The sequence below is a fragment of the Triturus cristatus genome, chromosome 1_2 (assembly GCF_964204655.1).
Source record: "Triturus cristatus chromosome 1_2, aTriCri1.1, whole genome shotgun sequence".
Taxonomy (NCBI): domain Eukaryota; kingdom Metazoa; phylum Chordata; class Amphibia; order Caudata; family Salamandridae; genus Triturus; species Triturus cristatus.
Genome location: NC_140580.1, coordinates 15782708 through 15926886, shown reverse-complemented (window position 1 = coordinate 15926886; position 144179 = coordinate 15782708).

Sequence of the window (144179 nt, the reverse complement as noted above, 5' to 3'; positions counted from 1 at the left end):
AAAAAATTCCGGGGAATCAGTGTTAGGAGCATACACACACACCAGAACAGTAGCATGACCCATCAACACCCCTCGTACTATGCAGTAGCGCCCCTCTCTATCCCCTAAGAATGCCCGGCAGTGGAACAGGACCCTCTTGTGAATCAACACCGCAGTGCCCCTGGCGTAGTTGCTGAAATTGGAGAAGTATCTATGAGCGCCCCATGAAGCCGCAAAGCGTGAGCCAACCGAGGAGTGAAAATGTGTCTCTTGGATAAAAGCTATATCAACTCTATGTCGATTCAAATAATGTAATATCTGTTTACATTTACATGGGTTGTTCTGACCCCTGACGTTCCAGGACATTAGCGATAGGCCAAGGGGGGACTCGTTCAGGCCTATTGGAGCCATCGGTGCCATGCAACAAGTAAGAAGGGTATAATAGCAGTCGTGTCTCCGTGTACCTGCATAATTAACACAATGCCAGCCATGTGAAGAAAATCAAAATAACCAATCCCAACCCCCCACCCTCCACCCAGCCATACCACGCAAACGTGAGGGAAACCCCAACCTGTGGAAAAAAAGCAGAGTTGCAAACAACAGTACCATATGCAATCAATGAGAACAATATAGAGCATCATAACCAAAAGTGTTCCCAGCGGTGTCAACCAGAGGGGGATGACAACGACCCGCCACCTACCCAGCACTACAAAGCGGTTATATATAAAGCAAAGAGTTCCCAAGTTCCCTGTAACAAATATTCAGGAAAGGATAAAGCCAGTCCACAGGCGTCGATTCAGCCGACCCCAGAGCCAGAAAACAGGTCCTGACTAAGCGCTGTTCCACTACGCTGGGGAGATCGACCATCCTCGTCGCCCCCCGGAGGGTCCTTGTGCAGCTTGTAAGTCCGGCAGAATTCCTGCACCGCAGTAGGATTGTCAAAGATCCGCACTCGGCCCTCAATGTCAACCCGGAGCCGGACAGGGTAGAGCATGCCATATTTGAGGCCCAGATTACGGAGCGCCGCCTTAACCCCCACGTATTTGCGACGGGCCTCCTGGACCATAGCGGTAAAGTCGGGGAAGAATGAAAGTCTCGAGCCCTGCCAAGTGATCTCTCCCTTTTCCCTCGCCAGTCGCAGGGCCGTGTCGCGGTCTCGGAAGTTCATAATACGGGCAACCAGCGGGCGGGGCGGGAGCCCCGGGCCAGGCCGCGGACCCAGGGAACGGTGCGCCCTTTCGACCACAAATCCCGGTGTGAAGGAGTCTCTGCCAAAAATATCTGAAAAAAGCTTTTCCACAAAAACGTCCAGTCTGCCAGTAGCCGTGGACTCCGGAACCCCAGTAATTCGCACGTTGTTGCGCCGACTGCGCGATTCCAAGTCCTCGTTCTTGATGGCCACCTCCTTCAAAATGCGTTCCAGTCTATCTATGCGCTTGGTGTCCTGCCCCGCGCCATCCTCCACGGCCGATATCCTGGCCTCAGCCTCCAGCAATCTCTTGTCGTGGGCCTGGATCTTGGTCCCCATTGTTTCCAGCGTTCTATCCAGGGCATCAAAGCGACCATCGAGGGCCCTGAACCCAGCACGCATCTCCTGCAGCCAGTCCGGGGAAGGGGCACCGGCCGCCGGGTCACCGGGTTGGCCTCCGGGGGGGGGCGGCATAACTGGACGATGTTCCACCGGTTGTTCAGGCAGCTTTTCAAAAGGCAGCGTTTTCTGCTTTGGGTCCTTACGACCCATGCCCCCACACGGCTGGGCCGCAACCAGCGCGTCACGATGGGAAGAGGGTTCCAGGACAATGAAGAGGTGGCACAAGGGGACAGCTCACTCCGCAACCCACTGGGCCCGTGTCACGGGCGATGTAGCAGCCTCCACGGAAGTGCCATATGTTGGTCAGCAGCCGGGCAAGGCCCCCACTCCCCGGACCAGGCAGCGCCCTCGCGGAACGTAGGGCCCAAAGCAATCCGGGGCCGTCCGGTGTGGCCGCAGCAGACGCTGCCGAGCGATGCGGGGCGGTGGTGCAGGAGAGCAGGCCGCACCGGCCGCTGAGCACAGGAGCGGTCAGGCGAGGAACCAGGGCAGGGGCAGAGACAGTCCAGGTACCCGGCCCAGCGCGGGGTCCCCCCCAGCCCACCCACTCCGCCAACCAGCCGTCACGTCACCCCCAAAGGCCCCCAGACAGAGTTTGCCCGGGGCCCCCCAGGAGGAGACCCAGCGGAAGGCTGCGACCGAAGCGCAGAGCAAGGTCCCAGCCCGACCCTGACCAGCGGAGCGGGGAGCAGAGCGGACCCCCACCAGCCAGAGCCCCGGCGCTCGATGCCCCCCCCTCAGTCCTCCCCCCTGGGTACCTGTCACACAGCCAGCCACCGCCTCCGCGTTCCCGGTCCCGGCCGCCGAGTCATGCCGCCATCTTGGGCCGGAGGGCCGGGAGCCCGTGTCCTTCACCGGTCGTTCTGGGCCACGTCGGGGCCCGATCGTTGTCTCGGAGTGCTCCGGGGCCGAAGGGGAGTCAATGCCGGGGTCGGACACTCAGCGCCCGCATCGGGATGTCGGGAATGGCGGTGTGAGTGCTGGGCCGGCGGCGGAGCTTCAACGCCGCGCGGCCATCTCAGCCCGCAGCTTGGCCACGCCCCCATGTAGAATCCAAAGTTCACAGGGGGAGTTGGTGTCCTTGCCATTGACAGTCATCAGAGTCTGTGCCACAGTCTTTGTCAACATTGGTCAGACAGTGACCAGCAAGGCCATGTGGCAGAGAATGTCCTTTGCTGCTGTGCTGCTGTTGGCCAGAGGGCCAGGTGCCAGGCCAGGTGACCTGGGAGATGGTGATGTTCCACTGACTCTCACGGTCTTTTTCGTGGACGACCCACCTTCCTGCGGGGACCCTCAGACGCCTGCCTTGACGATGCAAGGGACGCTCCATCAGATGTATCCTCCTCCCTCCCTGTGTCTGGTGGTGGTCTACGCCTGGTGACACAGGGAGGGTTTGCCAGGCTTTGGGCAATCTGATGGAGGGATTGGCTCACGTCCCTGTGCACCGCCAAGAGCTCTGCAAGTCTTGCCTCCATCCTGGCATGATGCTCAACCTGCAGGGCCTTCATCTCATTGAGGGTCCCCACTACCTGGGCGATGCCTCTGGAGTCACGCCGGTATGCGTCCAGGATGGTTCTGACGTGTGCCATAGCCGGGTCCTGAGCCAACTGGTCAGGTTCGCGCCTCCGCCGTCCTCCACTCCCACCACCCCTGCCCACTTGCGCCTGGCCTGCCGTTGTGGGCACATCGGGTCTCCGGGACCCCTGAGGGATGGCATTTGCGGTGTCGCCTGCCTCCTCCTGGGTGCCCGGAGAACCTTGTCCCTCCTGGACAGACTGGCTGCGTTGTTGTGTGCGGGCCGGGCTCCTGGGTGTCTCCTGGGATGTGGCAGGAATGGGGGTGATGGTTGGCACAGTTGTACCTGACGCAGGTGCTGCAGGTGGTTGGACACCAGAGGGGCCAGGTTGGTCTGGGTCATCCACGGAGTGGTGAGAGTCGTCGCTGCCGGTGGTGTCCTCTTCACGCAGAGCCTGGTCCTGTGAGTCTCCCCCCCCCAGTGTTGGGGGGAGATCGATGACGTTGACCTGTGTGTGAGAGAGACAGTGTTAATTGTGTTACATGCGACATCCATGTTTCATTCTTTTTTGATTTGGCACAGTTCCTCTGGGTGGTTGGATTTGGCTAGCATTCCTCACACAGTGCACTTGTGCATGGGTATGTCCCTTGGCCACAGCTTTCGACACTTTACCTATGTGTGACACAATCTTAGTTGATACATCTTTTGGGAACGCAGTCAGCAGTGTAGTGAGCGGGCGTAGCAAGCCATGCAGAGCCGCCTTACGTGTTGCACTGTACGTGGCCTAATGGTGTTTTTTCCATGCTATTTGAGAATGCAGGTAGGTAACTTAACAATTTGTGACAGGGTTCTGACGAACACAGTGGGTAGGTATACTGGGTGTAAGGTTCTGTTTGTGCCTGCAGCACAGATGTACTCGTGCACAGATTGACACATGGCCTAGTGTTTATCAATGGTTGAAGGGGGGGGGTTAAGGCACTGCCAAACCTGGTCTACATGCACACAGTCCACCTGCTGACGAGCGGACATGGCCACACCACCCAAGGGTGATTTGGGATCCCTCTGTCTCCCTTTCTCCCTCCCTCTATCAGCCTCCCCCCTCTGTCCGTCTCCCTCTATCTCCCTTTCTCCCTCCCTCTATCAGCCTCCTCCCTCTGTCCGTCTCCCTTTCTCCCTCCCTCTATCAGCCTCCTCCCTCTGTCCGTCTCCCTTTCTCCCTCCCTCTGTCAGCCTCCTCCCTCTGTCCATCTCCCTTTCTCCCTCCCTCTATCAGCCTCCTCCCTCTGTCTGTCTCCCTTTCTCCCTCCCTCTATCAGCCTCCCCCCTCTGTCCGTCTCCCTCTATCTCCCTTTCTCCCTCCCTCTATCAGCCTCCTCCTTCTGTCCGTCTCCCTTTCTCCCTCCCTCTATCAGCCTCCTCCCTCTGTCCGTCTCCCTTTCTCCCTCCCTCTGTCAGCCTCCTCCCTCTGTCCGTCTCCCTTTCTCCCTCCCTCTGTCAGCCTCCTTCCTCTGTCCGTCTCCCTTTCTTCCTCCCTCTATCAGCCTCCCCCCTCTGTCCGTCTCCCTCTATCTCCCTTTCTCCCTCCCTCTATCAGCCTCCTCCCTCTGTCCGTCTCCCTTTCTCCCTCCCTCAATCAGCCTGCCCCCTCCGTCCGTCTCCCTCTATCTCCCTTTCTCCCTCTCTCTATCAGCCTCCTCCCTCTGTCTGTCTCCCTTTCTCCCTCCCTCTATCAGCCTCCTCCCTCTGTCCGTCACCCTTTCTCCCTCCCTCTGTCAGCCTCCTCCCTCTGTCCGTCTCCCTTTCTCCCTCCCTCTATCAGCCTCCCCCTCTGTCCGTCTCCCTCTATCTCCCTTTCTCCCTCCCTCTATCAGCCTCCTCCCTCTGTCCGTCTCCCTTTCTCCCTCCCTCTATCAGCCTCCTCCCTCTGTCCGTCTCCCTTTCTCCCTCCCTCTGTCAGCCTCCTCCCTCTGTCCGTCTCCCTTTCTCCCTCCCTCTATCAGCCTCCTCCCTCTGTCCGTCTCCCTTTCTCCCTCCCTCTATCAGCCTCCCCCCTCTGTCCGTCTCCCTCTATCTCCCTTTCTCCCTCCCTCTTTCAGCCTCCTCCCTCTGTCCGTCTCCCTTTCTCCCTCCCTCTATCAGCCTCCTCCCTCTGTCTGTCTCCCTTTCTCCCTCCCTCTGTCAGCCTCCCCCCTCTGTCCGTCTCCCTTTCTCCCTCCCTCTATCAGCCTCCCCCCTCTGTCCGTCTCCCTCTATCTCCCTTTCTCCCTCCCTCTATCAGCCTCCTCCCTCTGTCCGTCTCCCTTTCTCCCTCCCTCTATCAGCCTCCTCCCTCTGTCCGTCTCCCTTTCTACCTCCCTCTGTCAGCCTCCTCCCTCTGTCTGTCTCCCTTTCTCCCTCCCTCTATCAGCCTCCCCCCTCTGTCCGTCTCCCTCTATTTCCTTTTCTCCCTCCCTCTATCAGCCTCCTCCTTTTCTCCCTTCCTCTATCAGCCTCCCCCCTCTGTCCATCTCCCTCTATCTCCCTTTCTCCCTCCCTCTATCAGCCTCCTCCCTCTGTCCGTCTCCCTTTCTCACTCCCTCTATCAGCCTCCTCCCTCTGTCCGTCTCCCTTTCTCCCTCTCTCTGTCAGCCTCCTCCCTCTGTCCGTCTCCCTTTCTCCCTCCCTCTATCAGCCTCCTCCCTCTGTCCGTCTCCCTTTCTCCCTCCCTCTATCAGCCTCCCCCCTCTGTCCGTCTCCCTCTATCTCCCTTTCTCCCTCCCTCTGTCAGCCTCCTCCCTCCCTCTGTCTGTCTCCCTGTGTCCACCTCTGTCTGTGTCCCTCTCTCTGCCCCTCTCCCTCCCTCTGTGTGTCACCCTCTGTCACCTCAGCCCAGCTTCCTGGGCACACACAGTTTGCAGGTCTTGCAAAGGCCATTGGCTTGTTCATGTGGGTTTGTTTCTTCTCTGCGGGCACCCATTGGGCGGAGTGTCTGAGTCTGCGCTGCTGCTGTGGCGGTGTGTGCTGACACTCTTTCAGTGTGCCGCGTCTTCATTGGCTGCTGTTATGTGCAAATTGTGCCTTCATACCCATGTTGTCCTGCAACGCGGCCACCATTAGTAGGCAAAACAGTACTGTGTGGGGGGACACTGTTTGTATGGCTGTGCCCTTAGCCATATGGGCTGAGGGCATTGTTGTGTGCTTCAGAGTTGCTCTATGTTGGTTTTGAGGCCCACCCTCCCGGCATCAGGGACATCCTGTCTTGTGCTGGTGTTTTGTGTGGCCTGTGACTTGGCATGGCCTTGCTTGGGGCAAGGGGCATGGAGGCGCTAGTGGCATGTGTGTGTTTTTGGAGTGTGGTTGTGTCTGGTGCTGGCTTTGGGGGGGTTGCGTGCATGATTGGTATTTGGGTTGTATATGGCGTTCCCCACATGTGAGTTGAGTTGTTTGTGTACTCACCAGGCTCTCGGACTCCTTCTACTCCGTCTACTCCCACCGGCGGCAGCGTGGCCATCACCTTCTCCTCCCAGGGATGGTAGTGTACCGGTCTGCGGGCCGGACCTCCTCCAGTGATGTTGGCCTGGTTGTGGTCGTCTGTCATTTTTCTCTTGACCGTCCTCCGCAGATCGTACCACCTGGCTTGGCACTCATGCCTGGTCCTTCTGGTGGCCCCAACAGCATTCACGGAATTGACTATCCTCTCCCACATGGCAGTTTTTTCTGATATGCTGGTCCGTCTGACCAATGTTCCGAAGAGCTGTGGCTCGACTCTGATGATTTAGTCGACAAGGGACTCCAGCTCGTCCTTTGTGAACTTTGGATTCTTGTTGGTGGGCATGGTGTGGGGTGTGGGTGTGGATGGTTGTGGGGGTGGGGGTGTGGATGGGTGTGGGTGTGGATGGTTGTGGGTGTGCAGGTGTGTGTGTGTGAATGTGATGAGGGTGTGTTTGTGATGGTGGTTGTGTGAAGGAGTGCAAGTGTAAGGTGTATTGATGGTTGAAGTATGGTGCAGTGCGTTGTCTCTGGGGTGTGGCAGCAGTGGATCTGTTGCAAAGGATCATGGTTTGTGTGTGTTGGGCCTTTTTATTGGTCCATTTGTGGGTGTGGCTGTGTTTGAACTTTGGGTGGGTGGGTTATAAGGAGTGGTAGTGGTTTGGGCCTCTGTTTCTCTGTTTGTCAGTTGCAGGTCAGTGTATAGGGTGTACTTGGCCTTGTTGGATATGTTTTGTGGTGTTGTGTGCCTCGGATTGACTGTCCTTGTGTTTTTTTGGTTAGTTCTGGTTCAGTAGGAGTGTTTTTAGCCTCTGTACGGTGCGTACATGGGCCATGTTGTTGTACAGTGCTGTCCTTTGCTATGGCTTAGTACGACTCGTACATGTCCGATGTTGGGTGAGGGTGCTGGTGTGTGGGCCTGGGGTAGGGTGCGTACAAACACGGGCAGGGTGTTGGTCCGCACCGTCCATCGGTGGTGGTGTTTCGCACGGTACATACAAGGGGGGCTGGGTGTATGGTCCCTACATACACGGGTGGGGGTACGGTCCGTACATACACTGGTGGGGTGGGGGTACAGTCCATACATACACGGGTGGGGTGGGGGTACGGTCCGTACATACACTGTTGGGGTGGGGGTACGGTCCGTACATACACGGGTGGGGTGTTGGTAAGCTCCATTCATACACGGGTGGGGGTACGGTCCGTACATACACGGGTGGGGTGTTGGTACGCTCCATTCATACATGGGTGAGGGTACGGTCCGTACATACACTGGTGGTGTGTTGGTACGCTCCATTCATACAGGGTGGGGGTACGGTCCGTACATACACGGGTGGGGGTACAGTTCGTACATACATGGGTGGGGTGGGGGTACGGTCCGTACATACACGGGTGGGGGTACGGTCCGTACATGCACTGGTGGGGTGGGGGTACGGTCCGTACATACACGGGTGGGGTGGGGGTACGGTCCGTACATGCACTGGTGGGGTGGGGGTACGGTCCGTACATACATGGGTGGGGTGTTGGTACGCTCCATTCATACACGGGTGGGGGTACGGTCCGTACATACACGGGTGGGGGTACGGTCCGTACATACACGGGTGGGGTGGGGGTACGGTCCGTACATACACGGGTGGGGGTACGGTCCGTACATGCACTGGTGGGGTGGGGGTACGGTCCGTACATACACGGGTGGGGTGGGGGTACGGTCCGTACATGCACTGGTGGGGTGGGGGTACGGTCTGTACATACACGGGTGGGGTGTTGGTACGCTCCATTCATACACAGGTGGGGGTACGGTCCGTACATACATGGGTGGGGGTACGGTCCGTACATACACGGGTGGGGGTACGGTCCGTACATACATGGGTGGGGTGTTGGTACGCTCCATTCATACACGGGTGGGGGTACGGTCCGTACATACACTGGTGGGGGTACGGTCCGTACATGCACTGGTGGGGTGGGGGTACGGTCCGTACATACACGGGTGGGGTGGGGGTATGGTCCGTACATGCACTGGTGGGGTGGGGGTACAGTCCGTACATACATGGGTGGGGTGTTGGTACGCTCCATTCATACACGGGTGGGGGTACGGTCCGTACATACACGGGTGGGGGTATGGTCCGTACATACACGGGTGGGGTGGGGGTACGGTCCGTACATGCACTGGTGGGGTGGGGGTACGGTCCGTACATACACGGGTGGGGTGGGGGTACGGTCCGTACATGCACTGGTGGGGTGGGGGTACGGTCTGTACATACACGGGTGGGGTGTTGGTACGCTCCATTCATACACAGGTGGGGGTACGGTCCGTACATACATGGGTGGGGGTACGGTCCGTACATACACGGGTGGGGGTACGGTCCGTACATACATGGGTGGGGTGTTGGTACGCTCCATTCATACACGGGTGGGGGTACGGTCCGTACATACACTGGTGGGGTGTTGGTACGCTCCATTCATACACGGGTGGGGGTACGGTCCGTACATACACGGGTGGGGTGGGGGTACGGTCCGTACATACACTGGTGGGGTGGGGGTACAGTCCGTACATACATGGGTGGGGTGTTGGTACGCTCCATTCATACACGGGTGGGGGTACGGTCCATACATACACGGGTGGGGTGTTGGTATGCTCCATTCATACACGGGTGGGGGTACGGTCCGTACATACACGGGTGGGGTGGGGGTACGGTCCGTACATACACGGGTGGGGTGGGGGTACGGTCTGTACATGCACTGGTGGGGTGGGGGTACGGTCCGTACATACACGGGTGGGGGTACGGTCCGTACATACATGGGTGGGGTGGGGTGGGGGTACGGTCCGTACATACACTAGTGGGGTGGGGGTACGGTCCATACATACACGGGTGGGGTGGGGGTACGGTCCGTACATGCACTGGTGGGGTGGGGGTACGGTCTGTACATACACGGGTGGGGATACGGTCCGTACATACACGGGTGGGGAGTTGGTACGCTCCATGCATACACTGGTGGGGGTTCGGCGCGTACATCCACGGCCGGGGGGCATTTTGCGCGTACATGCGGGGTCTGTGGTGGGGTGTTCGGTGCGTATGCGGGCACGTGTCTCCATGCTTGCTATGGGAGTTCGGTCCGTACGGTGTTTTTTCCATACAGTTGTGAAATCGAAAGGACGGGAGTGATCGTACTTGCGCGGTCGGACTTCATTTTTCCGATTCGTACGGTAAATCGTCCGGGGATGTGTCGGACACAATTTCCGACCCGAGGACGTGTGGGGGACTTTTCCGGATGTGATTCGTATGGAGTTTTTCCCATGCGAATCGTACTTGGCAGTTTGTACGCTACTTGTACGATTCGGACGGTAAAAAGTCCAGATTCAATTCGGACGGGGGAAATTTTTCCAGGATCCGAATCGGCACCTCTATGTGTGCTTACATTTTCCATGGTCAATCAAATGTTAGTGTTTCCATGCAAACGTGTCATTTTATATTGTTTAACAGCAGTGGCTACTCCGCTAAGGTGGAGGAGTATCGCCCCACTGCTCATAAGGAAAATTAAAATGATAATGTATCGTTATTATCATTTTAGTTTTGGTGTTGCAGTCGTGGCTCGCGGGGCTGGCCAGAGCAGGGGGAGGAGTGGTTTGCACACTAAGTGCGCAAGAACTGCTTGGGCCGGCCAAACAGTCATGCACTCTTTGCATCTTCCCCACCAGGCTGTAATGCACAGCCTGGTGAGGAATATGCCCAGCCTCCCATTTCCCGTCTCAGCGCCGAACCACAGTAATCAGACCAATCACAACACTGCTCAGGGGAGCCTGGGATCTCTGGTGTTTCCTGTTGCCAGACCTGAGACAGGAAGAAGAGGACCAGAAGAGGCAGAGCCTTGCCGTTTTCAGGTGAGTGTTTTTTCTCCTTTATTCGTCCCCCCTCCCCACTCGCCTCACCACTGGGGTCCTGTAGCAGCTGCTACTGTTGTTTAAATGATCCTCCCATGTCATGTCTAATGTGGCTGCCATTGATTCAATTAGAAGATTGTAACAAGTCTTAAAAGCTTGTTAAAGTATTCTGATTTTAGTAGAGATGTCAGCATTGCATGGAGTTTTCAGCAAAAAGACTGGCTTTTCCTTAACTAGTTTTTGAGTGTTCTTTGGTTTAAACAAAATATGTATTTACTTTATAATTTAACTGTTTGTACATGCTAACGTTGCCCTTGATATGTCTTTAGGTTTACCAGTGAGATCATCACCTCACCATGTTCTAGTGCTTCTATCTTTTGATTGCTTACCCGCACTGTCCTAAAAGTCCTTGGGAACAGCTGTGAATCCTTAGCATTTAGTAAATGGGTGATATCATAGAATCCAGTCACCAATCTTGCAAATGGTAGGGACCAAATCAGATAAGTAGATTGGACCGTTCACACAAGCTAGCTGGAAGCCCACACAGTCTGCATTTTATCATACAATTCTTTCAGTTGGCGAATGACACCTTTAATTCCATAAAATTTCAGATGTACCAGAATAAACCCTTGTAGTCGGGGAGCGGAAACAGAACAAACTGTCAACTGTTCAAACCATCACTGATAAACAGGGGTGTCTCCTCCACTAGGGAGGATGAGTGTTGCCCCACTGCTTCTCACAGTTAACTTTTAATAAACTTGTTATTACCATTTTATGTTTGGTTGCAGGCAGGCGGGGCTTCTCTGAGAGCAGGGAAGGGGAGGAGTGGTTGCCTGCCCACTCCCGAGTACGCAAAGACTGTTTGGTAGGACCCCTGGTGCCGCCCAAAGCAATCATGCACACTCTGCCTTTTCTCCATGTGGGCTGCATGCAGCCTACATAGAGAAAATGGCCTCCCCATTAGCCCCTGTCTGGTCGGCGTCCCGACCAGTCACAACTCTGCTTGAGAAGTGTTGTGATTGGCTTCGGGGAGGGAGGGAGCCTGGCTGCCTGCTTCTTCTTCCTGTTACTGGAGAGCAGGAGAGCAGAGAAGACGCGGGACCTGGGCAAGTAAGTTTAATTATTTAAAAAAAAAAAAATTACCCTCTCCCTACGTGACTCCCCGCGCGACCGCGCCTCCCCACCCGCGAGTCGTGCCGGCCGCGACTGCTGATAGAGCAAAAACCACCTTCCACTTAGCCTTATTTGTGTGACATTATAGCCTCAAAGTCTGAACTTCCATGGATACCATCTTGTCCACCTATCTCTTCTGAAACGCTGAGGGCCAAATGGTATCCAGTTCATCTCAGGGACCTCTTATATACACCCACAATCAATTCACAATGAAGAGACCTCTTTCCATTTTTCCAACTGCTGCTCTCCTTAGGACTATTCCTGTGTATTTATAGATATCTAGAACATTGATTGACCACCCATAAGCCTGGGAAACTGCATTTTTCTGACACCCACTCAAACACAGGAGCTATGTTAGCAGTCTAATTCTATGATTGCAAAACAATCAGCTGGAAACACGTTATAATGTACAGCATGTTATTGGTTTGTAACAGAAAGGGTGTGTAGATGCACAATTTAATTATATAGCCACCAGATTCTTATTAGATTTGTGATAAAATTGTCCTTAAATAGAGTGTAGTCTATCTCTGACTTTCCTGGTGTGATGCCAAGTATATTGTAGCATAGACCTGGGATGCAAGCAGCATTACATCATCTCAAAGCCATGGAGTTCTGTGCCACTACAGACCTGCAGCAATCCCTCTTCTGGTAACTTAATATATAATATTGTTAACTGTTAATGGTGACTTTTGGTTAAATCAATGTAACAAGAATATCAATGGTCGATGTGAAAGAAAGTGGCAAAGAAATTGCCCATTACAATTGGACAGTTTATTTAAAAACAGCTAAAATGATATACTATATGATGGTTGCAGCAAAGACGTGCTTTCTTTGAGTTATGTCATCTTCAAACACTGCTTGTGAACTTGTCGCACTGTTTAGAGATGTTGCATATCTAACTAGACTCAATCCTGAAATACTTACTTCACAAGACCTCGATAATGTCTTTCTTATTCGATATTGAGCAGGTCTATAAAATGATCCAGGGATCTCAAATGTTTGTTTTTATTTCACTGACCTATTGAGGCAAAAACATTTTTTACTTTCGGTGTCTGATAATGAAGCTAGTCTTGTACTATATCTAACTTAATCAAGTTATGAAGAGGGAGCATGCACCATTTCTATCCTGTAAAAAATGGCCATTGAAGTAATATTGGTTATTACGAAAATAATTAATCTCTTATTTGAATCAGGAATGGTCTTTAATAGTTTAAACAAGGCATTATAAGGCCACTTCTTCAAGATTCTAATGCAGACTCTTCCAACTTATCATATTATAGGCCATCTACTTTACTTTCCAAGGTAGGAAAATTCACAAAGAAATTCTTGACAAAATGGGTATTCATTTTGTTGGAGGAACATGATTGCCTGTGATGGTCCCAAGCAGGCTTTTGGATAGGCCATTACCTGTAAACCTACATGAGTTGAGAACAATTCAAGATACAGGAAGAACTGTGTTGTTTGTAGAGTTTTAGAATTGGTAGAATTATTTAACCCCTTCAGTGCCCATGACGAGCTGGACTCGTCATGGGCCGCGGTGGCGCTGTGCCCATGACGAGTCCAGCTCGTCATAGACCCCGCCCGCTAATGCAACGGCCGGCACTGGGCGGGGAAAGGGGCGGGCACTGAAGGGGTTAAACAAACTGCTATCAAACTCAAATATTTAGAATTTTAATTAATGATGAAAAATTATAATAAACTTTATTTTGGTTGAATGACCATAAAAGTGCAATGTGCAGGTAATATTCATATTAAAATTACACATACTAATAGATACAAAAGACTTTGGCACAGATATAGACTACAGATGACAGCTTAAAAATAATCCATCATCGTCCTCATTTGGCATGTAAAACCATTAGCAGCAAAATACCTCTAAAAACCTACAACAGTATAAAGGGACTGTCATGCTGTCTGGAAATTCCAAGACAGCAGAAGTTTTATGATGCTCTCAATTCAAACCAGTGTCACAATAGTCTTGTGCTTTTATTTAAAGCCATTTAAAAGTACAAACAGTACATTCAAGTACACACTTCACATCCCAGAATAAAAGCCAGTTAGGCCGCTAAAATATGAACACTCTTTCACACTCACATTTTGCACCGTCTCTGTTCCTAGGGGTTGAAGATTCCCTACTGGCAGTCCTTTCAGTCTAATATTCCATGCCCATTGTAAGTAGCATGCTACCGCAAAGACTACCATTTCCTTCATATCACTTTTCAGATTTCTGTATAGGGCCTTAGCCCTCTAGCTTACACACTGCAAGTATCCATTTCGTACGAGGCAATGTGTATGTGGGTCTGAATAATAAGAAGTGCTCTTCCATTTCTTTAGCCTGTAGGCAGTAGGGACATTGTGGTGGGGTACAGCCTCATTTATCCCATCTAGCTGTAAGTGATCTTAGGGGTAATGAGCCACTTCTGAATTGCACACACTGAGGTTTTGCTGTAGGAGGGTAGATTCTGTCCATGTAGGATTCAAAACTTAGTAGACATTTGTGGCTCAAGAAATGTCCTGTTCTGTTGCACTCCCATCATTATGGTCAGACCAAATCTGTGACATAACATTTTCCCAATACCCTTTTTTCAGTTTCTGCTCTCAGCTGGGGTATTCCATACTTCTCCCATGTTCAACAGTTCGCATTGCTTCGTGATGTGTTTCAACCCCAGGGTGCGCACATTCCTATCACAGGAGATTAGATCCCCTAGTGATTCCCTGTAGGAGGTTAACTCTGGTGGTGTCCAGAGGCATACCCAGGATGTCATTGGTTTCAGGAAAGTAAGCATGTGTCTGCAGTTTAGTGTTAAGTCCAACCTTAAAGGGGTAAGGCCCGAGGGGAATTCAAAAAGACCCCTGATTAATGTATTCTCTACAATTGTATGGGTGTTTGCATCAGTGTACCCCCAGACCTCAGCCCCATGCATGGCTACCACCATCGCCGTAGCTCAATACATTTTAACAGCGGGTGACACTGAATCTCCTGCACAGGCCCTATGTTTCCTACCAATTAGCAGTACTCTCTGATTAAGGGCTGTTTTGCTCTTCCCCATTTGAAGCCCTCTGGTCAAGGTCTCTGTCAGTTGAATGCCTAGGTAGTCAAAATGTTTGATCTGTTCTATCTGTGAGCCCTCTATCATCATTCTACACTTAAATGACTGGTGTGAGTTTATTCCCATATATTTAGCTTTTTGTTGGATTCATTTCTATGCCCCTGCTTTTTCAAAATGCTGAAAAAGAGTCCATTTCTGGCTGAAGACCCATGTGTGTTCCCAAGAGCAGTAAAGTATTGTCTGCGCACATTAAGATTGGGACAGATGTCCTTGCAATTTTGGGTTTGCCATGTTTGCACTCAGATAACCACTTCACTGCTCCATCAATATAGAGGCTAAATAGTGTGGGAGCAAGGACACATTCTTACTTACCTTCCCATTTAATTGGTACCCATCCAGTTAAGTCTCTCTCCATGTTCCATATCACCTTTGCATAAGTGTTAGAATGTAGATCTTTTAGGATCCATAAGAGATCTCCAGGGAGCCTGTATTCATCCAACACCCTCTATAAGTTGTCCCTCTGAACCAGGTCAAATGCCGACCTCCAATCTAATTAATAATTATTAAAATTATAATTATACACTATTGGAACTGCTGCAATCTTCCTTTTGGACCTAGAAGCCACAATTGTGTGGCCGACCATCATAACCAGATCAATCACCTGCCAGGTGCAAGTAGATCTAAAAAATGCTACTTTAACCTCATTCCCCTCTGTCATCATCATCATAATCAAAAATATTAATTTCAGCTAGATAGCCATAAAAGAGCAAGTTAATCACAGTACATGAGAACAATGAAATCACCCTATATAATTTAGAATTCATATACAAATACAATATGGTACATCTCAGAAAAATCAATTGAAAATATTTTTAACAATAAAATACAAATAAAAAGGTTAAAATATAGCAGCAAGAAAAAAAAAACAATACATCAGATAGACAGCTTCTTCTGCCTAAGCCTCCACAAATACATCAGTAACCATGAGACAGCGAAGACGATACGTTGTCTAGTATTGCTTCTCAGTATTCTGTACACAATCCTATAGTTCCTAAGACCCAGGTTGAGGCAGACTGGTGAGATCCACATCTTTATTAACCCATGGTATCCCCCTTTCTTGACTGGGCACACTCACAGTTCTTCAGCGATCCTCCATTACCGTTTAACACGTATGTGGAGCCTCTAGGAAATTTAAGTCTTTCTGTTATTATTTAGAGCTATGCAGAACATACACAGATTCTTGTTACACTGGAACAACAAGCTGAAAACAATGGAGACCACTTAAAATTATGTTTTATTGGCCATCAAATCTCAGCATGGGATCATGATCTTGGAACTTCATCTCTGCGGAAGCAACTGCCCTGCTGATAATAAGTCTGGGGGGGAAAAGGGATATAAACATACCTATAAAGTCACAATCTTCTGTAGACTCTTGGCAAAATTCTGTCATTTGTGCCTTCTGAAATAGACCTTTCTGTGACAGGGGCACACATAAATTCAAACCAAGACTTCCGCAATCCATTATAACAAAGACTACTTGATAAGATCTGAATAGACTCCAAAAAGTTAAAAATTGTGCAGTCAGATTTGCAAAAAGAACCTGCAGGTTAAAGACCATGGATAAGAGGCAAGATGCACTGTATGCTGGCTTGCATTCCAGAGAGGAACATAGTTAAGGTAATCATTCAGTCAAGGCTATTGGCTATAAAGGGTGTGGCAGGCCGCTGCGCTCTATGCATATACTTATTTCGGGGTGGCCGGCCCGCAGGTGCAGCCATCTTCCTGCTCATTCCTCTCTGCACGGGATCCCTTGTGGGAGACATCTTCGGTGTCTCCAGTCTGGAAAGCCATCTTCCTCCAAGAGTTCCCTGGTAAGGAACTCTGGGTCAGATATTGAACCTGTTCCAGGATGGATTCCACCAAGCATATCCAAATGGCGATACTCCTAATCCAACATGGCAAATCTAGGTGGTTTCTGGTTTTTTGAGTATATAAGGAGGGAAGTTTAATTATTCATTGTGTCCCAACACTTTGAACTTCCCAGTCGTAGTGTTCATTGTTCCTGACTCCTCTTGTGTTTCCAAGTTCAGTTAGTTCATTCTTCCTGTTTGCTAATATTCCAACTGCCTCTGTATTCCTAAAGACCCCGGACTTCCGTCAGCTATCCTATTCATCACCATCTTGAGTTCTGCTGCAACTTTGGAGGTTTTTTGCCCACATGCTTTTAACTTCGGTAGAGGTTCCTTCTGGAGGGCAACTTATGCTTAGACGCTTCCTACCGTTGGCGGCAAGTGGCTACTAGATGGCGTAGCCTATACCTGTGGCAGATCAAGACAGCCAAAACCTGCAACTTCACATCAATCCGCAGTCAGAGATCATTGACTAAGCGTCAGACCCTAGACATACATTGGTTATATTATTAACTGCCTTAATTTTTTATTCAGTCCTGTTTTTTTATTTGTTCTAGTCCTGAGGTCTTCCTCTGTTTTCTTTTCCCTTTATCAGTTTAGCATCAGGAAGTCATCTACGTAACACAGCTCTTTATAAATCCTTGTCACTTCACTTTACATAATTGAATGACCATTTGATGAACTCTAGAGCCCTAATTTAAATCACCACCATTATTGGAATATATCTGTGGTATTAGAATTACCAATAGTTTACCATTACTACATTACCGGTATGACAGCTCCACTGTAGGCTGAAGAATCCCCACCAGGAAAATGTAGATCTCTAATTTGGGTGGGCGATCCTCCACCAAGTGAGTGGACTCCAGGGCCTCTACTAACCTGACAGGCTGACTGACCACCCATCAAGGTCTACATGACCCTGTTAGAAATCTCCCCTAGGTTAAGCCCTAAGCAGCCCACAGGGCACGGTGCAAATTATTCAAAAAGTAGGACAAGTACTTTTAAGTTTTACATGTCCTGATAGTGGAAAACTCTTACATTTGTTTTTCAATATTGCAAGGCCTACCTCTCCAATAGAATAACATTGGAGTTACCGTATTATATTTAATAAGTCGCAACTTCCAAATGGGAGCATGTAAACAGTTCATGTTTGGTGTTGGATGAATTGTAATGAAAAATCCTCTTTTATGGTAAAGTCGGATTATAAATTTACATTTTGAAAATGCACATTTAGAAATTCCAAAGGACAAAATTTGTTTCCAGTGCAGTTGGAACCCTAAAACGAATCGATTGTTTCTTTTTTAAGAAAACTACATGCCCCAGAATGCTCACCGATTAGAGCGCTCCAGACTCCAGATATAGGGAATGTGTGATATTCTCTCCTGAATCCAAGCTGGGCGGACAAACGAGCAAAGGAATCGAGCTTGTACCTATGAGAGAATATATATAACACACAAAAATCCTGAGGTCTATAAAGTCAAAGAGAAAAGGTGGTATGTAGAGGGAAAGAAGCCTAATGTACGTGGTGGAAGGGCAAACACTCCGAAGACGTGGTCATATAATCACCCTGGGTAACTAACCCCATCACATGGGATATTCATCCCAAAGAAAATCTCAAACTCTCAAGGGGCAACAAGTCCCTCAGCGAGAGGTGAGAGCTTTATGCTGTAAGTATTATGCACTGGGCAGTGGACTGAATCCACATATGAACGAGATGTGAGTGGGGGTTGCAGTGCTGGTGAAATCCGATGTAATCAGTGGAGCAAGGTACCTTGCTCCACTGATTACATCGGATTAGTGGTGCCTTCACTCCTTTTAATCTAGCATCGGTACGGCGTTGTCTAACAGAGTTCTCCTGACCGTCCCGTCACTAGTTTTAATACACTCCTTTTTGCACTACTTTTTCACCAGCACTGCAACCCCCACTCACATCTCGTTCATATGTGGATTCAGTCCACTGCCCAGTGCATAATACTTACAGCATAAAGCTCTCACCTCTCGCTGAGGGACTTGTTGCCCCTTGAGAGTTTGAGATTTTCTTTGGGATGAATATCCCATGTGATGGGGTAAGTTACCCAGGGTGATTATATGACCACGTCTTCGGAGTGTTTGCCCTTCCACCACGTACATTAGGCTTCTTTCCCTCTACATACCACCTTTTCTCTTTGCCTTTATAGACCTCAGGATTTTTGTGTGTTATAAGTACTCTGTTGGGGGATCCAATCCTGTGCGGTCTTTAAACTTTCTCCCTCTGACCCTCCGGTATCTAACCGTTTTGTAACTAGATCCTATGAGAGAATACACACATGCCATTGGTGAGTACGAACTGATTGGAACAGCATGGTAATGGGCAGTGGTTTACCAATACAAGTACACGCTAGTGATTATCACAGGAGCATAGTTGTCCCAGAACCAAAGAGTGAGTTGTAGATTGTTGATGGAGGTTTCGCGTACGCGCAGTCAAATGAATTACGGGTCGATTTTGTTTCCAGATTGACGATGTGTAAAAGAGAAACCGGCTGCTTACTAAATGACCAAAGTTACGCTTAATTTGAAGAAGGTGTGAGAAGGGATGGATGTCAGGTGCTGTGTACAGAGAATGACTAGGTGATATGATTATGTATTCATAGATTGGAACATTGGACAAGTGAAGGTCCCATTCACAGGCCCTCAACCAACAGACATGATTTAACTTATGATAAATATAATCATAGAATATATTTGATATTAGCGCAGCTGTTTAAGGAATATTTAAGTTATTGTTTTCCATTTTGATTTTTATTTATATTGTATATCAGTTTTGAGTCCTGAAGTGAACCCACGAATCATAGTACGGGTTCGAAACGCGTCGACGACAACAGCACAATCATGCAAGCATTGAAATAAGACATGTTGAGCGGGGGAAGAGAAAAAATGATGAAGTAGACTCCCTGTTCACAGGATCCATAGCTTTACATGGTTGCGTAGCCCATTAAAGTGGGAAGTTTACAAAGTGTTAAAGAATACATTACATGTGTCTTCCTTGTTGGGCATTTAAAGGTAGAACCGTCAAGGTTTTGATTCTATGTTTCAAATAATCGATTGTCAAACATATTTGTATGTTGTTTTTGTAGAGTCTGTCTGTATCAATGTTGGGTGGGTACCAAAACAATAGTTTTATGTAAAAACTGTGCATTTATGTTTGTCCTCATTATGTCCCTCTATATCACTATTTCTCAAAACATGTTTTAAAATGAAGAAATAATATAATTTATGATCACTAATATTAAAAAGGGTGCTCAGAAAATAACAAGTGTGGTAAAGAGTCTTCAGTACTGCCATTTTTTGTTGGTAATATGGTTAGAAATTTGGCATTTTCTTCCCTTAGTGATTTAGTGCTTTCAGCTGTTTCTGAGTCTCCTGACTAGGTGTAGGTTGCAGTTGGGCTTTCTGTATTTCTCCTTGACAGCCAAACATAATAGAGAGCTGAGATGTCCTTGGATGAGCCATCATCGGCAGGATAGGAGGATAGAGCTGGGCACAGACTTACTTACTCTTGAATAGGCTGTGTCCTGCCTTCACACAAAGGATTGCATACCCCCTGAAGTTAGTCTTGAGCCAGGATAGGTGAAGCAGGAACACCGGTGCTGTGAGAAGTTGGCCTAGCATATGCTGGTCACTAGTTATAGTGGCCACCTTGCACCAGTCCAATTCGTCTCTTATGGTAGATAGGTTTAAGATAACCTTTTAAAGAAAGCTGTCCTAGTGGTAGCTGTGGAGAGCAGCCTTCAGGCTAAGTCTCAGAGGAATGTAAAGCAGCTTGTTTTACCTTATAATCTCTTGAATTACCAAATGAAAGGACACCACACAGGTATATATATCAAATATATATGTATTTATTTCTAGACACACTCTACTAATCTCTTTATGAGATTAGAAGCCAGGAACACATTCAAATATCAACGTTTCACAATAAGTTAAGCACAAATATGGCTGGGGCCCTAGGGGCGTACCAGACCATATACTAAAAAAGAGGTTTAGGAAAGTCGACTTGTAGAATGACAAGACCTAGGGCCTGTAGAATCGCTGGGGCTTCCCGACTGCAGTAATAGCAGGTAAGTAACAGACCCACGGGAGACGCATGCAGTGTGAGAACACAGCTATGGGTTCCCTATTGATTACAAAGGAGCAAGTCGCGGTTTGATTTTTAAAGTTTTAGGGTACTTCGAGGAAGTCTACAAGCAAGCCACTTACAAGGTAAGTAATTCGAGGGCCAACACACACTAGGGCACTGGAGTGCACAGGTTACCTCACCCAGGGAAGCCGGGTGTATAGGTGTCTTTTGGTGTCGCGTCGTGTCGCTGTTTTCTACGGAGACCAAAGAAGACTTGCTGCTTGCGGCGACTGAAGAAGTGTCCGGTGGAATCCAAGGCTGGATTCAAGATGTAGAAGACCTGAAAATTGAAGGGACAGTGTTCACAGTCCCTTGCCAGTGACTCAGGCCAGGAAGATGGATGCCCACGGATGTCGGGTGATTTCAGGTGATCGATGGTGTTTTGACTCTTCGCTCACGAGGTCCAGGAGGGATCGACGATGACCAGCAGCTGGATTCGGAGTGTCCCACAACGCCTGCAGCCGACTGCCATATCGGCAACCGGATTGGAGCGAACAAGCCTTGGCAACAGCAAGTCTCATGTGGAATGAAGAAAGTTGATGGTGCAGACCAGCAAGGTCTGAGGGACTCACCCAGCGAAGGTGAGTGAGGGCAGGCCTGGAGCAACCAGGGGAGTCCTTTGAGTTGATAAGAAAGTCTTCGGGGGACCCACAAGCCAACGGGCAAAGGATCGCAAAGACGCCTCTTGAGGAAATGCTTCACAGGAGCCCACGGTCACTTGGGATGGGGTAGGCCGCTCATTTTTGCTGCAAAACCTGCTGGAGGCTTAGGCCACAAATGGTCCAACGCACAAGTTCATAGAACATCGTTAAGGGGTTGCACTCGACAATAGTGCACGGTTCCCGGGTATTGCGGTTCCTCATCACTCGTGGGGTCCACTTGCCTCAGCTATGCTGGGGACTCACAATGGCTGTCGAGAAGTCAGGAAATCCACTTCCGGGGCTGCAGGGACTTCAGACTCCGGCGGGAGTGGGAAAGTTTGCGACCATTGTTTAAAGTTTCAGGTGCCTGCCAAGCAGGGGAGTCACTCCTTGACTCCAAGGGAGATTCTTCCGTCTTCCAAAGGTAGTGGAACGTCGAAGGGCCAGGATTCTTCTTGTAAAGAGTCGTCCAGGGTTATCTAACTTGCAATGGGAAGGTGTTCCTATCTTATAGTAAAAGAAAGGGAGGGACTAGCTCTATGACCACTCCTCTAGGAGGGTCAGGGGGGTGGGTGGTTCCACTCACTTCCCTTTGTCCAGTTTCGCGCCAGAGCAGGGGCTGGTAGCCCCTGAACCGGTTTGAGCTGGCATATGCACAGAGGAGCCTACTGCTCCCCCAGTGCAGGACTTCAAAGCACTCTAAGAGTGCACCCACCCAGCTCCAATACACTAAATCCTGTCTGGAAGGTGGGGACACCTCCCTGTGACAGGATGCCGATTGTTGGGCCTCCTCCACTGTGAGTTTCGGTCAGCAGCAGGAGGGCAGCCCAGTGTCTGTGCTGTTGGCATCCATTTTGTGATACCAGGGCTCTTTCAGATTTCTACCGTGTTTCCATAGTGGGTACATGTCGTCCCCTCTAGAAGGGTGGGATCATACTCCCACACTAGTTACTGGTGTGGGGGTATGATTCCAAGTTGTTTGACACCAAACACGACATGTTTTGATGCAGTCATTCCAAAGTTAGCATTAACCGGGAGGTTATAATGCACTTAAGAATATATGGTTTAACCGCATCCACAAACAGCCACAGGGAATAGACCCTGCCAGCTACAGATGGGGCCCTTCTCAGGCAGAGGCACCCCCTCACATTGTAAACCAAGCACCCTGCCCTCAGGATTGATAGGGCCTGCCATAGGGGTGGCTGATAGGTTTATATGTGTATGTTTGGTGAGATATAGGATTCCTATACCTCTGTGAGGAGTGCTAACACTACCTCACCCAGGCTGCAGGCCTGAGGTGTCAGATTTAGTCTGCTTCCCAGGGGTGGCATAATACATGCTCCAGCCTCTGGTAGGTCTGTAAAGTACCTATGCCCTTGGTACCTCAGGTATCATATACTAGGGGCTCATAAGGCACCACAGTAACCAATCACTAGTGCATCTAATATGCACTCCAAGTCGTTTAGAGAGAACAGAGAGACTGGGGCCCTGATTAGCAGGGACCCAGCCAGACTATAGCCAGAAACCAGTGTATACATCAGAAAAAAAGTGGGGGCAACATAAGTGCAGATCCTACTCTCCTACAAGTGCTCTTCAAAGGTAAGCCTCTAGAATGTTCTCCCACTTCAATGGAGGCACCATGTATAAATATTGGACATCAGACACAGCTCTTCAGTACAGGTCTGGACCTGTGGACTCTTCGAGAAAGAAGGGCTGCTGTGCAGCTGAAAGGACTGACACACTGCCGGACTGCTACTCTGAAGGATCGCTGCCCTGCTGTGCTGAACCCCATGGCGACTCCAAGGGCTAGTGGCTGTCCTCCTGATCAGAAGCCTCAGGGACATAACAGGCTTCCCACAACCTTGAACCCAGCACCTTGATTCTACCATCTGTGAGTCCTACCCTGCCAAGCAGTGCCACCCCAGTCCTAGACCCTTGGAAGGAGGCCTGAAGGTGCTCTGCCAGCCCATCTGTGGATCCACAGAACCGACTAATCTCCTCTGCTGCGCTGCACAACCTTGCCCAGAACCGACACATCCCCTCTGTTGCATGGACTTTCCCAATGCAAGGACTTTGCGAAACAGCCTTGCACCTCCATCCGAACCACTGCTGCTCAAAGCATCCCGACACAGACCCTCACATCACAAGTATCTGGCCTTGGAGACAATGCAGGACCTCACATTGTAGCCTTGCAGCTCCTTGGAACTGACGCATCACTTTGGTTGCACTGAGGATTCTTGACTCTGATCTTTGCATTGCAATCTCTCATTGACGGGATCCTCTGCGATGACACAGGACCTCACAGGGTAGTCTTGCAGCTCCTCGGAACCAACGCATCACCTCGGCTGCATGGCGCATCCTTAATGCCGGACTTCGCAACTCTTTGCATCCAGGAATGAAGCTACTCTGTTCAGTGGCTTCAACTTGTGACTTTGTTGTGATCTAGCACAACCAGATATCCACAGTTGGCTGTTTGTGCTATTTTCACTTAAATCTTTAAAATTGCATATTTCTGGTTCAGCGGATTGGATTTTTGTTCTTTTTGTCTTCAATTATTTACAGAAATGTACTCTATTTGTCTAAATTGGTGTGGGAGTTTTCCTAAGGTTGTGTTTCACTTTATTACTGTTTGAAGTTCTGCATGATTACTATACGCATTTCCTCCAAGTTAAGCCTGAACACTCTGTCCCAAGCTACCAGAGGGTTGAGCACAGGTTCATTTCGGGTTTGCTTGTACCTTCACCGTGACAAGGATTTGTAGTTCCTGATTGAGTAGGGTTTTCACTTTTAATGGACAACCCAATTTCTTACGTATCCTGTATGTCTATTCGTGCCTTTGGGAAGAGTGGGTATGGATTATGTGAACTGACACGAGAGTTATAAACTCCTCACACGATCTCTTGTTGAAAAAAACCTGACTTTGAAATACTCTCCAGGAGAAGCAAATTCATAGTTGGATCCAGAGAGAAAGAGAGGGTGTAGCTTCAGGGGGGATGTTTGAGGTGTGACACCATCCAAATAAATACTTTCTAGGCTTGGTAGTTGTGTCTAGGGGCCCTGGGTTGGGTCTGCAATCTCTGTGTTGGTTTTTCTAATCATGAGCCAAGAATGAAAGACAAACCAGTAGCCTTTTATGTAAACAAAAGACTGAAACGAAAGAGAGAGAGAGAGAGACGGAGAGACAGGAACACCCATCTCGTGGCTGAATTTCAAATTGCCAAACCATACAACCTGCAACCAATACCCGGTTTCCTGCATGTCTAAATTGTCCAAATTGTAGGATCCTAGGAATATATTTTATTTGGAAGAGCCCCCTTTTTCTTTATTATCACATCTGAGAGCACTTTTAAATACGTGAGTCCAGGATGTGCACTGCACAAGCTCCAACTATAATTCGAATCCAGGTGGCATTTCGTGTTTAAATGACTGCTGACTTGCCTCTTAGTCTACTAATGGCATTGTCTTTGGCGGGCAAGCCATAACGCTTCTAAAACTTATCACTTTTAAAAATGTCTGTCTGTGCAGTGATATAATCTGATGTGCCAAGGTGAAATGATTCTCATGTTAAAGAAAAACACTTTTTCGAATTGTGAAGCAATTGTATTACATTTTTGCATTATGTGTGTTACACGATGTACATGGCAGTTTCGGCTCATGAATTGACTCGAGCCAAGATAGACCCAGGCTATTCATTTCCCTGCACTCGGGCTTAGGAGCCAAGATAGACCCAGGCTATTCATTTCCCTGCACTCGGGCTTAGGGCATGGGACCGTCAGTCACTTAGTAACATGATTTGTAAAAAGCCCAGAACTCGAAACACAGAGCCCTGCCTCATGTCCAGATTTGACAACTCCACCATCAAGGCTAATTGTTGCACAGAGGAAGAAGAGTGCAAGCTGTGAAAATTCATAAAAAATAAGTGATCCCAGGCTAGAAGCTCCAGGTCTTTGTGTTGTACATGACGGTAGTCATGAGTTTCTAGGGAGAACCAACCAGCCCAGGTGGAATGGGCAGGGATATAGCTTCAGCTGGAGTGTTTGGGGTGTGGCAACCCTCAAATGCATGCTTGTTTTGGTAGCTGGGTTGGGAGCCCTGAGTCAGGTCTGCTATGTCGTTGTCGGTTTTGTCGTCATTCTCATTTCACTAAGAAATTTTAACTTTTTTCATTTTTGGAATTGTGAGCTTATATGTATCTAGTGATCGGTTCGCCAAAAAAGTAGAAAATCTACACCTATAAAACGAATGGGTGCAAACATAGGCAGTATAGGCTTGGAAAGCTGCACCCATCTCAACTTTCCAGGCATTCTTCTGGCAATTAAAAACTCAAATGGTCATGAGAGAAATGCCTGCAAATGGTGTAACCCATGCTTACTCGCAAACATTTTCCCAGGGGCTAAAAAGTTTTGTCAGTGAAGCGATCGAGGGCCTCATTAAGGCCAGTGGTGCACATACCAACTGACTGGCCTCTTTAGTTCACTTTCAGCATTGTCATCAGGATAGGGATAAGAATTCATATTTCTAAATTCATGTTTGACAACTATCACTTTTAAATTAATACTTGTCAATGCACTGATATAATCGGATGTAATAAGGTGCAAAGGTTCTGCATGTTAATTAAATACACTTTTTGAATTTTAAAGAGGCTTTATCATATTTTAAACTTTTGCTGCAAGATGCCTTTAAAATAAAGGTGTTCCTACAGTTAAGTGGTGCGGGACTCTTGGTGCAGCATCTTTTATTGTTGGTGTTGAGTTCAGTAAACTTTTGTTAGTGCTGAGTCCAGTAAACAGAAGCTCAGTGTTGCTGTTGATCAGGGGGCCTCATGTTAAGGTCAGGAGGGCCACATGCGGACCCCGGGCCGTTCTTTGAGTATCAACGGACTCTAACCAGTGGCAATTGTTAAGGATAATATTCCAACTCATCTTTTTTGCCCACTCTGCCACTCTAGGCTAAGGCCCACCGGATGCAAATCAATACTAACCCTGGCAATGGTCCATCCTGAACCTCGGTCATCTCACTCCTCTACCCAGCAGCCCACTGCGTTCTTAGTTGGCAAATTTGAAAGTCACAACCCACGAATCTGCTGACTGAGCTACACTCCTGGGGAAAGAATGAGGAAAGAGGGAGAAATGAAGGAGGTAAGGGTGATTCCAGGAAACAATTCACATATGCATCCTTTCTCTCTGTCCTCTTTTGGTAGAAGGGATGAGAAGTGCATTTTAGGGAAAAGCCATTATCCCTTATATACTCTTTCCCAATAAAAGAAGTAATAAAAACGCTCAGCAAGAGCTGTCCGTCATAATTTGAACTGAATCTTTATTTGACTACAGGAAATCTGTACAAAAACGAAATCAACGATGTTCCATTCCGAAACTTTATTCGATTGTTTAAAAACAGTCATAAAAGCACATGGCATCAATAATACAATACAATACATAAAATGATAAAATAGCAATACATTCAGTTAACAGTAAGAAAATGGGGCAGAAAGGGGGGTGAGCCAAATGGACAACATCTGCAAGTATCATTTCACATGTAATTTCAGTAGATCATACTTTTCCTGACGGACACAGATTGCAAAATAAAGGTCGCTGTAAAAAAGCATACATCCGGTTCGTCAAGTGCAAAAAGAAGGCTCATCGCAGATCTGACATTAAACACTGCATATTTTTTAAAGAGGGGTTTAAGATAGGCAATTCGGAGATATAAATACAGGGGGCAAAGAAGCAGAAAGTGCTCAGTGCTCTGCTTCGATGTCCCATCACAAGGACAGGGCATTACCGTGTAATTATTAATCAACGGAAAGGCCACTAAAATGTGGGCAATACCTAGACGTAGTCTGGTAAGGAGAAACTGATGAGATTGTTTGGTGACCACTTTTAGGTACTTGGCGAAACCTAAACTTGCCTTGTTAATGGAATAATAAAATTGGTGAGTAGCCAATGTGCAAGTTATGTCTCTACGCACTTTGGATTTAATCCCCAAGTAAATAAGTTTTAGCTCCTTTTTTGAGGAATCTACAGCCCTGGCATGGTCCACCAAAACATTCATATCGAATATCTCTCTATAGGATAAGATCACGTAATTAAGCCATGGGATCTGGTTATATTTATCCAAACGGAGGCAATCTTCGATAATTTTCCTAGTGAAACCAGTTTCCTCCTTAGCCCAAATCGATCTCCAGGTCATTAGTGGGCCTAACCCCGTAAGGCCAGTCAGATATTCCAGCCCAACCTCAAGGTGGGACAGTCCAGTAGAGGCTGACGTTGGGAGACAAAGAAGCCTCTTTAAAAAGCTATTTTCCTCCACCTGGAGGTCTCCATGGCGACAATGACCCCAAACCCCTGATCCATAGAGGGCCACAGAAACACATCTAAGGCGGTAAATGTGCAACATATCACAAGGACGCCGGCTTCCTAATTTTGAGGCAAATTTAAAAACACCAGAAATGGCTTTGCCCATCTTGGCCTTAACGTTACGAATCTCCTGTGCCCACGTGCCATTACTACTAAAAGTGATGCCTAAATAGCAAAATGTATCCACCACTTGTATCTTTTGGTCCACAAACTGGAAAGATCTCAGGTTTTTTATTTTCTTGCCACAAGCCATAATAAACGTCTTGGAGTTGTTGATTTTTAATTTCCTCCCCTGGATAAAACTGAAAAAACTATCCATTAGTCTCTGCAGACCCACTGGAGTTCTAGATAATAAAACAGTATCGTCTGCGTAGAGCAATACAGGAATGGCTTGGCCCTCGGCTTGAGGTGCATCAGCGGAGACCAATCTCAATTCTGAATCCATGTCATTAACCCCTTGCATGCCCGCCCCTTTCCCCGCCCAGTGCCGCGCTTTGTATTAGCGGGCGGAGTTCATGACGAGCTGGACTCGTCATGGGCACAGCGCCACCGCAGCCCATGACGAGTCCAGCTCGTCATGGGCACTGAAGGGGTTAATAAAAAGAGAAAAGAGCAGTGGGGCAAGGACGCAGCCTTGTCTGATACCAGATTTGACCTCGATATCATCAGTGCATTCACCCGCTTGGCCATAACGAAACCTGGACGATAGTTTACTATATAATCTGGTCAGAAAATAAATAATTGCGGGTGGGGCGCCCATGTTTAATAACGTGGTCCACAGAAGGGCATGGTTCACCAAATCAAAAGCGCTGGACAAATCAGCAAAGCAGAGCAATAAGGAGCCCTGTTTGGCTCAGGTGTATTTACCAATAATAAGATCCAAATTAACACACTGCTCAACGGTACCAAGGCCCCTACGGAACCCAAATTGGGAGTCAGCCAGGATACCATTGACCTCTGCCCATTCCTCCAGACGCGGTAAAAGCACCCTACTCATTATTTTTAGGGAGGAATCCAGAAGGGAGATAGGGCGGTAGTTCTTTGCCTCGCTCCTAACGCCCTTCTTGTAGATTGGTATAATGATTGATTGGAGAAGTGTGGCTCAATGATTAGAGCGGCAGACCCTGATGCAGAGGTCTAGCCCGGGACCAGGGTTCAATTCCCCGCCTCGGCGGGTCTTGGGCTCAAAAATTCCACGGACATGATAATTCTCGCCTCGGTGCCTATTCCAATCATGGAGTCCCACTCTGCAACTCTGGGCAATAGCTTGCTTAATCTCCACAACGGCCCCCACAACGCTAAGGATGCCTGGCCTCCACCTTGGGGGTGCCCAGGAGTGGATGTCTCACAGGGAAAGCCAGGATGGGTTCCACAGCAGTATTCGTACAAGTGCCTTGAGACCCTTGCGGGTGAGTAGTGCGCTGTACAAGTATCAATTTACATTTATCAATTTACATTTACCCCATGTAAGAGGGGTGCTTACCATCACTGCCGCGTTAAAAACTTTGGTCAAAAGGGGGCCCCACAAAAAAGTGTCAGCCTTGTAGAGGTCTATCGGCACCCCATCAGGCCCTGGGGCCTTTCCTCCCTTGCTGGTTTGGATGGCAGTAACTACCTCATCAGTTGTAATATTTAGGGGAAGGTTTGGACCAAGGGCTGCTGCTCTATGACACAAACTAAATTCCCCCCCCTGGATTAAAAATGCTATTATAAAACACAACCCAGTTTTCTTCACTAACCTGGGCTGACAATACTGGGTAAGCCTCCCTCTGATGGAGAAAAGGACTATTCACAGTGCTCCAGAAGAGTTTGCTGTCCCGCAATTCTGCTGCTTTGGAGAAATTATCCCAGGCTTCCTCCCGTAATTCGTGCTTCCTACGGGACAACTGGTCCTTGTAGTTTGCTCTGAGGGATTTAATAACACACTTGTCCCTGGGGTGATTGCATAGGGCTTTCTTTAGTTCCTGCAAGGACTTCGTACAGGCCCTGTCATACCATCCCACGTTAGCCCTGGGCCTGTTAGGGGCAGTAAGTATTTTTTTAGTTATGGCATTGATTTCCTCGAAGTCAACAATAATGTTTGCCGCACTTGTATTATCATCTAAACAGCGCTGCAGCTCAGGCAGACTTACAGCCACATTTTTTGACATCAATTTCTCAGAGTTGTCACTGCGCCATTTTATTCTACATCCATTAGGCCTATGAGGGATTAATTCAGCAACTGTCCTACGGGCAACTTGTACCTTCCTCCCCCAAATCAAGGTGGTAAAAGTAATTCCGTTATGATCACTAAGAGATAGGTCGACAATTTGCGGGAAAGAACAGAGAGAGCTGATGTTCTCCGAAACCAACAGGTGGTCAATAACAGAGGCTGAGTTCCTCCCTACGAAAGTTGGAATCGGGTTGCCCTCCCTATCATTAGCGGGCACATGGACGAGTAGGTCCAATCTTAACAATAAGGCGTTTAGTGATTCTCCGTAAGGTGTATGTACGAAATGTGCCCGGACGGCCCCTTGGTCCCCATCAAACCCGCAGGCATTAGAGAAAGAGGAAGTACATGTGGGAATATTAAAATCACCCCCTCAGATAATAACAAATGGAACCGGGTTAGCCCTACATAGATTATCAACTTCAGTTGCAAGTTCATTGACTACAAATGAGCTCGAGGAATCAAACATGTTGTTATAGTAGTTAATCAGCAGGACATCACGGCCTCCACTTTGCTGCAGCCAAGGGACCTGTGAATGGGATCCTACAATGGTGTGCGATTTAACTTGGACCGGGAAGCTTACAGACAAAAGGATCACAAGACCACCTTTGGCCCTACCCATGGTTGATGCCTGCGCCGGGCAGTTAAAAGAGACAAAACCATCAAAGAAAATCTCTTCTATGGACCAGGTCTCTTAGAGGCAGAGTATATCCTGGCCGTTAACAATCTCCCTCCACCCTAAGGCCTCCTCCTTTTTACGCCAGCCTGCAATATTCCAACTCAAGATTTTAAACCCTGCACCATAAACCACCGCATCAGATCCAAGGATATCCCCCATGGGACTACTGAGGGGTGTCAAATCCTTAGTGGCCGCCAAGCTACTAAGTTGGCTGGCGCACACGGAGGGAAATTGGGGCTGATTGTTTGGCCATAGCCGAGCACCAGCCGTTGGCAGATACTCCGCACGGGCCAATTCTGGCTGATCGATACTTCCTATTAAAGCTTTTACACTCAGGGGAGTACTCCCCTCCCCAGGAGATGGCTGTGTTACCTGGGGTAGTCAGTCAACTGCATCACGGCAGCTAAAACGGTTATAATCACAAAACGTGGCTCTGGGTGGCATAGGGCCTGAAACGCCATGATGTCTCCTATTTCTGCCCCTAAAGTTGACCCTAATCCACTCATTACTGCCACTCCCATAGGGCATCGGGGATGGGGGGTAAAAGAAAGAAAGCGGCAGGGTCTGAATAGTGGAGTCAAAAGACCTATTAAAACCGGCACAAATATGATGAACTGTTCTGGGGTCCCTAAAATTAATTGTTATACAGTCCCCGTTTATAGTTTTTGCCAGCTTTCCCACCCAAGGTACCCTTCTTAGCATTATGATCTCGCTAGACAGCTGGGGTGGCAGGGGTCTGTTCCAATTAAGCCATTTGACAACCTTGCTTTTAAGTGAGGTAAATGATTCATCTTCCTCTTCTTCTAGGGCTGGGACACCCGCCAAGACCACCATAAAGCGGTTAGCTTCAGGGGGAAAGTCCGGGGATCGGGGTTTAACAGCTCTGGTATCTTTCACTGACGTTGGAGGTACACTATTACCCCTGTCTGTAACTGTAACCCCCAGGTTAACATTACCTCTGTCACCTGCCAGGGAACAGGCCGGCGACTGCCTAGGAGGTACCAAGGGAAGAGGGTTAGAGCCCGGTAGTCCAGGCAATCTACAGCTGGGGATAGGCAAACTACTAGCTGAGGGGGGGGAGAGCACCCTCGGAAATAATGGTAGTGGGAATATTGGCAGGAATAGGTCTTGCTACTAAAGTGGACGTTGCTCTCTCAATGTTAGCCAATCTAGTTTCAATCTGTTCCAATTTGACCTCTAGGGGGTATAATATAGATTTAAATAGCGCTCCCAGGTTTTCAAGGGTCAATGCAGTACCATGCTGGCCTGGGATATGGGTAACGGGAGGGGGCAAAGTCAGGTCTACCAATCCACTACCCAAATCTTGTAGCCCTGCAGCAGGCCCGCCTGGTTTGATAGTACTACTATTTTACCTGGCAACCTTCGCTAGACTTCCTCCTTTCTTGTTATAGAGTCTTTTCCTTTTTGGGATAGTCCCTTCTCTAGGCCCTAGATGCATAATATTATTGGGGGCAACCCCTGGGGTAATGGGTGCGTTCACATCGTTGTCGAGGATTAAATCAATTTCTGGCATTATTTCGTTAACCAAAAGGTCCAGATCCTGAGAGTTATTCTCCTCCCCTCCAGGGGTGCTATTTTGCTCGATTATACAAGGTACATTATCCGTCGTAGGCAAGTGTCTATCCGGCGTTACAGCATTAGCGATTGGTCCCAGTGAAGATCTTTTAGTTGCAGTAAGTTCTTGCGACATGCGTTTTTCCAGTACTAAGATTTCTTTGGACACTATTGAATTTGCTCTAGTCAGAAATTTTTCCATGCCTCCCACAATGGAGCCCCCAACAATCGAGGACTTACTTCTAAGTTCCCGGCTGGACATAGTTCAGATGAAATGAGAGGCCTGGAGCCCAGAGGCAAGGAGGGATGGCCCAGTCCGGTCTTAACCGGTCAGGGACGGGCCTGCCCTTGGCCCGGGCTTCACGCTTCTCCCGCGTGGGGGTAATGACTTGTTAAAGTAGGAAAGAAAATGGACGGGTGGGCGGGGCAAGCAGGGAGAGCGGCCCAGGTGGAACAGATTGGGCTCACAGGGACTCCTGGGAGATGTAGTCCCTGCTTCCACGCTCGCAGCCCAGCTTCCACACGACACACCCCAGGTCCTCCTACAGATCACAACCCCCGTATTCCGGCTCCCGCTGAAGGTAGTGTGCTTGGGGCCCTCGTGAAAAATGGGGCAGGAAGGCAGCAACAACAATCCAGTTCAGAGACTCTCCAGTTCAAAGAGTTTAAATATTAAAGGAGAGAAAGACTTAAGCCGATACTCCAAAGTAGCTTCTGGTTTCTGCTGTTTTTTTTTGTTTTTTTTTCCATCAACCTCTCCACAGCCTTAAGAGTTAATTCAAAAATACAAAACTACAAAATTGCCCTCCAGCCCTCCTGCCCGGTACCTGGCTGTGCACAATATCTGTCTGCCACTAATCCACTCCTGCAGCTCCGCTCTGCACTGCCCATCAACACGTTGTTTCCTTAAGCAGGCAGCAATTATGGCCCTCCGCCGTCCGTACGCCGTAATTAATTGCAAAACTCAGGAGAGGCTGGGCGGGAGTCATGCAAAGCTGCGGCCAGGTTGAATCTCCGCCTGGCATCAGGGACCTTGGTGTTCAGGGCGCTGTTCTACTCACAGCTGTTGCGGGGGCTGCCTGTCTCGGTGTTGGTCTGCAAGTCTCCAACCCGCTCCCGCTGGCTGGCCGCCACACTCTGTATTTCTGTTACAATAAGCCATCAAATACCATAGGACATTCCGATTCTCCGGCTTCCTTCCAATCGCGGTGATCTTCAGTGGCGTCCTGATTCTCCGGTTTTCTCCTGGCACCGCTTCCCTATCCTTCCAGCAATCTCCTTCATCTGTTTCCAGCAGTGATCCCTCTCCCTCTCATGAACTGGATCTTTGTTTTTTCCCTCCTCGGCTTCCGGTGTCAAGGAACCTCCTTCCCACTGGCCCAGAAGCATACAGCCGCCCCAAGTCAGTGACGAATCGTCGCATCGAAACGATGTTAAAATGAATAAAGAATACCTATTCCAGCTGTCCTACATTTTAAATGGCACTCGTGGTAATTTGTGCTCTTACTGAATTAATTTGCTTCTGCCTCTGAATTACAAATGATGCATGTTCTCTTCGCTGCCTGCCTGCATAGGGGCCATAATTAAAAAACCGTTGCTAAGAGATGCTCAACAGATGAAAAAGAATAAAGTAAGCAGCTTTTGGTTTATCTTTTCAAAGTGCAGAAACACGTGTGCGCCCAGCGCTGGACCCGGTGAGGCACCATGTCCGGGAAAGCTAGGAAGCTGGGCTCTACCAGGCGGAGGGGGCGGCCCACTAGGGTGACCAACTGGCATTGGTGCAAATTCAGGACGGTGAGTGTAAAACTTCAGGACAAAGGGTCAAAATTCAGGACACAAATTCAGGACAGGAAGTCAAAATTCAGGACAAAACTTCAGGACAATAGGTAAGTTTTACAGACACATCAGAGGAGGTCGCGCAATAGTAGATAAGTAAGCCCAGCCATACAGTGCTTAATTTGTAAAATATGAAGTCCAGGTGCTCAAATGTTTGTAGGAGGCCACATCCACTTTCCCTGGCTCCATTCACTTCCTTCACTGACTCCACCCACTTACTCTAGGAGCATTATCAACTCTGCGGGGGTCCTCGCTGCTGGATGGCCACCTGCCAGCCGGGCAGTAAGTTAGCCACAGAAACCAACTGGCTCACCTCGCCGAGCTGTGATCCAATGACCTGGACGAGGGTGGCATGAAACCAGTACATGAAACCAATGGGCCACCAAGTGTTTACGTTTCTGAAAGTGCCCTCAATTCAGCCCTCTAGTGCTGGTCACACACATAAGTCCCTAGCCCGAACCATCCACTGGTCACGCACATACAGTCCCTCGCCCGAACCATCCACTGATGGTCACACACATACAGTCCCTTGCCCGAACCAGCTACTGATGGACACGCACATACAGTCCCTTGCCCGAACCATCTACTGATGGTCACGCACACAGTCCCTCGCCCGAACTGTCCACTGATGGTCACGCACATACAGTCCCTAGCCCAAACCATCCAGTGCTGGTCACGCACATACATTCCCTAGACCGAACCATCCACTGATGTTCACGCACATAGAGTCCCTCACCCGAACCATCCAGTGCTGGTCATGCACATACAGTCCCTCACCTATATATTCAGTGATGGTCATACATGGCAGTCCCTTGCCTAAGGCATCCAGAGATGGTCACTCATGGCAGTCCCTCATCCGAGCCTTCCAGTGTTGGTCACACGTGGCCGTCTCTCACCTGATCCATCAAGTGATGGTTACTCATGTGCTGGTCACTCATGGCAGTCTCTCCCCCGAGGCACCAAATAATGGTCACCTATGGCATTCCCTGACACATCAAGTGATGGTCATTCATGGAAGTTCCTCGCCTGAGGCATCAAGTAATGGGCACTAATGGCAGTCCCTCACTTGAGACATCAAGTGATGGTCTTTTATGTCAGTCCCTCGTCTGAGGCATCAAGTGATGGTCACTCATGGCAGTCCCTCACCTGAGACATCAAGTGATGGTCATTCATGGCAGTCCCTCGCCTGAGGCATCAAGTGATGGTCACTCATGGCAGTTCCTCACCTGAGACATCAAGTGATGGTCATTCATGGTAGTCCCTGAGGCATTGAGTGATGATCACTCATGGCAGTCCCTTCCCTGAGGCACTGAGTAACAGTCAAATGCACGACAGTCTCTAGTCCGAACCTATATTAACAACGTGGCCAAACTGCAGCAGTATATATGTAGCATTGATGCAGATGCGCCGAGTGTATTATGCTATTTATTTCCACTGTGAAATGTGGAGAGGGGCCATCAATAAAGAAGGGCGAAGCCTCAAGTGACTCCTGATGTCCTTATCCACTCTCAGCAAAGATGCCACCAAGTACCATTGATAACTGGAATAATACTTGTTCGTCACAGCGCTTAGAAGCATGAGACGTTCTTTAAGGAGCATATTTACTTCATATGATAAGAAGTTAGAGGGCACAGTACTCTTCGTGGGTCAATGCATATATTGCAAGTCATGCTGTTTTATTATTAATAAAGTTATGTTTACAGCTCCATACCACCCTTCTGCCCCTTTCTACGATCTGTACACAACAGGTATTAATATTTACCAGGTCAAAGGGTCTCAATTACTCACCATGGAGGATGAAAGGCTGAGAAGCCCTGCCGGGATTCAAATTTGTGACTTAAACAAAAGCCCACAACCCCATTCCGCTTAACGGGAGGATGCCATACGAAAACACAATTTATACACAAGACAAATAGACCAGTTCTACAACTCAAGAAAAAGAAAACACATTATGCAGCCAATGACCAAAACAGCCATTTCACAACACTAGAAGGAAAAACACCCGGTGAAACTAAATTCCCAGTTCGCTCACAGAAAACGGAAGCCCCAAAAAGCTGTGAAATACTATTTCCGATAAAGGAATTATTTTCCAGCTGTAGTATAGTCGGCCCACAGAACACCACTAAACTGTGTAATCACCCATGCCTCAAGGTGCAACTCGGCACCCTTCAAGAACACGCAACATCCACCCCCTTAGAATGTGCTAGCATAGTAAGGTGGTGTCCTATCAGGAGGCAACTGCAAGGCCTTGTTAAACTCCACATGATGTACCGTAAATAAGCATGACCCCACGTCACATGTGAAGTGTACATAACACAGAGAGCATCTCATGGCTCCTTACTCAACCACACACCCCCTACAACATAACGCTATCAGGTACCACTGACCGGACGTCTCAACCGCCACAAGAGCACAGCAGAATCACATCCATCCTTACAAAAACCTCCACAAGAGTGCAGCAGGGTATCTCCTTTGTTCATGTTTTTTTTTTAATTACGTTCACCACCACTGCCTCCTGAAAATAATTTATAGCCCCGGCCCTGAAAATTAAGTGCCGGTGCTGAGCACCGGAAAGCAGCGGCACAAATTAAGCACTGCAGCCATATCCAAACATATTCAACCATTTGCAAACCTATCCATCATGTATCCTTCCATCTATCATTTCACTCATCCATCCCTTCATCCATCCTTTCACTCATCCATCCATTATCCATCCATCCACCCTTCCACCCTATCCATCTGTACACTCATCCATCCACTCTTCCACCCATCCATTCACTCATCCATCCAGCCATTTACCCTTTCACCCATCCAGCCATCCTTTACCTTACTCATCCATCCACCCAGTCACTCCTCCTTCCACCCTTTCAGTCATCCATCCATCCTTCCTTCCTTTCTCTCTCCATCCACCCTTTCACTTAGCCATCCTTCCTTCCATCCACCCACCCATCCATCTACTCATCCACTCATGAATCCATCCATTGACCCTATCACTCATCCATCCTTTCTCTCATCCATCTATCCTTTCACTCCTTCACTCATCTATTTATCCTTTTGTCCATCTACCCCCCTTTCACTCACTCATCCATCCTTACATCCACCCTTTTACTCATCTGTCCATCCATTCACCCTTGCACTTATCAATTCATCAATCCATCCATCATTTCACTCATCCATCCACCCACTCACTCACTCATCATCCACCTTTTCACTCATCCATCCACCCTTTTACCCATCCAGCTACCTTTCCACCCATACATCCAGCTATTTACCTTTTCTCTCATCTATCCTTCCACTCACTCATCAATCCATCCATCCTCTCTCATTATCCATCTATTCAATCGTTCATTCATCCATTCACCCTTCCACTAATTCATCCAGCCATCCACCCATCCCTTCACTTACTCACTCGCCCACCTTTTCATATTAATTTTGAGCTGAAACTTTTTTGCTGGGGGGGGGGGGGAGACAGGATCCACCAGGGTGGGCACAGGGGTGGGCATGCAGTATTCTAGTATCATCTTGGTCTCTTCCAGGGAGGGGTAGGGCTCCTCACCCCCTCCTGCACAAAACAACGAGAAGACAGACTCTCTTTCCAAAATGTTAGTTTTGCCATCCCTCACTGTGATGTACAGTACTTAAAGGAGATACTCCAAGAGAACTGATTTAACTGATTGTCCTCCATACTTTGTTAATCAGAGTGGGTGTGATTGTGCCATTTCTTTATTTTATTACATTATAGACTGCATGTTTGAAAAACCGAGGTTTGCTTACAATTTAGTGACAGTAATTAGGGGGCATATGTATGAAAGCAAAAATTAGTCGCAAACGCTGCGAATCGCAAAAAACAGCGTTTGCGACTGATTTTTCGCAATTTCATATGTATGACACATTTCCAAACTGAAAAATAAGAAATCGCTAAATTAGCGATTTCTTAGGCTGCGAAACAAGAAAACTGCGAATTTCCTAGCGAATACCTATTTTGCGAATCCTTAGCGTTGCGAATATCGCTAACAAGAAATCGCTAGCTAAGAAATCGCAAACACATGTATGAAAAAATCGCAAATTGCGATTTTACGAAATTCGCAAATTAAGAAATCGCTATTAACACCAATTGCTTGCAGGTGGTAAACTGGTGCAAGGTACAAAAACCAGCCCACAATGCAACAAACACACCCACAATGGCTGCAATGTACGTGATAGCCAGGAGGCTGCGTATTCGGGCCCTTGCACACAGGAGAATGAGACAGGAACGTATCTTCAGGCTGCGCATCACCCTGTTACAGAACACTGAAGAGGAGATCTATGACAAGTACAGACTGCACCCACAGACCATAATGGACCTGATTGAGGAGCTGAAACCCCACTTGGAGCACCCTACTCGCAGGACACAAACAATTCCCACACATGTGCAGGTCCTGTGCTCCCTGCACCTCCTCGCGTCAGGGAGTTTTCAACGGGTCATAGCGGAGGTTGGTGGTGTGTCACAGAGTGCACTTTCGCGCTTCTTCCATGCCTTCCTAGATGCAATGCTACTGAGGCTCCCACATCACATTTACTTCCCCACCACCCAACAGGCATTACAACAAACGATACTGGACTTCTACCAGATTGCACGTTTCCCCCACGTCATCGGCTGCATTGACGGGACCCATGTGGCCATCACACCCCCAGCAGAAACTGAATATGTCTACAGGAATCGGAAATGCTACCATTCCCTCAACATACAGATTGTGTGCAACGCTAAGTATCACATCACCGACATCGTAGCCAAATACCCCGGCAGTACACATGACTCCTTCATCTTCCGACACAGTGGAATACACAGACGTCTGAGTGCTGGAGAGTTTGGGGAGGGGTACCTGCTCGGTAAATACATTGCACACATCAATACATCCACTACATCACTTGAGGGGGGGGACATTGACTCACCTATTGTGTTTTATTCCATGCAGGTGACAGTGCCTATGCAGTGCGCGACTTCATCCTGACCCCATACCTGGATCCTGCAAATGCAAGTGAGAGGAGCTACAACAGGGCACACAGATCTACACGCTGTGTCATTGAGCGAACCTTCGGAATCCTGAAGAGCCGCTTCCGGTGCCTGCATAAGAGTGGAGGCGCACTGCAATACAGCCCTGAGACCTGCTGTAAAATCGTGGCAAGCTGTGCAATGCTACACAACATGGCAATGAGGAAAGGTACCACAATTGATGTGAGCGATACAGACACATCGGATGACGAGCGCCCTGCTCCCCCTGCCAGACCAGCACCAGGAGTTGGGGCAGCTGCTGGACGCCAGAGACGGACTGAGATCACACAAAACTACTTTTAGGTGAGTGTTGAGGAAATGAGACTACAAAGCCTGATGATGTGTCAAGTGTTTAATCACACTTAACATGAAAGAAATTGTAATTGTCCCCAGCACATGTTGTACACACAGTGCAGAGAAGGCACATGAAATAGGGCAAACAGCCTTTTGCGGGTTAATGCACCCGTGTTGCAGTCAGTGTCCCCGCAGATGATCACCTCCGTCGGTGCCGTCCAGGGTGGTTGACCCCCATGGTGCGCCCTTGGCCTGCTACCTGTCTGCCACTGCGGCGTCTTTCACCTGGCAAGGTTGGAGTGATGCTGCTGCGACTCGATGTGTCCTCACTCTCAGCAGAGGCCATTAGTGCGCTGCCACCTGCATTGGCTGTCTGCAGCTGTTCCACAGCAGTGGTCACCTGCGCAAGCCCTCGCGCTATGTCCTGGCAGCAATGTGCCATGTCCACCTGCATGGTTACGCTTCTGCGTGTGAGTGCGCTGGTGGTGGTGCAGAGGCGGTTGACTGCCTTGGTGTAATTGTGTAGCCGTGCATTGGCACGTCGTCCAGCCCTGTCATTGGCAGCTTGGGTGTCCCTCAAAGTGGCACAGAGCTCTCGTATTGCCGCTACCATGCTGCGATTGTCCTGATGTAGGCGGCCTAGCTGGCGACTCATTGACCGCATTGCCTTGCTTTGCAGGCGCTGTTCCTGCAACATGCACTGTTCCAAGCTGGAGAACACGGTGCCTTCTCCTTCTGTTGCAGTGCTGCTCCTGGGCCTTGACCTGGAAATGGCCTGTTCCCTTTGCCTTGGTGTTGGTGCGTCATGACGGGGCATGTCTGTCACACCCTGACTCCCCTCTCTCCTGTCGGTGTCATCGCCTGTTGCTGGGACTTCATCCTCAAATGGAGGCAGTGGGGGCACATGTGCGCGCTTCCTGCGCTGAATTGGCTGCTGCTCTGTCTCATCGCTGGAGTCCGCAGGGTCTGCAGGCTCCTCTCCCTCAGCGCTGTCTTCTTGTGGCATGGCGTGTGCTGTGGATGTAAAGGGGACTATATGAGTTTGTGTTACTGTCTGCATGTGGCACTCAATAAAGTTACAAATCTTTGACGGCTAATCTCTGACACATTTCTATTCAATGATCCCCAAAACACATATGTTGCATTTACTTGTGATGGTGTCATGGACACACAGTCAGACACAGTACTACGAGTACCATGATGCATTGCTGGGTGTGCTGTAAGACCTGGGCTGGATTGGCATGTTGGGAGTTAACTATGCGCATTTGGGGGAGTGTGCAAGGGATGGGGAGGAGTGCAGGGTGATTTGGCATGCATCTTACCTTGTCTGCTGGATGAGGGGTCGGAGCTGTCGATTGCAGCCACACCACCAACGCTCTCAGGCAGGAGGGTTGACTCCACAAGCTCCTCATGGGGGGTTGGCTGCTCTGCAGTGGATGGTCCTCCTCCAGTCTGACTGGCATCCTTGAGTCTGGCTGCCACCCTCTCCTTGGACCTCTGGCGCATATCATACCACCGCTTGCGCAGCTCCTCGATGGTGCGTGTGGTGACTCCAACAGCATTCACCTTGCTCTGTATTTCCAGCCAGATTTTCCTCTTCCTGGCCTCTGGGACTTTGAGTGCCTTCTTCCCAAACAGGAGCTCATGGCTGCAGACCATCTCCTCAATGAGGACCTCCTGCTCCTTTTCTGAAAACTTGTGTTTTCTCTTTCTTTTTTCTGCATCTTTGCCCTGCTGGTTTTGTTTGGGATCCATTGCTGGTTGCTGTCTCCAGGAAAGCCTCCTCACACTCCACAAGCAGCCTCTGGGTGTGGCTCAGGTGAGCAGGTGCAGGCAATCACTACAGTTTCCTGTTTGTGATGTCATCAGCCTGCACCAGGCTTGCAGATTCCCGTTTTTGCGATTTCTTATTTTGCGAATTTCGCTATTAAGAAATCGCAATACGGGATTCTGCGAATTATTTGCGATTTTTAAGGAATCGCAAATGATTAGCGATTTATTTTATACATCCCGTTTAGCGAATCTGATTTTGCGAATCGCAAATTCTCGCAATTTGAGATTCGCTAAAGGGGAGTTTGATACATATGCCCCTAAGCTCTGTGAAGAGAACCACGTGCTGCCTGGTGTAATCAGGGCCGGTTCTAGGGTGTTTGGGGCCCTGGGCAGAAAGGGAATGTGTGAGGCCCCTCTATGCAGAGACATGAGGCATTCAGGGCTGTTTGCATCTGGATAGATGCCCCTGCTCCTGAAGCTGCAGCCCCTCCCTCTCAGTCACCTTCAAGCACCTCTTAACAGCTCATCGAGAGCTGAAAGTGTGAGGGTGGCCATCCCGCTGTGCCTCTCCAAAGCTGCTGGTATCTGAGCTTTGGTACTGCATCGGAGTCAAGCAGGGAGGTGGGTGGAAGCTGTGCCGGCTTTAGGGTGGTGCGACCGGTGCCCGGTTAAAATTACGGACAAATAGCGTCCGTTAAAGAATCCTTCACGGACAACGGGCAGACGGCCGAAATTACGGACTGTCCATGAAATTTACGGACGGTTGGTCACCCTACGGCCCACCCGCGACCCCGAGGACGGGAACAGGCCCTTCCCGACACTGAACGAGGAGCTGCTAGCCACCGACATCATGCAGAAAGTACAGGAGTTTTTCCAGGAATGGGACGGGGACAACAAGGGATTTATCACACGCGAAGACATGCAGGTAAAGCAGGGTGGCACGCGGACTGGGAAATGGCGGGTCTACCTCCGAGGCGGGCTGGAGGCTGGGATATTAGCAAATTAGGCTGAAGGCACATTGGCAGAATCAGGGATGGCCTATAGGGAAATCTTGGGTTAGGCGGGCCTAAAGGAATTGATTTCTGGATTTCTATGCATATTCAAGAGGAAACATGTTGGATTTAGACAACTGTATGTAAGAATAATGTACACTAAAATATGGTCTGGTATGAATATTGTGTCCTGAATATTATTTACAAAAATATTGTTCTATTGAATGTAGATATTCTATTATTAACTCTAATTGGGCTAGTTTTGTAAACCATGTTTAAGAAACAATATCTATGTCACACATATTCTGGCTACCATAGTCTGGTACAATGTAATTTAGACAAAACCTAGAAAAGAAAACTAGGAATTTTAAGGCAAGACCGAAGGGGAAAATGGTAGTATTTTAGGCAATGCCTACATGGATTTTTTGTTTATTAAAGGAGAAAAATAAAACTATTGACTGATACTAAACACATACAGGCCAATCTGTTTAGCAACAAGAAACTAAATTAGATGAAAAGCCCTGCATAAAATGCAGACTACAAAGGTTGAATCTGTAATTTAAATCTGTTGTGGCCTTTTATATATTTCATTTTATAATAGGTGCATCACTCTACAAGAGTGATTAGACGAAAAGTGTTCTATTAGTGTTCCACGAAAACAAAAATCAAGCCCTCTCAGAGCTTCCTGTATGGGCAACATTATAAACCCTTATGGTTTAGACCAAAGGTATTATAATGAGGGCGTATGTCTTAGAAAACAGGACCACCGGACTGCAAAAACAGGAAACAAACAACGTAGATCACCTCTCTCGCTATTGTCTACCTCCTGCAACCTTTTGATGTCTCTGTATGTGCACCCAGTGCGCTCTTATGCTACACTAATGTAATGGAGGGTCTCTGCTCCAAGTGTAGTTCAATTTGTGTATGCCTGCTATACATTAAACACAATCAAAAGTGGAGAGCACGGGACCCACGTCTAGGCATACCCGTCCCACTCGGGGTGACAAATGCAAAAAGAACAATTGATGGACAGAATGTAGAACAATGCCATACATTCACTCCAGTACAGAGATCTGGACCTAAATACATCGTTTTTTTGCTCTCATGCCATTCCAGTTACTAGGACCCAGCCATATGCAAATCAGTCTTGACCCTGCACCCAGTGGGAACAGTCCAGCCCGAACTGCCAGGCCAGGTCCTCCCTGGACTGGAAACAAGCATCCGAGGACCGGTTGAGGGCTTTCAGCCCTCATCAGCCAGGATAGCTTGACTCCAGTGGCAAAGAGAGCACAGGACTCACGTCTGGGCATACCCGTCCCACTCGGGGTGACAAATGCAAATGAACTGAGGTGGCGAAGTGAGCTAAAGAATGATGATGGATTTAACCAAGATCTGTGACTGGGGGTGAGTGTCTGAAAAGTTTCAGCGCTCCGTCCATCATCTCCTTGCTTTTTTCACCCTAAGTTGGCAAGGTATGCCCAGACGTGGGTCCATTGCTCACTTAGCCACTGGATTCAAGCTAGCCTGGGTAATGAAGGGTGTTACCCAGAAACCGGTCCCAGGGTGCTTGTTTCTGGTTCAAGGAAGACCTGGCTTGGCAGTTTGGGCTGGACTGCTCCCATGAGGCACAGGGTCAATACTTATTTGCATATAGTTGGTTCTGAACTGATTGGTGAAGTGAGCTAAAGAATGATGATGGATTCAACCCAGATCTGTGACGCGGGGTGAGTGTCTGAAATGTTTCAGCGCTCCGTCCACCATCTCCTTGTGTTTGCTTTGTTCGCCCTAAGTTGGCAGGGTATGTCCAGACGTGGGTCCCTTGCTCACTCTGCCACTGGATTCAAACTAGCCTGGCTGATGAAGGGTGTTACCAAGAAACCGGTCCCAGGATGCTTGTTTCCGGTTCAGGGAAGACCTGGCTTGGCAGTTCGGGTTGGACTGTTCCCATGAGGCACAGGGTCAAGACTGATTTGCATATAGCTGGTTCTGAACTGAGGTTGCGAAGTGAGTTAAAGAATGATGATGGATTCAACCCAGATCTGTGACTGCGGGTGTAGGAGAGTAGGATCTGCACTTATGTTGCCCCCACATTTTTTCTGATGTTAACACTGGTTTCTGGCTATAGTCTGGCTGGGTCCCTGCTAATCAGGGCCCCAGTCTCTATGTTCTCTCAAAACGACTTGGAGTGCATATTAGATGCACTAGTGATTGGATACTGTGGTGCCTTATGAGCCACTAGTATATGGTACCTTAGGTACCAAGGGCATAGGTACTTTACAGGCCTACCAGGGGCTGAAGCATGTATTATGCCACCCTGTCGTACTTTAATATTCGGGACCGCGTAGGGAACAGGGCCCTACCTCTGTCTATCTTGGTATTAGCGAACCGCAAATGGTAAATGCGGCACGTACGAGTGCTTTATATATCGTTCTAGCTATGAATGCACTGCGTACACGTTATTTTGCTTCGCTACGCGGGTTCCATTTTGGAAGCAGTGGCCATCTTGTCATTGCCCTCACATAGGCTATAATGGAGCAAATACGGGCCTCACAGTACATGGTCTTCCTCTCTGACTTCTCTGTGACCTGGGCAGCTGGCTCTGCTGCCCCGGGTCAAACTGGTCTCACGAGCTCCCCTTCCTCTCTCCACCTGTGATTCGTATCAGGGCTTGGCCCGTCATAAAACCCTTTTCATCCTACACAAGCCCCTGGCTAATCTCTTTCGCACCTGGCTGTTCCTGCTTTATGACTTGCTTCCCAAAACAGGAGATGCTCATGTTTATTGGGGGGATCTGTAAATCTAATGTGGGATCTGAACCTTGTTGTGTAAATCATTGTGGGCTGGCCGAACTGGAATGTGGGATGGTCATCATGACTCTGCCTTTTCTTTGTAACATATCCTTGTATATTGCCGTTTCATAAAACTCAGGAATGTATGCTTGGGGCCAGAAAAGGCCTATTTAAGATGTAGCCTGTTCCTATGATTTTCAGCAGTCTCCTGAGAACATACACGCTGGTGTACTTCTAGGATACCTGTAATTGGTCTGCAGCCAATAAACGATTCTTTGACTTCACCCAGAAGACTCTGTGTTTCTGTAGGTCCGGAACAGGGTGAAACCCAGAAGTCATAGGGTGTGTGCCCCTGCACCGCTGGGACTAAAATACCCAGTACTTCAACCCCTGGGAAGCAGACTAAATCTGACACCTCAGGCCTGCTACTGCAGCCTGGGTGAGGACGTGTTAGCACTCCTCACAGTGGTATAGGTTCCTATATCTCACCCTAAACACACATATAAACCTATCAGTCACCACTAAAGAAGGCCCTATCAATCCTGAGGGCAGGGTGCTTGGTTTACAATGGGAGGGGGTGCCTCTGCCTGAGCAGGGCCCCTCTGCAGCTGGAAGGGTCTATTCCCTGTGGCTGTTTGTGGATGCGGTTAAACCATATACTCTTAAGTGCATTATAACCTCCCGGTAAATGCTAACTTTGGAATGACTGCATCAAAACATGTTGTGTTTGGTGTCAAACAATTTGGAATCCTACCCCCACACCAGTAACTGGTGGGGGAGTATGATCCCACCCTTCTAGAGGGGACGACATGTACCCACTGTGGAAACACGGTAGAAATCTGAAAGAGCCCTGGTATCACAAAATGGATGCCACCAGCACAGACACTGGGCTGCCCTCCTGCTGCTGACTGAAACTCGCAGTGGAGGAGGCCCAACAATAGGCATCCTGTCACACGGAGGTGTCACCACCTTCCAGACAGTATTTAGTGTATTGGAGCTGGGTGGGTGCACTCTTAGAGTGCTTTGAAGTCCTGCACTGGGGGAGCAGTAGGCTCCTCCTCGCATATGCCAGCTCAAACCGGTTCAGGGGCTACCAGTCCCTGCTCTGGCGCGATACTGGACAAAGGGAAGTGGGTGTAACCACCCACCTCCCTGACCCCCCTAGAGGAGTGGTCATAGAGCTAGTACCTCCCTTTCTTTTACTATAATGAAGGTAAACCTTGCCATTGCAAATCAGATATCCCTGGACGACGCTTTACGAGAAGAATCCTGGCCCTTCGATGTTCCACTACCTTTGGAAGACGGAAGAATCTCCCTTGGAGTCAAGGAGTGACTCCCCTGCTTGGCAGGCACCAAAAACTTGAATCAACGGTCGCAAACTTTCCCGCTCCTGCCGGAGTCCGAAGTCCCTGCAGCCATGGAAGTAGATTTCCTGACTTCTCGACGGGCATTGTGAGTCCCCAGCAGAGCTGAGGCGAGTGGACCCCACGAGTGACGAGGAACTGCAATACCTGGAAACCGTGCACTATTGTCGAGTGCAACCCCTTCACGACATTCTCCGAACTTGTGTTTTGGACCACGTATGGTCCAAGCCTCTAGCAGGATTTCCCTTGAAAATCAGAGGCCTACCTCATCCCGAGTGACCGTGGGCTCCTGTGAAGTGAATCCTCACAAGGCGTCTTTGCAATCGCTTGCCGGCTGGCTTGTGGGTCCCCTGAAGACTTCTTCATCAAACCAAAGGGCTCCCCTGGTTGCTCCAGGCCTGCCCTGACTTACCTTTGCTGGGTGAGTCCCTCAGACCTTGCCATTGCAAATCAGATATCCCTGGACGACGCTTTACGAGAAGAATCCTGGCCCTTCGATGTTCCACTACCTTTGGAAGACGGAAGAATCTCCCTTGGAGTCAAGGAGTGACTCCCCTGCTTGGCAGGCACCAAAAACTTGAATCAACGGTCGCAAACTTTCCCGCTCCTGCCGGAGTCCGAAGTCCCTGCAGCCATGGAAGTAGATTTCCTGACTTCTCGATGGGCATTGTGAGTCCCCAGCAGAGCTGAGGCGAGTGGACCCCACGAGTGACGAGGAACTGCAATACCTGGAAACCGTGCACTATTGTCGAGTGCAACCCCTTCACGACATTCTCCGAACTTGTGTTTTGGACCACGTATGGTCCAAGCCTCTAGCAGGATTTCCCTTGAAAATCAGAGGCCTACCTCATCCCGAGTGACCGTGGGCTCCTGTGAAGTGAATCCTCACAAGGCGTCTTTGCAATCGCTTGCCGGCTGGCTTGTGGGTCCCCTGAAGACTTCTTCATCAAACCAAAGGGCTCCCCTGGTTGCTCCAGGCCTGCCCTGACTTACCTTTGCTGGGTGAGTCCCTCAGACCTTGCTGGTCTGCACCGCTAACTTTTCTTGAATTCCACAAGACTTGCTGTTGCCAAGGCTTGTTGGCTCCAAGCTGGATGCCGACACCTCAGTAAGCTGCAGAATTCATGGGACACTCCGAGTCCAGCTCCTGGCCATTATCGACGCCTCCTGGTCCTCATGGTGGAAGAGTCAAAATACCCTTGATCACCTGAAATCACCCGACTTCCGTGGGCATCCATCTTCCTGGCCCCGGGTCACTGGCAAGTGACTGTGAACACTGTCCCTTCTGCTTTCAGGTCATCTTCATCTTGAATTCAGCCTTGGATTCCACCGGACACCTCTTCAGTCTTCGCAAGCAGCAAATCTTCTTTGGCTTCCATAGAAAACAGCGACGCGACGCGACCCGACACCAAAAGACACCTATGCACCCGGCTTCCCTGGGTGAGGTAACTCGTGCACTCCGGTGCCCTAGTGTGTGTTGGCCCTCGAATTACTTACCTTGTAAGTGGCTTCCTTATAGACTTCCTCGAAGTACCCTAAAACTTTAAAAATCCAACTGCGACTTGCTCCATTGAAACCAATAGGGAACCCGCGGCTGTGTTCTCACACTGCATGCGTCTCTTGTGGGTCTTTTACTTACCTGCCTTGGGTGGATTAGTGAAGCCCCAGCGGTTCTACAGGCCCTAGGCCTTGTCCCCTTGCAAGTCGACTTTCCTAAACCTCTTTTTAGGTCTCGTTGAGCCCAGCGCATGCGCTGGCTCGGAGAGACATTTTGTGTGTGAGTTTTTTAAGTGCTGCTGGTTGGCCTAGCGCTTGCATGCATGTGAGCGTGCACGTGCGCAGCCGCCATGTGCTAGGCCAGCCAGCAGCACTCATTAACGCCTTTCTGCCTCATCGCGATCACTTTCGCTTTCATAGCGATCGTGATCGCGATGACTTTCGTGGCCAATGCTTGTTTTTAATATGTAATCTTACAAATGACCACTAGAGGGACCCCTGTATATAAAATGAACACACATACTCGCCGCTTTCTTTAAATTGTTTGGTTCATTTCTAACGAGGTTTATCCTACTGTTTTTTTCCGTCTTTCTACTTGCCCCTCTTTTGTTTTCTTCCTTCTTTTATTGCAGTTTTAAATAGCGCGAACTCGACTCGAGGGTATCGGAGCGCTTTACATGAGCACCAGTTGCATTACGGACGGACACATTCATTTTTTTGCCACGGGGAGACTAAGTGATTTGCCTAGAAACACAGGATGTTTGAGCCTCCTGCCAGACTCGAACCTGGCTACCCAGCTACAAAGTCGGCCGCTCTAGCCACATTGATTCTATCTCCTCCCACGCTCCTTCCCCGCGTACTCTCTTGCCTCAGGGTATTCAGCAACTCCGGCCTGCTCTGTTTCCTGACCTCACACCTGCACCCTGCCCCGCCAACCACGGGAGATGTGTTTGCATTCTTTACGAATATACCTGCTCCGGGGCTCCTCTGTTCCCGTCATCTACCTGCAGCAGGCTGAGCCTTTCTGTAGTCACTCTAGTCCCGGCACCGCGAGGGCAGTGGCACACGCAGCAGGGCAGGTCTCCCCACAGTGAAACTTGAAAGGATTGTGGCAGGGGGCAGAGCGGCAGACCTCGGAAAGAACCCTTCTGTGTTGCGCCAGCTTTACCCGGGGTTCGGTTCATCGGCTATTTCTGGAGCAGCTGCCATGCTGAGCTGCGAGGGAAACATTTGGCTGTTTTAGGCATCGTATGTTTAAACAGTAAGTAGAGGCAAGAGATAGGCAATTTATGTTGTATAGGTGACGCAATTGCGTTGCTAATATTACATATTTTCACACGTTTAAACCTTGCACATCCCTTTGCAGTACAAAGTCCTGCTTTAAAAACTGCTGTGAAATTCGAGCATTTTCATTCCCATGTATTTCTTCCTCTCTGTGAATCGTTTCTTGCTTGAGAAAAATGTGAAAACTTGTGTTGGTAGCGGTTAGGAACCCTTCCGTTTTATCTAAAGTTGGGCTTTTTTGACAATAGGGCAAAGGGGAAGCAAGGGTACGTGATGCACAAGTTTTAAAACCTGAAGCCATAACAATCATTATACCACTCTGTCTCTTGACTTTGACATTCCACCAGTGGGAGCAGGGGGGCTCACACATAGCATTAACAAGGGGCTACGCTAGATATTCAGATTTTGTAGGCAAACTCTGCAACACTTTTTCCTGGATTTAATGTTACATGTTGCCCCCAGAGTGATTACAGACCTCTTTACTGGCCACAGTAGATTTTGCGCATAAAATACATTAAAAAAAAAAAATATATGGCTGTGAATTTTCCAGCAGTGAGGTTTCACGATGGATTCCAAGTATGAAGGCCCTCGCCCATGGCACGTGACCAGCTTGACGCGGGGAAAGGGGTTCTCGTTGAAGGTAGTGCTGTTATTGAAAGGCTTAATCAAATAAAAGCTTCCAAGTAGGGGCGTAGTTTCCGTTGATGCAGCAGGTGCAGTGGCACGGGGTCCCATGGCCTTTTCAAGATCTGGACAATCAACCCAGCAGTGACACGAACAAAAAGGTTCAACGGGGCTTCATTTTGCTGCTCTTCTAGTTGGTGGTGAGCTTCTTTCGACCACCCGTGATAGACTGGACGCAGCAAATGACGGCGGTGTTGTTGCGAGGACAAATTGTCCCATCACACAAGTTGCGGTTTAGACATACAACCTCAGGGTCATGTTTTTTAAAAACAGTTTTCAATGCAAACATTGTCCGATTTCAATTCAAAACTATACAATCATTTTTGAGACATAACGAGGTATTAAATAACTCGTGTTTTGAAATTACCCGGACAGTCTGGTGACCACATACCATGCCACCAGTCGAATAAGAGGTACCTAAACTTAATTTTGTCTGGCACTGCTGTGCAACAGGACTACACACACTGACAAAGGCAATCAGCAAGCATAGCTGAGACCTGTTGGTTTGCCAGTGCTTGTTTTTGTTGTTGCTGTTTTATATGGCGCGAACTTGACCTGAAGGTCTCACATCGCTTTACATGAGCACTAGGTGCATTACAGACGGACACATTCATTTCTGGGCACGGAGAGAATGAGAGTTTACCAAGATTTACAGGATATTTGAGCCTCCCACCTGACACGAATCTGGTACCCAGGCTTCAAAGTAAACCGCTCTAGCCGATAAGCCACTCTCAAGACCTACCAGCCTTCCACTCCCCCTGAGAATTATTACCTATTTTGTAGAATGGCAAACGAACACTGACAACCCCTTTAGGGACCTTGCAGAAGAGGCAGGAAACGACTGAGGGGTCGAAAGGGACAGGAAAAACTAAGTTTATAGTAAATACAGAGGAACTAAACCCAGCACCTTGACTAAGAGACGAGTTTTGCCCACAAAATATTCAACCTTTCACCTCTCTGCCAATGTTAGTACATGGCGTGTGGTCAAAATGAGGCCTAATATCTGAGGAGCAGGGGTACCACAATGCACGCATGTATCAGTGGTGGAGTTTAGCTTTGGATTACTAACTGAAGACTACTAAAGGTACTCAAGGTACATATAAAAGTCAAGCTTAGTATCAATAAGTTCTACTGAACTTAGAGCTGTTTGTGAAGGGATAGCACACCCTTGCTACAGCACAAGCTAGGATCAGTAGGCCACAAACTAGTGTAGGTAGTACAACACTGCACAACACTAGAATGTCCTCAAGGGATGGAGCCAGTGGGTCCACCCAACCTCAGTATAAGGACATGACCTTCTTTGACTTGAAGGCCATGTGTGTTGCAAGACACCTGGGGTTAGGACAGAGTCCCTCCACACAACACCTGATAAATCTGCTGACAGCAGATGATCTTAGACTAGCTCTAGGAGCTAGTGGATCTGGATCAGGGGATGGGTTAGCCATAGTCTCTGGGTCAGATGATGAAAATCAAGATGACCTGGAGTCTCTGATTGAAGGGCCAGACCCACAGGGGTCTGAAAAGGACAGAGGAATTGTCCCTAAGAGAGCTGACAGAGTGGAAGAGAGGCCTAGGTGCCCTTCAAGGGAAACTAACCACTCATATCACTCTGACAGGGAATATGTCCACCAGAGGAACTCATACTCTAATAGAAGAGAGACCTCCTCTGAAAGAAGGTACCAAATGCTCCAGTATGAGGAAGCCAGACTGGCCCTCATAGCCAAGCAGCTGGCCTTAGATAGAGAAGCCTTTGAGCTCCAGAGAGCTTCTAGAAAAGAGGGGTTATAACCCCCTGGTGGCAGCAACAGTGTCCCTAGAGGCAGAGCTTACATTCCAGACCATAGGAACCTGTCCAGGGTTGCTCCTCCCTACCAGATTGGGAATGATATCCACAAGTGGATAACTGCTATGGAGAGAGCCTGTAAAGTACAACCGGTCCCCCAGAAACAGTGGGCAGCAATCTTGTGGCTCTCCTTTTCTGATAAAGGAAAAGACACGCTCCTAACTGTTAGAGAAGAGGATGCTGATGATTATGAAGTCCTGAAGAGTGCACTGATAGATGGGGTTGGCTTAAACACTGAACAGTACAGGTTGAAGTTCAGAGATACCCAGAAAGTACAGACTCAGGACTGGACTGACTTTGTTGATTGTGCAACCAAGGCTCTGGAGGGTTGGCTGGTTGGTAGTAGAGTTACTGATTTTAAGGGATTATATAATCTTATAATGAGAGAACAGATCCTTAATAATTGCCAAAAACAGTTGTTGCATCAGTACCTGGTGGACTCTGATCTGACCTCTCCCCACAAATTGGGAAAGAAGGCAGACAAATGGGTCAGAACCAGGGTGAGGGAGAAACCCAGAACCAAGGGGTGACACCAAGAAGCAAGATCCTAAAGGCTCTGAGAAAGGTGGGGATAAGTCAAAAGACCAGAAGTCTTCACAAGGGCCCCAAAAATCTTCATCTGGTGGGGATTCACAGTCTACAAAGGGAAAAGGCCAAAAGAAGCCCTGGTGCAAATTCTGTAAACAGAAAGGGCACTGAACTTCTGATTGTACCAAGTCCAAAGACCAAACCACCACCACTCCTGCCCCTAAGGCAACTGTTCCCCCTAGTGCAGCTACTGGTGGAGGTGGTAATCAGAATAAGGGTGTAGTAGGGTTGACCCTGGGTTCTGAAGTGTACTCTGGCCTAGTCAGAGTACCCACTCAGGCATTGCTGGTTTGTGAGGGAGACATTGATATGTCCTTCCTAGTGAGCCCCAGTAATCTGGGCAAGTACAAACAGCAGCCTTTAATAAATGGCAAACAGGCTTTGGCATTCAGGGACACAGGTGCTAGTGTCACCATGGTGGCAGAGGATCTGGTGGACCCTGAGCAGATCATCCTGGGTGAAATGTTCCAGGTTACCAATGCAAGCAATGTCAGGACCAACCATAGTCTGGCAGTTGTGAATTTCTCCTGGGGAGGGGTAACTGGCCTCAAGAAGGTAGTAGTCAGTGCAGACCTCCCTGTCGAATGTCTATAGGGCAATGATCTGGAGACTTCATCCTGGTCTGAAGTAGAGTTATGGACTCATACTGACATGTTGGGCATACCTGCAGAGGTGTTTGCTGTGACCAGGTCACAGGCCAAAATGCATAAAGCTGAACCAGCTCTGGATCCTGAAACTATGGACCAGATGCTACCCAAGAGAAGGAGCAGTAGGGTTAAGGCAGTGCCTTCCCCTCTGTCTCAGGTCTCAGATTTCCCTCCTGAGGAAGGAGAAGCAGATCCTGAAGAAGTAACTGCTCCAGAGGGACTTGAGCCTGATCAGGTTGAGTTCTTGGGGGCTGGGGGACCTTCCAGGGAAGATCTGAGTAAGGAGCAACAGTGCTGCCCCTCTCTTGAGCCCCTCAGACAGCAGGCTGCTGCTGAGGCTGCTGGGAGTGCTAGTGGGTCCCATAAAGTTTATTGGGATGAGGGACTCCTATATTCTGAGGCTAGAGATCCTACCCCTAGAGCCACCAGGAGGTTGGTAATACCTCAGAAGTTTAGGGGGTTCCTCTTGACCCTAGCACATGATATTCCTTTGGCAGGACACTTGGACCAAAACAAGACCTGGGACAGGCTTGTTCCACATTTTCATTGGCTACACATGTCAGAGGACACAAAGGAGTTTTGTCGCTCCTGTGTCACTTGCCAAGCCAGTGGCAAGTCAGGTGGCACAACAAAGGCCCCCCTGATGCCACTACCTATGGTGGGGGTACCCTTTGAAACGGTAGGGATTGACATTGTTGGTCCCCTTGACCCCCCAACAGCATCTGGGCACAGGTTTATCCTGGTGGTAGTGGGTCATGCCACCAGGTACCCAGAAGTAATTCCCCTCAGGACCACCACAGCCCCTGTGGTGGCAAGAGCCCTCATTGGAGTTTTCTCCAGAGTGGGTTTCCCTAAGGAGGCTATATCTGACAGAGGAACAAACTACATGTGAGGGTATCTAAAAGCAATGTGGAAGGAGTGTGGTGTAAACTACAAGTTCACTACCCCCGATCACCCACAATGCAATGGGTTAGTTGAAAGGTTCAACAAAACCCTAAAGGGAATGATTAAAGGCTTCCCAGAAAAGCTTAGGCGAAAATGGGACCTTTTACTTCCCTGCCTTCTGTTTGCATACAGGGAGGTCCCACAGAAGGGGGTTGGCTACAGCCCTTTTGAACTTTCTGTTTGGGCACCCTGTCAGAGGTCCATTATGTTTGGTGAAGGAGGGCTGGGAGTTACCTCTCAAACCTCCCAAACAGGATGTGGTCTCCGCTCCAGGATGGCTGAATACATGAAGAAGGCAACCAAAAACCTGGAGGCAAGCCAAGAACTGCAAAAAGCTTGGCATGACCAAAAGGCTGTGCTGACTGTATACCAGCCAGGATAGAAAGTGTGGGTGTTGGAGCCTGTGGACCCAGCAGCTCTCCAAGACAAATGGAGTGGGCCCCATACAATTGTTGAGAAAAAGGGAGAGGTCCCCTACTTGGTAGATCTTGGAACTCCCAGGAGCCCCCTTAGGGTGCTCCATGTCAACACATTGAAACCATATGTTAACAGGGCTTACATGGGCTTGCCCTGATGAGGAACAGGAGTAGGAGAGTGACCCTCTCCCTGAACTGCTCTCACAGAACCCTGATGATGGGTCAGTAGATGGTGTTGCTTTGGCAAGCAGCCTCACTGACCATCAGCAAACTGAATGCAGACAAGTTCTCCAGCAGTTCAGACATATGTTTAGCCTGACCCCTAGTCAGACTTCCTGGTGCACCCATGAGGCGGACACTGGAGACAGTCTGCCTGTCAGGAGTAAAATCTACAGGCAAGCTGACGATGTCAGGGACTGTATCAGGACTGAAGTCCAGAAAATGTTGGAACTAGGAGTGATTGAGCCTTCAGATAGCCCTTGGGCTAGTCCAGTCGTCCTTGTGCCTAAACCTCATACCCAGGGGGGTAAGAAAGAAATGAGGTTTTGTGTAGACTACAGAGGCCTCAATGCAGTCACCAGGACTGATGCCTATCCAATTCCCAGGGCAGATGAGCTCATTGATACTTTGGCCTTAGCCAAATATCTGAGTATATTTGACCTAACAGCTGGCTACTGGCAAATCTAGTTAGCTGATGATGCCAAGGCCAAAACAGCATTTTCGATCCCTGGTGGGCACTACCACTTTGTGGTAATGCCCTTTGGTTTGAAAAATGCACCTGCCACTTTTCAGAGGTTGGTGAACAATGTTCTGAGAGGAATGGAAACTTATTGCTCAGCTTATCTAGATGATATTGCTGTCTTTAGTTCCACCTGGCAGGATCACCTGGCCACCTCAGAAATGTTCTGGAGGCCCTGCAGAAAGCAGGCCTCACTATCAAGGCCACAAAGTGCCAGATAGGGCAGAGTCAGGTTGTGTACCTGGGCCACCTTGTAGGTGGAGGCCAGGTTCAACCTTTGCAGAGAAAAATCCAAACCATCATGGAATGGGTAGCTCCAACCACACAGACACAGGTTAGAGCCTTTTTAGGCCTGACTGGGTACTACAGGAGGTTTGTTAAGGGATATGGATCTATAGTGACCCCCTTAAATGATCTTACCTCTAAGAAAATGCCAAAAAAGGTTCAGTGAACAGCTAGCTGTCAAAAGGCATTTGATAACCTGAAGCAGGCAATGTGCACTACCAAAACAGCCTTTTCAACCCCTGGTGGGCAGTATCACTTTGTGGTAATGCCCTTTGGTTTGAAAAATGCACCTGCCACTTTTCAGAGGTTGGTGAATTAAGTTCTGACTGGTATGGAAACCTATTGCTCAGCCTATCTTGATGATATTGCTGTCTTTAGTTCCACCTGGCAGGATCACCTGGTCCACCTCAGAAATGTTTTGGAGGCCCTGCAAAAAGCAGGCCTCACTATCATGGCCACCCAGTGTCAGATAGGGCAGAGTCAGGTTGTGTACCTGGGCCACCTTGTAGGTGGAGGCCAGGTTCAACCATTGCAGAGCAAAATCCAGACCATCATGGAATGGGTAGCTCCAACCACCCAGACACAGGTGAGAGCCTTTTTAGGCCTGACTGGGTACTATAGGAGGTTTGTTAAGGGATACGGATCTATAGTGACCCCCTTAAATGATCTTATCTCTAAGAAAATGCCAAAGAAGGTTCAGTGGACAGCTAGCTGTCAAAAGGCATTTGATGACCTGAAGCAGGCCATGTGCACTGCCCCCATCTTACAGAGTCCAGACTACACAAAAAAGTTCATTGTCCAAACAGATGCTTCCGAGCTGGGTGTGGGAGCTGTACTGTCTCAACTGAATGATGAAGGTCAAGACCAGCCAGTAGCTTTTATAAGCAGAAGGCTGACCCCTAGAGAGAAACGTTGGTCAGCTAAAGAGAGGGTGGCCTTTGCTGTGGAGTGGGCCCTGAAGAAGCTGAGGCCATACTTGTTTGGCACTCACTTCATAGTTCAGACTGACCACAAGCCCCTCCTGTGGCTCAAACAGATGAAAGGTGAAAATCCTAAACTGCTAAGGTGGTCCATTTCCCTACAGGGGATGGACTATATAGTGGAACATAGACCTGGGACCCAACATGCCAATGCAGATGGACTCTCAAGGTATTTCCACTTAGAACACGAAGGCTCAACTGGTCACGGTTAGTTTAGTTTCCCTGCGTTTGGGGGGGGGGGGTTGTGTGGGTGAGTAGGATCTGCACTTATGTTGCCCCCACTTTTTTTCTGATGTTAACACTGGTTTCTGGCTATAGTCTGGCTGGGTCCCTGCTAATCAGGGCCCCAGTCTCTCTGTTCTTTCTAAACGACTTGGAGTGCATATTAGATGCACTAGTGATTGGATACTGTGGTGCCTTATGAGCCCCTAGTATATGGTACCTTAAATACCAAGGGCATAGATACTTTACAGGCCTACCAGGGGCTGAAGCATGTATTATGCCACCCCTGGGAAGCAGAATAAATCTGACACCTCATGACTGCTACTGCACCCTGGGTGAGGTAGTGTTAGCACTCCTCACAGAGGTATAGGTTCCTATATCTCACCATACACACACATATAAACCTATCAGTCACCCCTAAAGCAGGCCCTATCAATCTTGAGGGCAGGGTGCTTGGTTTACAATGGGAGGGGGTGCCTCTGCCTGAGCAGGGCCCCTCTGCAGCTGGCAGGGTCTATTCCCTGTGGCTGTTTGTGGATGCGGTTAAACCATATACTCTTAAGTGCATTATAACCTCCCGGTAAATGCTAACTTTGGAATGACTGCATCAAAACATGTCGTGTTTGGTGTCAAACAACTTGGAATCATACCCCCACACCAGTAACTGGTGGGGGAGTATGATCCCACCCTTCTAGAGGGGACGACATTTACCCACTGTGGAAACACGGTAGAAATCTGAAAGAGCCCTGGCATCACAAAATGGATGCCACCAGCACAGACACTGGGCTGCCCTCCTGCTGCTGACTAAAACTCGCAGTGGAGGAGGCCCAACAATAGGCATCCTGTCACAAGGAGGTGTCGCCACCTTCCAAACAGGATTTAGTGTATTGGAGCTGGGTGGGTGCACTCTTAGAGTGCTTTGAAGTCCTGCACTGGGGGAGCAGTAGGCTCCTCTGTGCATATGCCAGCTCAAACCGGTTCAGGGGCTACCAGCCCCTGCTCTGGCGTGAAACTGGACAAAGGGAAGTGGGTGTAACCACCCACCCCCCTGACCCTACTAGAGGAGTGGTCATAGAGCTAGTCCCTTCCTTTCTTTTACTATAAGATAGGTAAACCTTGCCATTGCAAATCAGATATCCCTGGACGACGCTTTATGAGAAGAATCCTGGCCCTTCGACATTCCACTACCTTTGGAAGATGAAAGAATCTCCCTCAGAGTCAAGGAGTGACTCCCCTGCTGGGCAGGCACCAAACACTTGAATCAATGGTCGCAAACGTTCCCGCTCCCGCCGGAGTCCGAAGTCCCTGCAGCCCCAGATGTAGATTTCCTGACTTCTCGATAGCCATTGTGAGTTCCCAGCAGAGATGAGGCGAGTGGACCCCACGAGTGATGAGGAACTGCAATACCTGGGAACCATGCACTATTGTCAAGTGCAACCCCTTCACGACGTTCTACGAACTTGTGCTTTGGACCAAATGTGGCCCAAGCCTCCAGCAGAAATTTCCTTGAAAATCAGAGGCCTGCCTCATCCCGAGTGACCGTGGGCTCCTGTGAAGCGAATCCTCACGAGGCGTCTTTGTGATCCCTTGCCGGCTTGCTTGTGGGTCCCCTGAAGACTTTTTCATTGAACCAAAGGGCTCTCCTGGTTGCTGCAGGCCTGCCCTGATTTACCCTTGCTGGGTGAGTCCCTCAGATCTTGCTGGTCTGCACCGCTGACTTTTCTTGAATTCCACAAGACTTGCTTTTGCCAAGGCTTGTTGGCTCCATGCCAGTTGCCGACACCTCAGTAAGCTGCAGACTTTGTGGTACACTCCGAATCCAGCTCCTGGTCATCATCGACGCCTCCTGGTCCTCGTGGTGGAAGAGTCAAAATACCCTTGATCACCTGAAATCACCCGACTTCCGTGGGCATCCATCTTCCTGGCCCCGGGTCACAGGCAAGTGACTGTGAACACTGTCCCTTCTGCTTTCAGGTCATCTTCATCTTGAATCCAGCCTTGGATTCCACCGGACACTTCTTCAGTCTTCGCAAGCAGCAAATGTTTTTTGGCTTCCATAGAAAACAGCGACGCGACCCGACACCAAAAGACACCTATGCACCCGGCTTCCCTGGGTGAGGCAACTCATGCACTCCGGTGCCCTAGTGTGTGTTGGCCCTCGAATTACTTACCTTGTAAGTGGCTTGCTTGTAGACTTCCTCGAAGTACCCTAAAACTTTAAAAATCCAACCGCGACTTGCTCCATTGAAACCAATAGGGAACCCGCGGCTATGTTCTCACACTGCACGCGTCTCTTGTGGGTCTTGGGTGGAGTAGTGAAGCCCCAGCGATTCTACAGGCCCTAGGCCTTGTCCCCTTGCAAGTCGACTTTCCTAAACCTCTTTTTCAGTATATGGTCTGGTACGCCCCTAGGGCCCCAGCCATATTTGTGCTTAACTTACTGTGAAACGTTGATATTTGAATGTGTTCCTGACTTTTAATCTCATAAAGAGATTAGTAGAGTGTGTCTAGAAATAAATACATATATATTTGATATATATACCTGTGTGGTATCCTTTCATTTGGTAATTCAAGAGATTATAAGGTAAAACAAGCTGCTTTACATTACTCTGAGACTTAGCCTGAAGGCTGCTCTCCACAGCTACCACTAGGATAGCTTTCTTTAAAAGGTTGTCTTAAACCAATCTCCCATAAGAGTCGAATTGGACTGGTGCAAGGTGGCCACTATAACTATGACCAGCATATGCCAGGCCAACTTCTCACAGCCGGTGAGTGCCTGAAAAGTTTTAACGCTCCATCCATCATCTCTTTGTGTTTGCTTTGGGATGGTGAAGAGGAAAAGGCAGTCACGAGTGCTTCAGAGTCAGTCTCTCCTTGACCATGGAGACATGGTAAACTATGAATCAAACGCTTTGGTTGACACCACTTAGAAAGGTTCTGCATCAAAGGGAGCATCAGATTTTCTTTTCCAGATCTGCCGTGCCAGCACTCTGTCTCCTTTCTGAAAGATGGTGTTTTTCACGTCGTCTTCAGCCAGCATATGTTTTTATCTTTTGTTTCGGAACCAAGTACCTCATACAAGTTGTATTCTCATCTATTTCTCTCTGACTAGTCCACTGGGGTATCTTGGTTGTCATTGCTCTCCTGAACTTCAATGTTGTCAGACTTTCACCGGTGGTCAAGTGAGGTGTTGAACAGTAGGCTTGCAATGTAGAGTTTTACATTGTTTGTAAATTCAGCTTCTCCAGTGTAGCATGCTTACGCTACACAGCTTTCTTTAGCTTACTCATGAATCTTTCAATCAGTCCGTTGGCCTGAGGCCACAGAGGAGTGCTCTTTTGATGACTGATACTCAGATGCTCTAAGAAAGACTTGTCCGAGAGAGGAACCACTAGAAAAACGCCTTTACAAACTAACTTTGGTCTCTACAAATACTGTGTTGTACCTTTCAGACTCTGCAATGCTCTTGCTGTGTTCCAATTTTTTATAAATGAGGTCCTTCAGCGCCTTTTAGGTACATTAGTATCATGTACACAGATGACATCTTGATATATCCAAGAACAGGGAAAGAACATGTCCAATATGTGTGTGCCATTGTGCACCACATATGTTGAGTTCTTAGGGTTCGTAAAAAAACGTTGAGGCAATTCTTCATGGGCCCACACACACATGAGCTAGAGAAATTCACAATTTCCTCTGGTTTGCTAGTTTCTATCTCCATTTAATTTCCCAATTCACAGAAATTGTCATTTCAGTCACCCAACTTCTGCAAAAAATACTCCATTTGTTTGCCATTCCAGGTACTCAAGACCAGTTGTACATCTGTTTTGGAATTATCATTCATTGTTGAGGCTGATGCATGACAGTACGCGCCAGGAAGAGTTTGCTCTCATTGAGATCCAAATTTAGGTTATCTACATTCAATGGGTTTCTTTTCAAAGAAATTGTAACCTGCAAAGCAGAATTAATCAATAGCAGAAAGAGCTTCTAGCAATGAAGGAATCATTTCAAGAGTGGCCGCACTATCTGTTAGATGCCTGGCACACTGAAATCCTCTATACCGATCTTCAAAACCTTCACTTGATGAGATCAGCACATGCTTCAGTTGCACAACAACTGTTATGGGTATTGTGTTTTAACAAATAACATGACCTGGCAGATGACTTGTCCAGGTTGGAAATTACAGAAGAGAAGGATGACTGTTAGACCTGGCACCTTGGCGTGAGTTTCCCTTCCACTTTTTGATGGTGTGCCTCGATTGTTTTGCTGGTGTTGTCCGCTCAGGGCACTGCGCCACGGCTAATCCGTGCCGCAGTGCAAGTGCTCCCTAGGTAAAGTGTACCTGTAATTGATGTTCATGATTGGTTTATTGGATTCACTGTCAGTCCCCAGTAAAGTGCACCAGGGGTGCCAGGGCTTGTGAATGCCAATGCTGCTGGTGGGCTTGCAGCGCTGGTTGCGCCACCCACAGAAAGCGGCTTTGTAAAATGTGTCTAGGGTCTGCCACCGCAGACCCTGCGTGCAGTCTGGGACCGTCGCGCTGACTGCGCAAGGGCCCCCCCTTGCCAGTCCCTAAACCTTCCCTTACCTACATATTAGCCACCCCTCTGGTAGGCCCAAGGGCAGGGTGCATTGTAGGCATAAGGTAGGACATGCCCTGATGTGTGGGGCATGTCTTAGTAGTGAATTACAGCCCTTGTCATTTTTCACTATTGAAGGCTACCTGCTCTCCATAGGCCAGGATGGGCTGCTGGGATCACGCCAACGCTGTGACCCCAGTGGACTCAGAGAGCATGGTAGAGTGTCAAGTTTAGTATGCCTGAACTCAGAATAATAAAATACTTCTTGTAGTCAAGTTTATTTTAATATCCTGGGTTTGTAAATACTACTTTTAGAAAGTTAGTATTTACTGACCTGACCATCTCAGTCCGCCTCTGCTGTGTGTGTGTGTTCTGCCTGGCAACAGTAAGGAGCAGGGTTGGGGGATCCCCAGAGACAGGTTGGCTGCCAGGTGGTGGGTAGAGAGGTGACACCAGGATGGGTGGGAGGAGCACACCTTGACTCTTGAATAGACCTGTGCTCTGCCACCACAAAGCCGGCGCCGCCCCCTGTGGAGCGGCTGATGTCTCTGCCCTGCTGCTGAAAGGAAAGAGCAGAGTCACCATAACAAAGTGCTCCAGAACTGGACTGAGCCAGGCCCAGGCCCCCTGGCGCTAAAGAACAAAAGAATCATGGTATAAAAGTAGGAGCCTGGCTCCTAAGAAATCAGAATCCTGTTTACCACAAAGAACCTCTGCCCGACTAGAAGGAGAAGAAGATGCTGGAGGAGCTGGCCTGCTGCTTGCCTTGCTGAGAAAGGAGAGGAAGAGACTACTGAAAAGACTTTGCTACTTTGTGCTTGAACATTCTCCAAGGGCTTGATCTGAGCTTGCCCCCTGAACTGAACCCCAGGAACAGTGGGTTCTCTGTGCTTTTGCTCGTCCTCCAATTCGAGCCGTGTGTGCATCCCGCTGGAAAGAGACTGCGCCCCTCATCGCCCCTCCTAGGGCCGTGACACTCAGAAGCTTGCCTGCCTCAAACCCGTGAGAGCCCCGCTCCGTCCAGAGCCGCTCTCTGTCCCCAGGCCGGGCCGCCTGCATCCCTGTCACCGCCTGCTACTGGAGCGCGCTGACCGCGCTATCACCCCTCCCGCCGGAAGCCGTCCGACGACTGTGATCTACGCCGGGTCATCCAGCTGCACTGACCGTGCCCTGTGACCCCGCTTCGCTATCCCCGGACATCTCAGGCCGCGCCGCCCCCGCTGTGGAGACCCTCCTGCACCGCCGTGCTAAAGGGTCGCTGGCCGCGCCTGCCTACGTGCCCACACCTGCTGATTGAGGACCCAAGAACACTTCCCAAGCTGAGAGACGCACCGACCTGTGCCGACTCTCCACATCACGAAAGAAGTTCCAGTATCGGGCTCGGGGCCCGCAACGCCTTATTTCCCCGTTCGCCGGAGCCGATCTCTGTGAGTACTGGAACCACAAGTAATATTTGCAAGAGACTACAAAGTGTCCATTTGAAGCTACGAACAACGAACATTTGCCTGCTTTACAACTTGGGGGCATAGCGAAAACGTTATTGGTCTTGTGATAAGTCTGCTGAGATATATATACCTATTTTTACATAAAGAAGCGTATTTTTATATATATCCAAGTCTGGTGTCCGTTTCTGGGGGGATTGATGTATTTACTGTGTGTATGATTGGAAGTGCTTAACCAACAACGCCTGAGGAATCGCCTTGGCTGCTCACGCCACGCACCTAGAGGGTGAGCAAGGGTCATTCGCGAGGGGTTATCCTGCGCCCTGACGTGGAGGAGAGGGTTCCTGCTTGACACAAGGGCAACCTTGCGCCAACCAGAGATCCCCGACTCTAACATTGGTGGCAGCGGTTGGGATTTCGGATTTGCACTTGTAATTTACATACAGTGAATTATTAATCACCAGATAGTGAGAGCAGACCAAATAACGCAGCCACAGGTTTTTATTTGTTGAACTTTGTTGAGACATCTGCCGTTACTGCAACCATGCCTAGCTCACTCTCCGCTGGGAGAGCACTCTCTGTGATTTCTGGAATAGATGAGGTGGATTGGGAGAGACTGGAAGGCTACACGATGGAGCAATTGAAAGGCTACAGTGTAAAATTCCGAGTCCCCCATGCTGGATTCAAGAGGAAGACCCAGTACACCAAGGCGTTGAGAGCCTGGAAGGAGTCACGAGACCCACGGAATGCGGGGGACATCGTTCCACCCGACAACCTTGAGGAGCCCAGCAGAGTCCGGTCGCCAGAGGAGCTGGCAGACAGGGCAGCAGACAGGGCGCATGCAATGGAGATGGCAAAGTTGGCAGGACAAATGGAAATGGAAAAGCAGAAGTTGGCCCTAGAGGCACAACAACGCCAAATGGATCATGATATAAGATTGAAGGAGTTGGAGCTGAAGGCGAAAAGTTTGGATACCGCTCCTTCTGGTGGCAGCACTCCACCGGTGCAGGTAGAGTCCAAGGTGTACATCCCCAAAGATGTAGTAAAGGAGTATTTTAGAAAGGATGACATAGGGCAGTGGTTTAGAGCCTACGAGGTGGCCATGTCTTCACACCGGGTCCCTGAGAAAGACTGGGGAGCGGGGTTGTGGGGAAGGTTCCTTGCTGAAGGGCGTGACACACTGTTAGATTTGCCCTTAGATCTCCAAGCCTCATACCCCCATATGAAGGAAGCTTTAATGACAAGGTATGGGTTAACTCCTGAGCTATATAGACAGAGGTTCAGGGAGACTAAGAAGATCCCTGAGAGTACGTATGTGGAGTATGTGACCTTTTTCTGCAGAGCGCTGGATGGTTGGGTGAAGGGTAGCAAAGTGAATGATTATCAAGGGCTGCTTGATTTAATTGCATGGGAGCACTTGTCCAGTCAATGTTTTCCTGAGCTACGCCAGCACCTGATTGATAGCAAGCTGTCCAACCCGAGGAAGCTTGCTGAGGAGGCGGACCGCTGGCTCAGCACCAGGGTCCACAAGGGTCAAGTGGGAGACTCCGCCAAAGGTGGGCAGGGTCCCCAGCAGAAGAGTGGGGGGGACAGGGGTAAACAGAAGGGGTTCCAAAAAGGCCCCCAAAGTAATGCCCAAGGGAACCAGCAGAAGGGTTCTCAGCCTCCCCCACCCCCGCAGCAGAACGGGGCCCCGACAGGTAGACCTGTTCCAAAGGGGCCCTTCAATTGTTATAGGTGTGGTGACCCGGGTCACATTGCCTCTGATCCTAAGTGTCGCCTGTTTGGTAAGACCGCACCCACTGGTAGCTAATGTTAATTTTGGGGAGGAGGTAGCAGTCCAGGAGGGTGGGGGTCCAGGGCAGATGACCCTAGTCTCGCTAGGAGACAGTGAGATGGTCCCTGTAACCTACCTGCCCTCTAACACTAAGAAATATGGGCAAGTAGTGACCATCAATGGAAAGAAGGTTGAGGCTCTTAGAGATACAGGAGCCAGCGTGACCTCGGTGAGGCAACACCTGGTGTCTCAAGAGCAGATTGTACCCAATGCCTACTGTAGGGTTGTCAATGCTGACAACATAGAGAGCCGTTGTCCAATGGCTCAAGTTCCCTTTGAGTGGGGGGAGGTCTCTGGTACTCTACAAGTCGCTGTGAGAACTGACATGCCTGTAGACTGTCTGCTAGGGAACGACCTGGAGAGCTCCCCTTGGGAAAAGGTGGAGAAGACCACGCATCTGAGGATGGTGGGTCTACCCGACTGGGCGTGCGTGACCACCCGGTCCATGGCAGCCAGTAGGGGTGTTGAGAGGGTCCTGGAGCCTGAGGGAAAGGTCCAGGAACCGGCCTTAGGGAGAAGGCGCAGGAGGCGCGGGAAACCGGCCCCTAAAGTTTCCACGGCCCAGGAGGAAGTAGACCCTGAGGGGGATGCTCTGGAGCCTACCGGGGAACAGATTGCCGAACTGGGAGACTTGCCTGAGCTGACCCATTGGCAGCAAGAAGGAGGTCCCTCCAGGGAGGAATTCTGCAGGGAGCAGAAAGAATGCCCTTCTCTCGTGGGTATGCGGCAGCAGGCTGCAGACCAGGCCAATGGTGTTCAGGCCAAAACACACTACGTGTACTGGGAGAGTGACCTCCTGTATTCCGAGCCTAAGGCTGCTGAACCTGGGTCAGCCCGTGTGCTGGTGGTACCCCAGAAGTTCAGAACCTTCCTACTGGGGCTGGCTCATGATGTGCCTTTAGCAGGACATTTGGGGATGGACAAGACCTATGACAGGCTTGTCACCCACTTTTACTGGCCCCAAATGCACAAGAATTCAGATTCCTACTGCAGAACCTGTCAGACTTGCCAGGCAAGTGGTAAGAGCGGAGGGAAGCACAAGGCTCCTCTGCAACCTTTCCCTGTGGTCAGTACGCCATTCCAACGAGTGGGTATTGATATTGTGGGGCCTCTGGACCCCAAGACAGCCCTGGGCAACAGGTTCATCCTGGTCTTGGTGGACCATGCCACCCGGTACCCTGAAGCCATCCCTTTGAGGACAGTGACGGCCCCCGTGGTGGGATGAGCACTGATGGGAATTTTCTCCCGAGTGGGATTCCCTCTAGAGGTGGTGAGCGACAGGGGGACCAATTTCATATCCACGTATATGAAATCCCTGTGGAAGGAGTGTGGGGTAACTTACAAGTTCACCACTCCTTACCACCCCCAAGGAAATGGGTTGGTTGAGAGATTCAACCGAACCCTCAAAGGCATGATCATGGGCCTGGACGGTCCAATGAGGCGTAAGTGGGACGTCTTCTTGCCATGCCTGCTCTTCGCTTACCGAGAGGTGCCACAGAAGTCTCTAGGATTCAGCCCCTTTGAGCTTCTGTATGGCCACCCGGTAAGAGGACCTCTGAGTTTGGTAAAGGAAGGCTGGGAGCAATCTCCCAGGAAACCTCCCCAGAATGTATACAGTTACATGCTGGCCTTCCGAAACCAGACTCGGCGTTTCAGGCAACTTGCTGAGGCAAATCTGGAAGCCAGCCAGGAGGAGATGAAGCGGTGGTACGACCGGAATGCCACTCTGGTAGAGCTTCAACCTGGACAAAAGGTGTGGGTCTTGGCCCCAGTGGAGCCTTGTGCACTTCAGGATAAGTGGACAGGTCCATTTGAGGTTGTGGAGCGCAAAAGTCCTATCACCTACTTGGTGGACATGCAGTCTCCCAGGAACCCTTTGAGGGTCCTACATGTTAACCGCCTTAAGCCCCACTTAGAGAGGACCGAAGTGGGCATGCTGCTGGACACTGATGATGGAATGGAAGAGGAGACCGAGCCTCTTCCTGACCTCTTAGTGGCCTCTGAGAAAGATGGGTCAGTGGATGGAGTTAACCTCTCACCCACCCTGACGCCCGAACAACAGGAAGATTGCCGCCACTTGCTGGGGCAGTTTCCCGATAGATTCTCCCTGGTTCCTGGTGTCACAGATTGGTGCGTCCATGATGTGGACACAGGAGACAGCTTACCTGTGAAGCACAAGGCTTACAGGGTAACTGACAGGGTCAGAGCTTGCATCAAGGAGGAGGTCTCCAAAATGCTTGCGCTAGGGGTGGTTGAGTCCTCCAGCAGTCCTTTGTCCAGCCCCGTGGTCTTGGTCCCAAAGGCTGCTGCGCCGGGAGCCACACCTGAACTCCGGTTCTGTGTGGACTACAGAGGACTCAATTCAGTGACGAAGACTGACGCGCACCCCATCCCCAGAGCTGATGAGCTCATTGATCGGCTGGGGGCTGCCCGGTTCCTCAGCACGTTTGATTTAACGTCTGGGTACTGGCAGATCGCCTTGACCGATGGGGCCAAAGAGAGGTCAGCATTCTCTACTCCAGATGGGCACTTCCAGTTCCGAGTCATGCCATTTGGAATGAAGAATGCCCCTGCCACCTTTCAGAGGTTGGTCAACCAGGTACTGGTTGGGCTGGATGCGTTCAGTGCCGCCTACCTGGATGACATCGCAGTGTTCAGTGCCACCTGGCCCGAACACCTGCGCCACCTCTGGGAAGTGTTGATGGCTCTGCACCGAGCAGGCCTCACGATCAAGGCAAGCAAGTGCCAGATCGGGCAGGGTTCCGTGGTGTACTTGGGACACCAAGTGGGGAGTGGCAAGGTGGCACCCTTGCAACCCAAAATTGAAACCATCCTGGCTTGGGAACCCCCCAAGACGCAGACCGCAGTGAGGGCCTTCCTGGGGCTCACTGGGTACTACAGGAGGTTTGTCAAGGGCTATGGAACGATTGTGGCCCCCTTGACAGAGCTGACTTCCAAGAAGCAGCCCCGGAACGTGATTTGGACTGACACCCGTCAGAAAGCTTTCGACACCCTGAAGACTGCCATGTGCACGGCGCCCGTGCTCTTGGCCCCTGACTTCTCCAAGGAATTCCTAGTACAGACAGACGCTTCAGAGCATGGTGTAGGGGCTGTTCTCTCACAGATGACTGAGGAGGGCTGGGACCAACCCGTAGCCTTCATCAGTAGGAGGTTACTTCCACGGGAAAGTAGGTGGAGTGCAATTGAGCGAGAAGCATTTGCTGTGGTCTGGGCGCTGAAGAAGCTAAGACCCTACTTGTTTGGGTCTCACTTCCGGGTTCAGACGGACCACAGGCCCCTCAGATGGTTGATGCAAATGAGGGGTGAGAACCCGAAGCTGTTGAGGTGGTCCATCTCCCTACAGGGTATGGACTTTACGGTGGAACACCGTCCTGGTACAGATCACGCCAACGCTGACGGTCTGTCCAGGTATTTCCGCCTTAGTGACGAGGAACCCCCTGGGCAAGGGTAGTTCTCCCCACATTTCAGCTGGAGGGGACACGTGTTAGACCTGGCACCTTGGCGTGAGTTTCCCTTCCACTTTTTGATGGTGTGCCTCGATTGTTTTGCTGGTGTTGTCCGCTCAGGGCACTGCGCCACGGCTAATCCGTGCCGCAGTGCAAGTGCTCCCTAGGTAAAGTGTACCTGTAATTGATGTTCATGATTGGTTTATTGGATTCACTGTCAGTCCCCAGTAAAGTGCACCAGGGGTGCCAGGGCTTGTGAATGCCAATGCTGCTGGTGGGCTTGCAGCGCTGGTTGCGCCACCCACAGAAAGCGGCTTTGTAAAATGTGTCTAGGGTCTGCCACCGCAGACCCTGCGTGCAGTCTGGGACCGTCGCGCTGACTGCGCAAGGGCCCCCCCTTGCCAGTCCCTAAACCTTCCCTTACCTACATATTAGCCACCCCTCTGGTAGGCCCAAGGGCAGGGTGCATTGTAGGCATAAGGTAGGACATGCCCTGATGTGTGGGGCATGTCTTAGTAGTGAATTACAGCCCTTGTCATTTTTCACTATTGAAGGCTACCTGCTCTCCATAGGCCAGGATGGGCTGCTGGGATCACGCCAACGCTGTGACCCCAGTGGACTCAGAGAGCATGGTAGAGTGTCAAGTTTAGTATGCCTGAACTCAGAATAATAAAATACTTCTTGTAGTCAAGTTTATTTTAATATCCTGGGTTTGTAAATACTACTTTTAGAAAGTTAGTATTTACTGACCTGACCATCTCAGTCCGCCTCTGCTGTGTGTGTGTGTTCTGCCTGGCAACAGTAAGGAGCAGGGTGGGGGGATCCCCAGAGACAGGTTGGCTGCCAGGTGGTGGGTAGAGAGGTGACACCAGGATGGGTGGGAGGAGCACACCTTGACTCTTGAATAGACCTGTGCTCTGCCACCACAAAGCCGGCGCCGCCCCCTGTGGAGCGGCTGATGTCTCTGCCCTGCTGCTGAAAGGAAAGAGCAGAGTCACCATAACAAAGTGCTCCAGAACTGGACTGAGCCAGGCCCAGGCCCCCTGGCGCTAAAGAACAAAAGAATCATGGTATAAAAGTAGGAGCCTGGCTCCTAAGAAATCAGAATCCTGTTTACCACAAAGAACCTCTGCCCGACTAGAAGGAGAAGAAGACGCTGGAGGAGCTGGCCTGCTGCTTGCCTTGCTGAGAAAGGAGAGGAAGAGACTACTGAAAAGACTTTGCTACTTTGTGCTTGAACATTCTCCAAGGGCTTGATCTGAGCTTGCCCCCTGAACTGAACCCCAGGAACAGTGGGTTCTCTGTGCTTTTGCTCGTCCTCCAATTCGAGCCGTGTGTGCATCCCGCTGGAAAGAGACTGCGCCCCTCATCGCCCCTCCTAGGGCCGTGACACTCAGAAGCTTGCCTGCCTCAAACCCGTGAGAGCCCCGCTCCGTCCAGAGCCGCTCTCTGTCCCCGGGCCGGGCCGCCTGCATCCCTGTCACCGCCTGCTACTGGAGCGCGCTGACCGCGCTATCACCCCTCCCGCCGGAAGCCGTCCGACGACTGTGATCTACGCCGGGTCATCCAGCTGCACTGACCGTGCCCTGTGACCCCGCTTCGCTATCCCCGGACATCTCAGGCCGCGCCGCCCCCGCTGTGGAGACCCTCCTGCACCGCCGTGCTAAAGGGTCGCTGGCCGCGCCTGCCTACGTGCCCACACCTGCTGATTGAGGACCCAAGAACACTTCCCAAGCTGAGAGACGCACCGACCTGTGCCTACTCTCCACATCACGAAAGAAGTTCCAGTATCGGGCTCGGGGCCCGCAACGCCTTATTTCCCCGTTCGCCGGAGCCGATCTCTGTGAGTACTGGAACCACAAGTAATATTTGCAAGAGACTACAAAGTGTCCATTTGAAGCTACGAACAACGAACATTTGCCTGCTTTACAACTTGGGGGCATAGCGAAAACGTTATTGGTCTTGTGATAAGTCTGCTGAGATATATATACCTATTTTTACATAAAGAAGCGTATTTTTATATATATCCAAGTCTGGTGTCCGTTTCTGGGGGGATTGATGTATTTACTGTGTGTATGATTGGAAGTGCTTAACCAACAACGCCTGAGGAATCGCCTTGGCTGCTCACGCCACGCACCTAGAGGGTGAGCAAGGGTCATTCGCGAGGGGTTATCCTGCGCCCTGACGTGGAGGAGAGGGTTCCTGCTTGACACAAGGGCAACCTTGCGCCAACCAGAGATCCCCGACTCTAACAATGACTGTGAGAAGTTGGCCTGGTATATGCTGTTCACTAGTTCTAGTGACCACCTTGTACCATGCCAAGCAACCCTTATGGTGTGGTTGTAAGTCAACCTTTTTGGACTAGCTGCCCTAGTGGTAGCGTAGGCTAAGCAGTCTTTGAGGCTAAACTCGTGATGCGTGTTAAGCAAGCTGTTTTACCAATAGTAACCCCCTTTTATACCAATGAAAGGACACCACACAGATATATATTCAAAATATATATGTATTTATTTCTCAAAGTAACCCCTAGTCTCTTTATGAGCACAGGAGCACAAATCGTCAAACAAGATTATCACAGAATACACAGAAGTTGCACGTTATATGGATAGGCCCTGGTGGCCACTCAAACCATATACTAAAATAGTGGTATAAGTACCACGAACAGGAAAGGAAAAAGGCCTAGGGCCTCTAGAATCGCTGGGCCTACAAGGAGCTAACGTCAGTTAGTGACCAGGAGGTCCACGGGTGGCGTGTGCAGAGCAAATAGTCACACGCGTGCTCCCATAGGTTTCAATGGGTGCGTAAAAAGTACAAAGTTACTGCAAAGGAGATCTTCCGGGTTGACTAGGAACTTAAGATTTGGAACACAGGCACTAGAGATGTAATACTACACTTGGGCACAGGTGTGCCAGCTTTACCTCACCCACAGGAAGCGGGTGCATAGGCCTCGAAGTGCGTCGGGTTTCTTCTATCTGTTCCGTGGAGCTTGAAGACAAAGATGCTGCAGGCGGTCGGTCCGGGAGAGATGCAGTGGATCCAAGAGTGGATCGGAGATGTTGAAGACCTGTAAGCAGAGGGGACAGTGTTCACAGTCACTAGCCAGTGACCAGCGTGGCACCAGGTGGGTACCAGGCGATGTCGGGTGCAAACAGGAAGGAAGGTGTAGCTTGACTCTGCAGCCACGTGGTCCCTGAAGGTCGACGACGTCCAGGAGTCGAGTCACGAGCTGTCCCACGCAGGCTCTCGCTGTCGGCGGTGTCGGCGACTTGATCGAAGCAAACCAGCCTTGGCAAAAGCAATTGTTGTAGGCAAGGAGTTTAAGCTGATGGTTCTGACCAGCAAGGTCAGAGGAACTGCTCCTTTGGAGGGGAGCAAGGGCCAGTCTGGAGCAACCAGACCAGCGGTGTTTGTCGTAGATTTCGTCGCCAAGATGGCCACTAGCCAGCGGGCCAGCAACCGGTTAGGCGCGTCGAGTGGCAAAATGCAGAAGGGCCCCACGCAGATCGTGGAGATGCTGGAGGGCTCACCTTTGGTGCAGATGCTGCTCGAGGGTCGGGCTTCTCAGGACCCAAAGCACAACTTGGAGGGAGCCCCGGTTGTTGCACTGGTCAGCTTGTCGTAGTCGTTTCAAGATGGCTGGCTCCACGTGTCTCGGTGCCTCCACGGGTCTCCTCTTTGCAGGGACTGTGGATCGGGCGGTGAGAGGTCTGGAGGTCCAGGTCTTGTCAGTCTCTGGGCTCGGGCTCCGGCGGGAGGCGGCGGCAAAGCAGACGTTGATTCGCTGGATGGTGCTTGCGTTAGCAAGGTGGTCACTCCCTGACCACAGGGGAGATTGGCTTCAGTCCTCTGTGCAGCAGAGCGTCGAAGTTCCCGTCTTCTTCTTAGTTTTAAGTTGATTCCAGGATGTCTGAAGTCTTAGGACACAGCTCCTACCTTTATTCGGATTCTAGGGGCCGGACTACCTGCTAGGTCCCTCCCTATGGGTGGGACCAGGAAGGGGGGTGGTTACACCCCCAATCCTTTGTCCAGCTCGCCCCAGGCCCGGGACTGGTGTGCCCCAGGACCGGTTTGAACTGGCATATGCACCGAGGCTCCTTGTGAGCCACAGGCATGTCTGGTTTCTTTCAAGCCCTACCTGACCAATACACAAAATCCTGTCTGGGGTGGTGCACGCACCTCCCCTGGCAGGAAACCCTTTGTCCACACCTCCCAAGCTGGAAGGACTCCCAGCAGCAGGAGGGCAGACTTGTGTCTGTGGTGGCAGCATCCATTTTGTGGAGCTGAGGCTATGTCTGATTTTACCCGGGTTTCAGGTACTGTACATGTCGTGTCCCTCTAGAAGGGTGGAATGCTAACCCCGTCGCCAGAATTGGCGAGGGGTTAGTATTCCAATTCGTATGACACCTTACTCGACATGTTTTGATAAAGCCAAACCAAAGATAGCATTTAACCGCGAGGTTCATAATGCACTTAAGAGTATATGGTATGACGATATCTGGAAACAGTAGAAGGAAGTTGTTCCGACCACTGCAGACAGGCTCAGCTCATGCCAGAGCACCATCTCACATGGAACCAAGCACTCTGCCTTCAGGATTGTTAAGGCCTGCCATAGGAGTGACTTATAGGTTACCAGGTGTCCCATTTAAGGTTAGGTATAGGTATACTACACCTAAGTAAGAGGTGATTACACCAACTTACCCCAGCTGAGTGATCAGCCAGTTGTGTCAAATTGTTAGGCCAAGCCTGGGGTGGCATAATACATGCTGCAGCCCTTGGCAGGCCTTGGGTACACCAATGCCCTGGGTACCTAGTGTACACTGGTACAGGGGCTGACAGGGTGATCCACTTCCAATTGGTTATGCACCTAGGGTGCATAGTTTTAATTTAGTAGAGAGAACAGCAGGCTGGGGGTCTGATTGGCAGGCCCACAGCCTCAATATGTCAAAAACCAGTGAAGCAAAAAGCAAAAATTTGGGGTGACCATAGGATAGCAGACCCTACTCTCCTACACAACCCCCCCCCAAACGCTGGGACATTAAACTAGCCTTGACCAGTCTCGTCTTCATGTCCTAAGTGGAAGTACCTGGAGAGACCATCTGCATTCCCATGGTCAGTACCTGGCCGGTGCTCCACTGTAAAGTCCATCCCCTGTAGGGAAATGGACCACCTAAGCAGTTTGGGGTTTTCACCCTTCATCTGATTTAGCCACAAGAGGGGCTTATGGTCGGTCTGAATCTTGAAGTGAGTGCCAAACAAGTATGGCCTCAGCTTCTTCAGGGCCCACACCACAGCAAAGGCCTCCCTCTCAATAGCTGACCAATTCTTCTCTCTGGGGGTCAACCTTCTGCTAATAAAAGCAATGGGTTGGTCTTGACCATCTACATTAAGTTGTGACAGCACAGCTCCCACACCCAACTCAGAAGCATCTGTTTGGACAATAAACTCTTTGGAGTAGTCAGGACTTTTCAGGATAGGTGCAGAGCACATGGCCTCCTTCAGGTCATCAAATGCCTTTTGACAGCTTACTGTCCACTGAACCTTTTTGGGCATCTTCTTGGATGTCAGATCATTAAGAGGAGTCACAATGGACCCATAGTTCTTAACAAACTTCCTGTAGTACCCAGTCAAGCCCAAGAAAGCTCGAACTTGAGTCTGGGTGGTTGGAGGGGACCAGTCCTTGATGGATTGTATCTTACTCTCCAGTGGTTGAACTTGGCCTCCACCTACAAGGTGGCCCAAATATACAACCTTACTCTGCCCTATCTGGCACTTAGTAGCCTTGATAGTGAGGCCTGCCCTCTGCAGAGCCTCAAGAGCCTTCTTCAGGTGGATCAGGTGATCCTCCCAGGTGGAGCTAAAGACAGCAATGTCATCAAGATATGCTGCGCAAAAGTCATCCAACCCAGTAAGGACTTGGTTCACCAGCCTTTGGAAGGTGGCAGGTGCATTCTTCAGACCAAAGGGCATCACCACAAACTGGTAGTGCCCACCTGGGGTTGAGAATGCTGTTTTGGCCTTAGACTCCTCAGCTAATCTGATTTGCCAATAGCCAGCTGTTAAGTCAAATGTGCTCAAAAACTTTGCAGAAGCTAGTTTGTCTATGAGCTCATCTGCCCTTGGAATAGGGTGTGCATCTGTCCTGGTGACAGCATTGAGTCCTCTGTAATCCACACAGAACCTCATCTCTTTCTTGCCATCTTTGGTGTGAGGTTTGGGGACCAGAACCACTGGGCTAGCCCAGGGGCTCTCTGAGGGTTCAATGACACCTAATTCCAGCATTTTATGTACCTCAGCCTTTATACAGTCCCTGACGTGGTCAGGTTGTCTGTAAAGTTTGTTCTTTACAGGCAGACTGTCACCAGTGTCCACAACATGGGTACACCAGTCAGTTTGGCTAGGTATCAAGGAAAACATATGTGAAAATGATTGTAGAACCTGTCTACATTCAGTCTGCTGATGGGCAGTGAGGTTGCCTCCAAGGGTCACTCCTTCAACTGAGCCATCTTCAGGGTTCTGAGACAACAGGTCTGGGAGAGGGTCACTCTCTTCCTCCTGTCCCTCATCTGTAGCCATGAGCAAGCCCATGTCTGCCCTGTCAACATATGCTTTAAGCCTGTTAACATGGAGTACCCTGTGGGGACTCCTGGGAGTTCCTAGGTCGACCAAGTAGGTGACCTCTCCCTTCTTTTCCAGGATTGTATGGGGTCCAGACCATTTGTCTTGGAGTGCTGCTGGGGCCACTGGCTCCAACACCCATACCTTCTGTCCTGGCTGAAACTCAACCAAGACAGCCTTTTGGTCATGCCAAGCTTTCTGTAAGGCCTGGCTTGCCTCAAGGTTTTTGGATGCCTTCTCCATATACTCAGCCATCCTGGAGCGGAGACCAAGTACATAGTCCACTATGTCTAGCTTAGGCTTTTTGAGAGGTAACTCCCAGCCTTCCTTCACCAAACACAGTGGGCCTCTCACAGGGTGCCCAAACAACAATTCAAAGGGGCTGTAGCCAACTCCTTTTTGTGGGACCTCTCTGTAAGCAAACAGAAGGCAGGGTAGAAGGATGTCCCATCTTCGCCTGAGCTTTTCAGGTAATCCTTTGATCATACCCTTTAGGGTCTTGTTGAATCTCTCAACAAGCCCATTGCATTGTGGGTGATAAGGGGTGGTGAACTTGTAGTTGACACCACATTCCTTCCACATAGCTGTTAAGTATCCTGACATAAAGTTGGTACCTCTGTCAGATACTACCTCCTTAGGAAACCCCACTCTGGAGAATACTCCCAGCAGGGCCCTGGCCACAACAGGAGCTGTAGTGGTCCTAAGGGGAATTGCCTCTGGATACCTGGTGGCATGATCCACTACCACCAGTATAAATCTGTGCCCAGATGCAGTGGGAGGATCCATGGGACCCACTATGTCTATTCCCACTCTTTCAAAGGGAACCCCCACCACAGGTAGTGGTATCAGGGGGGCCTTTGTTGTGCCACCTGATTTGCCACTGGCTTGGCAGGTAACACAGGAGCGACAAAACTCCTTTGTATCTTCATTCATATGAGGCCAGTGAAAGTGAGGGACAAGTCTGTCCCAGGTCTTGTTCTGGCCTAGGTGTCCTGCTAAAGGAATATCATGGGCCAAGGTAAGAAGGAAGCCCCTAAATTGCAGAGGTATAACCAACCTCCTGGTTGCACCAGGCTTGGGGTCTCTAGCCTCTGAATAAAGGAGCCCTTCATCCCAATACACTTTATGGGTACCTTGAGCATTCCCAGCAGCCTCAGCAGCAGCCAGCTGTCTGAGGGGTTCAAGAGAGGGACAGGATAACTGAGCCTGCCTCAAGTCAGCCCTTGAAGGTCCCCCTGTCCCCAGAAACTCAACCTGGTCAGGTTCAAGCTCTTCAGGGACAGTTCCTTCAGGGTCCTCTAGATCAGCTTCCTGGGAAGGCTGATCATCACTCTGAGGCAGGGGGGAAGGCACAGCCTTGACCCTCCTGTTCTTCTTCTTGGTAGGTGCTTGGTCCATTGTTCCAGGATCCAAGACCTGTGGTTCAGTGAGGCACTTTTTGGCCTGTGACCTGGTCACAGCAAGGACATGTGATGATATACCTAACATCTCTGCATGAGTCCTGTACTCCACTTCTGACCATAGAGAACTCTCTAGGTCATTGCCCAACAAACATTCTACTGGGAGGTCTGCACTAACCACAACCCTTTTGAGGCCAGTTACCCCTCCCCATGAGAAGTTAACAACTGCCACACTATGTGAAGTAGTGGCATTGCTGGCATTGGTCACCAGGTAGTTCTCACCTGGTATGTACTGTCCAGGGTCCACAAAGCCTGGTGTCACCATAGTGACACTGGCACATGTGTCCCTGTAGGCTTGAGCCACTTTGTCATTAATTAAAGGAGTCTGTCTGTACTTGCCCAGGTTACTGGGGCTCACAGTCAGGGACAAATCAATGTCCCCATCACAGATCAAGACTGCCTGTGTCAGGGTTCTGTCTAAGTCAGAATCTCCTTCAGTTCCCATAGTGATTCCCACTACACCCTTTGTCTGGGGACCAACACTGCTAACAGTAGTACTGGGAGCAGGTGCCTTAGGGGCAACAGTGTTGGGGGCTCCACCCTTTTTGCAATCACTAGTCCAGTGAGTTGTATTTTTGCAATGATTGCACCAGGGTTTCTTTTGACCTTCTTTCTTCTTTTTGGACTGTTGTTGGGACCCACCCTCCTTAGCAGTAGTTTGGGGCCCTGTTGAAGACTTCTGGTCTTTAGATTTCTGATCTCCACCCTTTTGGTCTGTTTTCTTCTGATCACCCCCTTGGCCCTGGTTCTGGTTCTTTTGCTTAACCCTGGTTCTGACCCATTTGTCTGCCTTCTTTCCCAATTCTTGGGGAGAGGTCAGATCAGAGTCAACCAAGTGTTGATGCAGTTGCTGGTTTTGACAGTTATTTAAAATCTGTTCTCTCATCATCAAATTATACAATCCTGTAAAATCAGATACCTTACTTTCCAGCAACCAACCCTCCAAAGCCTTAGTGGCACATTCAATGTATTCAGACCAGTCCTGAGTCTGTGTCTTTTGGGTGTCTCTGAACATTAACCTGTACTGCTCAGTGGTTAAGCCTAACCCATCAACTAGAACACTCTTCAGGACTCTGTAGTTTCTGACATCCTCTTCTCTAACAGTGAGGAGTCTGTCTCTGCCTCTTCCCTCAAAGGAGAGCCAGAGGATTGCTGCCCACTGGTCTTCAGGAACCTGCTGTACTTTGCAGGCTCTCTCAAGAGCAGTTATCCACTTGTGGATGTCATCCCCACTTTTGTAGGGGGGCACAACCTTAGACAGGTTTCTATTATCGAAAACCCTATCTTTGTCCTTAGGGACAATGCTGCCACCAGTGGGTATAGACCCACTCTCTTTATGCTGTCTAGCCTTGCTCAGTTTCTCTTCCATCAGGGCTACTTCTAGCTCCTGCTTCCTGATCCTCAGCTGGGCTTCTTGCATCTTGGCCTCATGTTCCCTCCTCTGAGGGGTGGTCATCCTTCTCCTGGAGTGACCTTGAGAGCCTCTAGAGCCATGGGAAGCATTGGAGTCACCTGAGCGATTCCTTTGCCTTCCAAGCCCTGTGTTAAGTCCACTGGGGAGATCCAGTGGGGTGAACCCACTGTCAGTCCCCAATAGCCTTGGTTTAGCTGGGCCAAGTATAACACTTGGCACTGGGCTAGTTCTCCCTTCATCCTCACCACTGTCTGTATCCCCCTCACTTTCCTCCTCTGTAGTATGGTTTTCATCTAAGGGATGGCTATTGGAAAGGGGTACCTCAGTGGCATCTTCAGAAGGGGGGCCTCCTGTTCCTGTCCCTAAGGGGGCTAACTGGGAAGCTCTCTTGAGCTCTCTTTGATTCTCATCTTCTTGCAAGAGTGCTCTGAGCACAGCAGAGGTAGGGTTCTTGGGCTGTTTAAGGCCTCTAAGAGTTGCCAACTGCCTGAGCTCATTCTGATTAAGGGTAGCAAAGATGGATGGTGCCCTCGGGGGGTCACTCTCAACAGAGATGGGTACAGTGGACCCCTCTGCCCCAGCCATTGCTCTTAAGTGTGGGTGGATGTGTTGCAATCTACCTACACTTGGGTTTACCTACTAAACCTATCTAGTAGTTGTAGTCAGGGTGTGCTACTCCCTTTGCTCTACAACAACTAAGTTCAGTAGAACTTAAGTATATCTAATCTTGTTTTATATGTACCTACAGGTACCTATGTGATCTTTCAATTGGTAACCAAGAGATTACAATGGTAAAACACAGCAAGCTCAAATCCAACCGCTGCTCACCAATGTGAGAAGTTGGCCTGGTATATGCTGTTCACTAGTTCTAGTGACCACCTTGTACCATGCCAAGCAACCCTTATGGTGTGGTTGTAAGTCAACCTTTTTGGACTAGCTGCCCTAGTGGTAGCGTAGGCTAAGCAGTCTTTGAGGCTAAACTCGTGATGCGTGTTAAGCAAGCTGTTTTACCAATAGTAACCCCCTTTTATACCAATGAAAGGACACCACACAGATATATATTCAAAATATATATGTATTTATTTCTCAAAGTAACCCCTAGTCTCTTTATGAGCACAGGAGCACAAATCGTCAAACAAGATTATCACAGAATACACAGAAGTTGCACGTTATATGGATAGGCCCTGGTGGCCACTCAAACCATATACTAAAATAGTGGTATAAGTACCACGAACAGGAAAGGAAAAAGGCCTAGGGCCTCTAGAATCGCTGGGCCTACAAGGAGCTAACGTCAGTTAGTGACCAGGAGGTCCACGGGTGGCGTGTGCAGAGCAAATAGTCACACGCGTGCTCCCATAGGTTTCAATGGGTGCGTAAAAAGTACAAAGTTACTGCAAAGGAGATCTTCCGGGTTGACTAGGAACTTAAGATTTGGAACACAGGCACTAGAGATGTAATACTACACTTGGGCACAGGTGTGCCAGCTTTACCTCACCCACAGGAAGCGGGTGCATAGGCCTCGAAGTGCGTCGGGTTTCTTCTATCTGTTCCGTGGAGCTTGAAGACAAAGATGCTGCAGGCGGTCGGTCCGGGAGAGATGCAGTGGATCCAAGAGTGGATCGGAGATGTTGAAGACCTGTAAGCAGAGGGGACAGTGTTCACAGTCACTAGCCAGTGACCAGCGTGGCACCAGGTGGGTACCAGGCGATGTCGGGTGCAAACAGGAAGGAAGGTGTAGCTTGACTCTGCAGCCACGTGGTCCCTGAAGGTCGACGACGTCCAGGAGTCGAGTCACGAGCTGTCCCACGCAGGCTCTCGCTGTCGGCGGTGTCGGCGACTTGATCGAAGCAAACAAGCCTTGGCAAAAGCAATTGTTGTAGGCAAGGAGTTTAAGCTGATGGTTCTGACCAGCAAGGTCAGAGGAACTGCTCCTTTGGAGGGGAGCAAGGGCCAGTCTGGAGCAACCAGACCAGCGGTGTTTGTCGTAGATTTCGTCGCCAAGATGGCCACTAGCCAGCGGGCCAGCAACCGGTTAGGCGCGTCGAGTGGCAAAATGCAGAAGGGCCCCACGCAGATCGTGGAGATGCTGGAGGGCTCACCTTTGGTGCAGATGCTGCTCGAGGGTCGGGCTTCTCAGGACCCAAAGCACAACTTGGAGGGAGCCCCGGTTGTTGCACTGGTCAGCTTGTCGTAGTCGTTTCAAGATGGCTGGCTCCACGTGTCTCGGTGCCTCCACGGGTCTCCTCTTTGCAGGGACTGTGGATCGGGCGGTGAGAGGTCTGGAGGTCCAGGTCTTGTCAGTCTCTGGGCTCGGGCTCCGGCGGGAGGCGGCGGCAAAGCAGACGTTGATTCGCTGGATGGTGCTTGCGTTAGCAAGGTGGTCACTCCCTGACCACAGGGGAGATTGGCTTCAGTCCTCTGTGCAGCAGAGCGTCGAAGTTCCCGTCTTCTTCTTAGTTTTAAGTTGATTCCAGGATGTCTGAAGTCTTAGGACACAGCTCCTACCTTTATTCGGATTCTAGGGGCCGGACTACCTGCTAGGTCCCTCCCTATGGGTGGGACCAGGAAGGGGGGTGGTTACACCCCCAATCCTTTGTCCAGCTCGCCCCAGGCCCGGGACTGGTGTGCCCCAGGACCGGTTTGAACTGGCATATGCACCGAGGCTCCTTGTGAGCCACAGGCATGTCTGGTTTCTTTCAAGCCCTACCTGACCAATACACAAAATCCTGTCTGGGGTGGTGCACGCACCTCCCCTGGCAGGAAACCCTTTGTCCACACCTCCCAAGCTGGAAGGACTCCCAGCAGCAGGAGGGCAGACTTGTGTCTGTGGTGGCAGCATCCATTTTGTGGAGCTGAGGCTATGTCTGATTTTACCCGGGTTTCAGGTACTGTACATGTCGTGTCCCTCTAGAAGGGTGGAATGCTAACCCCGTCGCCAGAATTGGCGAGGGGTTAGTATTCCAATTCGTATGACACCTTACTCGACATGTTTTGATAAAGCCAAACCAAAGATAGCATTTAACCGCGAGGTTCATAATGCACTTAAGAGTATATGGTATGACGATATCTGGAAACAGTAGAAGGAAGTTGTTCCGACCACTGCAGACAGGCTCAGCTCATGCCAGAGCACCATCTCACATGGAACCAAGCACTCTGCCTTCAGGATTGTTAAGGCCTGCCATAGGAGTGACTTATAGGTTACCAGGTGTCCCATTTAAGGTTAGGTATAGGTATACTACACCTAAGTAAGAGGTGATTACACCAACTTACCCCAGCTGAGTGATCAGCCAGTTGTGTCAAATTGTTAGGCCAAGCCTGGGGTGGCATAATACATGCTGCAGCCCTTGGCAGGCCTTGGGTACACCAATGCCCTGGGTACCTAGTGTACACTGGTACAGGGGCTGACAGGGTGATCCACTTCCAATTGGTTATGCACCTAGGGTGCATAGTTTTAATTTAGTAGAGAGAACAGCAGGCTGGGGGTCTGATTGGCAGGCCCACAGCCTCAATATGTCAAAAACCAGTGAAGCAAAAAGCAAAAATTTGGGGTGACCATAGGATAGCAGACCCTACTCTCCTACAATGACACAAAAAAATAATCTCTCCCTATTCTCCCTGAAGATGCAGTAATTTGATTAATTTATTTGGAACAAATAAAAGCCAAATCATGAGCAAACAAGGATCAGAACAAACTGTCAAGAACAAACTCTTGTAGCAGAGTGGAGCTTTATATATCCCAACACTAGAATTGGGACAGCAGGCACAGCAGTGCTGTCACTTTTCTCTGCCGGCAGGACATAATGGTAGACTTTACAAGCTATGCAAGTATGATTTTGGTGGTAAACTCTAGCCAAGAATGCCTAAATAGTTCCATTTGCAGAGAAAATAATGATTCCCATCCCTAGCCAGATGGTCTTTTAAAGCAATTACCTGTTCCGCTTCATCTATGGCATACTGTCTCAATGGAATTTGTAACCAATTTAGCCAGAGTGGGACTGGGTCAAAAATAGGCCTGGGCACCAAAATAAAAGTGGCCCACAATATTGAATTACTAAGGTAGAAAATGGCCTTTGTTTGAAAATCGCTGCAGTTCTTGAGCTAGTTAAGACATGCTATGTCAGTGTTATGTAAGGTATGGAAGACTGCATGGGTTTGGGCTTGCAGCAGGCAATGTTTGCCATATTATCAGGGATATTGACAATAAAATCCAGCCCAGCAGACCATAACCAGGCCCACAAACAACCGAAAAAGATGCCCCACACACTGACCTGTCATACCAGCCCATTGGGGACTGCCTGATTGCTCTAAAGGCAAGTCCAACCCTGGAGTTAGTACATGTTCAAAGGTATTCGTGTTCTTAGATCATTTGACCAAAATAGCACTATGCTGTGCCCCTGAAAAAAGTGCCGACTTCATGGTTACCAAACACTGATTACGGATCAAAGTCGTCAATTTACCTCAGGATTTTGAAAAGCATTGTGCACATCCTTACACATAGAGGCATGCTTTTTCTCCTTATACTAGCCCCAAACAGAAAGACAAACGCAGTATGTTAATCAATCTGTGGAACAATATTGCAGCTTTTTATTGAATGCAATCTCTGACAATTGGGAAGAAGTATTATATTTAGTAGAATTTGTGTATAGCAAGTCTCCTGGTGCTGCATCTGGTCTGTCTCCCTTGTGTTGTCTCATCGGCAACATTCATAAATAACAACTTCAGACCATCCTCAAAAGTAAGGACCAATACAATCAGCAACTGATCATCACAGAAAGTTAAGTGATATTTTGCATACAATTAAGAACCAATTACAAATTTCAAAGAAATCATTTAAATAAACAGCAGTTGTTAGACTTGGCATCCTTGGTGTGCTTTCCCCTGACTTGTTGCCTTCTGACCTCCTGTTTTGCTGACTTTGTTGTTGCAGGTTTTAGGGTTCCGGGTACTTTACCACTGCTAACCAGTGCTAAAGTGCATATGCTCTGTACTCAAAACATGGTAACATTGGCTTATCCACAATTGGCTTATTTAATTTACTTATAAGTCCCTAGAAAAGTGCGCTATATGTGCCCATGGCCTGTAAATTAAATGCTACTAGTAGCCCTATAGCACGGATTGTGCCACCCACTCCGTAGCCCTTTAAACATGACCACTGCAGAGCTTGTTTGTGCAGTTTTAAACTGTGATTTCGATTTGGCAAGTTAAACAACTTCAAACAGAAGGAGATGATGGATGGAGCGCTGAAGCTTTTCAGAAACTCACCCCCGTCACAGATCTGGGTTGAATCCATCATCGCTTTTTAGCTCACTTCGCCACCCCAGTTCAGACCCAGCCATATGCAAATCAGTCTTGACCATGTTCCTCATGGCAACAGTCCAGCCCGAAGTTAAATTACTTGCCAGGTCCAAACCTTCCTTTTTTTACATGTAAGTCACCCCTAAGGTAGGCCCTAAGTAGCCCCATGAGCAGGGTACAGTGTATTCACGAGGTAAGACATGTACTTTTAAGGTTTGCATGTCCTGGTAGTGAAATACTCTTAAATTTGTTTTTCACTACTGCAAGGTCTATCTCTCCCATAGGTTCACATTGGGATTGCCTTAAACACCTTTTAGGTGTTATCTCCAATTGGGAGCAGATAGAAATATGGAGTTTGGTGTCTCTGGACTCACATTTTAATATCACAACTTATGGTCGAGTTAGATTTTGAATCTAATTCTGAAAATTGGACTTTTAGAAAGTTAATATTGTCTTACTTTAACCATTCTGTGCCTCTGCCTGTCTCTGAAAACATGTTTGGGTTGGGTGACAGCTAGGCTTTGTGCATTCCCTCTACACAGTCACACAAAGGGAGAAGGGGTGTGAGATTTGCATCCTGATGGCCCATCACCAGGCTAGCCTGGCTGATAAGGGATGATACCCCGAAACTGGTCCCAGGATGCTTGGTTTCTGGTCCAGGGAGGACCTGGGCTGGCAGTTTGGGCTGAACTGTTCCCATTGGGAGCAGGGTCAAGACTGATTTGCATATGGCTGAGTCCAAACTGGGGTGACATGGTGAGCAAAACAACAATGGATTTATTCCAGATCTTTGACTCGTGGTGAATGTTTGACAGTGTTCAGTATTCCGTCCATCTTCTTTTTGTGTTGCTATATCCTTTAAATATATGCAAGAGGCTGGAGCCCCTAGGCCATCCTTGTCAAGGAAAAGTCAACATCCTCAGCAAGGGAAGGTCTTTGTCTCAGCTCTGTGACCACGTTCACACCTCATCAAGGTGCTATTCAGCCCCGGGGTGAGAGTTGGAAGCTCATGCAAATGGACTTCTGGAGGCTTTAGGCAGGTTAAAGGTAACTTTTTAAAAGTACCTTTTGGAAAATATTTAGTACCAACCAAACTTTACCAACACATTGGGTTTGAAAAAAATATTTTAAAAAGTCCAAGAATTAGCTTTTTAGCTGGTTCCGATGCAGGAATAACAATATTTAATTTTAATATTAACTTCCAATGCCTTTCTTGGGAACAGCTAACCCTCCCACAGTGAAATTAAACGTTAAACATGTCCTACTTTCTTTAATATTGTGCACCCTGGCTTATCAGTGCTCTAAACCTCGGTACGTAATCAATGTAGTCATACTTGGTTCTGCGTGAATTCCTTTAAAATCTTTGTAGATGTTTTTACATAGATTCTGCTTAACTTTCCTCTTTTCACATAAATAATTATTTGTCAATGATCAACACAAGGCTCATGGTTCTGTCAGAAAGTGCATATGATATATTGTCCAATACATTCACATTCTTTTTCAGTGACAATACATATAAGTTAGAGCAAGATATTCTTATACAAAAGGTAATGAATACAATGCTTGTGCTGTGCAGTGTAAAAAGGGCTCCAAAAATGGTTTGTCAAATATTTGTAAAACTTGACTACGTGTCACTTACTGCCACCCTATGTTTACTGGGTCACTGTCATTTAATATACCCAACACGATGTAGGGAGTACAAGCTGTGTCTTCTAAAGCGCCAACATTTCGATCCCTCTAGTCCATACATATTATTAAACACATTCAATTGGGGTCTTCCTCAGGACTAAAACACAATAGAAGACACCCTGTACAGTATAAACAAACAGAAACTCAACATGAGCCATGAATAAACCAGAGTACTTCACTTCTGTAGGTCATGCATGGCTATAACTCACCAAATCCATCTGATAGAACTACACCCTCCCAGGCACCATAAAATATTTAGGGGCTTATTTATGAGCCCATGCAACACTTTTGTGCCACAGGTGCATTACTTTTTGAGACGCACGGGTGGCGTAAAAATTGTGCTATGTTGCTCCCTCTTTATAAAGTGACGCATCTAGACAGATACGTCACTTTGTAAACGCCTGCGCTACATTATACTTGCGCCAGGTATAATGTATGCAGGGTGGGCGTATGCCTGCATCAATCCCTCGTAGAAGTGGCGCATTGACATCTATAAGATTTCAGTGAGCCACTTCGAGAAAGCCATTGCGTGAAATCCTTACTCCTGTCTCATGGCAGGCGTAAGGGTGACGCAAGACCTTTCAAATTGGGCGCACTGAGAAGTGTTGCAGCGATGCGACTGTTGGACCTGTCAGCCCTAGGGTGGTCTCCCCATTTATTTTTGATCGTGCCTCATTTTTCCACCCTCATTTTGATGTTGGACTTAGGTCTCCGGGCGCCTTTTCATTGCCAACCAGTGTTAAGGTGCAGGTGCTCCCTTCTCCCAAGATGGCTGCCACAGGCCCCTGCTACTGCAGAGTGGTCTTTATTAGTAGCACCCTAGCTGCCAGGAGCTGGCTGGAACCCCACAACAATGTTGCGACACCAGCCCGCCTTTTTTGTCCCATAGGTAGAATGGGGAAGCTCCTGGAATGTGCTGGAACCTTCTAGAAGGGAGGTGTGGTTTTACTTTTGCCGCCTTGGCTAGAGGTCACCTGACCTAGGGATACATAAGTGAGAGGGGGAACTTTTTCTAGTCAGTTGGCCAGTGGGGTAAAGCAGAGCTGGAGAATCCACGCAGGAGTGTAGGCGGTAGGGCCTAGCCAGGGACTTATGCCTCTGAGAGTGACAGGATTTAGGTGCTGCCTCTTAAGTGAGTGCGGGATCCTGTGAAACCCACTGATCTTGCCCAGCAGTAGGAGGACCCAGGGAACCTCTGCCCAGCCTGACTAGGAAGGACCTAGTCGCCATCTCACCCCCTACCCCCCTGTAACAGAACCCCTTAAGGGCGCCAGATACATCTGCGCCATCAAGACTTTCAAGAGCAACTGATTGCCGGAACTGAATGCTGAGACTGCGTGTCCAGACTGAACCTTGAAACTACCTACCTAACCAATTGTGGTATCGCTGAGGATCAACCAGGTCTTAGCGCTGTGACCCCTGCGCTCCCTGACCAGGCCTGGGATCCCCGGCAGCGTGCTCCGTTGAGCGCGGAACCCCCAGCTTAATTTGAGCCCCCCCGTGGCGCGGAGGCTGAAGCGCGCTCACCGCTGCGGGCCGATGGCCGGAAGAGTGCCCCTCATCGTCGCGAGGCCCGAGGAGAAGCCCGGGGCCCCGTCGCTGCTGTGGTGAAGGTGCGTGAGGCCGTGGCCGGCCCCCGTCGCAACAGGATCGCCTGCGGACTGCGGAGCCGGTGTGGATGCCCCCCGACGTCGAGCAAGGTAAGCCCGGAGGCTTGGGACTGACCCCGGTGCACCCCCTACAGGCTGGGAGCCACACCGCACCCTGAGCCCGGGTTCCCTCTCCGTGGGAGTCCCCTGGTCACCACGACAGAGAGACCCCTCCGAGGGATTCGCCCCTTGTTCCCCACTGACTATTCAGGAACTTTGTGTCTCCCGAACTGCACCGGAGTACGAGAGGCTCGCTCCGTGCGACTCATGGTGCTCCGTGAACTGCTCCGTTCTGAAGTACTCATTGCTACTGATTACGAGAAGCGCTCTGTTCTAAATGCTCCGTTCTGAAGTATTCCTTGCTATTGATTACGAGTAGCGCTATGCTCTAAATGCTCCGCTCTGAAGTATTCATGGCTATTGATTACGAGAAGCGCTATGTTCTAAATGCTCCGTTCTGAAGTATTCCTTGCTATTAATTACGAGAAGCGCTATGTTCGAAAGGCTCCGTTCTGAAGTATTCATTGTTACTGATTACGAGTAGCGTTATGTTCTAATGCTCAGTGCTGACGTATTCACTGCTTACTGATTACGAGTGGCGTTATGTTCTAATGCTCAGTGCTGAAGTATTCGCCGCTTACTGGTTACGAGTGGCGCTATGTTCTAATGCTCTGCTCTGAAGGTGTTCGTCAGATTTGTCCCAAGGTAGCGGTAGGCCCGCGAGGTCTGCCCTGGGTCCCTGCACGCCCCTAGGAGTGGTGCTACAATCCCCAAACCCTACCACGGGGAGTAAAATATACAAGGTACTGGTGAATATCCTACTGGTGAATATCATACTGGTGAATATCATACTGGTGAATATCATACTGGTGAATATGGTGCTGGCGGATCAAACGCTGACATAAGTGAATTGCCATTGTCATCTCCTTAACTGAATTTATATCTCCTGAAGTGCATATATATCTTATGAATTGCCTTGTTATCCCATGAACTGCATTTATCTCAAACTGCTTGGATAAACTTGAGTATTTGCATAAATCTCTACAGTGTGGCGTCCCTTATTGTGTGCGTTCCTGGCTTCAGTGGATGTGTGTGTTGTATGGTCGCTTTACACACAAGCCTTTGGGTGTCCAGCCGCTCGTGTCACGTTACCCCCTTAGGGCCTGGAGACCCCAGGTCTTACATTGTTGGCGAGCGGTGGGATATTAGGACCTGTGACCATACAGCACCCTTCCGTGAAACGGAGGGCGCCTCAATTAAACGCCTGTTGTTTCAAATCTCTGCAACTATTATTTGCTGTATTTATTGATTCCACTGTCCAGGCTGAGAGTGTAAAAGAATCCTGGTTAGCTGGTAACTGTCACCCATATCCTAGGAATTTCTTCCTTAGTATCTAGGTCCCCACCTGTCAAGATGGAATTCCGGTTAGCTGACCTCGAGGGGTACTGGGTGAAGCAACTGAGAGAGTTCGGGTAGGGGATGGGGGTGCCTGGGGTGCAGAGGGCCAAAGGACCGGAACTCCGTACCGCCATAAGGGCATGGGTAGAGGCCCACCCAGAAGGGAGAGAGGATGAGGGACAGGAGGCGCCAGATGCACCTCAGGAGGAGAGCGCCCAAGAAGTACTAGGCATACTTAATGTGGATATGTCTGAAAATGTGCCCCCAGGGAGACGTTCTGGGGCCAGTAGTAGGACAGGGTCTAGGAGGAGCGCGTCTCCAGAGGAGTATGAGGACAGGAGGGAGGAGAGGCAGTTAAAGTGGGAGCTGGCCAAGTTGGAACAAAAGAGAGAAAACATGAGATGGGCAATGGAGGAAAAGAAGCTGGTGCACGGGCTTCAGCTGAAAGAGTTGGAACTGCGCGCCCTCCTTCTTGAATGCGTCCAATAAGGACAATGGTGGCAGCATACCTAAAGAGTCTCACGAGTCAAAATTCTACCTACCTAAGGAAGTCATTGCCAATTACACAGTGGGGGACGACATTGCTAAATGGTTGGAGGCATACGAGGTAGCCTTGACTGCCCATGGGGTACCCGAGAGTAATTGGGGAGGTGGTTTATATCGGTAAATACCTCCCAATGTCAGGGACACCCTGCTATATTTGGCCAAGGCGGATCAGGTCAGGTATGCCCCCATGAAAGAGGCGTTACTGAAAAAGTTTGGTCTTAACCCCGAGAGGTACAGGCAGAAGTTCCATGGCAGCCATAAGCTGTCCACACAGACATGGGTGGATTTTTTTGATTATGCGAGAAAGGCACTAGATGGTTGGGTGCGTGGCAGCGAGGTGCAGGACTACCAAGGGGTGTACAATCTTTTTTTATGGGAGCACCTCTTGGATAAGTGCTTTCCGGAGCTGCGCCAACATCTGGTGGACCGCAAGTTGATGGATCCCCGTGAGCTTGCGGAGGAGGCAGATATTTGGGTGAGCACCCGGGTGTCTCACAAGGGCCCCGGGGGAGATGGCTCGAAAGGCGGACAGGGTTTCCCCCAGAAGAAAGAGGGGGGAGATAAAAAGGTGGAGTTCTCTAAAGGCCCCCAAAATAAGTTTGGGAAGGGAGTAGGAACCCCACCCCCGTCCAATTCCACAAGACCCACTTACCCTGACAGGAGTCAGCAGCCAAGGATTGTGCGGTGCTACGAATGTGGGGAGATTGGACACTACAAGGGAGATCCCAAGTGTCGCAAGCGACCCTCAGCCCCAACGGGCGGGAAAAGTCCCGGGGTGAGTAGTATAGCGCTTGGGGTGGAGCTGCCCTTAGATAGGGAAGGGGAGTGGACAGGCCTGACCCTGGTTTCACTCGGGGATAGAGAGGTGGTCCCCGTAGTGTCCCTGCCCCCGAACACTGCTAAATATCAGCAGAGGGTGAGAATTAACGGGGAGGAGGTGGAGGCTCTGAGGGACACAGGTGCCAGCATGACCACTGTAGTGAGCTGGCTGGTGTCCCCAGACCAAGTAGTCCCCGAGGAGTTCCATCCGGCCGTATTGGCTGACGGCAGTGTGAGTCACTATCCAGTGGCTCGTGTTCCATTTGAGTGGGGAGGAGTCAAAGGCCTACTAAGAGTTGCGGTGAGCCCTGCCTTGCCTGTGGGGTGCTTGCTAGGGAACGACCTGGAGCACACCAAGTGGAAAGATGTCGAGTTTCGAGCTCACACCGAGATGCTGGGATTACCAGGGTGGACTTGCGTAGTCACGCGGTCCATGGCTGCCCAGCATGGAACTCACCCTGGGTTGGAGCCTGGAATCATGGCCCAACCCAACATCAGGAGAGGAAAGAAGAAGGTGGTAGAGGACACGCCCCGTGAGATGGATGGGGAGGCCGCAGAGGTGCCCCCGGAGTCCGTGGAGGTGGATGTCGTTCCCATGGAGGACTTGCCGACCCTTGCTGACTGGCATGTGGGAGGAGGGCCTACCCGGGAGGAATTTTGTCAGGTACAAAGGGCGTGCCCCACGCTTGAAGGCATGTGGCAACAGGCCGCAGCCCAAGTGGCCAGTCAAAAGATGGGAGGATATCATGTGTATTGGGAGGATGGTCTCCTATACAGTGAGCCCAGGGTGCCGGTACATGGATCTTCGAGGGCCATAGTGGTCCCCCAATGTTACCGAGCCTTCCTGCTGGAGTTAGCGCACGAGATTCCCTTAGCCAGACATCTGGGTCAGGACAAAACCTTTGCACGGTTGGTCCCTCATTTTTATTGGCCCAGGATGAGGATTGCCTCAGACACCTTTTGTAAGACCTGTAAGTCTTGTCAGGCAAGTGGCAAGACTGGGACTAAATTAAAGGTCCCTTTGGAACCGCTCCCCGTGGTCGGTACCCCTTTTGAGAGGGTCGGTATTGATATTGTTGGGCCATTGGACCCTCCGACCGCAGCAGGACACCGGTTCATTCTGGTTTTGGTGGACCACGCCACAAGGTACCCAGAGGCTATTCCTCTGAGGACCATCACTGCACCGGTGGTGGCGCGGGCACTATTGGGGATTTTTACCCGAGTGGGATTCCCCAAGGTCGTGGCGTCGGACAGGGGCACAAATTTCATGTCGTCCTACATGCAGGCCATGTGGAAGGAGTGTGGGGTGACCTACCGTTTCTCCACTCCTTACCACCCCCAGACTAACGGACTTGTAGAGCGCTTCAATAAGACATTGAAGGGAATGATCCGGAGCCTGCCAGAGGGCTTGAGGCATAAATGGGACGTCCTCCTCCCCTGCTTGTTATTCTCCTATCGGGAGGTACCGCAGAAGGGAGTCAGGTTCAGCCAGTTTGAATTGCTCTATGGCCATCCCGTTAGGGGTCCCCTCAGTTTAGTGAAAGAGGGGTGGGAGAAGACTTCGCAGAACCTTCCCCGTGACATTGTCAGCTACCTGCTGGCGTTCTGCAGCCAGATGGCCAAGCTGTGGAAGGCGGCCTCAGAGAACCTGGAGGCTAGCCAGACCGTGATGAAGGAGTGGTATGACCGCAACGCTCGGACGGTCGAGTTGGACGTTGGACAGAAGGTGTGGGTCATGGCACCTGGGGAGCTTTATGCCCTCCAGGACCGGTGGACTGGTCCGTACGACATTGTGGAGCGACGAGGCCAGACCACATACGTAGTGGATTTGAAGACCCCCCGACAGCCCCTCAGGGTGTTCCACGTCAACCGCCTGAAGCCGCACCATGAGCGATCAGAGCTTGCTCTCCTTATGGTGACGGATGGGAGCGAAGAGGAAGAGAGCGAAGCTCTTCCTGACCTTCTAGCGGTACAAGAGAAGGATGGTTCGGTGGAAGGCGTAGTCCTCTCCCCATCCTTGACCCCAGAGCAACAGAGGGACTGTCGCAATGTCCTGGGATGGTTCGCCTCGTTGTTCTCCCTCACGCCTGGAATCACTCATCTGTGTACCCATGATGTGGACACTGGGGACAGCCCCCCGGTGAAGAACAAGTCTTACCGGCTCTCTGACCGAGAGAAAGATAGCATCCAGCGTGAGGTAGCCAAAATGTTGGAGCTGGGGGTGATAGAATCTTCCAGCAGCCCGTGGGCTAGTCCAGTGGTGTTGGTGCCGAAAGCGGCCCCAGCGGGTACGACGCCGGAGCTTCGGTTGTGTGTGGACTACCGGTGGTTGAACTCTGTCACGAAGACAGATGCTCACCCCATCCCACGTGCAGACGAGCTGGTGGACCGGCTGGGAGCAGCCCGGTACCTCAGCACCATTGATCTGACATCCGGATATTGGCAGTTTGCCTTGGCCGAAGGAGCAAGGGAGAAGAGAGCGTTCTCCACCCCCGAGGGCCACTACCAGTTCCGAGTGATGCCCTTTGGGCTCAAAATTGCTCCGGCCACATTCCAGCGGTTAGTGATTCAGGTACTATCTGGTCTGGATTCCTTCTCAGCGGCCTACCTGGATGACATAGCTGTCTTCAGTAGCACCTGGGAGGACCATCTGCAACACCTCCAGGAGGTATTGCAGGCGCTGCAACGCGCTGGCCTAACAATTAAAGCCAGCAAGTGCCAGATTGGACAGGGATCTGTCGTGTACCTGGGACACCTGGTGGGCGGAGGTAAGGTGCAACCCCTCCAGGCCAAAATAGAGACCATCTTGGCTTGGGAGCCCCCCAAGACCCAAACAGAGGTCCGAGCGTTCCTCGGCCTCACTGGGTATTACCGCCGGTTCGTCAAGGGATATGGTACCATTGTAACCCCCTTGACGGAATTGACCTCGAAGAAGCAACCTCGCAAGGTCATATGGACAGCTGCATGCCAAGAAGCCTTTGACACGCTGAAACATGCGATGTATACCGCTCCAGTACTAGCAACACCGGATTTCAGCAAGGAATTTATTGTGCAGACCGACGCCTCAGAGCACGGCATAGGTGCGGTGCTCTCGCAACTCAACACTGAGGGTCAAGATCAACCAGTGGCCTTCATATCCAGAAGACTCCTCCCTCGGGAATGGCGATGGAGCACCATTGAGAGAGAAGCCTTCGCGGTGGTCTGGGCTCTGAAGAAGTTGAGGCCATACCTCTTTGGAACTCACTTCCTCATTCAGACCGACCACCGCCCCCTTCGCTGGCTCATGCAGATGAGAGGCGAAAACCCCAAGTTGTTGAGGTGGTCCATTTCCCTACAGGGGATGGACTTTCGGGTGGAACATCGGCCCAGAGTTGACCACGCCAATGCTGACGGTCTCTCCAGGTTTTTCCACCTTAGCGATGAGAACTCCCTAGAGGTTGGGTAGCTCTCCCCTCTTTCGGCTGGGGCGGATGCGTGTTTGACCTGTCAGCCCTAGGGTGGTCTCCCCATTTATTTTTGATCGTGCCTCATTTTTCCACCCTCATTTTGATGTTGGACTTAGGTCTCCGGGCGCCTTTTCATTGCCAACCAGTTTTTAGGTGCAGGTGCTCCCTTCTCCCAAGATGGCTGCCACAGGCCCCTGCTACTGCAGAGTGGTCTTTATTAGTAGCACCCTAGCTGCCAGGAGCTGGCTGGAACCCCACAACAATGTTGCGACACCAGCCCGCCTTTTTTGTCCCACAGGTAGAATGGGGAAGCTCCTGGAATGTGCTGGAACCTTCTAGAAGGGAGGTGTGGTTTTACTTTTGCCGCCTTGGCTAGAGGTCACCTGACCTAGGGATACATAAGTGAGAGGGGGAACTTTTTCTAGTCAGTTGGCCAGTGGGGTAAAGCAGAGCTGGAGAATCCACGCAGGAGTGTAGGCGGTAGGGCCTAGCCAGGGACTTATGCCTCTGAGAGTGACAGGATTTAGGTGCTGCCTCTTAAGTGAGTGAGGGATCCTGTGAAACCCACTGATCTTGCCCAGCAGTAGGAGGACCCAGGTAACCTCTGCCCAGCCTGACTAGGAAGGACCTAGTCGCCAACTCACCCCCTACCCCCCTGTAACAGAACCCCTTAAGGGCGCCAGATACATCTGCGCCATCAAGACTTTCAAGAGCAACTGATTGCCGGAACTGAATGCTGAGACTGCGTGTCCAGACTGAACCTTGAAACTACCTACCTAACCAATTGTGGTATCGCTGAGGATCAACCAGGTCTTAGCGCTGTGACCTCTGCGCTCCCTGACCAGGCCTGGGATCCCCGGCAGCGTGCTCCGTTGAGCGCGGAGCCCCCCAGCTTAATTTGAGCCCCCCCCCCCCCGTGGCGCGAAGGCTGAAGCGCGCTCACCGCTGCGGACCAAAGGCCGGAAGAGTGCCCCTCATCGTCGCGAGGCCCGAGGAGAAGCCCGGGGCCCCGTCGCTGCCGTCGCAGCTGTGGTGAAGGTGCGTGAGGCCGTGGCCGGCCCCCATCTCAACAGGATCGCCTGCGGACTGCGGAGCCGGTGTGGACGCCCCCCGACATCGAGCAAGGTAAGCCCGGAGGCTTGGGACTGACCCCGGTGCGCCCCCTACAGGCTGGGAGCCACACCGCACCCTGAGCCCGGGTTCCCTCTCCATGGGAGTCCCCTGGTCACCACGACAGAGAGACCCCTCCGAGGGATTCGCCCCTTGTTCCCCACTGACTATTCAGGAACTTTGTGTCTCCCGAACTGCACCGTACGAGAGGCTCGCTCCGTGTGACTCGTGGTGCTCCGTGAACTGCTCCGTTCTGAAGTACTCATTGCTACTGATTACGAGAAGCGCTCTGTTCTAAATGCTCCGTTCTGAAGTATTCCTTGCTATTGATTACGAGTAGCGCTATGCTCTAAATGCTCCGCTCTGAAGTATTCATGGCTATTGATTACGAGAAGCGCTATGTTCTAAATGCTCCGTTCTGAAGTATTCCTTGCTATTGATTACGAGAAGCGCTATGTTCGAAATGCTCCGTTCTGAAGTATTCATTGTTACTGATTACGAGTAGCGTTATGTTCTAATGCTCAGTGCTGATGTATTCACTGCTTACTGATTCCGAGTAGCGTTATGTTCTAATGCTCAGTGCTGAAGTATTCGCCGCTTACTGGTTACGAGTGGCGCTATGTTCTAATGCTCTGCTCTGAAGGTGTTCGTCAGATTTGTCCCAAGGTAGCGGTAGGCCCACGAGGTCTGCCCTGGATCCCTGCACGCCCCTAGGAGTGGCGCTACAATGCCCAAACCCTACCACGGGGAGTAAAATATACAAGGTACTGGTGAATATCATACTGGTGAATATCATACTGGTGAATATCATACTGGTGAATATGGTGCTGGCGGATCAAACGCTGACATAAGTGAATTGCCATTGTCATCTACTTAACTGAATTTATATCTCCTGAAGTGCATATATATCTTATGAATTGCCTTGTTATCCCATGAACTGCATTTATCTCGAACTGCTTGGATAAACTTGAGTATTTGCATAAATCTCTACAGTGTGGCGTCCCTTATTGTGTGCGTTCCTGGCTTCAGTGGATGTGTGTGTTGTATGGTCGCTTTACACACAAGCCTTTGGGTGCCCAGCCGCTCGTGTCACGTTACCCCCTTAGGGCCTGGAGACCCCAGGTCTTACAGCGACATTTCTCATAAATGAGGCCCTGAGTTTCACAAGAACAACTTACTGAAATAGCTCAAGAGATACAATTTCTCTGTCCTACGAATGTATGGGAAAACACTTACTGAATCCTTGAAACAAATAATGTTGAACCATGAAAACACAGAACAGGTCCTCAGAAAATTGGCCTAAAAACAAATATATATAAGAATCGCCACTGCTGCTGCGCTATAGCAAAGGTGACATGTACTATCATGAAATAACCTCACAAAACCGATGTGAAACAAAAGCCATGCGTCCCACTTTAAAATCGTCACAGATCATGTAAAATGAACACAAAATGAATAGAAAATATGTTTAAGAACATTGGCCCGAGATGCAAGAATTGGCCTCTTGCCTTAGTCAGGGTAATGCCTCACGTCAGCTCACATGAATTTCTCCACACGCCAAACCCCTTTATGTAGATGTAGGATGGCTCGGCATCCATTGTAAGCATGCATGCTAGCAGAAGAAGATACTTAGGGGCATAGTTACAATGCCCCTGCGGCACTTTCACGCCGCCGGAGCCTCACTTTTGTGACGCTCAGGAGGAGCAGTGTGCTGGTCCATATTTACAAGGTCATGTAAAGCCACCCATGTGTGGTTTTTCATGGCCTTGTAAATATAGCCCCCTTCACACATTACTCTGTGTGAAATGGAAATTCCATGGGTGTTGCTGTGGGTTGTTCACACACAACACTCATGGAATCTGACTCATTCCCAGATTTACAAGGTTTCGTAAACCTGGGAATGCGTCAGATTCTAACGCCTCCCCAGGGGAGGCATTAAAGTGGCGCATTGAATAGAAATACCTTTATTTCTTCTCCTTTTTTTTGCTCTTTCTATGTGTGCTGCAATCTGCAGCACACATAGAAGGAAGAAAACGCCATCAATTATTGTTTTTGTGCAGGAAGGTGTCTCTTCCAGCACAAAACCAAACAGTCCTGTAACGCAGACACTCTTGCACCATGCCTGCATTGGCGTTAGGCAGCCAATTGTGTGCCAGTGCAGGGGAAAGCACTGGGATGCGCCGTATTGCTATAAATACAGCGCATCCCTGCATTTCCTAATGACGCAGCTCAAGATGGCTTGCAGCACTGCGCTGCGTCATTTTCTAGTAAATATGCCCCAAAGTATCTTCTTCCTCTAAGATGGCTGGAGTTCTGGTATAAGTATGAGATTCATGGAAAACAGACCGAGTGGTCACCGATATATATGTAGAAAACAGACCAGAGGAAGTCAAACAGACCAAGGGGTTGCGGATGGCAAACAGATGAGAGCAAGTACAGAAAAACAAAAAAATGGATAAAGGAAGGTCAAAGAAATTTTGAAAAACAGACACAGTAGGTCGTTGTTGTACTTAGATGGGTTGAATCAAGTATATAAATCAATTCAAACATTTGCAGATGAAGTAAATTGTTCTTTCACATATCTTAAAGTGTCAAACTCCTCTACATCACAGCAACGGTGAAGAGGAAACAAAATATTCTTGCTGCTAAAGCACTTTCATAAATGGATTTGCGTGCTCTAGTCTATAGGAAGATGGCTGGAGGTGATTTCCATGATACCCACTGATTTCAAAGCCTTCCAATAAACTATAGACAATACAGAAATTTCATGGAACTGCCCCTGCCTCCAAAAAGTCAGAGAGGTCCTCCACACATTCGCCGTGTTAGCAAAAGCTGCATCCTTTAATACAAATTAGTATAAACTCACCTTTCCTCCAGCAACTGTAGCAACTTGTTCTCTGCTGTAGTTACCTCTGAAACCAAAAAACATCACAACCGAAGGCCAGATTCAAGGAAACCCTCCTTAGTTTCTCTACCAAGATCACCAATATTTAGACCAAAATTCTCTCCTTTAGCCTTCTGACCATCCCCAAACATTTCATCATCACCTGCCCCAAAGCTCTCATGATGCTTTCTTTGAAATATCTACTAGCTAGATATCAAGCTAAACAAATGCATGAAAAGCACATTGTGTTCTTTTAAGAAACAACTCACCAAGCTTAACAAAGTTTCAATATCTGTTTTCATGCCCGAGATTTCTCCCATCCTCTTAAAGCTAGTGGCTTCAGGGTCTGTGCAAGCAATCTAAAACAATCCATAATAAATGTATTGCTTCTAAAGCCAATTGGCATCTATAGTCCTGTACCCAAAGTTGCATGCCTCTATTCCTTTCCTGCTCTCCATGTATGGCAACTCCTGCCTTGCATTGTGGTACATCTGGCAATTGCCATCACTACTGTCTGGTTCCACAGAGCGCTGGTAGGAACACAAATTAAACAGGGCTCCAGGAAGCTTGTTTATGTTCTGTAGTTTACACTCTCTTAGAACATTGGAATTTTGGGAGCTCCATTGAAGACAATGGAGTGTTCTCTGCTTCTACGGGCCGGTAAAGGCCCGCAGAGCAATATTCCAATGTTTTACAAAGACTTCTCGCAGCTCGAGGGGATTCAAATCACCTTGAGCTTCGAGAGGCCTTTGTTTTATTTGTTAGAACATTCTGCCCTCTAGTGGCAGAATGTTCTAATAGCCTTATAGCCCTTCGTAGCAGGGCTATACTGGCTATCAAAGTTCCGGTCCCTTGTTAAAGTCCCTCGCCTTCGGCTCGGACCTTTAACGCGGGAGCAGGCCTTTAATAGCCAGTATATCCCGCGACGGCGGGCTATAAGGCTTTATTCACCCTCAGTGTTCCTTTAATCACTCAACAGCAAACAACAACAAAAATGCTGTTGAGTGCACACTAAGGGAAGGCATTAACCCACTGATGTCATTGGGCAGTAAGCTAGTGGACAATGTTGATTCTGCTACTTCTGGTGTGCTGGTGACCTGACACATGCCCCAAAACTGATTGACAACTGCTAAATTGACTCCCAATATCCCCTAAACATTGACAATCCCTCTTATGCACTCCCTTTCTTCCCAGTCACGACACAACATTTCCTAGGGTTATATAAACAGAACAGTTAGTAACCCAGCTTTTGAGAGAAATCTTCAGCTAGCAGAAGCCAAGAGGGGATTTGTAATTCCAATCAGAAGTGAGTATACAACTTCCTGGTGCCTGAAGTTGTAGACTTCTTGCCATGTCCTTCCCTGCTCCCACCTCTTCACGGATTCCATCAATAGTTAAGTTGACATGGAATGTCAAAAGGTTTACCTTGAACCCTCTTGGCCCCAACAGGTATTGAAAACTTCATATGAAGCCTTGGCAGTGCCAAGTTCCTCAAGGGCAGCATACTCCAAGAATACCTCAGGTTTTGTTGTTTACCTCTAGGTCAGGAGGGAAGAATGAACACTGATCCATGTCTTGAAGCTTGAGTGCCCGAGGCCTTGAGTGCCCTTCAAAATACAATAACTTATCAAAGTGGTTAAGAAGGGAACATATCTAGGTTATGTGATCACATGTATTCTCTTTGTATACAATTTACTTTCTGGTTCACTATACAGTAAACATATTCATGACAATAGTGTAGAGGATTCAGTGTGTGACAAAGGTGAATAAGTCAGGAATATCTTAAGGATTTTGGAAGCCCAGGGCCAAAAGCATTTTGGGGCCCCGGTTTCATCTTAAGGATTTTGGGAGCCTGGGCAAAACACATTTTGGGGCCTCTGTTTCCAACAGGTCTGAATTTTCAGCTAATTCAGTCCCATTAAATTATACATTGAAATATCAGAAACGGGAAAAGAAAGAAGACAAATGATAAGCAATTATTCAGATAAATTATTCACTGTCTAGGGGGGGGCGGAGCTAGCCTGACTCCGAGATGGCTGCTTAGATTGTGAGATCCGCCTCATCGTCTAACAATCCAACACATATCCTGCATCTGAATTACCAAATTTACTTCTTACCAACGGATTATTGCAAGTTGAGGTGGTGGCAATAGGGTGACCAACTGGCATCGGTGCAAATTCAGGACGGTGAGTGTAAAAATTCAGGACAAAGGGTCAAAATTCAGGACACAAATTCAGGACAGGAGGTCAAAATTCAGGACAAAACTTCAGGACAATAGGGAAGTTTTACAGACACTTCAGAGGAGTTCGCACAATAGTATATAAGTAAGCCCAGCCATATCCAAACATATTCAACCATTTGCAAACTTATCCATCATGTATCCTTCCATCTATCATTTCACTCATCCATCCCTTCATCCATCCTTTTACTCATCTATCCATTATCCATCCATCCACCCTTTCACCCTATCCATCTGCACACTCATCCATCCACTCTTCTACCCATCCATCCATTCACTCATCCATCCAGCCATTTACCCTTTCACCCATCCAGCCATCCTTTCAGTTACTCATCCATCCATCCACCCAGTCACTCATCCTTCCACCCATCCACCCTTTCAGTCATCCATCCATCCTCCCTTTCTCTCTCCATCGACCCTTTCACTTAGCCATCCTTCCTTCCATCCATCTACTCATCCACTCATGAATCCCTCCATTGACCCTATCACTCATCCATCCTTTCTCTCATCCATTTATCCTTTCACTCCTTCACTAATCTAGTCATCCTTTTGTCCATCTACCCTCCCTTTCACTCACTCATCCATCCTTACATCCACCCTTTCACTCATCCGTCCATCCATTCACCCTTGCACTTATCAATTCATCAATCCATCCATCATTTCACTCATCCATCCACCCACTCACTCATCATCCACCTTTTCACTCACCCATCCTTTCACTCACCCCTCCACCCTTTTACCCATCCAGCTATCCTTCCACCCATACATACAGCTATTTACCTTTTCTCTCATCCATCCTTCCACTCACTCATCAATCCATCCATTCTCTCTCATTATCCATCTATTCAATCTTTCATTCGTCCATTCACCCTTTCACTAATTCATCCAGCCATCCACCCATCCCTTTACTTACTCACTCGACCACCTTTTCATAATAATTTTGAGCTGAGCCTTATTGAGAAGAGGCCCATCAAGAACATCACCCTCGCTGCAGGAGCCATTCCAGGACTAGGACAGAAGCCACCCAGGGCGGAGACAGGATCCACCACCGGGGGTACAGGAGCCATCACAGGCGGGGGGGGACAGGAGCCATCACAAGAGGGAGAACAGGATCCACCAGGGTGGGCACAGGGGTGGGCATGTAGTATTCTAGTATCATCTTGGTCTCTTCCAGGGTGGGGTAGGGCTCCTCACCCCCTCCTGGACAAGACAAGGAGAAGACAGGCTCTCTTTCCAAAATTTTAGTTTTGCCATCCCCCACTGTGATGTACAGTACTTAAAGGAGATACTCCAAGAGAACTGATTTAACTGATTGTCCTCCATGTTAATCAGTGTGGGTGCGATTGTGCCATTTCTTTATTTTATTACATTATAGACTGCATGTTTGAAGAACTGAGGTTTGCTTACAATTTAGTGACAGTAATTAAGCTCTGTGAAGAGAACCACGTGTTGCCTTGGGGTAATCAGGGCCAGTTCTAGGATGTTTGGGGACCTGGGCAGAAAGGGAATGTGTGAGGCCCCTCTTAATTGCAGAGACATGACGCATTCAGGGCTGTTTGCATCTGAATAGACGTCCCTTCTCCTGACGCTGCAGCCCCTCCTCTTAGTCACCTTCAAGCATCTCTTAACAGCTCATCAAGGGCTGAAGGTGTGAGGGTAGCCATCCCCCATTCTGCTGTGCCTCTCCAATGCTGCTGGGTATCTGAGCTTTGTTACTGCATCGGAGTCTGTTACACCCGACCTCAACAGCATCGGAGTCAAGAAGGGAGGTGGGTGGAAGCTGTGCAGGCTTTAGGGTGGTGCGACCGGTGCCCGGTTAAAATTACGGACAAATGGCGTCTGTTAAAGAATCCTTCACAGACAACGGACAGACGGCCGAAATTACGGACTGTACTGCGATCTCTTGGGCCCGTGATGGCTGGCTCTTAGTCTCCTCTCCAGACACATGTTTAAGTCCCTTTAAGAAATTTGGTGCACCCCGGGAGATTAACACGGCTGAAATCTATCCTCCATGACCTCTGCAGACGACAACAACCTGCCTGCAGGGTCTGAGACCGCGGATCTCTTCTAACACTCAAGATGTCCCCCCTGAGAAGTGTGCTGCAGACTGTCTTGGCACGCTTTAGGCCCCTGAGAATCGCCGGCAGTCTGACGGACTTTATCAGACTCTGAGACTTGCTTAGCTCCCTACTGCGTTGTTCTCATGCTGGTCTATCCCAGATAGCACTATGGGCAAAATAGATAAAACAAAACCGAAACTGAACTTTGAGCAGAGGAAGTCGAGACTAAGAGACCCGACCCCGTCTCGGGACCAGGATGCACTCTCGGAGGCCCTGGACCCGGAGGAAGCAGAGCTCAAAACCATGCTGGCGGTGATGCAGAAGAGTCTTCAGAAAAACCTGTCCACAATTTATAGTAAGATTGACTCCTTAGCTATCCGTATGGTCCACATGACAGAGCGCCTGGGAAAACACGCGGAGAGGTTGTACATGGCCGAGCGTCGGGTCACGGAGGTTGAAGAGGTGCAGACAGAAATGGACACCGACCAAAAACAGATGGGAAGGGCTACTGCAGTCTCTACAGGATGAAGCTGCAATATTCGCATCACAGGTCTTCCGGAGTCCACCAATGTGGGTAACATGGAGCTGTTTGTCAAGGAGCTGCTAGTGACATTGCTCGGTAGAGAAAAGTTCTCCTCAATGTTTGTGGTTGAACGAGCGCACCGCTCTCTGGGACCGAGACCGCCGCTGGGAGCTCCCCCGAGGCCGATCATCGCCAAGCTGCTCAATTACAGAGATAGAGATGCAGCTTTAAAAGCAGCACGGTAGAAGCAAACTCTACACCACGGGTATTCATAGTACGGCCTGCGGGCCGCCAGCCACCAGGCAAGCCTTCCTTGGCGGCCCGCGGACCTTGCAGACATCGTATCTGTTTTTTTTTTAAAGTGTGTCAGCAAACACCGCCAGTTGCAGCAGTGCGGACTCCGAGAGACTCTTCTCTATGGGAACGGGGCGATTCCAGCAAGAGTCAGAGTGGAGATGCAGGGGCGCTAAGAAGAGGTGAAATACAACAAAGCCTCATTAACAAGTAAATGGTCTTTTAAAGACCTGTGAAGTACTCGGGTGCGGCTGTGTGTGTGCCCGGGAAGCTGTCTCAGCCCGGGCTGCCACACACGTGGGGTGAGGTGACAGAGTACAGCAGGGTGTGAGAGCCAGGTGAGGTGACGGAGGGCAGCAGGTAGTGAGTGCCGGATGAGATGGTAAAGGGTGACAGAGGGCAGCAGGGACTGAGAGCTGGGTGAGGTGACAGACGGCAGCTGGGACTGAGAGCCGGGTGAGGTGACAGACAGCAGCAGAGAGTGAGAGCCGGGTGAGGTGACAGAGAGCAGCAGGGACTGAGAGCCAGGTGAGGTGACAGAGGGCAGCAGGGAGTGAGAGCTGGGTGAGGTGACAGAGGGTTACAGGGAGTGAGGGCCGGGTGAGGTGACAGAGGGCAGTAGGGAGTGAGAGCCGGGTGAGGTGTGCGTTAAGAGCCTGTGATGTGATGTTTCCCACCAGCCTGTAGTCAGAGGGTTGAGCCAAGGCCAGGGAGCTCAGGCCTGGTCTCCGCTCTCGCAGCACAGCGCACAAATGCTCGCCGCCAGGTTGGCGCTATATATAATTGATGCATGCATACTTACACGGACGGGTGACTGGCGCCAAGGGGGGGCTTTGATCTCACTGCTCGGGGGTGAGAGTCAGAATTAAAGCCAGCGACAGATGTGACCACAGGCCCATTGGTGGGACACAAACCCCGTGAAGCAGCACATTCAGAGAGAAAACGAGCTGGCTTTTACATTACACAGGGAGAGGGGGAGTGGAGTGGGCTGTCTCTGGGCTGGTGACGGGGACGTGTAGACACAGTACGTGTGCACTGCCCGAGGCACAGAGATAGAGACAGAAACAGACAGAGACAGATAGAGACAGCGATAGACAGAGACAGACAGAGACAGGGACAGACTGCCAGATAGAGACAGAGACAGATAGAGGCGAAGACAGATGGAGGCAGAGACAGATAGAGGCAGAGACAGATAGAGACATATAGAGACAGAGCCAGATAGAGGCAGAGACAGATAGCGGCAGAGACAGATAGAGACAGGGGCAGACAGAGCTAGATAGATGCAGAGACATGGACAGACTGACAGAGGCAGAGACAGATAGAAGCAGAGACAGATAGAGGTAGAGACAGACAGTGATAGAGACAGAGAGAGTGACAGAGAGAGAGAGAGAGAGAGAGACCGAGATAGAGATAGAGGCAGGGACAGATAGAGGTAGAGACAGAGAGAGGCAGAGACAGACAGAGACAGATTGAGGCAGAGACAGACAGAGATAGAGACAGACAGAGTTCGAGATAGTGACAGAGACAGACAGAGACAGGAACAGACAGAGACAGATAGAGGCAGAGACAGTGACAGGGGCAGACAGATAGAGGCAGAGACAGACAGAGACAGAGAGACGGAGAGGGAGACAGAGGGAGAGAGAGGGATAGAGAGGGAGGGAGAGGGAGGGAGACAGAGGGTGACAGAAGGAGGGAGACAGAGAGAGAGGGAGACAAAGGGAGACAGAGAGAGGAAGACAGAGGGAGACAGAGAGAGAGGGAGACAGAGGGAGGGAGACAGAGGGAGGGAGTCAGGGGGAGACAGAGACAGACAGAGGGAGACAGACAGAGGGAGACGGAGGGAGGGAGACAGACAGAGAGAGATAGAGGGAGGGAGACAGAGGGAGGGAGACAGAGACAGACAGAGGGAGGGAGACCAAGAGAGAGGGAGACAGAGAGAGAGGGAGACAGAGAGAGAGGGAGACAGAGGGAGACAGACAGAGGGAGACAGAGAGAGGGAGAAAGAGGGAGGGAGACAGATAGAGGGAGACAGACAGAGGGGAACAGAGGGAGAGAGAGAGAGAGAGGGAGACAGAGGGAGGGAGACAGAGGAAGGGAGACCGAGAGAGGGAGACAGAGGAAGACAGAGAGAGGGAGACAGAGGGGGACAGACAGAGGGAGACAGAGAGAGGGAGACAGACAGAGGGAGACAGAAGGAGACAGACAGGGGAGGAGGGTGACAGACAGAGGGAGGGAGACAGATAGATGGAGACAGAGGGAGGGACACAGTCAGAGGGAGACAGACAGAGACAGACAGAGGAAGACAGAGGGAGGGGGACAGAGAGAGAGGGAGGGGGACAGAGAGAGAGGGAGGGAGACAGAGAGAGAGGGAGACAGAGAGAGAGGGAGACAGAGAGAGAGGGATGGAGACAGAGAGAGAGATAGAGAGAGAGAGAGAGAGAGAGAGAGAGAGATGTGTGTGGCTCAGTGGACGAAGGCGTCCGCTGCAGGTGCCTGTGTTCAACCTCATGGTCACAGTTTTTTTGTTTGCTTTAGGACTGCCCCCCTCCCCCACTGACCCCGCCCCCACCGGTGTGGCCCTCGGCCACAAACCACAATGTTAATTTGGCCCCCGAGAGAAAGTTTGTGAGTACCCATGCTCTACACTATGAGTGCTCATCTATTCCCTTGTATCTCGATTTCACGCTCAAAGTACAAGATGCTCGCAGACAGTTCGCACCTCTGAAGAGACAATTACGTGACCAGAACTTGGACTATGCCATGTTATACCCGGCACAACTGCGGGTAAATCGTCAGGGCCGATCCCGGATCTTTACGGACCCAAGACAATGGCAGAAAGCACTGAAGGAGTGGGTCAAGGACACGGCTCGCACTACGGAATCACCAGATACAGATGGAGCAGCCGGAGGCGGTCTGGATGAGCAAGACTGAAATCTGAGCACTCTCAATTGCAGATAAGACTCATTGTTTTTCTTGACAGGCATTGTGTGTACCTGAAACAACACATTTATATTGTAGGCCTCAAAAACTCTGCAGTTTAGTGTTATAGACGACATAGAATGGGTTTAGTTACTAGTTATAACAGTCTTTAAGGGAGAAATATGGGATAACGTTATTTTGAGATGTTGTTGGCATTATACTCTAGAACAGACATGGTGTTGGTAGTCAGATAACCATTATGTTTGACGACAAGTGTAAATGCCACCACGCATTATTGGAGCCGAGGGAGAGTGGAGCAGGTTACATCCACCCACGACTGTGTACCATACAAGGGCGATCTGCCTATTTTTGATTATTCTACGGAACTTAGAAATGTTATTTTTCTACTGTTGTGGTGGGTCGTGGGGGAATTATTCCGTGCGTGCACAATTGGCACGCCGTAGGTGGGGGGGAAGGTACAGAGACCAAAGTCATTTGTTTCAAAATAGGTCGAAATAGTTGACTTGATACAAAGCACCTTAGTGTTTAGGCACGAAGTCTCACATGGTTACACAGAGGCAGCTCCGTGCAACGCAACTCGATTTTGACTAATTTCCTAGATGCACTCTCAAACTCATAAGATACATTTTTTAACTTGGAATGTCTGGGGTCTTAATGACCATAGGAAAATGCGGAAAGTTCTGGCTTCTCTCACAAGACGTGGTATCGATATAGCTCTCCTGCAGGAGTCACATTTGCCTCTACACAGTACACTGTTGCAGCACAGAGGATTGAGGGGTAACATTCACGCCGCAGGGTTCACATCTCATGCCTGGGGAGTGCTAACGTGGGTGAACCCCAGATCGGACCTTCACTTTGAAGCACTGGAGACGGACCCCGAGGAACGATTCACGGTATCGTGATGTAGTGGGAGGGGTTTTGGACTGATTCTAGTCAACATCTATGGCCCTAACTACGATAATCCCACCATTTTTGGAAAGTTGTTAGATAGAATGAGTCTCTACGGCACGCATTCCCAACTCTGGGGGGGGTGATTTTAATTGTGTACTAGATACCAACTTAGACAGGTCAGGAGGCCTGCCTAGACCCCCCACTGCCACCGCTAGATCCATTATGACTGCTTTCACCCAACTAGATTTATGCGATGTATGGCATACACGCTCATAGGGTCCGGGTGGCTTCACACACTATTCAGCATATCATAACCTCTACACTAGGATTGACTATTTGTTTATTTCAAGATATTTGTTTACACATATTCGTGACTGCGTGGGTCTACTTCGCATACTCTCGGATCACACCCCAATACAGTTGGACATGGACACCACACGGACATTGATACCTCCTTTTACTTGGCGCTTCCCCCCGTATTCTTTACTCGACCTCGCTTTTAAAGCGGAACTGGCTGAGGCCATTGAGACTTTTTTTAGACTACTACCAGGTCGTTTGACTCTTTTGCCACAGTGTGGGTCACCTTTAAGGTGTACATCCATGGGATTGCCATGGCTAAGAACTCCGGAGTTCTCCTCACCCTTCGTGAGCGCCTTTCGGATTTAGAGGCCACTTTAGCAACCCTAGAGCAGCAACTACTAACAGGGGCAGACAACAGTATTACACAAGAACTGCACCGTACACTGGAGGAGTTTCCCTCTACAGCAGACGCTGAACTAAAACACTTGGGCAAATATGCGACCGCTCGCATATATGGGGAGGGAGACCGCCCGGGGTCGGTTCTGGCTTCACTGCTTAAAACCTGGAGGGAGAAGTCTAATGTGACAGCCCTTCATGATGCGGAGGGGGAGCCCCTAACTGACCCACTCGATATAGCCAATAGATTTAAGCAATATTACATATCACTATATAGCTCTGAGGGCGGGAGTGATGATGCAGCTATTTTAGACTACCTCACTCATATTAAACCGACTTGGCTGTTGAATGGACACAGGGAATACCTGATGTGCCCACTGGAAGTAGAAGAAATAACTTCAGCCTTAGTTGGGATGAAATCCAATAGCGCCCCTGGAGTGGATGGTCTCAATGTCTCCTTTTACAGAGTTCAGGGACCTATTGGTCGCCACACCTACAGACACTGTTTGAGGAAATCATTGAAGCAGGCGAAATGCCTCCTTCAATGAGGAAGCGCTAATTGTTACCATACTCAAACCGGAGAAACCTCTGACCGCCTGTGCCTCTTACCATCCACTGTCACTCCGCAATATGGATACCAAAATGTATGCAAAGGTCTTAGCGACCAGATTGTCTCCCCTTGTGCCGCTGTTGATATCACCAGAGCAACCCGGCTTTGTCCCTGGTAGAAAACTCACTTATAACTTGAGAACTGTGTTTGGGGCTATACAACACACCCAACGGGATACTCAGGCGGTGGAAGTCTTCCTTGACATGGGCATTTGACTCCGTGGAGTGGAGGTTCATGACACATGTGTTGACGAGAATGGAGCTTGTGTTTTCCTGCAAATGGTGGGAGTGCTTTATAACTCCCCTACAGCTGGAATTAAGATTGATGACTTGGTTACCGACCCTATCCGCATCACTAGAGGCACACATCAGGGGTGCCCACTCTCCCCATTGCTATACGCTCTGGTTGCTGAACCTCTCACCTGTGCACTGCGAGAATACCACAGCCATAGGGGTATACGATTTCCGAAATATCATCTGATTATATCCACATACGCAGATGATACATCACTATATGTTAGAGACCCTGACCAAAATCTCTCGACAGTACTGCGCGAAGTGATTCTCTTTGGGACCAGGTCCGGCCTCAAGGTGAATTGGAATAAATCGCTCATTTTCCTGCTGACTGCAGAGACGGCCCAGTTTACGCCGGAATACCCCCTATGCTGCATGACAGATCCAGTTAGATATTTAGGCATCAGAGTACTGATTCGGATGTGGTCTTCAAAGAAAATTATGGGACAGCGGTGTCCAAACTGGAAGATGACGTGGACAGATGGATACACTTACCCTCATCACTAGTCGGTAAAGTACCGATTATGAAAATGGTAGTCCTTCCATGGTTTTTATTCTTATTCACTAATATTCCCTTTGTGCTCCCGACGTCATTTTTTTGGTTATTGACAACCTTGATGGTGCAGTCAGCCTGGGCTGGAAAATACGCTCGAGTTAAGTGGGAGATTCTCACGCTCCCCTACAGCTTGGGTGGACTTGGAGCTCTGAATCTAGAACTGTTATATAGGGCTGCGCAAGGAGCCCTTTCGCGCCACTGGATGCACGGCCCCACGGATGCTCCGCATTTTTGTATTGAGAATGTGATGGCAGCCCCTACCTGTTAGAATCCGGGTTCTCTGGTTGGCACAGGTAGGTACTTGTGACAAGCAGGGAACCTTTCCTCTAGTCAGGGTAAGGGGTTACTGTGAGAAGTTGGCCTGATGTATGATGTCACTAGTTATAGTGTACACCTTATATCAGTCCAAATACCCTTATGGTGATTGGTTGTAAAGTCAACCTTATAGACCAGCTATCCTAGTGGTAGCATGGACAAGAGCAGTCTTAGGCTAAACTCTGAATGGCATGTGAAGCCAGCTGTGATACCATATATAATCCCTTGAATACCAAATGAAAGGACACCACAACAGATATATATATAAAATAAAGTGTATTTATTCTAGTCAAACCCTCAGCACTCTTTATGAGATTAGAGGTAAGTACAACACAGTCTTATTTAAGCATACATTAAGTCACACAGGTAAGTAATACAGTTAGGCCCTAGGGGCCACGCAAACCATATACTAAGTAAGTGGTATAAGAACCACTGTCACGGAAATAGAATAGGCCTAGGCCTAGGGAATCGCTGGGGCTACACTACACTAGCGTTAGTTAGGAAGTGGGAGGCCCACGGGATTCGTGTGCAGAGTGGAAACACTCACGCGTAATGCGTAAAAGTCAATAGCAATAGTACAGTTTAGAAAACGGTAGATTTAGGACACTTCCGGAGTAGCTAGGAAGTTGAGACTTGAAAACTAGACACTAGGATAGTCACTATCCTGATGAGCACCGGAGTACCCAAGTTACCTAGCCCACAGGCTGCGGGTGCATAGGGGTGAAGATGCGTCGTTTTTGTCGTCGACTCCTATGGATGCCTGAAGAAAGATGCTGACAGGCAGTCAGTGAAGAGTGTCCGGTGGATCCCAAGGCTGGGATCAAGAAGAGAGGGAACCTGCAAGCAGAAGGGACAGAGTCAAGGTCACTAGCCAGTGACCACGTGGAACCAGGAAGGAACCAGGCGATGTCGTGAAGATTGCAGGTGAAGGTGAAGCTTGTCGCTGCAGCCAGGAGGACCAGGAAGCGTCGAGGACGACCAGGACCAGGAGGTGAGCTGTCCCACGAAGGCTCTTGCTGTCGGCGGCGTCGAAGTTGGACTATGACTCACCAAGCCTTGGCAAGCGGAACCCACGAAGAACGAAGGACTTGCTTCTGGTGCAGACCAGGAAGGTCTGGGGTGCTTCTTCTTTGCAGAGAAGCGGGAGCCAGTCTGGAGGAGCCAAACCAGTGCAGAAGATTTCAAGGTGCGTCATCACAAAGGCCACTAGCCAGCGGGCAAGCAACCGGACAGACGCGGCAAGCAGGAAAATGCTGAAGGGCCCCACGCAGGACTCGTGGAGTGTGGGGGGCTGATCTTCGGTGCAGATGGTGCTTGGGGTTGGGGCTTCTCAATCCCCGGTGCACAACTTCGAGGGTACCTCAGAAGCTGCGCTTTAAGTTACTAGCCACTTTTTCCAGGTAGCCGGTCCCACGTCGCTCGTCGCCTCCACGGATCTCAGCTCTGCTGTAGATGTGGATCAGGGTCGGAGAAGTCTGGAAGTCAAGGCTCTGGTCGGGCTCTGCAGTCGGTTCCTCGTAGAACGTGGGCAAAGCAAAGGGTAGTCTCTTGATGGTGCCTGTTTGCACAGGGTAGCCACTCCTTGGCTACAAGGGAGATTCTTCAGTCTTCTTCTTTCGTCGAATGTCGAAGGTCCAGAGTTTCTGTTCAGTTTTGCAGGTTCAGGATAATCTAAAGTCTTGAGGCCCAACTCCCACTCTTATACTAATCTGGGGGGCCGGGATACCTGCTAGGTCACGCCTTATGGGTGGGACCTGGGAGGGGGTGGTTACACCCACTTCCCTTTGTCCAGTTTCGCGCCAGAGCTGGGGCTGGAGTGCCCCAGCGCCGGTTTGAACTGGACTATGCAAGGAACACCTTGTGTGCCCCAGGCATGTCTCATTCCTTTCAGCCCACCCTGCCCCAATACACTAAAGGCTGTCTGGGGAGGTGCTAGCACCTCCCCAAGCAGGAATCCTATTGTCCAGGCCTCCCTGGCTGGGATCACTCCCAGCTGCAGGAGGTCAGACTTGTGTCGTGGCAGCAGCATCCATTTTGTGATGCTGAGGCTTTGGTCAGAGGCTAACAGTGAAGTATGATTTTAACATGTCTTTCCCTCTAGAAGGGGGGAATAATATCCTCATGTCCAGAAATGGCATGGGGGTATTATTCCACAGTGTTAGACACCTTACACGACATGTTTCGATAAAGCCAAACCATAGTTACCATAACCGTCTAAGATTATAAGGCACTTTAAGAGTATATGGTAGGCTATATCATAGAACAGCTATAAGGACATGGTTCCGAAAGCTGCAGACAGGCTCAGCTCATGCTAGAGCACCATCTCACATGTTACCAAGCACTCTGCCTCCAGGATTGTTAAGGCCTGCCATAGGAGTGACTGATAGGTACACATGTGTCTATATATAAGGGTAGATATAGGCATACTATATCTAAGCAAGGGGTGATTACACGACCTTGCCCCAGCTGAGTGATCAGCCAGTTGTGTCTGATTGGAAGGCCAGACCAGGGGTGGCATAATACATGCTGCAGCCCCTGGGAGGCCTAGGGTACACCTATGCCCTGGGTACCTAGGGTACACTGTACAGGGTCCAATAAGGTGATCCTTACCAATTGTGTATGTACCTAGGGTACATGGAGTCCATTTTACAGAGAGAGCAGACAGCCTGAGACCCTGAATGGCAGGATCTCAGGCCAACTAAGTCGAAAAACCAGCTAGACACTAGGCAAAAAGTTGGGGGTAACCATAGTCAGATATCCACCTTCCTACACAACCCCCCCCCCCAAACGAAAGGAGATAAGGCTGGCCTTGACAAGGTAAGCCTCTATTGCCTGAGTGGCCATATAAGGAAGAACCAGCACTGGCATGGTTACCCCCTGTCTCATGGTCCACTAAGCAATCCCTCATCCTAAAGATATCATAGGGTCTCCACCATAGGGAATCTCTACCTTTGGTGTGTCTTTGCAAAGTAAAAGGCTGGTGTTGAGATGGAGTACTGAAGTGAGTGTCCTCAAAGTGAGGCCTCAGCTTCCTCCAATCATCCTCCACCCTGGATGCCTTTCTTTCTCTAACTGAGTTGCACTGTGCTCTCAGGGTCAGCCTCTGGCTACCTAAAGCTGGAGGCTGGGTCCCTTTTGTGGGCTTACTGGAGGGACAGGTCAGGTTTGGGGTCCTAAGGTCCCATGTTTGCCTGTGCCCAACAGAATCCCTCTGGGGGAGGTCCCTAACTACCTGTGAAGGGGATCCCTCAGGAATGTTTTTACCCATCACCTGGCTAGGGCAACTAACCAGGCAATCCTCATTCTTTTGAAGGGGGGGTTCTTGTGGACAGGGGCCCTCTTGGGGTCCACTGGCCTCCCTGACCTCTGCAGCCCTGGGCTGACTGAGGCAGGGTAGAGAGAGGCAGGCTACCTGCACCAGACTGGGTCCCACCTTGGAAGGGGCCACTGACATCAGAGGCTCTGCCAGGCCAGGCCTGGCTACCTCTGGGGCAGTTCCTTCACAAGGGGTGAGGTCAGATCCCTGAGGAGGCTGACCTTTTCCTAATGTCTGGGGAGAGGGAGACTTTTCTTCCTCCCCACTACTCTCTGTCTGTGTGGAGTGATCCATAGTTTCAGGCTTCACTACACCTATATCAGTCTGAGTGTGGGCTGAGACCATTACAGCCTTGCCAACCTTTTCAGGAAGGCACTCAGTTTGTGTTTGAGCTGTGACTGTCACAGCTCTGCCAGTCCCTACAGGGAAGTCTGTCTGTGCCTGGGCTGTGGCTACCACTGCCCTTCCAACCTTTTCAGGGAGGAAAGCTACTTGGACAGGGGTTGTGACTGGCACAACCCCACTACCCTTTTTGGAAAGGCCTACCATTTTGGAATGGGTGTCTTGTTCAACTCCAGCCCAAGCTGAGAGTTCTAAGTCATTCCCCAGCAAGCAGTCCACAGGCAAGGTTGGAGACACTGCCACCCTTTTAGGGCCAGTGACACCTCCCCAGCTGAGACATACCTCTGCCATGGGATGACTGTTCTGTTTGCCATCAATGTTAGTTACCTGGTATGAGAAACCAGGCAAAAGCTGCTCAGAGGGAACTAGCCTATGGGCCACCATAGTGATGCTAGCTCCAGTGTCTCTGTAGGCCTCAGCTTTCCTACCATTGATGTAGGGTTCCTGTCTGTACCTACCCAAAGTGTTGGGACAGGCAGTGAAGTTGGCAAACCCCATGCCACCATCACAGACAAGAGTAGCTGCTGTAGGGGAATTGGCTAAGCCAGGATCCCCCTGTGTTCCCCAAGAAAACCCAACCAAATTTTTGGGGGCACTCCCACTACCTGGGGGATTACTGCTGACAGTAATAGGTGGTGTGACAGGAGTAGTTGGAGGAACAGTTTTGTTTTTAGCCTGTGGACAACTGCTGTCAGTTTTCCAATGCCCAGGAGTTTTACACACATGGCAGTAAGGCTTTTTAACTGTGGTAGAGGAGGGAGCTTGGGACCCACCACCCTGTGTGGAGTTTTGGGGCCCTGAGGAAGATTTCTCTTTTGCTTTATCCCCACCCTTCTCTTGAGGCTTGGTGGTATCTTTCTTTTGGTCACCACCCTGATTTTTAGGCCTAATCCTGGTCCTGACCCATTTATCTGCCCTCTTTCCCAATTCTTGGGGAGAGGTCAAATCTGAGTCTACCAGGTGTTGATGGAGAAGCTGGTTCTGACAATTACTAAGGATCTGCTCCCTCATAATCAAGTTGTACAATCCTGTATAGTCCTGCACCTTGCTGCCATTTAACCAACCTTCCAAAGCCTTAGTGGCACAATCCACAAAATCAGACCAGTCCTGTGTCTGTGTCTTCTGGGTGTCTCTGAACAACAACCTATATTGCTCAGTGGTTAAGCCAAACCCATCTATCAGAGCACTCTTCAGGACTTTGTAATTGTTTGCATCCTCATCACTGACTGTGAGGAGCTTGTCTCTACCTTTGTCAGAAAAGGGGAGCCACAAGATAGCTGCCCACTGACTTTGGGGTACCTGCTGTACTTTGCAGGCCCTCTCCAAAGCAGTCATCCATTTGTGGATGTCATCCCCATTCTGATATGGGGGGACTATCTTGCTTAGGTTTCTATGGTCATAAGACCTATCCCTATCTCTAGGAATGTTGCTGCCACCAGTGGGTTCTGACCCACACAATTTTTGCTCTCTAGCCAGAGCAAGCTTCTCCTTGGCAAGGGCAATTTCTTCCCTCTGAATCCTCAGATTAGCTTCCCTCATTCTGGCTTTATGCTCCTTTCTCTCAGGTGAAGTCATTCCCCTGTGAGAGGAAGCATTAGAGATGCTAGAGACATGGGAGTGGATGGATTCCCTTGAAGGGGATCTGTCCCTCCTGCTTCTCTGTGAAAGCCTACTTGGGGGTCTGTATGGGGGGACCCCATGCAAACTCCCATGTAAACTTAGGTTAGCCTGGCTAAGTCTTCCTACTTGGCCCTGGCTGTCTACCTCTTCCTCTGAAGTCCCATCTGACTCATCTGTGGTGGGTAGACCCTTATCTACAGCTATGGCACCATCCCTGGCAGCTCTTTCAGCATCATAGGCCTCCAGAAGCTCCACTAGCTGTCTAAGGGTAGGGTTGGAACCCTGTTTTATTCCTCTGGAGGTACACAAATGTCTCATCTCCTGGAATGTTAAGGTATCATACCTAGAGGGGGTCTTCTGCAGACCTGCCCCTCCTGAGAGAGCATCTACTTGATCTCCTCCCAGAGGCATGATCTAGTGAGGGTGTGGTGTGTGCACCTACCTACACTAGTTGTTTCTACTAAACCTCTCTAGTAGTTGTAGTCAGGGTGTGTTACTCCCTTCAACCTACAACTACAAAGTCCAGTAGGACTTAAGTATTATAATCTATGTTATATGTACCTAGACAATATCTGTGTGATCTTTCAATTTAGTATCTCAAGATTACAATGGTATTACAACAGCAAGCTCAGATCCCAACCGCTGCTCACCAATGTGAGAAGTTGGCCTGATGTATGATGTCACTAGTTATAGTGTACACCTTATATCAGTCCAAATACCCTTATGGTGATTGGTTGTAAAGTCAACCTTATAGACCAGCTATCCTAGTGGTAGCATGGACAAGAGCAGTCTTAGGCTAAACTCTGAATGGCATGTGAAGCCAGCTGTGATACCATATATAATCCCTTGAATACCAAATGAAAGGACACCACAACAGATATATATATACAATAAAGTGTATTTATTCTAGTCAAACCCTCAGCACTCTTTATGAGATTAGAGGTAAGTACAACACAGTCTTATTTAAGCATACATTAAGTCACACAGGTAAGTAATACAGTTAGGCCCTAGGGGCCACGCAAACCATATACTAAGTAAGTGGTATAAGAACCACTGTCACGGAAATAGAATAGGCCTAGGCCTAGGGAATCGCTGGGGCTACACTACACTAGCGTTAGTTAGGAAGTGGGAGGCCCACGGGATTCGTGTGCAGAGTGGAAACACTCACGCGTAATGCGTAAAAGTCAATAGCAATAGTACAGTTTAGAAAACGGTAGATTTAGGACACTTCCGGAGTAGCTAGGAAGTTGAGACTTGAAAACTAGACACTAGGATAGTCACTATCCTGATGAGCACCGGAGTACCCAAGTTACCTAGCCCACAGGCTGCGGGTGCATAGGGGTGAAGATGCGTCGTTTTCGTCGTCGACTCCTATGGATGCCTGAAGAAAGATGCTGACAGGCAGTCAGTGAAGAGTGTCCGGTGGATCCCAAGGCTGGGATCAAGAAGAGAGGGAACCTGCAAGCAGAAGGGACAGAGTCAAGGTCACTAGCCAGTGACCACGTGGAACCAGGAAGGAACCAGGCGATGTCGTGAAGATTGCAGGTGAAGGTGAAGCTTGTCGCTGCAGCCAGGAGGACCAGGAAGCGTCGAGGACGACCAGGACCAGGAGGCGAGCTGTCCCACGAAGGCTCTTGCTGTCGGCGGTGTCGAAGTTGGACTAGGACTCACCAAGCCTTGGCAAGCGGAACCCACGAAGAACGAAGGACTTGCTTCTGGTGCAGACCAGGAAGGTCTGGGGTGTTTCTTCTTTGCAGAGAAGCGGGAGCCAGTCTGGAGGAGCCAAACCAGCGCAGAAGATTTCAAGGTGCGTCGTCACAAAGGCCACTAGCCAGCGGGCAAGCAACCGGACAGACGCGGCAAGCAGGAAAATGCTGAAGGGCCCCACGCAGGACTCGTGGAGTGTGGGGGGCTGATCTTCGGTGCAGATGGTGCTTGGGGTTGGGGCTTCTCAATCCCCGGTGCACAACTTCGAGGGTACCTCAGAAGCTGCGCTTTAAGTTACTAGCCACTTTTTCCAGGTAGCCGGTCCCACGTCGCTCGTCGCCTCCACGGATCTCAGCTCTGCTGTAGATGTGGATCAGGGTCGGAGAAGTCTGGAAGTCAAGGCTCTGGTCGGGCTCTGCAGTCGGTTCCTCGTAGAACGTGGGCAAAGCAAAGGGTAGTCTCTTGATGGTGCCTGTTTGCACAGGGTAGCCACTCCTTGGCTACAAGGGAGATTCTTCAGTCTTCTTCTTTCGTCGAATGTCGAAGGTCCAGAGTTTCTGTTCAGTTTTGCAGGTTCAGGATAATCTAAAGTCTTGAGGCCTAACTCCCACTCTTATACTAATCTGGGGGGCCGGGATACCTGCTAGGTCACGCCTTATGGGTGGGACCTGGGAGGGGGTGGTTACACCCACTTCCCTTTGTCCAGTTTCGCGCCAGAGCTGGGGCTGGAGTGCCCCAGCGCCGGTTTGAACTGGACTATGCAAGGAACACCTTGTGTGCCCCAGGCATGTCTCATTCCTTTCAGCCCACCCTGCCCCAATACACTAAAGGCTGTCTGGGGAGGTGCTAGCACCTCCCCAAGCAGGAAACCTATTGTCCAGGCCTCCCTGGCTGGGATCACTCCCAGCTGCAGGAGGTCAGACTTGTGTCGTGGCAGCAGCATCCATTTTGTGATGCTGAGGCTTTGGTCAGAGGCTAACAGTGAAGTATGATTTTAACATGTCTTTCCCTCTAGAAGGGGGAAATAATATCCTCATGTCCAGAAATGGCATGGGGGTATTATTCCACAGTGTTAGACACCTTACACGACATGTTTCGATAAAGCCAAACCATAGTTACCATAACCGTCTAAGATTATAAGGCACTTTAAGAGTATATGGTAGGCTATATCATAGAACAGCTATAAGGACATGGTTCCGAAAGCTGCAGACAGGCTCAGCTCATGCTAGAGCACCATCTCACATGTTACCAAGCACTCTGCCTCCAGGATTGTTAAGGCCTGCCATAGGAGTGACTGATAGGTACACATGTGTCTATATAAAAGGGTAGATATAGGCATACTATATCTAAGCAAGGGGTGATTACACGACCTTGCCCCAGCTGAGTGATCAGCCAGTTGTGTCTGATTGGAAGGCCAGACCAGGGGTGGCATAATACATGCTGCAGCCCCTGGGAGGCCTAGGGTACACCTATGCCCTGGGTACCTAGGGTACACTGTACAGGGTCCAATAAGGTGATCCTTACCAATTGTGTATGTACCTAGGGTACATGGAGTCCATTTTACAGAGAGAGCAGACAGCCTGAGACCCTGAATGGCAGGATCTCAGGCCAACTAAGTCGAAAAACCAGCTAGACACTAGGCAAAAAGTTGGGGGTAACCATAGTCAGATATCCACCTTCCTACAGTTACACTCCTAAAAACCCTTTTCATGTTCATACTGAAGCTTTTTTTCTTCTAGGGCTAACTTTCTACTTTGCATCTCAAATTCTAACTGCCCACTTAACTTGAGCTTGGTCAGCTCCAATTCATGCATCCTACACTCTTTTCTATCTGCCAGCTCCTCTGGAGATAGATTTTTACTGGAAACACTGCTACCGGCAGGGGAAGGGGTTCTCCTTCCTCTTGGACTCACTGGCCCATCCAGCTGCTCCTCTGCATTATCATTATCAGTGGCATTCCTTGTTTCTACCCAGGCCCTCAGCGCCTTGTAGAACTCTGCCTTATGTTTGCATCCAATTTCAGCTGCTTGGCAGTGTAGCTATCCAATTTCTCTTCTTCCCATTCAAATTCAGTACTCACAGAGACTATGGATGCTGCTTTCTCCACCATGGTTAAGCTTGGCGGTACACAAAAATAGAAAGTCCCAAAAAGAATCTACCAACAAGTATTGGTTGCGTTAAGGTCTGCACTCACTAAGTAGTGTTCACCAATTACTGTACATGAGTCACAAATGCAAGTCCAGAATCCTCACCGCTGACCACCAATGTTAGAATGGTTGGCACAGGTAGGTACTTGTGACAAGCAGGGAACCTTTCCTCTAGTCAGGGTAAGGGGTTACACTCCTAAAATAACCCCTGCTCACCCTCTAGGTAGCTTGGCGCGAGCAGACAAGGCTTATCTCAAGAGCGTTATAGGTTAAGCATTTGTGAACACATACAGTAACCAAGTGACAACACTACAAATGGACACCACACAGGTTTTATATTAAAAATAAGGATTCTTTATATAGAGTTACCACAAGACCATTAAACGACAAAAATACACAATACTGTTACTTAAGATGGTAGAAATTTTGCTTAGTTCTCTTAAGTTCTTAAATGCGACACTTTAAGTCAATGTACCTTAGATGCGACACGCAGGGCAACGAAAGTGTTGCAACGATGCTGATGCGATGAAGTTTTTTGGTGCAAAGAAATAAAGACATGAAGATCTTCCAGATGCGTTATGCTTCTCCGATGTTGCGAGAAGACTTGACTCGATGCGTCGGCTGCAGCGGCGTCACCCTTTACGTGATGCGACGACAGCGGCCTTGGCAGCGGCACTCTTCTCCGACATTTGCGAGACGCTTCCGCTCGATGCGATGCTGCAGCGGCGTCACCCCTTTACGCAATGCGACGACAGCAGCTCCGACGGCGGCACGCTTTTCCGTGGATGCGAGGCGCTTTTCTTGATGCGGTGCAATGCGTCAGCTACGATGGCTGCGATGGCGACACGCTTCTTCCTCGATGCGAGACACTTCTCTTCATGCGGTGCAATGCGTCAGCTACGATGGCTGCGATGGCGACACGCTTCTTCGGCGTCGCGAGACACTTCCGGAATGATGCGAGATGCTTCCGCTCGATGCGATGCTGCAGCGGCGACACCCTTTGCGAGATGCGACGACAGCAGCTCCGACGGCGGCACGCTTCTCCTTCTTGAGTCGCGCTTCCAGCTCCTTGCGACACGCAGTCCCTCAGAAGGCCCAACAACAGCAGCAGGCACTTTCAAAGAACTCTGGGGAGCTGGGGGGTGAAGTCCACTGGTCCTGGGACTTCGTTCAGGGAGCAAGCTCAGCACATGCCCTTGGAGATCTTTTAAGCACAAGTTGAAATAAAGTCTTTTGCAGTCTTTCTCCTCTCCTTTCAGCAGCAAGGCAACCACTGCAGGCCAATCCCCCAGGTCAGGGACAGTACTCCTCCTTACAGCTTTCCCGGTTCCTCCTCCTCAGGCAGAGGCTCTTCTTGTCAAGCAGGATCTAATTTCTTGGGAGCAGGGTCCCAATACTTATACCCCTAATTCATTTGTTCCTCTGGGGTAGAGGGGCCTTTGCCCAGTCCAAACCAGTTCCTGAGCACTTTGTTTACATGACTCTGATTTTCTATTCAGGGTGCAGGGCAGAGACATCAGCCGCTCCACAGAAGGTGGAGCCAGCATTGTGGTGGCAGAGCACAGCCCTATTCAGAGTCCAGGTGCACTCCTCCCACCTATCTGGATGTCAAGCTCTCTATTCACCACCAGGCTACCTAGCCCTGCCCCTCTGGGTTTCCCCAGCCCTGTCACTCACACAAACCAGACAGGCAGATACACATCATAGCAGAGGCGGGCTGAAATGGTTAGGCAAGAAAATACCAACTTTCTAAAAGTGGTATTTGCAAACACAGAATATTAAAATAAACTTTACTAAAAGATGTATTTTATTATTCTGAGTTCAGGCATACTAAACTCGATTTTCTACCATGTTCCCTGGGTCTGTTAGGATCATAGGATGTAACAATTCTAACAGCCCATTCTGGCCTATGGGAACAGGTAGCCTTGCAATAGTGAAAAATGAAAATGGCTGTAATTCACTATTAGGACATGCCACACACATCAGGGCTTGTCCTACCTTATGCTTACAATGCACCCTGCCCTTGGGCCTACCATAGGGATGACTAATATGAAGTTAAGGGAAGGTTTAAGGACTTGGAAGTGGGTGCACTTGCCCAGTCAGCATGACAGTACCAGACTGCACGCAGGTTCTGCAATGGCAGACCTTAGACACATCTTACCAGGCCGCTTCTGTGGGTGGCACAACCAGTGCTGCAAGCCCACCAGCAGCATTTATATTTACAAGCCCTGGGTACTCCTGGTGCACTTTACTGGGGTCTCACAGTAAACCAAATAAGCCAATCATGGAATCCAACCAACATATACATTTTAAATAGGGAGCACTTGCACTGTGGCACTGGTTGGCAGTGGCACAGTGCTCTGAGCAGCTAACACCAGCAAAACACATGAGGCACAGCGACAAAAAGTGGAAGGGAGACTCACGCCAAGGTGCCAGGTCTCACACTACCCCATTGCCAGCACTTCTGTTTAAAACTCCTGATCGTAGGACTGGTATCCTAGACTCTATTAATGAGACAACACACGCCTGGCATCACCTTCTGAAATTACAAGCGGACGCCATCCTCTACTCTTCTAAAAAACCGCTGGAGTGGTGCCACTGGTTGCCCCCATGCAGGGAAAAAGGGGTGAAAAGGGCCTTAAACACTATTAATATCCACACAATAGGAGAGATGCTTGTTGAGGGTAAAACGATATCATGGGAAGACACAGTACGGGAAGGTCAGACAGCTACTCCATTGACCCAATTTCACTTCCACAGTATGAGGCATTCACTGAGGGAGCTCCTGGGCAGCTGGTTGGATGAGCCACCAGAGGCTGCTCCGCCTACATATGTTATTAAGGCTGAATCGCCAGTACTAATTGTCTCAAGGATTTATAACATAGCACAGCGTTACTGAGCCAACCACTGCACTAAGGCTAGGTTGGCGTAGCAGGCAGAGCAGGGTCGAGTGATTGATGATACAACTTGGAAGTACTGCTGTGAGAGTACGAAACGCATTTTATTAAATGGGCGTCAGAGACTGATATATTTCAAATTTTTAAATAGGGTAAATTATACACCAGAGAGTCTCTGCAGGTACAGGTTGCATGACTCTGCAGCGTGCAAATGCTGTGGTGTGGACCCTGCCGATTTTTATCATCTGGCCTGGTTATGCCCTGGGATGGCAACCTTTTGGGCATTGATATTCAAGACGCTGGGGGAAGTCATGGACACCACACTTGAACCGGACCCTATGCTTGCTCTATTGGTTACTCTAAACATTTGCCTAAGGGAATCAGACGACTGGTAGACATGGGACTCCTAGTAGCTAGGCGTAGGGTTGCAGACTGCTGGTCCCGGGGCCCGACCACCACTGCAACGGGCTGGACAAATGACATTATGTATGGCTGTACAAAGACAGAAAATTATAGCGAGTTAATACCACCCTGCAATCGGCCTGAAAACTTCTGGGGACTATACCAGGCCTACCTGGCTGCTAAGGCAAATGGCTCAAATAGTGCTGAATCCCTTGAAACATAGCACAGAACTGATTGCACGATATGTTCCCTACTGTTGGACTGGGAGAAGCGCCTTGACTAGTGGCCGCACTTAAGTGCCTCTGGACTAGTACTGTGCACTAGGCAAATTCAACATTGAACTGAACTGTAAATGTTACTGATGCAAACTATAAGGTGATGATGCTGATACTGTATGCTATAAGATACTAGCATGGCCCTACTGTGTTAGACTTTGTGTACTGTGTATATGGCAGCAACTAAGATATGTCTCTGTTTTTGTTACCAATAAAAACATCTTAAAAATAAAAATAAAACATTTTTAAAAAAAATTAAAAAATTATTCGCTGTCTCACCCATACCCTCTCAGAACCTTCTTTTTCTTGATCTAACCTTGAACTGTCTTGATTCACATATAGCACACCACATGGCACCACGAGGCAGCCCACTATGAGGCTATAATGTATTCAACAACATTGTATGACCACAATAGGTAGGAGTTTTCAGATTTCAAACATGCTAATTTGCATAATAATACCCTCAAAATAAATGACATCACAAGAGCTTTGACATGGCGATGAGATCACAGCAAATGACCACACAACACATTACGTGGATAGTGTTGTTTTTGATTCAATGAACATCACTAGGAGATGTGAGAGACAGGATAAACGCATAGAGATATTTCATTGTGCATAATAAAAAAATAGTAGCTGATGAGAACTGCATGCCTCATCCAATTTGATTTTTATTTGCTAACATTGTTAATTTACCAGCCTTAACCTTGTCAATTACCAGTAGTGGTTCTACTCGTCACATGTGGGCCCCTGAGTGCCCCCTTTCCAGTCTTTTCACTACTCTCAAACTCTACATAGTCTTCAGCTTCACCCTTCTTCACATGAGTACAGTAGCTTTATTGTACTTGAATCTGCCAATAAAAGGAAACAGAAAGAAGTAAACAGAAATGGATAGAAAGAAGAAGTAAGTGAAAGAGTACATAGGGTGAGAAAGGGAGAATAGGGCAGAGGAGACAAGAGGAGAAAGAGAGAGAAGTAATTGAAGCAAGCATAGGGGCAAATGGAAGTAAGATCAACGATTTCTCTTAGATCTTATCCTCCTCACCCCTCGCTTTTTCTTCTCCCTTGTTCTTACTATATTTTCTCTTCTCATTCTTATTTCCATCTTTCCCTGTCCTCTCCTCTCCCTTTCCCCATCTCATTTTACATGATCACCTCAGGTTTCTCACTTAATTCGGACCATGCTTAATGCTCTCTCATCTACCCTTTCTGTCTCTCCGAAGACTCCGTTATCTCAAATTCAAATTGCACTGTGAGCTTTAAGACACAAAATCCCTTGTTCACTCCGCATCCTTTGTATCTGCTCATTCATTCACTTGCTCACCCAGAACATGCGTACTCTCACAGCATTCTTGCAGTCGCTTACTAGTTCAGTCATAAGTTCACTCAGTCACACATAGCATGCACTTACAGTGGTATTTCAAATCTGCAAAGTGTTACCACAACTTCTTTTGTTCTCATTGCAAGTTAAGAGATACATTCTGATCACTGTGAAAACATGTATTTTCACAGGGATCGGAATAACGAATTGTGCGAGAACACCTTCGCAGTTTTCACCTGATAAATTCTGGCATGTCACACTTGCCAAACTTTATCAAGGCAAAAATTCCCTGAACAAAGCAAAACATGTCATTCAAACGATTATGCAAGCTATGCCCCATTTTCCTTGTTACTTTATTAGTCAAGCCCTCCAACAATCATAGGATCTCTGAGGCTCTCACAAATAAATAAGATAAAGCAATGGTCTGTGCTACATATTGAGCTACATATTGAGCCACCATTAGTTTTAAGCATTATATAAATAGGTGACTGCATTTAAACATTTTTTTTTAACAATTTGGACTTTTTACTGAGATCACTAAACATGCACTTTTATAATTCAGATTGCATCGGATTAACCTTGTTTGGCATTTACTTTCCACGGGCATTATGACTTTAATAAGCAGCTGAAAAGCTGAGAGAGGCTGTCATTCATTCGCCATGGACTGTTGCTCTTTTTTATCCAGTTGTCCTCCTTTCTGGCAAAGAAGACGTTTTTAAAAAGTATGATAACCAGCCAGGTAATGAAAGCGCTGGCTAAATTAATGAGGGGGCCCTTCCAAGGTGGTATTCTGGGCCAGAGCCCACTTTGCCCCTACCTTAAAAGGTCTCGGGAATAAGTGACTTATTCACCAATAGAATCACAGCTTTATCGAAAATGCTGATGTATCTAATAGTAATTGTGAGTGCCTGTTATTGTTGCATAGGTGTTCTACATAGGCCACACCTTCTTGTAAGCCAAGGGATTTATTGTCAATGTTTCCTCCCCATTGGTACCTACGGCGTCTCATCAGGACAAGTCATCTGACTATGATTGACACTGCAGGTTATTCGGAGTACACAGCTGATCTCGCTCTAAGTGAAATCGTTCATATCCTAATGAACCAGCACATCAGGCTTCCTTTCCAACAACTCGCTCGCTATATATATATATTATATAATAATAAAAATGAACCAGCTTCATCACTTGGTTTCTCATTTCCATGCAAAGACGCGCTTTCAACCTTCACTGCTGCATCTCGTGATATCTGACCTTGAAAAGTAAAACAAAGATTATCTGAGCAATCAGTCATTTATACATGAATTATTAATGGCACAGACGGAAAGGCACAAAGGAACAGCACTAGAGAGGTAGAACTACCAGAGGGAACCGAAGATCACAATGTTAAGACATTTCTAGAATTGACACAAAAGATTCTTAGTCAAATGTAAATTATCCTCTTGTTTTAACAATACATAATCCACAAATAGCCAGCAGTAATGATAGAGGCACCACAGAACACAGGACTTGAGAGCTGGATACAGTGGTGAGAAAAAGTTGCCAGCTGTAGTCCCTGAACAAATGATCCCTTTCATAGGGTTTATACAGAAAATAAGCTGCTAAATTAGTATCTGTATGTGCAGTGCACTATCCAAGGGTCTGGATATGTTCTCAACTGTGGCACTATTCCACTAAGTATGCTCATAAGATTATGCACAAATAACATCCATCTTTGAATGCTTTAATAGTGGTAATTTAGATCTCAACAGGCAGTCCATGAGCCTGCTGGAGATTGATAGGCGTCCTTCTGGTATGGTGATGCAGAAGATAGTAGCAACACATCCCAGATGATCTATAGATTGCATCCGTGGTAGCGAGCTACTACCAGTGGAAAGGGAGCCAGTAGGTGAGAACAGCTATGTTGCCCCCCTGTGGGTGTCTGAGGGTACTGGCCTCTATGGTACCTGAGCCAAAGAGGAAAGGAAGGGGTAAGAGATGAGTACCATCGCAGTGGAAGCATCAGTGGATGAGGGCTTACCTTCTCTGACTGGACAGGACATGAAGACAGGAGCTATGACATTTGTCCTGAAGGTGCTGTCTGCACTATCACAGACATAGTTGACAGGAGCCCTGGACCAGGCAAACCTCTTCATGACATAGAGTGTGTCACACATACTATGGGCTGTCTTTCCACACTGGAAGTCCAACACTTGAAGTACAGACCCTGAGCTGAATTTGAGTCTCATGGAGTCACCCCTGAGATGGTGAAAGGAGAGTGTCTGCAGCCTGAGGTCGTAACCTTTGCTCTGAGAGCATAGGAGGTCTCAGTTGCCTCAGGGAGGTTCCTTAGCCAGTGGCTTGAGAGCAGGAGAGTTTGCCCAGGAAAAGGAATTTCAGGAGTTGCTTGCATTGCCCTCCCAGGAAAAGTTGAGGGACCCTTGTGTGAACACAGGGGTAGCAGGTGAGAAGGGAGTCTTAGGCCCTGTACCTTAATCTGACGTACAAGGCTTGACACTGGAACATGTGGTTCCCCCAGAGCTTAGTGTGCTGAAAGAGCCTGGACTGTGTCCAGTGAAGCCCCAGATGCCCATGGGTGACTCTGTGTCAACCCACACATTGGAAGGTAGGCCTTCCAAAGGCATTAGATTTAAGCATTGACCTGTGAGTGAATGGCCAATGATCTAGTCCAGTACACTGATAGTTACAGATGTCTGTAATTCTTAGGTGTCTTGTGGGCAGAACTTTAGAACGGGGATAGTAATCTGACACAGGAGGCATAATGGGAAAAATCTCCTTGTGAGTGGTACTGTTTCAATACTTGGATGCATGTAGGAATAGGCTAGGGTTAGTCCTCTCACATGAGGGTGCTAAAGTTGAGGCGAAGGGTTCTCCATTAAAAGGGATAGTGGCTTTGGCAGATCTTGACAGAGCAGTACTGGTAGTTTTAGTGGGGCATAGAACAGACAAGAGTCGCTGTAGAGACAATGAATTGTCCTTGACTGGAGGGGGCAAGTGCAGCAAATTCGCCTTTTCTCCTTTGTCATCCCATATTTAGAATTTGTTTCTGCACCCTATATTTCTTGGCAATGGGAATCTGTGCACTGTGACACTGGTATTCAGTGCTGCAGTGTGTGAGTTAGGACCCTAAAATGGTATTGGTGAAATTGGTTTCACCCAATTGGTCTATTTAAATTGTTTGTAAGGCCATATTAGATGTTGTGTGTGCTGCTGTGTGTATTTACACAGCCCACAAATATGTGTGGCTACAAGGAGCACCACTGTGCTTTGGCTGAACTGCAGTTTACTAGCACTGCAGTAACATGTGGCAAATAAAAATGTCCAGCATGTAGGGAAACCTATTTATATATATTAACAAGTCACCTCTAAAGTCTGCTTTGTTAGCCCACAAGGCAGAGTGCCTTATAAAAAAAATGGGCACTATATATTTAAAAAGTGTGCCCTTACAGTGACTGATGGGCTGAAAACTATTTCACTGTATCGAGTCAAATATATTTTCCATTGAACCGGCCTATGTGTGATTAAATTCTAAATCTACAGCTAGGAAACTGCCAGAGAGTCATTTTAATTTATATCTTACTTAATTTTCAAAATCTGATTTATCGATTGCAATCTAATTTTTATAACCTGAGTGTAAAAGTTACTTTAGAAAAATGTACTTTAGGCTGCCTGAGCCAGAACTGACTTGAAAACAGTTCTGCTACTTATCACACCTGCTGTGTTTGAATACCTGGTTAGAAGACAGTTACCTGCCTCTGTGATCAGGAAAGACAGCCACCACCTCTTAAGAGCATTCCTGGACCTGGAATCTCTCCACCTGTGGAAAAGGGTCCTGCATGAAGAAAGAAGACTCCTGCTTAAAGAAGACTCACTCAAGGACTCCTGACTTTAGGGACTGAAACTGCTCTTCAAGTGTCACATGCTTCAGTTCCTCTTTGCCTGGATCAGGAACACAAAAAGCAAAAGAACTCCTGACTCCAAGAGGGCCCAACTGACCACAGATGATTGGAACCTGCGTAAACTACGACTCTGGCGTAGTTCTACAAGGTGTGCTTTCCCACCCACAGGTGACATGGGTAAACTTGGATCAATAACCAATGATGAATGTGAAACATGTGTTATTGTTGCCCTGCAGAACACTACTCAATGTGTTATTGAAAAAGAGGTATTGTTTTGGGTTACTAACAATCCCTATGAAGGGATCAGGGGCACCTTGGTAACAGAAACAAACATTTTCCATTATTCACAGTATCATACACCCACTGAACTAAGAAGAATGAACACCTTTAAGTAAAAAGTATTTATTACTACAGGAAAGAAAGTGTTTCTCAGTACATCTAAAACAACTACACAGAACATTATAAAAACAGCACATTATAAATAACAAGAATAAAATGAATATTTCTAACAGGGTTAAAATGTCATCTAGAATCTAACACCTTAGCGTCTACTTCTATGTGCTACGCTAAGAGAGCTTGGAAGGCAAAGCAACTTACAGTTTAGAGTTTCTTAGGGAGAAAAGATGCTCCACATACCTTGTTGACAGCAAAAGCTGTCTATATCAGCGGAAGCATGAAGACTGTGTTCCCTGCAATGGGCAAACACACAGTGCAGTCTTCCTTCAAGATTCAGCTTCATCAGCTTCTGGCAAGTACTAGCATCTGTGAAGTAGGAAGTGTGCTGCCAGTGGGTGAGACTGTTTCTGACAGAATCGTGTGTGATAATCTGGGTAAAGGACCTCTCCTGACAAGTGGTAAAGTGGCAGTCCTTACATACTAAATCTTATCAGAAATTAGAATTTCTGACATGAGTTTAAGAAATGCCTGACATAGATTATGTGCATCAAGGTGTGCGTCTCAGAGGTTTCCTCGTGAACATATAAGGTAGAAGGACGTGAATTCAGACTGCATGATTTCTATTTGTTCTTATTTAACCTTGACATGGTAAAAAGTAGACATTTGACCCAGACAAATGTTGCATGCAGTGTTATATCTATGTCATGAGTTGAATGACTTGACACTTTCATAGTTCTAAGAAAGATAAGGTCAGCCGACATCTGCGGCAAATGGCAGACCTGACAAGGAAGCTGCATGAATCGGGAAAGATGGCAACTTCCATTGTCTAAGAGAAAATGGTGATCTCCATTATCTGAGATGGAGTCAGGCCCTAGATAAAATGGAGTTGGATCTTAGGGGCTTTAGGTCAGGTCAGACTCTTGGTGCTTACTAGCCTGCCCTGAGGATCTAGGGGCTGAAGGACTTACCAGACTAACCTTTACCAGCAGTTGGGAAAAAGTGGGAGGTAGTAATTTTTTTGACCACTGGTGGACATGCACACTGTTCCGAGGCTTGCCAAGGAAAGTCACACCAAAGGTGGGCAAGAAAACCAGATTCATTCAGCTGAGCTTTTTGCCACAGTAATAATAGGTTTAGCGGAAAAAGTATCATGCCTAATGAAGCCTTTTCCAGCCGCATCTTCCAGCCTTGCCCTGCTGGAGGATTTGGATTCCAAAAAATTTATCACATCTGAATGTAAATCATTGGAATGGAAAACGGGCTGCATTTCAAAAATAAAAATGTCGAGTTTTATTTTCATTTTTTTTTCAGTGGGCAGTGGTTCCTGTGAAAAAATGCTGGTGCACCCATTCACAAAGGGGAAGGGGTCTCTTAGCTTGTTTGCAAAAGGCTTACCGCCAATTTAAAATTGGTGGTAATCTGCAAATGTTTTACGACCACATTCCTTGTTGCAAAACATTCATACATAACAGTGCTACTTGCTATTAGGAAGGGACACCCTTTACAAGCCCCTTTCTCATAGCGACTCGCAGACCCTATTTTGCGAGTCGGTAATAGGTTACCAAGTCGCAAAATAGGGTTGATACATAGGAAAATTATTTTACCAGTCATAAACAGTCCATCGGGCCATTTGCAACTTGTAAAATGTGTCAAACTACTGGCCCGAAGCCATTAGGGGTTATCCCTTTTCAACATGGAGTCTGGATGAAGACCCAAATTGAAAAATGGTCTCCTAACTTGAAGTATGTGCAGTGTCAGGTGCCTCTGTTGAGGCTGAGAATGGCCTGTGCTTTCTCTGACTCCGGCAATGCAACATCATTCTGACCTGGACCCCTCCCTGAGCAGAAAAAGCTTCAACAGCAGGCCTTACCTCATTGATGGTTTCCTCAGAAGCAGACCAAGCTCTGTTAATGGGCTACTTTCTACCCTCCTTTCCTTAGTGACTGTTGTGGCTGCACAAATATTCCATGAAGTGGAAACGAAGTGCCACCCAATAAACACTGTTGTAACCTCAGAGAGTGCCCACCATAAACATCACTGTGATAGAACACACACTACACCAATTAGGGAACTAGTGGAGCCCTACAGAGGTCAAATAACAACCTCTCTCCGTAACAATTGAAGTTACACTGTTGTGAAACAATGTGTAAGGTATTCCATTTCTTAAGCTAAGTTTGAGTCAGGGACCTTAAGTCAGCAATGAGAGGAGGAGGCAGTAAGTGTTGCTGACCTCACCCCACTCTCTGACAAAGCGTCACTAATTGGCACTTGGTCCTGGGCACGTAAGGGCTTAAAACTGAAGTGCCCAGGTCCGAGGCTATCAGAGACACTCCCCCTCATCATAAGGGGAGGACCTCACATTCTTTTGCTAGTCTGAGGAGGTCACCCTCCAAGGCTGTGACATCTTCAGCCCAGCAAAGTTCGGCTCAGGCAGCCATGCACCTGCAGCGCATGTACAGTGCATGGCTGCCTGACCTGAACATGAAAAGTGTCTGTCAGGATGACTTTTGCACAGCCTAACACTCTTCATGGGTGCCAAAAGCGGGGGTCTTCACCCTTAGGGACAGGCTGGAAGGAGGTTTGATAAATTTTTGTAAAACAGGTGTGTTTAAGTTGTGTTGTTTGTGAAAGTGAATGCAGACATGGCTATGCTTGAGGTTCATTAGTAGTAATAAAGGAGACAAAGGTGTCTATTTACTAAGATTTTATGCCATATTTGCATCACAAAAGTGACACAAATTGACGTAATTTTTTTTAACCTTTTTACTTTCCAGCGCTAAACTTGTTTAGCACTGAAAATCACTTGAAAGTAACGTGCTGCTTTGCATTACTTAGCACTAACGGGGTATACCATGGGACAGGGTGTAGCTTAAAAAAATAGCGCCCCTTTCAAGTAGGCACTATGAAGGAGAATTGCGTTCGCTTCTTCTTTTTCCGACTTTGTATATATGCTGCACTATGCAGCACACATACAAAGTGGGAAAAAGTTTAAAGTTAGTCTGAGTATAGTATTTCGTCCTGGAAGGCTATCCTTCTAGTACAAAACCTATGGTAGACTCACGCAGACACCCTTGCACTATGGTGCAAAGTAGGGGGGGTACATGGCAGCTAATTTTAGTGCTGGTGCAAGGGAGAGGGGAGGAGAGTGTCATATTTCTGTAAATATTGCGCTCTCCTGCTCTCTTCTTCTTGTGCTTTTTTACCTGCTGCACTGCGTTGCATGAGATCGTAGTAAATCTGCCCCAAAGATCCTTCTATGTTTATAGCCTTAATGATCCCTTTACAACGAGGTCAGCAGCGTGCACTTACTCACTCTAAATGCATTGTAGACAGGCAGACGTATTTCGGAAATTACTCGTTCATCCAGAGCCCCTCACAAGTAGACCAACGACAACGTAGTTTGGAACACCTGCTTTTAATCAAAGAGTCCCGCCCCTTGGCAAGATTTCACGCCTCCTAGGGCGTATGTCGCAAAGCACTGTGGTGTTAGCAGTCCGAACTATACACCAAACCCCAGTGGGTGCCGTCGCTGGAGAACAGTGAAATAAAATCCAGAGTGGGTTAATGTCAATACACAGTGTAGCGCCTGCTGCTAAATATCCAACACTCCCTGTCAAGCGTCACTTGTCCGTGCAGCTTGCTGGGTCCTCCCAAAAACACTGGCCGCATTGCTCGCGGCGGAGCATTTCTCACGACTTAGGCTAAGCCGCACAAATCAAACCATCAAAGTTGCCTTTAGTGAGAAAGCCTTCACGGTAACAATCCCTTTACGAAGTCTGCAGCATGCGCTTACTCACTCTGCAAACAGTGTAAACAGGCTGACGCGTTTTGGAAATTACTCCTTCATCCAGAGCCCCTCACAAGTAGACCAACGACAACGTAGTTCGGAAGACCTGCTTTTATTCAAAGAGTCTCTCCCCTTGGCAAGATCTCATGCCTCCTATGGCATATGTTGCAAAGCACTGTGGTATTAGCAGTCCGAACTACACATCAAACCCCAGTGGATGCCATCGCTGGAGAACAGTGAATGAAAATCCCAAGTGGGTCAATGTCAATACACAGTGTAGCGCCTGCTGCTATACATCCAACACTCCCTGTCAAGCGTCACTCGTCCGTGCTGCATGCCGGGTCCTCCCAAAAACACAGGCCGCATTGCTCGCGGCCGAGCATTTCTCACGACTTAGGCTAAACCGCACAAATCAAACCATCAAAGTGGCCTTTAGTGAGAAAGCCTTCACAGTAACAATCCCGTTACGAAGTCTGCAGCGTGCGTTTACTCACTCTGCAAACAGTGTAAACAGGCTGACGCGTTTTTGAAATTACTCCTTCATCCAGAGCCCCTCACAAGTAGACCAACGACAATGTAGTTCGGCACACCTGCTTTTATTCAAAGAGTCCCGCCCCTTGGCAGGATCTCACGCCTTGTATGGCGTATGTTGCAAAGCACTGTGGTATTAGCAGTCCGAACTACACATCAAACCCCAGCGGGTGCCGTCGCTGGAGAACAGTGAATGAAAATCCCAAGTGGGTCAATGTTAATACACAGTGTAGCGCCTGCTGCTATTCATCCAACACTCGCTATCAAGCGTCACTCGTCCGTGCAGCATGCCAGGTCCTCCCAACAACACAGGCAACATTGCTCATGGCAGGGCATTTCTCACAACTTAGGCTAAGCCGCACAAATCAAAGCATCAAAGATGCCTTTAGTGAGAAAGCCCTCACGGTAATGATCCCTTTACAACGAGGTCAGCAGCGTGCACTTACTCACTCTACATGCATTGTAGACAGGCTGACGTATTTTGGAAATTACTCCTTTATCCACAGCCCCTCACAAGTAGACTAATGACAACGTAGTTCGGAACACCTGCTTTTATTCAAAGAGCCCCGTCCCTTGGCAAGATCTCACCCCCCCTACAGTGTATGTTGCAAAGCACTGTGGTATTAGCAGTCAGAACTATACATAAAACCCCAGTGGGTGCCGTTGCTGGAGTACAGTGAAATAAAATCCCAAGTGGGTCAATGTCAGTAGACAGTGTAGCGCCTGCTGCTATACATCCAACACTCCCTGTCAAGCGTCACTCGTCCGTGCAGCATGCCGGGTCCTCCCAACAACACAGGCCGCATTGCTCGCGACAGGGCATTTCTCACAACTTAGGCTAAGCCGCACAAATCAAAGCATCAAAGATGCCTTTAGTGAGAAAGCCCTCACGGTAATGATCCCTTTACAATGAGGTCAGCAGCGTGCACTTACTCACTCTACATGCATTGTAGACAGGCTGACGTATTTTGGAAATTACTCGTTTATCCAGAGCTCCTCACAAGTAGACCAATGACAACGTAGTTTGCAACACCTGCTTTTATTCAAAGAGTCCCTCCCCTTGGCAAGATCTCACACCTCCTACGGCGTATCTTGCAAAGTACTGTGGTATTAGCAGTCCGAACTATACATCAAACCCCAGTGGGTGCCGTCGCTGGAGAACAGTGAAATAAAATCCAGAGTGGGTTAATGTCAATACACAGTGTAGCGCCTGCTGCTATACATCCAACACTCCCTGTCAAGCGTCACTCGTCCGTGCTGCATGCCGGGTCCTCCCAAAAACACAGGCCACATTGCTCGCGGCGGAGCATTTCTCACGACTTAGGCTAAACCGCACAAATCAAACCATCAAAGTGGCCTTTAGTGAGAAAGCCTTCACTGTAACAATTCCTTTACAAAGTCAGCAGCGTGCGCTTACTCACTCTGCACACAATGTAAACAGGCTGATGCGTTGCGGAAATTACTCCTTCATCCAAAGCCCCTCACAAGTAGACCAACGACAACGTAGTTCGGAACACCTGCTTTTATTCAAAGAGCCCCGTCCCTTGGCAAGATCTCACCCCCCCTACAGTGTATGTTGCAAAGCACTGTGGTATTAGCAGTCCGAACTATACATAAAACCCCAGTGGGTGCCGTTGCTGGAGAACAGTGAAATAAAATCCCAAGTGGGTCAATGTCAGTACACAGTGTAGCGCCTGCTGCTATACATCCAACACTTCCTGTCAAGCGTCACTCGTCCGTGCAGCATGCCGGGTCCTCCCAACAACACAGGCCGCATTGCTCGCGGCAGGGCATTTCTCACAACTTAGGCTAAGCTGCACAAATCAAAGCATCAAAGATGCCTTTAGTGAGAAAGCCCTCACGGTAATGATCCCTTTACAACGAGGTCAGCAGCGTGCACTTACTCACTCTAAATGCATTGTAGACAGGCTGACGTATTTCGGAAATTACTCGTTCATCCAGAGCCCCTCACAAGTAGACCAACGACAACGTAGTTTGGAACACCTGCTTTTAATCAAAGAGTCCCGCCCCTTGGCAAGATTTCACGCCTCCTACGGCATATGACGCAAAGCACTGTGGTATTAGCAGTCCGAACTATACACCAAACCCCAGTGGGTGCCGTCGAAGGAGAACAGTGAAATAAAATCCCAAGTGGGTTAATGTCAATACACAGTGTAGCGCCTGCTGCTATATATCCAACACTCCCTGTCACGCGTCACTTGTCCGTGCAGCTTGCTGGGTCCTCCCAAAAACACTGGCCGCATTGCTCGCGGCGGAGCATTTCTCATGACTTAGGCTAAGCCGCACAAATCAAACCATCAAAGTTGCCTTTAGTGAGAAAGCCTTCACGGTTACAATCCCTTTACGAAGTCTGCAGCGTGCATTTACTCACTCTGCAAACAGTGTAAACAGGCTGACGCGTTTTTGAAATTACTCCTTCATCCAGAGCCCCTCACAAGTAGACCAACAACAATGTAGTTTGGAACACCTGCTTTTATTCAGAGAGTCCCTCCCCTTGGCAAGATCTCACGCCTTCTATGGCATATGTTGCAAAGCACTGTGGTATTAGCAGTCCGAACTACACATCAAACCCCAGTGGATGCCGTCGCTGGAGAACAGTGAATGAAAATCCCAAGTGGGTCAATGTCAATACACAGTGTAGCGCCTGCTGCTATACATCCAACACTCCCTGTCAAGCGTCACTCGTCCGTGCTGCATGCCGGGTCCTACCAAAAACACAGGCCGCATTGCTCGCGGCGGAGCATTTCCCACGACTTAGGCTAAACCGCACAAATCAAACCATCAAAGTTGCCTTTAGTGAGAAAGCCTTCACTGTAACAATTCCTTTACAAAGTCAGCAGCGTGCGCTTACTCACTCTGCACACAATGTAAACAGGCTGATGCGTTTCGGAAATTACTCCTTCATCCAGAGCCCCTCACAAGTAGACCAACGACAACGTAGTTCAGAACACCTGCTTTTATTCATAGAGCCCCGTCCCTTGACAAGATCTCACCCCCCCTACAGTGTATGTTGCAAAGCACTGTGGTATTAGCAGTCCGAACTATACATAAAACCCCAGTGGGTGCCGTTGCTGGAGAACAGTGAAATAAAATCCCAAGTGGGTCAATGTCAGTACACAGTGTACCGCCTGCTGCTATACATCCAACACTCCCTGTCAAGCATCACTCGTCCGTGCAGCATGCCGGGTCCTCCCAACAACACAGGCCGCATTGCTCGCGGCAGGGCATTTCTCACAACTTAGGCTAAGCCGCACAAATCAAAGCATCAAAGATGCCTTTAGTGAGAAAGCCCTCACGGTAATGATCCCTTTACTACGAGGTCAGCAGCGTGCACTTACTCACTCTACATGCATTGTAGACAGGCTGACGTATTTCGGAAATTACTCGTTCATCCAGAGCTCCTCACAAGTAGACCAATGACAACGTAGTTTGGAACACCTGCTTTTATTCAAAGAGTCCCACCCCTTGGCAAGATCTCACACCTCCTACGGCGTATCTTGCAAAGTACTGTGGTATCAGCAGTCCGAACTATACATCAAACCCCAGTGGGTGCCGTCGCTGGAGAACAGTGAAATAAAATCCGAAGTGGGTCAATGTCAATACATAGTGTAGCGCCTGCTGCTATACATCCAACACTCGCTGTCAAGCGTCACTCATCCGTGCAGCATGCCGGTTCCTCCCAACAACATAGCCGCATTGTTTGCGGCGGGGCATTTCTCGCGACTTAGGCTAAGCCGCACAAATCAAACCATCAAAGTTGCCTTTAGTGAGAAAGCCCTCACGGTAACGATCCCTTCACAATGAGGTCAGCAGCGTGTGCTTACTCACTCTGCATGCATTGTAGACAGGCTGACGCGATTCTGAAATTACTCCTTCATCCAGAGCCCCTCACAAGTAGACCAATGACAACGTAGTTCGGGACACCTGCTTTTATTTAAAGAGTCCCGCCCCTTGGCAAGATCTCACGCCTCCCACGGCGTATGTTGCAAAGCACTGTGGTATTAGCAGTCCGAACTACACATCAAACCCCAGTGGGTGCCGTCGCTGGAGAACAGTGAAATAAAATACCAAGTGGGTCAATGTCAATACACAGTGTAGCGCCTGCTGCTATACATCCAACAATCGCTGTCAAGCGTCACTCGTCCGTGCAGCATGCCAGGTCCTCCCAACAACACAGGCCGCATTACTCGCGGCAGGGCATTTCTCGCGTCTTATGCTAAGCCGCACAAATCAAACCATCAAATTTGCCTTTAGTGAGAAAGCCCTCACGGTAATGATCCCTTTACAGCGAGGTCAGCAGCGTGCGCTTACTCACTCTGCACGCATTGTAGACAGGCTGACGCGTTTCGGAAATTACTCCTTCTTTCAGAGCCCCTCACAAGTAAACCAACGACATTGTAGTTCGGAACACCTGCTTTCATTCAAAGAGTCCCGCCACTTGGCAAGATCTCACACCTCCTAAAGCGTATGTTGCAAAGTACTGTGGTATTAGCAGTCCGAACTATGCATTAAACCCTAGTGGGTGCCGTCTCTGGAGAACAGTGAAATAAAATCCCAAGTGTGTCAATGTCAATACACAGTGTAGCGCCTGCTGCTATACATCCAACACTCCCTGTCAAGCGTCACTCGTCCATGCAGCATGCCAGGTCCTCCCAACAATACAGGTCGCATTGCTCGCGGCGGAGCATTTCTGATGACTTAGGCTAAGCCGCACAAATCAAACCATCAAAATGCCTTTATTGAGAAAGCCTTCACGATAACAATCCCTTTACAACGAGGTCAGCAGCGTGCTCTTACTCACTCTGCACGCATTGTAGACAGGCTGACGCTCTTCGGAAATTACTCCTTCATCCAGAGCCCCTCACAAGTAGACCAACGACAGCGTAGTTCGGAACACCTGGTTTGATTCAAAGAGTCCCGCCCCTTGACAAGATCTCACGCCTCCTACGGCGTATGTTGCAAAGCACTGTGGTATTAGCAGTCCGAACTATACATCAAACCCCATTGGGTGCCGTCGCTGGAGAACAGTGAAATAAAATCCCAAGTGGGTCAATGTAAATACACCGTGTAGTGCCTGCTGCTATACATCCAACACTAGCTGTCAAGTGTCACTCGTCCGTGCAGCGTGCGGGGTCCTCCCAACAACACAGCCGCATTGCTTGTGGGGGGGCATTTCTCGCGACTTAGGCTAAGCTGCACAAATCAAAAAATCAAAGTTGCCTTGAGTGAGAAAGCCCTCACGGTAACTATCCCTTTACAATGAGGTCAGCAGCGTGCGCTTACTCACTCTGCATGCATTGTAGACAGGCTGACGCGTTTCGGAAATTACTCCTTCATCCAGAGCCCCTCACAATTAGACCAACGACAACGTAGTTCGGAACACCTGCTTTTATTCAAAGAGTCCCGCCCCTGGGCGAGATCTCACGCCTCCTACGGCGTATGTTGCAAAGCACTGTGGTATTAGCAGTCCGAACTATACATCAATCCCCAGTGGGTGCAGTCGCTGGATAACAGTAAAATTAAATCCCAAGTGGGTCACTGTCAATACACAGTGTAGGTCCTGCTGCTATACATCCGACACTCGCTGTCAAGTGTCACTCGTCTGTGCAGCATGCCGGTTCCTCCCAACAACACAGCCGCATTGATTGCGGCAGGGCATTTCTCGCGACTTAGGCTAAGCCGCTCAAACAAACCTTCAAAGTTGCCTTTAGTGAGAAAGCCCTCACGGTAACGATCTCTTTACAATGAGGTCAGCAGCGTGTGCTTACTCACTCTGCATGCATTGTAGACAGGCTGTCGCGATTCGGAAATTACTCCTTCATCCAGAGCCCCTCACAAGTAGACCAACGACAAAGTAGTTCGGAACACCTGCTTTTATACACAGAGTCCCGCCCCTTGGCAAGATCTCACGCCTTCTACGGCGTATGTTGCAAAGCACTGTGGTATTAGCAGTCCGAACTATACATCAATTCCCAGTGGGTGCCGTCGCTGGAGAACAGTGAATTAAAATCCCAAGTGGGTAAATTTCAATACACAGTGTAGCGCCTGCTGCTATACATCCAACAATCGCTGTCAAGCGTCACTCGTCCGTGCAGCATGCCAGGTCCTCCCAACAACACAGGCCGCATTGCTCGCGGCAGGGCATTTCTCGCGTCTTATGCTAAGCCGCACAAATCAAACCATCAAATTTGCCTTTAGTGAGAAAGCCCTCACGGTATTGATCCCTTTACAGCGAGGTCAGCAGCGTGCGCTTACTCACTCTGCACGCATTGTAGACAGGCTGACGCGTTTCGGAAATTACTCCTTCTTTCAGAGCCCCTCACAAGTAAACCAACGACATTGTAGTTCGGAACACCTGCTTTCATTCAAAGAGTCCCGCCACTTGGCAAGATCTCACACCTCTTAAAGCGTATGTTGCAAAGTACTGTGGTATTAGCAGTCCGAACTATGCATCAAACCCCAGTGGGTGCCGTCGCTGGAGAACAGTGAAATAAAATCCCAAGTGGGTCAATGTCAGTACACAGTGTAGCGCCTGCTGCTATACATCCAACACTTCCTGTCAAGCGTCACTCGTCCGTGCAGCATGCCGGGTCCTCCCAACAACACAGGCCGCATTGCACGCGGCAGGGCATTTCTCACAACTTAGGCTAAGCCGCACAAATCAAAGCATCAAAGATGCCTTTAGTGAGAAAGCCCTCACGGTAATGATCCCTTTACAACGAGGTCAGCAGCGTGCACTTACTCACTCTAAATGCATTGTAGACAGGCTGACGTATTTCGGAAATTACTCGTTCATCCAGAGCCCCTCACAAGTAGACCAACGACAACGTAGTTTGGAACACCTGCTTTTAATCAAAGAGTCCCGCCCCTTGGCAAGATTTCACGCCTCCTACGGCGTATGTCGCAAAGCACTGTGGTGTTAGCAGTCCGAACTATACACCAAACCCCAGTGGGTGCCGTCGCTGGAGAACAGTGAAATAAAATCCAGAGTGGGTTAATGTCAATACACAGTGTAGCGCCTGCTGCTAAATATCCAACACTCCCTGTCAAGCGTCACTTGTCCGTGCAGCTTGCTGGGTCCTCCGAAAAACACTGGCCGCATTGCTCGCGGCGGAGCATTTCTCACGACTTAGGCTAAGCCGCACAAATCAAACCATCAAAGTTGCCTTTAGTGAGAAAGCCTTCACGGTAACAATCCCTTTACGAAGTCTGCAGCATGCGCTTACTCACTCTGCAAACAGTGTAAACAGGCTGACGCGTTTTGGAAATTACTCATTCATCCAGAGCCCCTCACAAGTAGACCAACGACAACGTAGTTCGGAAGACCTGCTTTTATTCAAAGAGTCTCTCCCCTTGGCAAGATCTCATGCCTCCTATGGCATATGTTGCAAAGCACTGTGGTATTAGCAGTCCGAACTACACATCAAACCCCAGTGGATGCCATCGCTGGAGAACAGAGAATGAAAATCCCAAGTGGGTCAATGTCAATACACAGTGTAGCGCCTGCTGCTATACATCCAACACTCCCTGTCAAGCGTCACTCGTCCGTGCTGCATGCCGGGTCCTCCCAAAAACACAGGCCGCATTGCTCGCGGCCGAGCATTTCTCACGACTTAGGCTAAACCGCACAAATCAAACCATCAAAGTGGCCTTTAGTGAGAAAGCCTTCACAGTAACAATCCCGTTACGAAGTCTGCAGCGTGCGTTTACTCACTCTGCAAACAGTGTAAACAGGCTGACGCGTTTTTGAAATTACTCCTTCATCCAGAGCCCCTCACAAGTAGACCAACGACAATGTTGTTCGGAACACCTGCTTTTATTCAAAGAGTCCCGCCCCTTGGCAGGATCTCACGCCTTCTATGGCGTATGTTGCAAAGCACTGTGGTATTAGCAGTCCGAACTACACATCAAACCCCAGCGGGTGCCGTCGCTGGAGAACAGTGAATGAAAATCCCAAGTGGGTCAATGTTAATACACAGTGTAGCGCCTGCTGCTATTCATCCAACACTCGCTATCAAGCGTCACTCGTCCGTGCAGCATGCCAGGTCCTCCCAACAACACAGGCAACATTGCTCATGGCAGGGCATTTCTCACAACTTAGGCTAAGCCGCACAAATCAAAGCATCAAAGATGCCTTTAGTGAGAAAGCCCTTACGGTAATGATCCCTTTACAACGAGGTCAGCAGCGTGCACTTACTCACTCTACATGCATTGTAGACAGGCTGACGTATTTTGGAAATTACTCGTTTATCCACAGCCCCTCACAAGTAGACTAATGACAACGTAGTTCGGAACACCTGCTTTTATTCAAAGAGCCCCGTCCCTTGGCAAGATCTCACCCCCCCTACAGTGTATGTTGCAAAGCACTGTGGTATTAGCAGTCCGAACTATACATAAAACCCCAGTGGGTGCCGTTGCTGGAGTACAGTGAAATAAAATCCCAAGTGGGTCAATGTCAGTAGACAGTGTAGCGCCTGCTGCTATACATCCAACACTCCCTGTCATGCGTCACTCGTCCGTGCAGCATGCCGGGTCCTCCCAACAACACAGGCCGCATTGCTCGCGGCAGGGCATTTCTCACAACTTAGGCTAAGCCGCACAAATCAAAGCATCAAAGATGCCTTTAGTGAGAAAGCCCTCACGGTAATGATCCCTTTACAACGAGGTCAGCAGCGTGCACTTACTCACTCTACATGCATTGTAGACAGGCTGACGTATTTTGGAAATTACTCGTTTATCCAGAGCTCCTCACAAGTAGACCAATGACAACGTAGTTTGCAACACCTGCTTTTATTCAAAGAGTCCCTCCCCTTGGCAAGATCTCACACCTCCTACGGCGTATCTTGCAAAGTACTGTGGTATTAGCAGTCCGAACTATACATCAAACCCCAGTGGGTGCCGTCGCTGGAGAACAGTGAAATAAAATCCAGAGTGGGTTAATGTCAATACACAGTGTAGCGCCTGCTGCTATACATCCAACACTCCCTGTCAAGCGTCACTCGTCCGTGCTGCATGCCGGGTACTCCCAAAAACACAGGCCACATTGCTCGCGGCGGAGCATTTCTCACGACTTAGGCTAAACCGCACAAATCAAACCATCAAAGTGGCCTTTAGTGAGAAAGCCTTGACTGTAACAATTCCTTTACAAAGTCAGCAGCGTGCGCTTACTCACTCTGCACACAATGTAAACAGGCTGATGCGTTGCGGAAATTACTCCTTCATCCAGAGCCCCTCACAAGTAGACCAACGACAACGTAGTTCGGAACACCTGCTTTTATTCAAAGAGCCCCGTCCCTTGGCAAGATCTCACCCCCCCTACAGTGTATGTTGCAAAGCACTGTGGTATTAGCAGTCCGAACTATACATAAAACCCCAGTGGGTGCCGTTGCTGGAGAACAGTGAAATAAAATCCCAAGTGGGTCAATGTCAGTACACAGTGTAGCGCCTGCTGCTATACATCCAACACTTCCTGTCAAGCGTCACTCGTCCGTGCAGAATGCCGGGTCCTCCCAACAACACAGGCCGCATTGCTCGCGGCAGGGCATTTCTCACAACTTAGGCTAAGCTGCACAAATCAAAGCATCAAAGATGCCTTTAGTGAGAAAGCCCTCACGGTAATGATCCCTTTACAACGAGGTCAGCAGCGTGCACTTACTCACTCTAAATGCATTGTAGACAGGCTGACGTATTTCGGAAATTACTCGTTCATCCAGAGCCCCTCACAAGTAGACCAACGACAACGTAGTTTGGAACACCTGCTTTTAATCAAAGAGTCCCGCCCCTTGGCAAGATTTCACGCCTCCTACGGCGTATGACGCAAAGCACTGTGGTATTAGCAGTCCGAACTATACACCAAACCCCAGTGGGTGCCGTCGAAGGAGAACAGTGAAATAAAATCCCAAGTGGGTTAATGTCAATACACAGTGTAGCACCTGCTGCTATATATCCAACACTCCCTGTCACGCGTCACTTGTCCGTGCAGCTTGCTGGGTCCTCCCAAAAACACTGGCCGCATTGCTCGCGGCGGAGCATTTCTCATGACTTAGGCTAAGCCGCACAAATCAAACCATCAAAGTTGCCTTTAGTGAGAAAGCCTTCACGGTTACAATCCCTTTACGAAGTCTGCAGCGTGCATTTACTCACTCTGCAAACAGTGTAAACAGGCTGACGCGTTTTTGAAATTACTCCTTCATCCAGAGCCCCTCACAAGTAGACCAACGACAATGTAGTTTGGAACACCTGCTTTTATTCAGAGAGTCCCGCCCCTTGGCAAGATCTCACGCCTTCTATGGCATATGTTGCAAAGCACTGTGGTATTAGCAGTCCGAACTACACATCAAACCCCAGTGGATGCCGTCGCTGGAGAACAGTGAATGAAAATCCCAAGTGGGTCAATGTCAATACACAGTGTAGCGCCTGCTGCTATACATCCAACACTCCCTGTCAAGCGTCACTCGTCCGTGCTGCATGCCGGGTCCTACCAAAAACACAGGCCGCATTGCTCGCGGCGGAGCATTTCCCACGACTTAGGCTAAACCGCACAAATCAAACCATCAAAGTTGCCTTTAGTGAGAAAGCCTTCACTGTAACAATTCCTTTACAAAGTCAGCAGCGTGCGCTTACTCACTCTGCACACAATGTAAACAGGCTGATGCGTTTCGGAAATTACTCCTTCATCCAGAGCCCCTCACAAGTAGACCAACGACAACGTAGTTCGGAACACCTGCTTTTATTCAAAGAGCCCGGTCCCTTGACAAGATCTCACCCCCCCTACAGTGTATGTTGCAAAGCACTGTGGTATTAGCAGTCCGAACTACACATAAAACCCCAGTGGGTGCCGTTGCTGGAGAACAGTGAAATAAAATCCCAAGTGGGTCAATGTCAGTACACAGTGTACCGCCTGCTGCTATACATCCAACACTCCCTGTCAAGCATCACTCGTCCGTGCAGCATGCCGGGTCCTCCCAACAACACAGGCCGTATTGCTCGCGGCAGGGCATTTCTCACAACTTAGGCTAAGCCGCACAAATCAAAGCATCAAAGATGCCTTTAGTGAGAAAGCCCTCACGGTAATTATCCCTTTACTACGAGGTCAGCAGCGTGCACTTACTCACTCTACATGCATTGTAGACAGGCTGACGTATTTCGGAAATTACTCGTTCATCCAGAGCTCCTCACAAGTAGACCAATGACAACGTAGTTTGGAACACCTGCTTTTATTTAAAGAGTCCCACCCCTTGGCAAGATCTCACACCTCCTACGGCGTATCTTGCAAAGTACTGTGGTATTAGCAGTACGAACTATACATCAAACCCCAGTGGGTGCCGTCGCTGGAGAACAGTGAAATAAAATCTGAAGTGGGTCAATGTCAATACATAGTGTAGCGCCTGCTGCTATACATCCAACACTCGCTGTCAAGCGTCACTCATCCGTGCAGCATGCCGGTTCCTCCCAACAACACAGCCGCATTGTTTGCGGCGGGGCATTTCTCGCGACTTAGGCTAAGCCGCACAAATCAAACCATCAAAGTTGCCTTTAGTGAGAAAGCCCTCACGGTAACGATCCCTTCACAATGAGGTCAGCAGCGTGTGCTTACTCACTCTGCATGCATTGTAGACAGGCTGACACGATTCTGAAATTACTCCTTCATCCAGAGCCCCTCACAAGTAGACCAACGACAACGTAGTTCGGGACACCTGCTTTTATTCAAAGAGTCCCACCCCTTGGCAAGATCTCACGCCTCCCACGGCGTATGTTGCAAAGCACTGTGGTATTAGCAGTCCGAACTACACATCAAACCCCAGTGGGTGCCGTCGCTGGAGAACAGTGAAATAAAATACCAAGTGGGTCAATGTCAATACACAGTGTAGCGCCTGCTGCTATACATCCAACAATCGCTGTCAAGCGTCACTCGTCCGTGCAGCATGCCAGGTCCTCCCAACAACACAGGCCGCATTACTCGCGGCAGGGCATTTCTCGCGTCTTATGCTAAGCCGCACAAATCAAACCATCAAATTTGCCTTTAGTGAGAAAGCCCTCACGGTAATGATCCCTTTACAGCGAGGTCAGCAGCGTGCGCTTACTCACTCTGCACGCATTGTAGACAGGCTGACGCGTTTCGGAAATTACTCCTTCTTTCAGAGCCCCTCACAAGTAAACCAACGACATTGTAGTTCGGAACACCTGCTTTCATTCAAAGAGTCCCGCCACTTGGCAAGATCTCACACCTCCTAAAGCGTATGTTGCAAAGTACTGTGGTATTAGCAGTCCGAACTATGCATTAAACCCTAGTGGGTGCCGTCTCTGGAGAACAGTGAAATAAAATCCCAAGTGTGTCAATGTCAATACACAGTGTAGCGCCTGCTGCTATACATCCAACACTCCCTGTCAAGCGTCACTCGTCCATGCAGCATGCCGGGTCCTCCCAACAATACAGGTCGCATTGCTCGCGGCGGAGCATTTCTGATGACTTAGGCTAAGCCGCACAAATCAAACCATCAAAATGCCTTTATTGAGAAAGCCTTCACGATAACAATCCCTTTACAACGAGGTCAGCAGCGTGCTCTTACTCACTCTGCACGCATTGTAGACAGGCTGACGCTCTTCGGAAATTACTCCTTCATCCAGAGCCCCTCACAAGTAGACCAACGACAGCGTAGTTCGGAACACCTGCTTTGATTCAAAGAGTCCCGCCCCTTGACAAGATCTCACGCCTCCTACGGCGTATGTTGCAAAGCACTGTGGTATTAGCAGTCCGAACTATACATCAAACCCCATTGGGTGCCGTCGCTGGAGAACAGTGAAATAAAATCCCAAGTGAGTCAATGTAAATACACCGTGTAGTGCCTGCTGCTATACATCCAACACTAGCTGTCAAGTGTCACTCGTCCGGGCAGCGTGCGGGGTCCTCCCAACAACACAGCCGCATTGCTTGTGGGGGGGCATTTCTCGCGACTTAGGCTAAGCCGCACAAATCAAAAAATCAAAGTTGCCTTGAGTGAGAAAGCCCTCACGGTAACTATCCCTTTACAATGAGGTCAGCAGCGTGCGCTTACTCACTCTGCATGCATTGTAGACAGGCTGACGCGTTTCGGAAATTACTCCTTCATCCAGAGCCCCTCACAATTAGACCAACAACAACGTAGTTCGGAACACCTGCTTTTATTCAAAGAGTCCCGCCCCTGGGCGAGATCTCACGCCTCCTACGGCGTATGTTGCAAAGCACTGTGGTATTAGCAGTCCGAACTATACATCAATCCCCAGTGGGTGCAGTCGCTGGATAACAGTAAAATTAAATCCCAAGTGGGTCACTGTCAATACACAGTGTAGGTCCTGCTGCTATACATCCGACACTCGCTGTCAAGCGTCACTCGTCCGTGCAGCATGCCGGTTCCTCCCAACAACACAGCCACATTGTTTGCGGCGGGGCATTTCTCGCGACTTAGGCTAAGCCGCTCAAACAAACCTTCAAAGTTGCCTTTAGTGAGAAAGCCCTCACGGTAACGATCTCTTTACAATGAGGTCAGCAGCGTGTGCTTACTCACTCTGCATGCATTGTAGACAGGCTGTCGCGATTCGGAAATTACTCCTTCATCCAGAGCCCCTCACAAGTAGACCAACGACAAAGTAGTTCGGAACACCTGCTTTTATACAAAGAGTCCCGCCCCTTGGCAAGATCTCACGCCTTCTACGGCGTATGTTGCAAAGCACTGTGGTATTAGCAGTCCGAACTATACATCAATTCCCAGTGGGTGCCGTCGCTGGAGAACAGTGAATTAAAATCCCAAGTGGGTAAATTTCAATACACAGTGTAGCGCCTGCTGCTATACATCCAACAATCGCTGTCAAGCGTCACTCGTCCGTGCAGCATGCCAGTTCCTCCCAACAACACAGGCCACATTACTCGCGGCAGGGCATTTCTCGCGTCTTATGCTAAGCCGCACAAATCAAACCATCAAATTTGCCTTTAGTGAGAAAGCCCTCACGGTAATGATCCCTTTACA